At 39.9% G+C, this 144179-nt stretch overlaps 4 protein-coding genes across 17 annotated transcripts; 3 read left to right on the forward strand and 1 right to left on the reverse strand.

Moving 5' to 3' along the window:
* Positions 1-11784: 11784 nt before the first annotated feature.
* On the forward strand, positions 11785-31817 carry LOC136676918 (protein RUFY3-like). Of its 7 annotated transcripts, XM_066654212.1 has the most exons (19): positions 16293-16929; positions 20123-20182; positions 21952-22125; positions 22723-22840; positions 22934-23035; positions 23134-23257; positions 23521-23585; positions 24402-24467; positions 24574-24643; positions 25071-25163; positions 25457-25540; positions 25649-25816; positions 25975-26072; positions 27610-27729; positions 29476-29599; positions 29722-29798; positions 29886-29910; positions 30271-30345; positions 30711-31817. In XM_066654212.1, the coding sequence occupies exons 1-19, from the start codon at positions 16752-16754 to the stop codon at positions 30852-30854; spliced, it is 1965 nt and encodes a 654-aa protein (XP_066510309.1). In that variant the 5' UTR covers positions 16293-16751; the 3' UTR covers positions 30855-31817. The 7 variants fall into 7 exon arrangements, with proteins under 7 accessions (XP_066510308.1, XP_066510307.1, XP_066510311.1 ...); XM_066654211.1 differs by lacking the exons at positions 16293-16929; positions 20123-20182 and adding an exon at positions 11785-12254 and having other exon boundaries at positions 29476-29569; positions 30711-31816; XM_066654210.1 differs by lacking the exons at positions 16293-16929; positions 20123-20182 and adding an exon at positions 11785-12254 and having other exon boundaries at positions 30711-31815.
* Positions 31818-32591: 774 nt separating this feature from the next.
* Positions 32592-37869, reverse strand: LOC136677123 (G-rich sequence factor 1-like). Of its 3 annotated transcripts, none has more exons than XM_066654542.1 (11): positions 37762-37869; positions 37508-37666; positions 37197-37338; positions 36878-37030; positions 35964-36098; positions 35728-35866; positions 34541-34638; positions 34318-34397; positions 33336-33471; positions 32919-32975; positions 32592-32835 (listed from the first exon to the last, which is right to left on the reverse strand). In XM_066654542.1, exons 1-10 carry the CDS (start codon positions 37822-37824, stop codon positions 32923-32925), a joined length of 1158 nt encoding a protein of 385 aa, XP_066510639.1. In that variant the 5' UTR covers positions 37825-37869; the 3' UTR covers positions 32592-32835; positions 32919-32922. The 3 variants fall into 3 exon arrangements, with proteins under 3 accessions (XP_066510639.1, XP_066510640.1, XP_066510638.1); XM_066654543.1 differs by having other exon boundaries at positions 37508-37663; positions 37762-37859; XM_066654541.1 differs by having other exon boundaries at positions 32604-32835; positions 37508-37833.
* An 883-nt stretch (positions 37870-38752) lies between these two features.
* On the forward strand, positions 38753-49340 carry LOC136676438 (MOB kinase activator 1B). The gene is made up of 6 exons (XM_066653463.1): positions 38753-38995; positions 43612-43778; positions 45952-46045; positions 46246-46379; positions 46589-46752; positions 47728-49340. The coding sequence occupies exons 1-6, from the start codon at positions 38982-38984 to the stop codon at positions 47803-47805; spliced, it is 651 nt and encodes a 216-aa protein (XP_066509560.1). The 5' UTR covers positions 38753-38981; the 3' UTR covers positions 47806-49340.
* Positions 49341-60957: 11617 nt separating this feature from the next.
* On the forward strand, positions 60958-109709 carry LOC136676906 (electrogenic sodium bicarbonate cotransporter 1-like). Of its 6 annotated transcripts, XM_066654190.1 has the most exons (28): positions 60958-61210; positions 62276-62369; positions 67375-67448; positions 71668-71841; positions 81628-81763; positions 83613-83773; positions 84998-85177; positions 86855-86950; positions 88011-88087; positions 91284-91441; positions 91664-91751; positions 91929-92083; positions 93098-93211; positions 93797-93971; positions 95057-95190; positions 95444-95715; positions 97692-97759; positions 99165-99350; positions 99543-99656; positions 99932-100093; positions 101120-101298; positions 103322-103394; positions 103581-103649; positions 103733-103906; positions 104351-104515; positions 105672-105765; positions 106842-106921; positions 107623-109709. In XM_066654190.1, exons 2-27 carry the CDS (start codon positions 62350-62352, stop codon positions 106883-106885), a joined length of 3342 nt encoding a protein of 1113 aa, XP_066510287.1. In that variant the 5' UTR covers positions 60958-61210; positions 62276-62349; the 3' UTR covers positions 106886-106921; positions 107623-109709. The 6 variants fall into 6 exon arrangements, with proteins under 6 accessions (XP_066510287.1, XP_066510289.1, XP_066510291.1 ...); XM_066654192.1 differs by lacking the exon at positions 86855-86950; XM_066654194.1 differs by lacking the exon at positions 86855-86950 and having other exon boundaries at positions 60959-61210; positions 84998-85150.
* Positions 109710-144179: the final 34470 nt, after the last annotated feature.

The raw sequence follows: 144179 nt of genomic DNA on the forward strand, positions 1-144179 counted from the left end.
CTGCTGACAAAACGACAACAAGAGGGATTTAAACCTCGAATGCTGAAGAGAGAGAGAGAGAGTTTGGGCTGGTCCAAAATGCCATGTGTGTACAGAGGAATCAGAAATTAATTACCGCCAAAGTGAGCTGTCTTTATACTGACAAAAGCTGAGCAGCATACCTGAGCTTCTCGCCCCACAGTGTAAATACTCGCCTCATTCTTTTGGGTTGGAGAAGGGCGTCCTTGCTCAGCTTAAAAAGGACACACAGCACTAGGTGTGTAGTCAGAGGATCAGCAATTACAGAAAACTAATCTGTCATTACTGAGAAAACAAAGTAAGCCCAGGGCCTTTGGCCCGGCATTGCAGTGGATGGAGGACACACCTCTCCACTTGCATGCCACCAGAAAAAAATGCAAACATATGTACATTACAAGAACATTTTATTCCCCCAAAGTGGAAAGAAATATACACTTCAAAAATCAAAACATTCCTTAATGGATTAATCAGTCTACAATTAGTCTTCTCTACATTATGAAGCAGCCATTATACTGACACCTAGTGGCCTGGATTTATCAAAGCTTCTGTACTAAGCCTATTTTAAACATAGCTGCCTAAGTGGGACCTACACACTTTTGAAACCGTAGTATTCCACTGTAGTTATGATATATCAATTATCATAACAGCTTTTCTTAACCCTTTGTTTCAACCCTAAGGCCTCCCAATATCACTCAGTACTTTGAAGCCATGATGGTGACATTTATCACTTCACCACTAAAGACATCTGTTTGTTTTTGGCTCTACAGTGCATTGCACATCAAAACACACTAATTGACTGTGTCTGCAGCTACTGGGTGCTGCAGGAACGTTCCACTTTAACAAGGATCAAAATGAGAAGTTGTTCTTATGAAGCAGCCAAAGATGAATGAAGATGAAGAGTGAGTGTGTTTAAACGAAAGGACATTTCCATATTTAAAAATAATGGCAAAAGTCTGTATTATTGCTTTTTGTTTGTGTGTGTGTTTGAGAGCGAGAGCGAGAGCGAGAGCGAGAGAGAGAGAGAGAGAGAGAGAGAGAGAGACACAATGTGGCTGTTGATAAATGATGGTAAGATAAAGTAGCTTTAACACTTTTACAGCTCCCAGATGCCACGGGGCTCGTCTGTGGTGGGCAGGTATTCTACTGACATCACACATGAGGATCCGAAAATATTCAGTGTGACAAGTTTGAAACACATTGTGCAGTTAAATCACCAGATGTGTCTTGATTTGGGACACATCCCCCAACCACCACCAACTCTATCTGAGCCCACCTTTAAAAGAGTATAACACACTGACAGCATCTCTTAATTCTGTCTTCACATAAAGGAGCAGCACAATAGGCTCATAGCACTAGGCTATAGCTACATTTTCCTTTGAATTTTAGCGGCTCATCTTATTCAAATACTTATCGCTCCAGTGGAAAAACAACGGAGCAAATCTCAGCCCCCAAACATGTCTTTGCTGATTGACTACAGCTGGGAAAATTGAGATACAAAATATATCCCAAATACCTTTACTAAAATCAAATACTGATAGGGTAAAAGCACCCACAGTCAAAGAGTTTGTGGATAAGACACAGCTGTGTTCTATGCCTGGGTTTCAACTCCCAGCTTTGTCAGGAACCTTGAAACTGTGGCAAGAATATTAGGCTGCACAGTCTTATATCTGTAGCATGATTTTAGGATAAGAGCATTTGTCAGCTGCCACAAATGTAAATGTAAATTTACTGATTTGATGATGAATTTAGAACTGTTTAGGACACGTTAGCAACATTAGCCTTGTAGCTAGAGTGTTAAAATGTGGAAGCTAACTCTGGGAATTCAGTAGAGCCAGACAATAAAAGGAAAATACTGGCCAACACAGTCTGCCCATTAAAAATAAAAATATTTGAAAACATTTTTCTCTGTTAGGCTATCATTTTAGTCTACTTTAATAGGGTTTAATGTTTTTTCCTGTTGGGCAAACAGGAGCCTTTACGCTAATGTTAGTTTCATAGCTCCAGTGCTAAAGTGAGAAGCAATCTAATCAGATACGTCTACACTTGGGGTAAAAGGAAAATCCTGGGCAAAAAACTCTGACCATCAAACAGGACATATTGTATATAAAGGGAAATTGGGTACATGGGCTAGGCTATTACTTTATTGTGTGCTTTCAGCTAGTTCCTGCTGGGCAGATGTGGTGCAGGTTGGGCTGCTGAACACAGAGCTGGAGGATAATAGTGAGTGGCAGAACACCTGCAACTACAAAGAAAATCTTCAGAAAGCTCCACTGACAGCACTTCCTCCCCCAGCCTCCATCATGACCCCGCTGGAGTCCTGCACCATGCTGGAAAAAGATTTTCCAGCGCTGCTCTCGATCAGAAAAGCCTGAAGTCCCTGGAGTCCGGTTAGAGCTGCTAGCCTTGCAAGCAAACCCAACTGAAATTAAAGAGCTCTTGTGATGGAGGGACATCCAGCACCTGTCTGTAAATCTGAAAAGCCTCTTCTTTTACAGGGTAGAACATGAAGGCCAGAGATAAATAGTAAACAGTGACCGAGGCTCCAAAGATAAAAAGAGCTGCAGGACCTCAGAGCAGATGATTGGCCACAAGGGGGACATTTTGAGGCTCTTTATTGAGACGAGGTGGACGAAGTGGACACCTCAAAGACACAGAAAAGAACAGGAGAGGCCCTTTCAGTGGTCACGTCATGCCTTTGGTTGCTTTATTTCCAGAAAACACAGACATATACAGCTTGTTTTTACAAGATTATAAAAATAATTTTTGTCTGTTCCCTTAACCTTTTATTTACCACCTTATAAAACAACATCCTACCGTGTAATCCTTAATACTCAGATTATTCCTTTTAAAAGTGAATTTGTCATACTAGATATTTTATAATTCACAGACATTAATAATAAAAATTACTTATTAATACACATTCTACATTTCATATAGGATTTCATGGCCAAATAAACCCATTTATGTCTAACAGTCACATTCAGTATGGCACACAAGTGGTGTTCCGGCGCCAAACCCACAGCAACACTGGTCGGGATGTTGGGAAGGGGTTACGTTAATGTAAAGATGCTACGTTAAATAAAGACGGTACGTGTCTAAATGCTTAATAAATCTAGTTTTAATTTTGTGTCATTATGTTTACTTACACGCTATAATAAGAGAAATGTATGTGGTTTGATCAATTTGACATAATTTTAAAATATCAGACACGGACCAGATGTAATATACGATATGGACATTGAAATGAACTCATTACAACTGACACTTACTGAAGCCAGACATTAGAATGATGACTAGACAGATTGTTTAAATCTTGATTTAAATGTGAAAGGCTTATTAGAGTAAATTCTCCACCTGGCAGTCCACCGCTTCAGTGATGTAAAACCAACAATCCAGCCACTGACAGACGACGCATGTAAAACTATATATAACGTGCCTTTTGTTGGCTCACACCTGGAATACGCAAGCTATTAGTCAAAGTATGGAAGCCACAGTAATCTAGGTTAAGTATAGCCGTGGCCGCTGAGCAAACACACACCTTGATCTCACTGTGGAACACACACCTCACTCTCAGTGTGGAATAATTATGTTTAGTAGTACTAGTAGTGGTACCTTTATTATATTTTATGTATTTAATATATAATGTAGATATAAGCTACAATATTATGTACTATATTCTATAATGTATTATATACAGTATTCATAATAACAGCAGGTGTTATTGTATTAATACATCTAATATTAGCGATAATATCATAATATAATCATATTTAAAGCCTACATTTTATTTAAAACACGTGTTGGATTGCAACAAAACACCCATGTAACTTCAATGTAAATATACAGTAGTAGCAATAATATCATTATTATCCATTTTACAATTTTTCTGTATTCTACAACATTATATGGGGTAATTATAAAATTTGTGCTGCTACAAATAAGCTAGAAATAGCCATAAAATGTTTTGTTAGCTCTATAGTTGGCTGAATTGGACCCAGACAAATCCATGTTTTTCTTAATAATAATCTTTATGTAATAAAATGTAGTCTACTCTGTTGGCAGAAGGAATACGTTCTTATCCAGGAAAGACCTGAGTTAAGCAGATCCACTGACCTGGCCCTTGTTTCAGTGCCCACATAAGACTTGAGAAATGATGCCTTTGTTCCAGACATTGCAGAGGGTGCTGTATTTGTGCAGACGGGTCCTAACTGGGTGTTTGCATGTGATTGGGGTGTGAATATTTTCACAGTGGTGACTCTGCAGAGGCAATGGTTTTATGGTAAACTTACTCTGCCACAACCATGATTTTCCCTATCAAATGGATACTGAAGGAGGCCTTGCATATAAAGTGGCTTGGAGCAACCACTCAGGTTAATTAAGGGATTTATTTGGCTGCATTTACATCAGGGATCACTGCACACATCCTCTGTGAAAACGCTAAGAAAAGGGAGGATTATTGGAGGAAAGGAAGTTCGGATATAACCGAAACCATGAACTTTGTTTATCTGACTATGGCTTATTCAAATCCAGTCACTGCATTAACCTGCACTGTGTTCATAAGCACAGACTTCTATTTTGCTTTAATGCATTCAATGTTTCAGCTGTGTTACTGTGGTGTCAAGGAGTTACTGTCGAGGAGTAACTTTGGGAGCACTGGAGGAGACGAACAGGAGCTTCGATGAGAAAGAAATGGCTAAATCTTTCAAACAGCTCTTGTAAATATGAGAAGATCATGATCTAATCTCACCACAGGAATTCCAGTCTAAAAATGCACTAGATTTAATCTTTGATCAAACAAAGTTAGGAGACAGCTGTCTTTGGATTTCCAGGCCTTTAACCATCATAGGATCATTGGTAAAAATTTTATTGACAACTTGTAGATGCTGCGTCTCTGAGCACAAGTGAGTTTATTAGAGTCGAGGATGGGGCAATGAAACTACTGTAAAAAAACAGAGCATTTACAGTAGATCTGTCATTGTATAAGAAAACAAAATGTTTTTTACTTCCTTATCAAACAACTAATTACAGACTGGGGATGTATAGCTGAAATATGTTTGTTTATCTGTTTGTTTGTTTGTTTGTGTTATTTCTCTTTTTTTAGGCAGAAATAGAGCATTTCTATTGGTCCATTCATTATGAATTTTTCACACCTGCATTGTCTTTAATTAGAAACTTTTAATTTAAAACGTAATTATTTAAGATTGATAAAGAAGTTATGAATGATTTCAAGAAGTTCATATGTGTAATTTAATTAATAATAAAAATCATGCATTTTCCTTTTTCTTTTTCTTCATCACTTCAATAGTTTTGGACTGAATTGTTTGAAAAGATTTGAGTTATTACAAAAGTGGCCTCCTTACAACTCACCCGGTATACCACCAGTGGGAGGCGTCCAGGGGGCAAATGTAGCCATGTTTATCTTACACAAAATAATTATACACTCTACAAAAAGAACACATGCATCCTTCTCAATTTCTATTTTTCCAGCATCATCTGAACACAGGAGATGATTTGTGTTTCTGTGAAATGTCAGGACAAATGAACAAATAGAAATGTCCTGAAACTACCTGGAAAAAAGTCATTCCTTTAACATCCATTAAAAGCAAGGCTTTGCCTTTTCATTGCCTTTTTTAGACAATGTCTTTTTAAAGATTAGAATGTACCCTCTTCATCTCGACTAAACTTTTAATAAAATAAAATGATCTCAGCTCCTCCTACTCTAATCACATGTGTGTGTGTGTGTGTGTGTGTGTGTGTGTGTGTGTGTGTGTGTGAGTGTGTGTGTGTGTGTGTGTGTGTGTGTCAGGAGAGATGCTGATGCAGGCTCTCACAACAGTCTCCAGTCTTTCATTTAAAGCTGAGGCCTGAGAACAGCAGCTAAAAGAAACAAGCCCCAGAAAATAATCTGTCATTCCAACACTGAGCTTACAATCAACAACACGCCTATCTCACCTGATAGCATCAGCCAGGTGTCCTTTACACACACACACACACACACACACCCATCACTACCTCACATACCTCTCTCACTCTCTCTGCAAGGCAAATGATGTTTTGCCAAGAGATGATAGTAAACACCTGAGAAAGTAAACTGGCCTTAAGGGTCTTTACTGGCGTATTATATGATTAAAACTTTAAACACTACCATTAATACACTACTATAAGTAGATGAAACTATAGGAACCATTGGTTGATTAATTGATTTAATTGAATAATAATAATAATAATAATAATAATAATAATTTATTATTATTTATTAGTTAAAGAACAGTTTGGTTATATCTGCAATTATATCATATCTATTATAAATATTGTATACTGTGTGTTATATGTGCTTAGTATGTATGTGAGGTTTTGTGTTATCATATTTAATATTTGAGTATCTATTATCATAAGGTGTTAATACTATAATCATTTAATTAATCAATTAATATGAAGATACACAAACCTACATTATTATCAACAGTCATTTTAATAATTTACCTTATACATCACAGACTAAAATACTGTAATCTTGACACCAGAGGAGGGGTCCTTCAATATTTACAGGGGTTTATTTGACCCCCAATAGTTATTCAATGATAAATAATACAATGAAATGATCTGTTTAACTTGTAGCATGTTATGTTTGATTAAATTAATGCTAACAATAAAATCAACATCATTCATCAGGAGACTCTGATCAGCAACAGCATGGATATCTTATTTATCATAAGTTCATTCTCAAAGTTTTATAGGTCAGATTGAATGTAATGCTGGAGGGGAATAATTCTGCCTACTATCTACCTCAGTTGCCTGCCATACCATGCAGACGTCTATCTGAATTGACTAAAGCTGCTTAACAGTGAGGATTCCTGAGTCTTTGTCTCCGCCATGTGGCTGAGGCACCCTCCTGCAGGCCATGAGCACAACACTCCCAGCTACAGGTCTTGGGTTGAGGGAACACTAGGCCTCTGCATAGTACTCTGGGACATTGTTAATCCTCATCATCTTGGCACTCATGCGGTTGATGGTGTCCAGGGTGCTTCTCCAAATGTCCTCCATGGTGTCCATCACTAAAAAGGGGCTGTACCTCCTGGCTGATGTAGCTGTTAATGCAGGTGAGCAGGACAGCCTGCAGTTCCTCTTCCTGGTCAACTCTACTGAGACGACTTCCTGACACAGCATATAGAGGAGCACTGTGCTGACAGGAGCAATGCAACTTGTACAGAACAAGACACACATCCACAGCACGGTGCCATGACTCTGGGACTTCGGATCCAGAGCTGTGGAGAAAAGGTACAGCCTGAGGTTCCTCCATGTCTTGGTTCATGACATCATTCTCAGAAATGATCTTCATGACGTTCCTCGTCTCTGGAAGAGTAGCTGGTGAGAATTGGTGGATGGAGTGTTTGCCTCTTGTCTGCTTTCCCTCCTTCTCTACTTCCTCCATTCTGCAGAAGAGCAACAGCAGCCTATGTTCCTTCACTTATATATGGAGAGTGGAATTAGTTCTTGTGGAGAATAAAAGAACATATAAATATTGTTTTCTGAAATAATTTATCTCCTATTTTATGTACAATAATGTCATTAACATTAATTTTAATGACTTAAACCAAGTAAACAAGGAACATCCCTGGACGTTCAAAATAGGTCTAAAAGTAGTCTGTCCGTCAAGGACATATTTTAAACGTCAATGGACGTCAAAAATCCATCTTAATAAGTTAGTTAAGTGGTGACCAATCGATAACGTCAGTGGACGTCCAAAATGCGTTTTATACAAGTAATTTATTTCGGGACCAATTAATAACGTCAATGGACGTCCAAAATACGTCTAATAGTCGTCTTTTCAATGTCTGTGTTTGGACGTCTTTTCAACTTTCATTTTCAACCTTAAGAGAACGTTGATTAGACGGCAGTCATTACGTTATTTCAACGTTGAAGCAACGGCTAAATATTTACAGGGAAGTCATTATAATTTAATACTATTAATACTATTATTAGTATTAAATATTAATATTAGTAAAAAAAATCTTATTCTACTACTAAAATTATTATTGCCATTATTATCATTTATAATAAAACTAATCATTATTATTATTTGTCTTGACAATCCTAAATTCAGGGCAACAGCTATTTCATAGGATATTTAAATTGTCAGAGTGTTCAAACAAAAGCATCCTCCTAGCAACACTATAGCAACCCGCTGCTTGAATTCAATAGTGACTATTTTACAACACCAAGGAAACAACATTTGATCTCTTAGCACTCATCTAGCAACACCTTAGCAACTACAAGGCAAGGTTTATCTGTTGCTAATATTTTAGCATCCATTATATTTATAAAAGGGGCGGCACGGTTGTGCAGCAGGTGACTGTCTGTGAGGAGTGTGGTGTGTTCTCCTTGTGTCTGCGTGGGTTTCCTCTGGGTGACTGTCTGTGAGGAGTGTGGTGTGTTCTCTCTGTGTCTGCGTGGGTTTCCTCCGGGTGCTCCAGGTTCCTCCAATAGTCCAAAAACACATGTTGGTAGGTGAATTGGCGACTCAAAAGTGTGTGTGTGTGTGTGTGTGTGTGTGTGTGTGTTGCACTGTGAAAGACTGACGCCCCCTCCAGGGTGTATTCCCGCCTTACGCCCAATGATTCCTGGTAGGCTCTGGACCCACTGCGACCCTGAACTGGATAAGCGCTTACAGATAATGAATGAATGAATGCCATCCAAAAGGCATCAGCATGGAAAACAACCCAAAAAAAAACATATCAATTTCTTAGCAACCATCTGTAAAAGCACACATTACAATGGTATCATCCAATCAGAAGATTTTAGGCTACTTTACCACGCCCCCTTCTCACTCAAGCAAACCAAACAGAGTAGGGGAGGGCGGGACTAGTTTGTGAACGAAACTTCTCGAAATTCTATGTAAGCTCTAGAAGAACAACATCCCGGACGTTTGTGAAATTCCGCCATTCCGCCAAGTCTAAAAAAGAGGACATGTCCGGGTAAAAGAGGACGTCTGGTCACCCTAGACAACAGTGGTGCTGCTATACAGTTGTCTCAACCAAAACTCCAATTCCCATAATGCTTCAGGGAAATTGTAAGAATTATGTTCACCTGGAGAGATGGCTATATGACCCCTGGAGCTGTTGACACTTTGAGCTGTTGACACAGAAAAGAGAACCAGAGAAATCCATCCATCCATCCATTATCTGTAACCGCTTATCCAATTTAGGGTCGCGGGGGGTCCAGAGCCTACCTGGAATCATCGGGCGCAAGGCGGGAATACACCCTGGAGGGGACGCCAGTCCTTCACAGGGCAACACAGACACACACACATTCACGGACACTTTTTGAGTCGCCAATCCACCTGCAACGTGTGTTTTTGGACTGTGGGAGGAAACCGGAGCACCCGGAGGAAACCCACGCGGACAACACACCAACTCCTCACAGACAGTCACCCGGAGCGGGAATCGAACCCACAACCTCCAGGCCCCTGGAGCTGTGTGACTGCGACACTACCTGCTGCGCCACCGTGCCGCCCAACCAGAGAAATGTGAACAGAAAAGATCAGGAAACTGAAGAATCAAGCATTTTTTAGTTCAGGACGGTGAAGAAGAGTTGTTTCACAATTTGAGCTTGCTATCTAGTGTCTCCTTGGTTTCCTTTTTCAGCTAGACACTCACTAGTATGTAATTTAGATAGTGCTCTCACCAAGAGTGAAAGGAGTTGGTGGTTTAATCCCCGTTTTGTCAAGTGCCCTCAGTCATCTCATATTCACTTCCTTCCTATCCATATCTATCCTTTTATCATTAGTTAACCCTGTTTAGCTCTGCCACTAACAGCGTTCATACACAGCACTTGGACTCCTCTTACTGTCTGTGACATAACATATTTTTTGTGCTTGGTGAAATGTTTATCCTCAAAACCAAGCTATTAAGATGTATGTTGTTCTGATTTCTGAAAACCTCATATTTGTCCTTTATTTTTCCATAAAGCACATCTGTTTTCCACAGACACTTCAGAGTTAAGGTCTCAGCTTTTCTGTGAGGAAGTTATGTTTTAAACATTTCATCCATTTAAAATAAAGTGCTTATTTTTGTTGACATGTCAGTGCCATGCTGTTTATATACCGGAAGATGTATTATGAGTGAATTGAACAATGCCATGACTGAGCATTTCAAGTGAGCAAGCTAATTTAAAGAATTTCTTAACCTCCGAAACCTATGGGACCAATCTTATTAAGTTATGAGATGGGCGTTTCATTATCAGTTATCACAATTATTAGATTTTTTTCTGGGAGGTAACTTCTAAATCTGTCATTTTTAAAATAAATAAGTTTATGACTAAATAAGTAAGTGATGACCTGAAATTCTACCACCAGATTGTGCACTAGGACACCAGCCTATCAGACCAAAACATACATACATTCATCCATCCATTATCTGTAAGCGCTTATCCAGTTCAGGGTCGGGGTGGGTCCAGAGCCTACCTGGAATCATTGGGCGCAAGGCGGGAATACACCCTGGAGGGGGCGCCAGTCCTTCACAGGGCAACACAAACTCACACATTCACTCACACCTACGAACACTTTTGATCAACCTACCAACGTGTGTTTTTGGACTGTGGGAGGAAACCCATGCGGACACAGTGAGAACACACCACACTCCTCACAGACAGTCACCCAGAGGGAACCCACGCGAACACAGGGAGAACACACCAAACTCCTCACAGACAGTCACCTGGAGCGGGAATCAAACCCACAACCTCCAGGTCCCTGGAGCTGTGTGACTGCGACACTAACCTGCTGTGCCAGACCAAAACAAATACTTTGTATTCAGCCACAATTTGATTTTTGCCAAGTCCTCTCTTACAAATGTGGCACAAATTGACAGGTTTTCCAACTGTATAAGATATATTGCCAAGAAGCATTGTTACAACAAATAAATAATCTACCAAACACATTTCTTTACTTTTGTGCTAAGTGTAGTAAACCTCACAGGGAATAGAGCAGTGCAGGGAGAAGATGAGTAGTTAATGGTAATGTGGTCAGTAGTTACTGTCTGCATGGCACTGTGTGTGGGCAGTGATTTTGGACATTCTCTGCTAGCATCAAAGCAGAGTACTAAGTGAGCACTCCTCATCAATATGTTCTCTATCAGCCAGGTGAGTAGAAAAAGCAGGCTCCACCAGTGATGATATCAGGCAGTTTGCTGAGCAGTGCCAGTGAAAGCAGGCTCTCCCTTTTAACTCTTCCAGTCCAGCAGCACACCACAGTACAGTGATTGAAGCCAGCCACAGAGCAGAACCCATTACTTTACTTATGCACTGAGGAGAAGAAACGCTAGTTCAGAATCATGTTTGATGCCTGTGAAAGGTCTTAGAGTTCTCCATCTTGTAAAAACAATTATGTAAAATCTTTTAAAAACTGGTTAAATTGAGGACAGGGAATCACTGGTACTTCAGATTCGCTTTATTATGTTTTGAGTGATATGTGATAAATTATTATGTGTCGCGTGATGCATTAGATACTACCCAACATCAACATCAATATAAAGGCTGTGTTTCAAATCACTTTCTACTCCATACTTGTGCAATATGAAGGCTACGTAGCAGTTATGAATGTGTCAAACACAAATGCAGCTTTCCCAAACATCTGAGTGCTGTAGCCTGCTCCTGCTACTCATTTACTGTAGTAAAATTACAGAGAAACTGCTGAATCAGCCTGGATTTAAACTCTGCTGTGCCTTTAAAGCGCACTACGTCACACCGTGTGACCCGCTGCTTGAAGTTTTCTCTGCTTGTTATGAAGCAGGAAATCGGCTCACTGCTGCTCTCTACACCTCGCAGGCACCGTTACAGTTAGCTTCACGGTCTCCCGAAGGGAGAGTCTGAAGTGGGTTACAGCGGACAGACAGCGGTTCTGCTGCAGCAGTTGAGAGACAGACAGGAACGGTCACATGAGTTCTAACGGAAAATGGCGGAGTTCGACTTAAACGCGACTCCGGAGCCGAGAATAACCCAAGTTTCTCAAAGTTTAACGGCACAAAGTCCAGGGGAATTGGACCCGCTTCATCAAGAGGACAACAACGGACATTTAGCCTCGAGTCCGGATGAGCCTTTCACCCCAACATCCGTTATTTACTTTAAAGAAGCGCTAAATTCTGGCAGCGTCCATCTCAACGTCACCAAGAAAAGCTCGACTCTCCCAGATCCAGTCACAGTGCAGTATGAGTTCAGCATCGAAAGGAGCAGGAAACCCAAGAGTGAGTGTATCACATCCTCTTTTAACGAGGATAAACTCTTTTATGCCCAATTTAACTGAGTGTTTTTCACTGTTGGCCCTCTGTTTGTTTACGTGGAGCTCAGCTAACTGTCCGTAGAGCAGCGCTGGATTAGGTTTCAATGTCAACACAGCAGACTTGAACTGAGTCGTTAATGAATCGGTTCACTGATTCAAAGTGATTTTACTCGCCCTAGCCTTCCAAAAACACTTTATAACACTGTGAATTAACATCTTTTCTGATGGTTGTATACTTGTTTTGCCGTACTACAATGCATGGCCAAAACACAGTTTCTCACATTGTATTCTACACTCGCTGCACACTTTATTAACTCACTGACCATACAGTTTTGTATTTCTACATTCATAGGTTGTAGTCCATTTGTTGCTCTGCATACTTTTTGCCCCTGTCACCTGTTCTTCAGTAGTCATGACTCACAGAAGACCACAACAGAACATGTGTTTTGGTGATGTATCAATCACACTGCAGTGACAGTGACGATGTAGTGTGTTAGTGTGTTTTGAGATGCTGAGTGTTAGGTTGGGGGAATTTTGTAGGGAATAATTGCATATTCATAGATCTGAGTCTATGATCTGAGTGAATGGGAAAGCGTAAACGTACATCTAAAACGTTTGAGGCATTGGGGAATCATTTTGTTTCAGGAATAATTTCCAGATCCATATATTTGGTGAAAACAGATGAGTTTTAGTTTAATAAATGACCTGCCGATTGTTGCATTGGGCACATGTTTTTGAAAACCGTCATTTGGGGCTCTGGAATGCCTATAAATCCACAGATGATGGGGGAAAAAAATAAACTGTCTTGCGTTGATGGCAGGTATTTCAGAGCTTTCCCACCACCTAATGAGTCTCTCAAATCACAGCACTGGCCCGTGTTAATGTGAGAGTACAAAGGTGTGTTTAAACAGAGCAAAACAAACAGACCAATCTCCCAGAAATAAGAGTATTTATTAAATATGGTGAAAATGAGAACAGAGAAGAACATAATCAAGTCAAAAATGACTAAAAACACTTAACCCTGTGCATCATCTCTCACTCCTGAACTGTATGTTTTTGGAATAAATAAAGTTTCGTAATAAAGTTTACACTAGGCAGTGTAATGGAAGTGCCTTTTGGTTTTTATCTTTCGCACGTTTCATCAAGGGTCAAGAGAATTGTGTTATCTTGTGGAAATAGGAGTATAATATGTCCCCTTTAGGGTAAAATTGAATAAGCAGCTCTTGAGGCAGGACGCAAGCACTGCAGTTTCAATGCAAGACTACAGTCTTGGTGAAGATTATGAGTGTTGGCAGTGGTGTTGGGCCTCACCTGCTTCTCTCTGCCTGTGAAGAAGCAGGTGATCCATGATGAGACAGAATTTACGAGGCGGAGAACATGAGCTGATATTATAATTGCAGAAACACTGCTTATTTTGGGCAAATATCACAAGGCTTGTGAAGTATCATAACACTTTTCAAATAAAGCAGACAGATACAAGGTGTAAATGAAACTAGGCCTGTGTCACCTGTGGCTATGTAGACACACTGGCAACAAAATCTCAGTCTTCAGGTTTTATGGGTGAGATAGGCTCCATTGATGTGGCTGAATAGGCTGCAGCTGATTCAGGAATGCTTTTAGGTTAACTGGATTATATGTTTACTCAGGGGGTAATGCTGGATGATATGAGCACAAATCAATATCACAATTAATTGTACATTTTCCAAGATTATGATTAATGAATGATTATTTAGATTTTTGTATGTGACCCTCATAGTTCAGTGATGTGGCTTGTACTGTAAATATGCTTCATATTAAAGCTGGGATATTTTTTCTAATGTTGCTGGGTTGCGTTTACGTTGCTTCCATGAGGCAAATGGGGCAGAATCACATGACTACAGCTTGGTAGCATGGTTTCAAAGGGTTAGTACATGAACAAACAGTGGAGACATGACACAATAAAAGTAATTGATATAGACAAGATTATGTTGATTAGAAATTTTGAATTTCAATTTAGGTTAATTTTTGATTATTTGCCTAGCCCTACAGGGGGAGAGGGGGGGGTAATGCCTTGTCCTCAGGGCTATAAAGGAGAGGTAGTGTCCCCCAGCATCCAATAAGGGGAAAGACAATCTTGCTTGCTATAAGGACACAGTTCAAAAGCCAGCATCTATAATGGTATGGGGGTGCAATAGTGGACATGACATATGTAACTTGCGCATTTGTGAAGGCACCGTTAATGTTGAATGATATCTGCAGTGTTTGGATCAGCATGCTGAAATCCAGACAATGTCTTTTTTCTGGGAAGGCCATGTTTATTTCAGTAAGACAAGCCAATCCATATTCTGCATGGATAACAATGGCATGGCACCTTGGTAAGAAGGTCCAGGGGCTAGACTAGTCTAAACTAGCTAAACACAGTGATACTTATGCCCCTATACCATCTTTTTGGAAAGTGTTCTGTGCATCAAATTCAAAATTAGCATAATGTTTTTCAAAAAATAATAATTTGTGAGGCTCAACATCTGAAATGTTGTCTTTGTACTACTAAATGTAGGGTTTGAGTTATTTGCATATCATTGCATATTGTTTTTATATACATTTTTCATAGTTTTTAGAAATGAGATTTGCAAACTGTGAAATGACATCTTCCTATGAATTAAATAAAGGATGTGGTTGGGGTGTCCCAGCATGTGTTTTTTATGTTGCTGTTTAATCAGATCAATGTTATTGCAAATCAGATGACTATTTAAGCTTATGTGTGATAATATATCTGATAATCCAAATTAGGTTTCCATAATAAAACACAGTGAGGCAATGATATTTTCCTGTAATACATTCCTTACATTTGCACTTTTCTGCCAAGAAATGATTGAAATATCTTTTTAATTTTTAATGTTTTTGACCCAGGTTTCACCCATTTGCAGTCTAAATAAATGTGATTGTAGGGCGGCACGGTGGTGCAGCAGGTTAGTGTCGCAGTCACACAGCTGCAGGTTGTGGGTTCGATTCCCGCTCCTGGTGACTGTCTGTGAGGAGTTGGTGTGTTCTCCCTGTGTCTGCGTGGGTTTCCTCCGGGTGACTGTCTGTGAGGAGTTGGTGTATTCTCCCCGTGTCTGCATGGGTTTCCTCCGGGTGCTCCGGTTTCCTCCCACAGTCCAAAAACACACGTTGGTAGGTGGGTTGGCGACTCAAAAGTGTCTGTAGGTGTGTGTGTGTCTGTGTTGCCCTGTGAAGAACTGGCGCCCCCTCCAGGGTGTATTCCTGCCTTGCGCCCAATGATTCCAGGTAGGCTCTGGACCCACCGCGACCCTGAACTGGATAAGCGGTTACAGATAATGAATGAATGAATAAATGTGATTGTGCTGGGTTACACATTTGTATGCTGGCAGGAACCTATTGTATTGCAGTTGTAATATGTTGCTCTTTGATCTTTCATTACTTGAAAAGAGGCACACTGCTGATTATGTTGGAAGACTTTGGAAGGGTCTATTTATACCCATGTGTGGCTGTTGTACAATACATCTGAGGTAGACTTAGAAAAACTGATGACTGAATTATATTGATTACTCCAGACTTGTAGTAATCACTGCAGATGCTGTTATTTTAGAGGGGGTTTTTTTTGGAGTAAATATGCTTAGGCCTTGTTTATAAAATACAATATTGTACTAAAAACAAATTTTCATGTCAGTTTTGAATGCAAACTATACATACATTTTGGCATGAGAACACTTTTGTTTGCCTCTTCTCCCTGTTAAAGGATATTTGATATTTTACATTTTACTGTGATTCTTGGAATCTGCAATCCGTTCTCTATCAAGGATCGACTACTCGAGGCTGCATCTCTCTCAGGTTGCCTCTCTGAGCCTAGAGAAGTGGATGACTGATGAGCACACTCCTGCATCAGCCCGGCCTCGAGGGAATTAATCTCTCCGCGCTTGCACCATCTGCTCACGTGACTCCCACAACCCTGCTCAGCATCACAGCGGCCATCTTGGTCAACACCCACTCTGTTGCAGTGCACAGCCAATCCAGCTTATTCTGATCTGGAGCTGTGGAGGAGGAGGGATAGAGACAGAGAGAGAGAAAGAGGGGACGCTTGTGACTGTAGCTCGACCACTCAGCCTCAATCAGCATCTCAATCCTCCGGTCTTGCTGAGCCAGAGCGGAGGCCAGTGCAGCCTTTATTCTCATGGTGGATTTGCTTCTTAGAGGGAATTGAGGGGGGCAGACAAGAGGAAATTCATCGCTTCTTGGAGCCCTGTTGGTGGTTGCTATTTGCCTTCTTTCAACCTCGCTTTCCCCATTGTTATTCTTTCTCTGTTCTTCTCCTTCTATGTCCATTGTGTTTCCGAGGACCACAGGAGCTTGAGTGGAGTTTTATTCCCCCTTCCCCCTCCTTTGATTGGCCCTGTTTGGAGAGGGCCTCTGTTGCTGGCTACGGTGTTGTTGTTGTCGTTTCTCCGCTAGCAGCTGAGTCACCATGTCTGATCTGACACCCCAAAGCGAGGTCCCTACCCCCACCACAGACAAGATCACACAGGCCGCCCGTGAGACCATCTATCTCTGCAACTTCCGCGTGTCTGTGGACGGCGAGTGGCTGTGCCTCCGCGAGCTCAATGACATCTCGCTCACCCCAGACCCCGAGCCAGCTCATGAAGGTATGTGCGCTCAACGGTGGACCGCACTGGCCGAGCACCCCTCCGTCATCCTTTTGCCTGTGTCTCCATAGACCTGCCTGGAAATGTAGTTTTTAAGGGGCCTTGATCTGAAGGCTTTATATTTGTCCTCTTTTTGTCCAGCTGTAAGTGCAGGATGCTTGTTTGTCTTTTAAGGCGTGTCAAATAGGCCCTGAATGCTAAATGTAGCCACAGATCCATACTCTTCACTAAGCATTTGAAGGATTCAATGCACCACTACTTTCAAGACAAAACTGGCCTCCATTTATTTATGTATTTTGTTAGTTTTTGACACAATTACCAGCTTTCTTTTACATTTTGTTCTAGTTTTATGGCCTAATAGAAATGCTCCGGAACAACATGTCCCTTCAACTCCTGTTCAGAGTTGTGTTTTTTCCTTCTCTTTTAAAGTGACCGTTTCAAATAAGTGCTGTTCTAAGAGCAAGGGTTTTTTTTTGTTGGAGTTCAGTCTAGTCACCAGCAACTTTCCTTATATTTCTTACACTTGAGCTTATATCATGTTGACAGCTACTTTTCTGTATCTGAAGGTGTGTATATCCTTGGTCCTTTTGGACTGAGAACTGAATCGAATAAAATTCAGCCCTGCCACTGGCTGGTTTTCAATGGAATCTTGAGGAAAGTACAGTCATGATGTACATATTAAGTGTGGACACTCCAGTTCTATTGTAAATGTTTAACTCTTTCTTGTGCTTTAATGCAGAAGGCCTGAGGCTCTGTCCTGTTTATTTATTGGTAATGTACTTGACAGTAGAAGTATAATATTGCTGTTTGACCAAAACTAGAGGATTTAAATGATGCAGGTGAGGAAAAGGCAGTCTTTACTTTACTCTGTGTTTGTTTTACCCCATTATTTTGGAGCATTTCCTTTGTTTTATTCCTCAATAAAATATAGATAATGCTAAAAGACAGCGGGTTTTTTAGTTTCACTTCAGATTAACGAGCACACTTGTGATTTCTCTTGAGCTGTCTTGTACCCTCTTGAGAACACAAGTGTATTAGACATTGTAATATTGTGTTTAGATAAACTGTAATATGATTGCAGGCCTTAAAGGAACCTCTGTGATCCAAATCAGAATTAGGAGGATGATGTTTGTTATGACTTTTGTATAATCATGGATGTAAGGATGTCCACTGATTCCAGAGCTTGTAAAAGTCACTGATGTTGCATTCAGTAAAACCAATTCATCCCTGGAGAGCTGAGAGCCACAAAGGCATATGTGGGTGTGAACTGATGACAGATTGACAGTGGTACTGTTACCGTGGTGATGAGGGTGCGCTTGCCACTCAGTGAATTATTGCGTTGAGTCGTGATCAATTCCCATAGGAACAGATGTGGCCAGTGGGCTTAGAGTAAATTACAGCATCTGCTCTTCTAGGTAGTGCATTAAGACTTTAAGGGTTATAGTGGTTCCATTCTGTTTTTAAAAGGTCATACTTCTCTTTTCTGTTTTTCTGAAATACCCTGTGAAAGTCCATTTCAATTTTCATTTTCATTGTTCAAGAAATTCAGTTAAAGTCAAGTCAGTCAGTGGGCCACTTGCAGTAGAGCAGACTTTTCTTTATTTAAAGCAATGGTAATGGAATTAATCTGTTTAAACTAACTTTACAAGTCTGTAAACTCCCAAACGTACTGCTACATTTAGGGCTGCACAATATATGGTTTTTATATCATAATCAGAGATGTTGCAATACTTGTTTACACCAATATCACACAGCTAGTGAACTGCCTGCGCAACCAACCAACAAAAAAACAGACATCAAAAACAAGCACAACTGATAATCACAGTTGCAGTATTTGTCAAAAAAATGCTGTTATATATTTTTCTCACGTAATTCAGCTGACTCTAACTACATTTGCCATTTGGTGATAGACTTGTTTGAATACAGAGGAGATATGCCTCATTGATTAACGTTCCTTCCAAGGTTATCTCCATAGACATGCGATACCATGACAAAGTCAACTTGCATTTACGCACTGTACGTCAGTCAGTAAGTCACTTGCTGGGTTTCTGTACTGTTATTTGTATGGATGGACTGAGCTACTGTTTGTAGCGCCTGTCTTTGTGCATTTGACTCAGCAGTTCCCTACGGAGAGCCTTTCATGGTTAGATTTCACACATAATCCACGTAGTTGGGGCAGCGCCAACAGAAGTCAGGCCTTTTTGCTCTGTGGATGTGTACAAAAGCAGTATTACTTCCAGTGAGATGGAGATGGAAACGGAATATTAAACTGTTTCCTGAGGCATTCAGTTAGACCAATGTTGGTTTTAGTTTAGAGAAGACAAATGTTCTCTACAGAAACATGTTAAGCACTGGGCTTCTTCACAGTCTGGTGAGGTTTTAGCATTTCCCACATTCCCCCCCCCCAAATATATTTATGGTCCAAGAGTCCATTAGCGAAAGTGACATTAATGCATAGTAGTGCATTAAAATAGAAACTGAGGGCCTAATGAGTGAAGAAGCACTGCAGGGGAAGGCCTGGGTAATACAGCTATTCTACATTGTTTAATATCACACATTTGGCATATTGTAGACTTACAAATGCAGTAAAACTAATTTATCACAGCAGCCCATGGGCCTCATTCAAGTGTCTGGATCATACAGCAGTGTCTTTTAGAGTGTAAACTGTAATTTAGACTCAGGGTACCATTTATTGAGGCCGAAACACTTCTACTCTGTGCTGTATTCCTGGCTCAGGGATTGCTGTTTCACTCCTTTCTTATTGCTTCTTAATCCATAAAACAGCCACAAAAAAATAGACTTTTTTTTGACCGTTCATTTCCGCTGCTTGCAGAGGTGATGGTGGCTGGGCAGAAGTGATAAGCTTTTGGATTTATGGTCTTTTGTCATTTGCACTTGCTCTTGATTTAAGAGGAACTCTGCTGGAGTGTTAAATGAGACTGTAGTACTTCACAGCGAGCATATAAATATACAAGCAGCAGTTTGCAGATTTATCTGAAGCATTTGATTTGGCATTTACTGTTGTTATTCATGTGGATAATGGAACTATTACGACAGAGCTACACGGCCTGCAGAGTCCTGCTTTTTAAGAGTTGCTTTAGTCTACACCAATGATAAGCATGAAACACATGAAACAATTTTTGTTTGTTTTTTGTTTGTTTTTGTTTTTTCTTTTTCATTGCCCTTTGCAAAGATTCATGGGAGGATTTCACAGAATTGGTGGAGCAAATGCAAATGCTTGATGAGTTTAAAGGTGCGTATGGCGGCATCGCTTTTCTCCATCACTCTCACCTCGAGCTCCATCCAGACATAACAGCTCTTTAAGTGGACATCCAGCCCTGCCCTTCCCACACAATAGCTGCGGCTCATCTGAACAGCACACAGCACGGCTGCTCAAAAGGCTGACGCTCACTGATCATGCTTGTTTCTGTTTCTGCCTTTCTTTTACTTCTTTTTTAATGTTATTTCTATTTCTGTTCTTGTTCCTCTACTGGTCCTAGGCACCCAGTTTCTAGTTGTAGTTACTAACTTTCTAGATCCATTAGCACATAGCTGTTCAGCTGGTGAGCTAGATGAGCTTTTTCTCCTTTTGTCCTTGTGTTATTCTTCAGATTCTGTCCCTCTTTTCTTTCTCTCCATTTGCCCCACCCGTTCTCACTGGCTGTTTTCCTTCCTGGCACTTGCATGGTGTTAAAGGCATTTCACACTCACTTCATTTCCTTGTGAATCTGCACCGTAAATTAGTTTCTGTAGTACTGAGATGCTGATTTGAACTTGTTTTTTCTGACCTTGTGTGAGTCTTGGACTGTCAACTAGAGAAGGGAATGCTTACTTTGATATAGAGAGGCATATAAAAACAAATCAGCTCATTTACCTCTAAGCTGGACCGTCTTGCCTTGGATGTTTATAACCTTTTTCAAGCTCGGAATAGTGAAGAATGAATTTCGGCTTTCTAAAAGGCTGTTTTTCCCCGTCACACGTACAGAGGAGCTAATGGGGCTTCTTTTATTTTGTGCTGTGCCCTGTAATGACAGGTTAATTGGGCATTGACTCAGAAGCATTACTCAGCTTTTTTTTTTTCTCCATTCAGACAGTGCAAGCACCTCCTTTTAAAAGACAAATGATGCAAGAGGCAGTGGGTTCAGTTTGGGTATTTCAGTGTTTATAAGGTGAAATTGCTTAAGATTTTAAATCTTTTTCTAACACTCCGATAGCATTATTAAATTGGGGTTATGCGCTACATTTGTGGGTGACTTATGATTAGATCAGAAACTTGTCTATTTTTGATGAGATGCTGTATAAACGTTGAATAAAACCTTTATTTAACTAAACTCACTTTTTGGTCAATACATGCCAGAGATGCTGTAAATTGCTATATTTACTTGGTCCACTTAATTTACAGAAAACAGCTTTCTCACACTTGGTGTCATTGGTTCTCTTTGGCGAATCTGTCTAGGTTTTCTTGGGGCATTTGGTCAGTGTATATAGAAATAAGCAAAAACAAAATGGACAAAATGTCTGATTAACAACAGTATTAAATAACCCATAATATGATTAATAAACTTCAATGGCTCCATACATTTTGCAACAATTTGTATGAAAAAAATAATGATGTTACTTTGTTTTCTATGCATTATGCAAAAAGTGGGCATGCATTCAAAAGTCTGCAGGGCATCTGAGTGCCTGGTGTTTCAGAAACGCCTATTAAAATTACCTTTCTGTGGTGTGGAAGTATAGTATGGTTGGTGTTTCTTGTTCTCTGTGCTGTAGAACTACCTTGCGTTTACAGGAATGAGGAAATTAAGAACCTATTTATCTACTAGAAACTCAACACCAATGTTGAAATGAATTCCACAGACTATAGTGGCATGGTAGTTTAGGTGCACCGACAAATATCACACCCATAGTGAGGCTAATTTGGTCATTTCTTTTATGACTTTCAGAAGAGAATGATGGAGTACTGTATCAGTTTTCAACAGTGTGGCTTTATAACATGGTGTGTGATGTTTCATGTGCTCTCAGATCCAAAGGACCCCATCGCAATCGAGAGGCTTAACCTAATGAACATGGCCAAGTTGAGCATTAAAGGCCTCATTGAGTCGGCGTTAAACCTGGGACGCACTCTGGACTCAGACTATGCTCCTTTGCAGCAGTTTTTCGTCGTGATGGAGCACTGTCTGAAACATGGACTTAAAAGTATGCATCAGGATTTACACTGCATTTAGACTGGTCTGACAACAGATGGGAACATGTTCCACAACTTTAGTTGGCTGCATGTGGGCATTGTTTACAGCATTTGATTAGAATCAAGTCTTAATAAAACTGTATTTAACTAATGGATGCTTTGTTATTTTCCATGATATATCTATTAGAAACATACACGTTTTAGCTATGTTATACATTTGAGTACACAACAGTTTAACTAGGCTTTGTAATGTTAAATTAACTGGTTGGTGGGCAGCATAGTATAAGCTAATTAGCTATTTATCTAAATAAAATGACGTAGTATTGCTTTTTAAACCTAATAGAGGTACCAAGAACCCTCTGTGCTTTACTGGAAGTTTTGAAAAGCGATATGAATGTCTCATACATTGTGTTGCAGACGCTAATTTACATTACGTTAAATCTTCTGAGGCACCACACCCACCCCATGAATATAACACTGGACCTCAGACACCATACAGCAGCCATCAGACCAGTTTAAATGCATCATTAAAGCATGCATAACCTTTCATCTTGCTGCACTTTTTATTCATTGTCCTCACATTTGTCCCACTTCTTTGTGTGTTAAAGCAAAGAAGACATTCCTTGGTCAGAACAAGTCCTTTTGGGGTCCTCTGGAGCTTGTTGAAAAGTTGACTCCAGAAGCTGGAGAGATCACAGCTAGCGTCAAAGACCTTCCAGGGCTCAAGTAAGACGAGTCTTCCCTTCTATTAACCTTTAAGTATGATTTCCTCTTGGGTGTTTTCCATGCTTTTGATTCCCAACTGTTTCCTCCTTTTAGAACTCCATTGGGAAGAGGCAGAGCATGGCTGCGATTGGCCTTGATGCAGAAGAAGCTCTCAGACTACATGAAGACCATCATCAACAGAAAGGACCTTTTAAGGTTGGCCCTACTAAACGTAATGAGGTGATGTTGCTGTAACCCGTGTTACCCTTCTGATGATTGTTGTAATCGTTCTGATTAGTGGTGTTTCCCTTTAGCGAGTTCTACGAGCCCAATGCTTTGATGATGGAGGAAGAAGGAGCAGTAATTGCTGGACTGCTAGTGGGACTCAATGTCATTGATGCAAACCTGTGTATGAAGGGAGAAGACTTGGATTCTCAGGTACGATGTTTAGTGAATTGGAGCATAGTATTGATTGGTGAGGTATTAATAAAGATATGTTAATTTTTCTGTGTGCCTTTCAAGAGAATCAAGTGGTCCAATTTACTCTCAATTCAAAAAAACAATTATTCAAATGGAAAATATTGGTTGTTAGAAATAAACTACAATTAAACTAATAGTTTTTAACCCATTGCATGTTTTGGTAACTCATTCAGTATAATCTGTTAACCTTTAACACCTTTATTTCTTTGTAATCTCCACAGGTTGGGGTGATAGATTTTTCCATGTACCTAAAAGATGGAGGTCACAGCAGCAAGAGCACAGAGGGGTGAGCGGATATCCTTAGAAATCTGATCTGGCCAAAAATATCACACTTTCTAATTAGTTCATTATCCATTTTATCATCTCCACTGATTATGGGGGCACTTTGTAGGTCTAGATTTACAGGCTGTAGTCCATCTTTTGCTCTGCCTAGTTTGTTAGCCCCCTTTCATCATGTTCTTCAAAGGTCAGGACCTCCACAGGACCAACAAAGAAGGTATGATTAGTGTGGTGGATCATTGGTGGTGTGTTAGAGTGTGTTGTGCTGCTAAGAGTAGAACAGAAACTGCAGTGCATTGTTTTAAACACTGTCCACTCTTTTTGACACGCCTTCGTCATTGTTCCATCTTATAGATATAAATATAGATATGAATAGATATAAAATCAGAGACCGTGTGTAATCTGTTGCTGCACAGTGTGTGTTGCTCGCCCTCTAGTCCTTCATCAGTTTACACAGGACACTGCCCACAGGACTCTGCAAGCTGGATGTTATTGTGTTGGTAGACTATTATCAGTCTAGCAGTGACACTGAGGAGTTTAAAAACTCCAGAATCATTGCAGTGTCTGATCCACTTGTATCAGCACAGCACACACTGACACATCCACACCACATATGTGCCAGAATCTCTGTGGGGTCCTGATCGTTGAAGAACAGGGTGAAAGAGAATGCAGAGCAAACTGTATGGTGAGTACAACTGATAAAATGTACAATGATTGTGGAATATTAGTGTGCCAATATCTTTTTGCCAGTATTCAAACGCCATAATAGTTTTACTATTTTATTTCTAAGGTTGTAATCTCTGTGTCTTCCTTGTTAATTCAGTGACGGACAAATCACTGCTATCCTTGACCAGAAAAATTACGTTGAGGAACTAAACAGACATTTAAGGTACACTCACTTCTCCAGTTATGTTTCTGTTTCCTGTAGCATGTTCCTAAATCACTATTTTTAAAAGGAGATGGTGAAACCCGTGTAATTTCTCGCCTTTTTACAGTGCTTCTGTGAATAATCTACAAGCCAAAGTGGATGCTCTTGAGAAATCTAACACAAAACTAACAGAGGAGGTGTGTAATATTTCTGATTATATCTAGGGTTATTCATTACTCTCTGGACTTTCAGAAACTATTATGAAAATGAAAAAAGCATGAGGCAAATGTAGACACAATGGTTTCCACTATAAAATCCTCTGATTTTGTGTCTTTGGAGATTTAATAGAGCAATAGAAACTAGTAAACGTACGTTAATGAAAGAGATTATATGTTGTTTTTATATGTTTGCTTTCATAAGGTGCTTCTCACATGAGATAAAGGAACAAATTACATTGGCCTGCACGGACCAGTTTTATGTTCCATAGAGCAGGTCATTTGCACAGGGGTAGTCCTGTTTAAAATGGGTTGAGTACAGAATCACATACTCATCCAGGTTACTATGTGTCTGTTTTAACAGCTGTTTTATAACAACGTTGACATTGTCTCTCTTCTCATATCACAGCTTGCGGTTGCAAACAACAGAATCATCACTTTACAAGAGGAGGTGGAGAGGGTGAAAGAAGAGAGCTCTTACCTTGTGGAGTCTAGTCGCAAGGTACACTTCCTATTTGTCTCATGGTCTTTGGACCCCCACGAACAGGGAGTTGTGTTATTAATTCTTTAGTACTTGAATGGGTGAATGATGGCAGAGTCAATCAGTTTGCTGATTTGATACAAAAACTAAACCTGCTGAGTGTAATCAGGTGTGTTTGAAACTAGTCCTCCAGGACCAGAGTTCCTCACCCCTGCCAGTACAATACCAACGCTGTCAGTAATCCAGACTAGATTTTACATAGTTGTATTTAATATCCAACCTCAGGACTGATGGGATTTCTGTGTTTCTTTAAGGCCTCAAGACCAGAAGGAACAGCAGATGGCCAAGTACTTGGGGAAACTCGAAAACAGCTCAAAGAGGAGACTCAACTCCGGCTGGTCAGGGAGATCAAAATTTGCTTTTTTGGGCCATTGATCGCTGAACTGTTTTGTTTTTTTAAATGAATGAAAAAAACCTTACACATTTTTTTGTGCGCTCATGTGTAGGATGTAGAGAAAGAGCTGGAGGTGCAGATAGGAATGAGACAGGAGATGGAGCTGTCTATGAAGATGTTGGAGAAGGACATCTGTGAGAAGCATGATGCTCTGGTGGAGCTCAGACAGCAGCTCGATGATCTGCGCAGACTCAATCAAGAGCTGTCCCACAAGTCCCAGGTAACAAAGATGGATTACACAGTTTAAAACAGTTATGGAACTACAGTATGTGCAGTCTCTGTGGAGATTCTTGCCTCGCTCAAGTGGCACTTGCTAAATGAGCTCTGTGTGTGTGTGTGTGTGTGTGTGTGTGTGTGTGTGTGTGTGTGTGTGTGTAGACCTCAGATGCCAGTGTGAAACAGAAGAGTGAAATCATCAGTCGCTTTGAGGAGAAATCAAACCAGATGGCAACCACTATCAAACAGCTGGAGAACAGGTAGGAGCTCATTTTTTATCATGCAGTAATATCACCAGTTCAGTACTGACTTCACTGAATGACACATCTCCTTTGACTTATTTGAAGTGATGTATTAGCTTTTGCTTTTTCTCTCTGCAAGTGCTGTTATTTTTCCTTAAATAACTCTCTACTGCCTGTCTCTGTTTATCTTGCTCTGTTCTTTCATTTTGCATCCCTTCCACATCCTCCTTTCTCCCTCTTCATTACTCTGGCCAGCGAGAAAGACATGGTCAAACAAGCACGGACCTTGAATTCAGCTGCAGGAAAACTGCTGCAAAAGCAACAATAAATAGATTGCAAATAATAGTTTTATCAATACAGAGCCTAAATTTGAGTTTTGAGAGAAAATTGAGCATATTACAGAAACAGTTAGGGAGTTTATTTTGTATTGGGTTCCAGATCTGTTGCAGTTTTTCTCACATGGACTACCATTTATTTGCCTCTACTTTCAATAGCATACTCTAAACCAGCTCTCATATCTCTAGTCTCTTTGTCTTTGTGTTTTACCAGATACAAAAATGCAGCCGTTTCAGAACGTGCGAGAATGACTCAAGGTCTGCATTGGCTTTTAACTTCTGTGCTGATTTTGGAAAGCTTTGGGCCAGCAGTTTATATCTAGACAGCGGCAACAAAGCATTGCATTTCTCTTGTTTCTCTAAAGTATCTCTGTACTTTCTGACAGTCCAGTTGGTAGGACATTATAAAAAATTCGTACTGTGTGAAGCATTTGCCCATGTAAAGCATAGCTCAGTTTCCGTACAAAAATATACGACGAAGATCATGCGTGATTCTTGTTCTTAAGCAAAAATCAACAACTCAACATGTGCAGGATAGAATTAAATAAATAGTTTTGCCAAACTACAATATCAGTTAAAAACGTTGAATAATATAAACGTTTACCAAGCATTCTTAAGGGAAATGGACTGGAATAAGCACTGACAAATTGGAAAATATCTTCTGTGATATTAAGTGTGCTTAAAATAGACTCCCCTGTTTAAGAATTATGCAAATAACTCTAACCTGAAAGCAGATTCTCAGGAGGTTCTGTGTGCAGTTTTGTGTTTGGTGGAAGATCATGTGCCTGAATTACATTAAAGCACCATTAAACCTAAATCACAGTGTGAACGGCTTGCAGAGAAGCCAGAGGTGGTAGTTGATGCCAAATGTGAAAGCCACAGTCTTGTGTAAGCCCAAAAATAGATTCTTTTAAGGTTTGGATGGATGAAGTTCTTCTCTAAATAGCGATGGAATGATGAAAAGTGTATCTGGACTTTAACAATAAATGTAAACTGTAGTACAGTAGCATAATAAAACAAAACCAAAACACAAGCATCTGGACTTCTTTGCTTTCTTTAACACCCAAGTCGCCTCTGCACCGGCTGTACTGCATCTCTCTACTTCAACTTCATCTTTTATTTCACTTTATTTTCACTATAATTTTTCGTTATTGAGATTCTCCTCCTTGGCATGGCTTTTAGTTTTTCATTTTTTAGCTCATTAAGTTCATCTGGCTCAGATCTAAGCAGGCGGAGAGGCAGAGGGACCTGGCGGAGGAGGCCAACAGGCTCTTCAAGCAAGAGTTTGGAGACAAAATAGAGAGTCTGCAGCAAGAGGTGGAGCAGTTACGAAAGCAGAGGTATGCAGTGTTCAAACATCTGGAGACATTGGACTAAAATCAAACCTGCAGCATTGCAAATATAATGAGATTATTTCTGTCAGTTGAAATTTAGAATTGTTTTCCCTCAAAATCATCATCATATCGTATTATATTTGAGGTTTTTATTTTGAATATAGAGCAATCCTGCGAGTAACATGGCGTATTATTGAAACTGCACCTTTTAAAATTTTGAAATTCCACTCAGTTTTTACTACAAATTTACTATGATTTTTTTTTTTTTGCCTTACTGTGAATATTACTTGAAGCACATGGCTGTTTTTCCCTCTTTCCACCGACTTAATGCTGAAGGTGCTGATATTTTTTTTATTTTTTTTTTTATAAGTTTGCATTTCATATTGATGGGCACTAGGGGGCAGCATATCGCAGCAGTTTTAGGCAAGACGAGTTCATTTGTAAAGCACGTTGCACACAGTGGCAATTCAAAGTGCTTTACAGAATTAAAAGAAACAGTAAATAGCAATTAATAAAAAATAAGAATTCATTCATTCATTGTCTGTAACCCTTACCCAGTTCAGGGTCACAGTGGGTCCAGAGCCTACCTGGAATCATTGGGCGCAAGGCAGGACTACATCCTGGAGGGGGCGCCAGTCCTTCACAGGGCAACACAGACACACACTCACTCACACACTCACACTTACAGACACTTTTGAGTCGCCAACGTGTGTTTTTGGACTGTGGGAGGAAACCGGAGCACCCAGAGGAAACCCACACAGACACAGGGAGAACACACCACACTCCTCACAGACAGTTACCCGGAGGAAACCTACACAGACACAGGGAGAACACACCACACTCCTCACAGACAATCACCCGGAGCGGGAATCGAACCCACAACCTCCAGGTCCCTGGAGCTTTGTGAGTGCGACACTACCTGCTGTGCCACCGTGCCGCCCTAATTAAGAATTAAAAAATTAAATTATTTTAAAAAATGAAAGGAAAAAAAAAAGACGTGATTAAAATCATTCAAACACGGCAATGTTGGATAATTCACAATTCTGTGAGAAGTTTGTTTTCCTCCCACAGTCCAAAACACATGCTGTTGCTGGATTGTCAGTTCAGAATTCTCCATAGCTGGAGTGAATGGGTGTGTGTGATGTCCTGTGATGGACTGGAGCCCTGCCTCAGGTTGGGTTTCTGTCTTGTGCCCAGTGATTCTGTGTAGGGTCTGGACCCACTGTGACTTTGAACCAGATGAAGCAGTTACAGAAAATGAATGAATAAATGAATAAATGTGGGGTAAAGTTGGGAATGGCTACTTGATATATTCACTGCTATTTCTCTCTTACACAGATGCGCGCGTGCGCGCACACACACACACAAACAAAAACATTATCTTTTTTTACAAAATGTGCAGTATCATGTGACCAATAACTGACCACTGATGCAAGATGAGCGGATAGTAGCATTTAGCACATTATATGTGTTATTAATAATGTATTTCCACATTTTCACAACTAATGACAGTATTCACATAAAGGTTTGCTTGATATTATTAAACGTATTAATAGGGCTTATCTCTACACGTCATTTTAAAGTAAGTGAAAGGAGTTCTGTACTGATGCAGGAATTCATATAAATGACTGACATGGTGTATTCAAGCAGAGCTAGAGTTCACATTACCCTCCTCCTTTAAAACTTAACCCATCCACACAGGGCTTAGTCACAGACTACAATGCACTGAAATGTTTAATATTTCGTGTACAGGAGCAGTCTGGAACAGGAGTTGAGGAAGGAGAGGGAGCGGAGAGGAGTCCAGGCCCCTGATGCTCTGCTGAGCAGAACACCTCCACAGAGAGACGTGAGGCAGCAAGTGGAAGAGATCAGAAAAGTAGTGCTCCAATTTGCATTGAATTTGATACTTCCATCTCTACAGATCCCACTTATTTATGTCGTTAGATGACATTTAAAGATGATGTCCTTCAGTAAAATTAAACCTTGTGTTTCACATAGGAACTGGAAAAGGTCAGAAAAGAGAATGACACTCTCCGAAATGTGCTGGAGGAGAAAACAAGCCTCAGCTCTAGTCTGTAAGTCACTTGTTTGTTGTTATTTAAAACAGAAAAATACATATTTTAGGACTGCAAACTTTTAACTAACTCTTTTACTTATTCTAGGTCCCTGTCCCATGAAGATGAACAAGTATGTTGCATTTTTTTTTTTTTTTTATCTTTTTTTTTTAAAGAAACCACACACCTTACCCTCCTTAAAGCAATCATATGTATCATTTTTACCTTAAAATTACAGCTTCACTGACCTGTGATATAGAAATAAGAGCCTCTGTCTTCTGTACTTTGGGCTCAGCAGTGCATACCCCACCACACACACCTACCCCCAACAGTCAATTAAACTCTGCAAAAGTGGGTGAAGCCCGAAAGCAAAGACTACATTTTACCTAGTGTTCAGTGCTTGTCTATTTCCAGAAACATACAATCAGTTTTTAATTAGAATATCTCAGCTTTAATATGCTCTGTAATCGTTTAAGCTGTTCTTCTTTATTAGGAACAGTCTACAGAAGAGCCAGAGCCTTCCATCTGCCAAATGTGTGAATGTCCAGAGTCTGTAACAAAGCCTAAGGTGAGTTACAGTTATTTGAGAAATTCTAAGGAGCATTAATAGGTCACTTTATTAGCTTGTCCAAATCTTCAGTGCAGCCTTATTGGTATTGTATTGACTATAAAAGACCACAGAGCAGCTTTTACTAGCATTGGATCCACACCAATGATTTTTTTAAAGAAAGAGTAGACAATGCAATGGTGGAAAATGAATGTATGTGTTGTGAATTATCCACTAGTCATATAACATTTGCTCAGTTATTATCCTGTGGATACTATTGATGAAAAGGGCGTAAAGGCTTGTTAATAACATGATACAATCTATGAATGTAGAGCTACAACATGCATCTATATGGTGAGTAATTATTTGTTGCTCTGCTGTTTCAGCGCGAGTGTAAACACTGCAGAGGCACATTTTGTGAAAGCTGCGTCTCCAATGAGCTCCCGCTTCCGTCTTCCATCTACCCAGAACACGTGTGCGACTCCTGCTACTCCTCCCTACTGCAGCAGTATGTCTCCACCCCCACCTGAGTCTCTTCTACACGGACCTTTAAATCAGTAAAGGATGATAACTGGAGAACCCTGACTTCGATATCGTACTTTAAACCTTTTTACCAGCAACAGCCACTCAAGCAGCTTTTTTTTTGTGTTGCTTGCTGGTGAAAAGGGATAGATTTAAGTGCTCTTTGAGTGCCTTAACTGAGTCGTTATATCTGAATTGAGTTCATCTCCATGTGGGGATGAGTTTTGTCCACTAAGTGGGCTTGTACTACTTGAACTGTGTATGATTTTGATTAGAGATGATTACAATCATTCACAGACACCAAGACAAAGAATGACTATTAATTCCTCAGATGATTTTAAATGTTATACACAGAATATCTTCACTTTCAGTAAGTACCATTTATGTCCAATATGTTAAAGCATTCAAGAGAAGGAAATACATTTTTACCTTCAATTTAAAGTTAATTTTCATTTACAAATAATATCCCTAGATCATTCTGAGCATTTCTACTGATCCATTCATCATGAACTGTTTATATATAGTAATGCTGTTAGTTTTAGTTAGAAGGTGAACATGGAGATGCCATGTTATGTTTCCACAGCCAGAAGATGAAGCTCATACACACTGAAATCATGTCAGCGTGCTGGCCCCAAGCACTAGGGTTGTAAACAGTCTGGGGATGCCTTTTACTTTTTGAACATAATCTAAACTCACATTTTATTGAGCCAAAGCATTCGAGTTTACTTGCCGTTTTTAAGTGCATTGCATCCATTTTTGTTTTTATTAAAGGTTAATTTATAACCTTTTAATTGAAACATTTTCCTTAATCATCTCTACATATTCCCCAGGTGTTGGGAGCTACTACTACAGTCATACTGTCTATCATGCTGAAAGAATGGGATGTGGTTTTCTAAATGTTAATGTATTTTAATTGGGTATTAAAACTCCTCAATAAAAATTCTGTTCTGTCTGGATGAGTTAATTCACGTAATTTTTCATGACATAACTTCCATTAAGTTTGAAATGCACAAAAGTTTGAAAACACCTGCAAATCCAAAATATTTTCTGAAAGAAAGAAAGATAGATAGATACGGTGGTGCAGCAGGTAGGTGTCGCAATCACACAGCTCCAGGGGCCTGGAGGTTGTGGGTTCGATTCCCGCTGCCTGTGAGGAGTGTGGTGTGTTCTCTGTGTCTGCGTGGGTTTCCTGCGGGTGACTGTCTTTGAGGAGTGTGGTGTGTTCTCCATGTGTCTCTGCGTGGGTTTCCTCCAGGTGACTGTCTGTGAGGAGTGTGGTGTGTTTTCTCTGTCTCTGCGTGGGTTTCCTCCGGGTGCTCCGGTTTCCTCCCACAGTCCAAAAACACACGTTGGTAGGTGGATCGGTGACTCAAAAGTGTCCGCAGGTGTGAGTGAATGTGTGAGTATGTGTGTAATGCCCTGCGAAGGACTGGCGCCCCCTCCAGGGTGTATTCCCGCCTTGTGCCCAATGATTCCAGGTAGGCTCTGGACCCACCGCGACCCTGAACTGGATAAGCGCTTACAGATAATGAATTAATATATTTTACACTAGCTGCTGCAATATTTCTACGAGAATCTGATGGAAATGATCCATGTGGAAGATTTTCTTTGAATCATAACTCCCAATTCAACTCACACCTAAGAGGGGACTCACACTAATGGGACTTTGTACCCCTCTGGCCAACATTTGGCATTAGACATGGTCATCTGTTTTCACATTCGGCCAATAAAAGCAATACACAATTTCAAATTGCCATTCCAATCTTTTCACAAAACCATGTAAAGCCCTTTCCAAAAATTAACAGCAGTATGAAATTACTTCTGAAAACATATTTAACTCTATTACAGATCTGCTGTTGTGAACAAAAAAACTGGACCGTACACAACTTCAAAGGAATGTCCTCCAAGTGCCATCAGTTTAATTACCATCACATAACATTTACTATAATAAATACTGCAGATGCTTTGTACATTTTCACAGCTCTACACCTGAAAAGAGAAAAAAAAACATGGTGTCAATAACAGCTGTAGATTGGTGATTAATCTTAAAAAAACGGAAAAACAGAACTCACTTGTTCATTGCCCTTCATTTGATGCTGAATTCAGGAACAGCTCAATGTATCTGTCCTCTAAATAGAAAAGGAAAAACTTGTTAAAAATTAATTAAACCAAGTGTGTCCACTCCATAGAAGCTTTGTTCACACACAACTTTATTGGAATATAACCAATTAGAAGGAGAACACTAGCTGTCAGTTACCAAACACTAGTGTTGGCTGATATCTTTCTAAGTAATGGGGAAGAGGGTTGTCCTACACACTCAGCGAGAGGGAGAATAATTATTCTCGGAATTGCTAAAGCAGCCCCAAGGATAGAAATCCCCTTCTCCTAATGATAGGGCTGATACTTAGACATTTTGCGCTATTCCATTTATTTTAATGAATGGGAAGGTAAGATTGAGCTTGTGTTCATTACCGACACACACAACTTACGTATACACTCTTTATCTTTGGACATTGCTGTCACTGCGTCCTGGTGTGAAGTGAAATAAGCCTCTGCCTCACCCCGCGGACGTCCATCTGAGCCATACTCCATTAGAATCTTTTCCACTCGAATAGGAGAGAAAAACTAAGACAAACCAAAAATAGGAGATATATTCATTTAAAAAAATCATTAATATTCTGAACAACAATTATTTCCCTAAAAGGATCAAGGTCTTTGTCATATATATGTCAAGTCATTCATGCATGTATTCATCTTCTGTGAGAGCCTCCTGAGAATCATTGGGTGCAGGACATGAGTAAACCCTGGACATCATCATCATCCAGTCTCTCACACAGAGATAGACAATTTCCACACACTCACAAATGTTATTACTATATTCAGTCATTAAAACTGTTGAATTTGTTGCAGAAATTCCTCTGAAATGCTGCTAGGAATGTGCATATTTAAAAGAAATAGAAATTATATTTCAACATTAAAGAGGTAGGGTGGTTTTTCAAAAGGACTAAGAGGATCAGGAATGTGGTATATTTCTACACACTGATTTGGCAAAATAACCAAATCCATCCATCCATCCATGATCTGTAACCCTTATCCAGTTCAGGGTCACGGTGGGTCCAGAGCCTACCTGGAATAATTGGGCGCAAGGCGGGAATACACCCTGGAGGGGGCGCCAGTCCTTCACAGGGCAACACACACACACTAAAATAACCAAATCCATCCATCCATCCATTATCTGTAACCGCTTATCCAATTTAGGGTCGCGGGGGGTCCAGAGCCTACCTGGAATCATCGGGCGCAAGGCGGGAATACACCCTGGAGGGGACGCCAGTCCTTCACAGGGCAACACAGACACACACACATTCACACCTACGGACACTTTCAAGTCGCCAATCGACCTGCAACGTGTGTTTTTGGACTGTGGGAGGAAACCGGAAAATAACCAAATCAAAGCTTTAAAATATGTCTTACATTTACTATGTCTGCTGCTGAGGCTTGGAATGGAAGTCCTCTCATGTGAATATAGTGGATAGGCACAGATGTGCTGTTCACTGTAGAAGAGAAAGAGGGTTGATGTAGGTTTATACTTTATAATTTAAATGATTTTTATTTATATATTTATTTTATTTTAATTGTAATGCATTTGTATTATCAGTATCTTAACTGAACATAAATACTCTTGATCCTGACTCACTCCTCTGTGTGCGGAACGCTGTTCCTGACGCCTCTCCTCTCCCTTTGGTGTACTGGGTCTGAATCTCGTTCTTTTTACTGGCGAACACCTCGATGTACCTGTACAAACAGCAAGCAAAATATTTACAGTCTTAAGATTATGTCATTGGAAGATTAATACATCATGGCACCCATTATAACAAGTGAACAGACTGGGGTGCTTTGATCCAGCCACTCACAAGCCTATGGTCATTAATGGGGTATACAGCCCCCAACTCTGGGCTGTGGAGCAGTAGATCTATGTTCTCAGGAGGGATGGAGCTCCATCCAATATCTCTGGGGTGATCCACAAATATTGATCCAACTAATCTACATCCCTGACCTTACTAAGGCCCAATCCCATTTCATATTTTTATCTCAACCTGTTGTTTCACCTTGACCTCAGAGTTAAAATGTGTATTTGATAAATCCTCAGCAGCTCTGCCAGTCTGCAGTGATATCAGAGGACCACTACAGTGCTGCAATCACACTGCTGGACTTTAAATTTGAGGTACAATATGCTTCAGAATTGCTCCACAATCATATCATATCAAGTACACTTAAATGCTGTAGAAATGTCAGGTGCCCTCATGTAATTTCTTCAGCATTTAAGGTGGAACTGTGAATTAACTAGCTAACTATAGAGACATCAGCATACTACTAGCAATATGTTATGCTTGTTTTAAAGTAACGTGTCATAATATACTGAAAATACATTAAAATAGTACAATGGTTATCATACATTTTAAAGAAGAAAATGCTGACATTTCTGGGGTTTATGACAGCAATTTTGCCAGTGATTGACAAGGCAATCATAACAATCCATTTGACGTGTGTCTCTACCACTTTATTCCAACAAGAACTGAGACACTCCTAGGTAAAAAAATAAAAAGGCAGGGGGCTGAGTGGTAGGGGCAAGCGGTAAAATGGGATTCACACCAATATTCGAGTCTAGAATGAAGTCTATTCCTCACAGAAATGTTCAAACACATGGAAACATGTTCAAACAGTTCTTCACTTCAGAAGAAATGTGGGATGAGTAGGTGTCAACAAAATGGCCGTACACTGCCTTTTTTAAATACTGTTGTCTCTTCAGGCAACTCACATTTCAGTGCAATTGTGTAAATCAACTTAACACTGTGGAATATCATGTAAAAAAATCCTCCTGACCTGTTTCCAATGACCTCTCTGTCCTTCTGCAGGGCTTGATCTGCCATCTCCTGAGTGGCAAACTGCACAAAAGCATCTCCTGAACTTCGACCTCGATGATCAAGCACGAATGTGACTCCATCCTTCACAATGTCTAGTCCTGAAAGCATTGTTCAATGCAGAGTGAATGAGAGACTGTAATGAGTGTGGAACAAGGGTGATTTGGTTTTAAAGACCTGAGTTTTTGAAGTTCTCACCTGAGAAGAACTGAGTAACCTCCCTCTCCGTGCAGTTAAATGGAAGACCTCTGAGACGAACCACTCCGTCTTTACTGGGCTTCTCATCTGTGCCCTTTAAAATAGCCTCTGCGTCGCTGTTGGTTACTTCGTACACTGAAATATACAGCAAGCCATTGCTTTAAAAATTTTTCATGTGATATGTCTTCAGATCTGCACTGAAGAAACAGAGCTGGGAGGTTATACCCAAAGTCCTCACAGGAAAATATGTTCATCTGGTGGTGCCAGGCAGTTACTCCCACTGCCTGGATTAGGGTTAGGGAAACAAGACTAGGTTCCTATCTCTAACAACTAATTCAGTAAGAGGGTTATAAAAAACCACAGCACGTCTGACTGGATACTCTTTTTAATACTTTGTTCAAACTGATTCTCTTCAATAATTCATTCATTATCTGTAACCCTTATCCAGTTCAGGGTGGGTCCAGAGCCTACCTGGAATCATTGGGCGCAAGGCAGGAACACACCCTGGGGGCGCCAGTCCTTCACAGTGCAACACACACACATTCACACCTATGTACACTTTTGAGTCGCCAATCCACCTACCAAAGTGTGTTTTTGGACTGTGGGAGCACCAGACACAGGGAGAACACACCAAGTCCTCACAGACAGTCACCCGGAGGAAACCCACGAGGACACAGGGAGAACACACCACACTCCTCACAGACAGTCACCCAGAGCGGGACTCGTACCCACAACCTCCAGGTCCCTGGAACTGTGCGACTGCGACACTACCTGCTGCACCACTGTGAAAAAGCTTTATTTCACTGTAGAAAGCATTTATTGTTCAGACTGCAGAAACCCTGCACTGCTTACGTCAGAGATCTAACAACATTTGTATCAGACATACCTGTCTGAAAAAAGGCTTTATAACTTACCTTCTATATAGCGTGGGCCAAGATATGCCCTGTGTTTCTCCAAGGCTTTACTGATGTCCTTCTCATGCTCTAGCTCGATAAAGGCCTGTCCATTCGGCCGTCCATTTTTGAGCATTAGATGGACTCCATTCACACCACCTCGAATCTGACAATCTACAAGAACACAGTCACATCTTTATTAAAATAAACTAAAATAAAGGAGAAAGAGGGAGAGGTCACAGAGCCTTAAAAAGTACCACCCAGAATTATGAGAGATGAGAAAAGATATGAGGCATTCCAGCTTGACTGATATTGATCAGAGACACTTTTAAACACATACCATGAAAAAACTTCAGCAGGTCTTCAGCACTACAGGACCACGGCAGCCCTTTGACTCTGACAATGAAGACATCCTTTGTGTCTGTGTCCTGAGGGGGACTGTACTCAGGAAGAGGTGGGTACTCATCTTCTTTGTACGGTGCCTAGGAGAAATCAATGCATTATTATAACATTTCATCGTGGGTTTCATAAGAAGATCAATCTACTGTTCCACACTGGTCAGTGTATACTGGAAAGCTTAGGTACTGTTTTCATTAGGAGGCAAATTAATCTCTGTTTATGGTTTGCTTACTGCAGGAATAACGTCCTCACCTCTGTGGTCAGGGTTCTCCGCTGTGGTATTAAGAGAAAAGAGGAGTGGAGATCTAACGTTGCTCTTTTAGCCGTCCAGGAGTGTGTTTGTCTGGAGTGTGGGAACTTCACAGAGACAGAGCTCACACACACTTTCAGATCAGAAACAGAACTGATCTGCTGAGGACATAAAGAGCCTCGTCTGTTAAAACAGCGCAATACTGAGTGGAACAACGTTCCCCTCGCAAACACAGACATCAGAGCAGTTTAATTACCTCACACACGGATTCTGAGGACTTATACCGCTCCTCAATGTTCACGTTGACCCACTGTGACATAGGACATGAGTGGGGATGCTTACCGTGAAAATGGCTTTCTTTCAAAATAATAGTCCTCGTGCGTTCCTACAAACAAAATAAATTACATTTAAAAATCCAAATACAATACATCAAATAATATTACGGCAAAATCATTTATAAATGTGCAGATATCACATTTGGAACGCTATTAAACACTATACTTTTTTCTTGTTATCTCAGTATTCATGGCAACATACCTGCGCAAATCTCTCATGGTCTTATTTAAACCTCATTTTGAAGCCTTCTAGTAAGTTCCAACAGCTTTAAATTACTCGTATGCTGTTCTACTCCGTGTCATATAACGTAGTCCTACTCATGAGATATTAACGTGCATATCTGTGGAATACAAATCTGTGAAGTTCTTAATTGATATGCTATTTTGACACACTGCCCCAAGATATAATAAAAATTTTAATATATATATATATATATATATATATATATATATATATATATATATATGGTATAATATATAATAATGTAGCATCACAGCCAGTAGAGTAATGTTGAGTTGAGACTTTTATTTTAGAAAAGAATTTCGACGTCAAAAGCTTCGTTTTTGGCTTCTTTCACACTCACCAATAAAAGTCTTCTATTATGCTTCCTATTTATTCCTATTTAAGTATTCAATTATGGTGTGTACATTTTTGCTCCACTATGGTTTTCTTTTATAAACAAATATTGAATTAATAAAAACGTTAAAATAATTAGAATGTAAATGAAATCTATTCTATAAATAAATATTGTATAAACATATAATGAAGAGCACTTTAAACAAAAATAAAAATAAAATAAATGCAATAAATACAAATGGTGAATAAATATCGCGAGAAAATTTGAGAATTTGGGATTAGTTAGAGGAGGGTTAAGTTTCAAATAGCGTCTTAGCGCACTAGATAGTCTGTTAGTAATAGGACGTCACAATGAGGAGTACGTCTTTTTGTGTAGGGTTCATGGCGCATTAATATGCGCTTTAGGATGCAGCCGAGAAGTTTTGTGGCTCAGTCGGGAGAACTGTTGGAGGAGAGAAGGGTGTAAGGAGTCATCGGTTAGGATTTTTTAGAGTTCTCTTCTTTTTAAGACCGCGGCGGCTCATAACTCGACTCTGTTTCAACTGGACCTATTTAGCCCTAGATATGAGCTTTTTATTGTGAGTATGCTTTGTTTTTATTATCTTTATTCATGGCTATGCTAACGCTGTTGCGGCGGGACCGCAGGAGATGAGCCTGAAGTTGGCTACTTAGTCGAATTCTCCCAGTCCACCTTAAATTTAAGAGGAGACGGGCGAATTCGAGCACGAAATTTGCTTAATTAGTGTTTACCAGATTTAATTTACCAGTGCAGAGCTAGGCTGTATTGTTAGAAGGAAGCGTTCACATATTTTAAATGAATTTAAGGTGGAACGAAATATTCGACGAAGCAGCAACTTCAGCTTCGTCAGATTCACAATAACGTAGCTAGCCAGCTATTTGGGATCTTTAATATATTCCAGTATTTCAATATTACCGCTCAGCCAACGTTTACATTTAGTTAAATTTGAACCTTGTCACAGATTCGCGAAAGGAAGAAAAACCCAGTCTTTGATTAATAGCTAAAATTCTGATATTTTAAGGTGGAACGTATATCTTAAGTAAAAGGCTTGCTAATAACGGTCAACTTCACCGTAAACGTCGCATTTTGAGCTCAGTTAAAACGTTTTAAGAAGAATGAGTTTGGGAGATTGGGTCCTTGGCTGTTTGGCACAAGAAAGCCCTCTGTTTCTGATTTCATGTTTTTGAGATAGTCGTTAAATTACACTGCAGTTGAACATCAAGCCTTTGAAATTGTTAGCTAGTGATAACATGTCTGTGTGGTTCTGTTAATACTGTTTATAGAAGGCAAATCATGAGCAGAACAAATCATCGGTTTAATGGCTTTCTGTTTTGAAACAACAGTGTTACAAAGACAGAAAATCAGGGATTAATACGTCACAAACTTAAAGAACCAACTCCTTCAAATAAGTCTGAGAACATTTCATATTTATCCACCTGTACGTACTGAATGAAGGCAAATAACTTACATTAAACCACTGTTTAAGGGCATTAGGGTTTTTTTGCTTGGAATTGTTTTTTAAATTTGTAAGACTGGTGCACAGAACAGGTGAGTTTTTAGAAGTTTATTCAATGGTAATATTAGTACATCACAATATCAAATATTACAGTATGTGGCAGTAAAGTTAATGAAGCTGTGTTACTGCTGCACCTATAAAATACTTATCCATTTCTTTAGAATTGTTTAATTTAGAAAAACCAAAGGACCAAAGCATAGATGCTTACATTTTAATGAATAAAACTGTGGTGCATTCTGTAAAGTCAAATAACCGTTTAAAATCAGTCTGTCTAGCACTTTAAGATGTTGCACTTTCATTGCACATTTGTGAACCTTTTGTAGAACCATTTTACCAACAGTGTACTCTAAAATGCCTTTCAAGCCTGATATAACTTAATGTGACACCAAAGAGAACTTAACCTAAATTCTACTGTAATTTAAGAAAGAGAAACCAGGAAGATTTTCTCAAATTGATAAAAACAGTTGTTATTAAACGTTTGTTTTGTAGTAAACCTCCTCTTTTTTAAATAAATCTGAGGCCCCCAAAACTGAAAAGTTATTCTTGACCTTCATTAGGCTTTTTCAAATCATTGATAGTGTGGAAACTGTCAAATGACTGTTTGGTGACATCCACAACCCCATACAGATATATTTTGATGTATTAATTTGAAACTGCTTACAAATTTAAGATCAAATTATGAGAAGTTTTCATATGAAACAAGTAGAAAGCGTTATTATAAAATATTAAATTTTAATACCCAGACAAGACCTCCATAAGCAGTTAATGACTAAAGAAACTGATATGGTAATACACTTCTAATAAAATCCACATGACACAACTAATCAGAATAATAAATACAGAGATTAAAGATTATTAAAGTCTGTTCCATGTTACAGATGTAATTCCCATCAAAATATGATTAAATAGTGGTTTTTGTTTTATGTTAAAGGCTAAGCACCACTTAATGGACCTCCATGAATATTTCACATTATTGTAGTTACTGACATATATAAGTATGAATTAAAATGAAAATAACAGCTTAATTTGCTTTAAAACTGACAATTTTATTAAATTGACGGAAAAACCAGAGCTCGCTACGGAAATTCTTGAACGCAACCGTGACGTCACTGGTGGACAACAGCTGAACAACGCCGCGGTAAAACACCGTTATGACCGACTGTTATGACAGTATCTAGCTATCACTAGCTAAATAACCAACATTATTCATGACAATAGCCTAGCAATAAGCTAAACTCAAATTTAGAGGTACCGTTATTCTTGTAAATGTGATCGAAGTCGAACTCGAATTCATCCGACACTATAAACCTCCGTAATGCAGCTACGTAGCCGAGTATGATCTGAGCCACCGAGTTTAACACTTTTTTTGACACTTTCATATCGCTGGTGCTTGGTCTTTTAAGCTCTTATGGTAAGCTCTGTCTTCAAACCCCAAATGCTGCTGTTCAGGATTGTGGCAGTCTGTTTGGACACCATGTGTTTAAACCTATCGTCCAGTATCTTTTGTCAGGCCCCCTCAACTGCAAATGTTTTTAATTTGGATACAATTTATTCATTTTTGTGACATGTTTAAAAACAGATAACCCAGTTTAAACTTTACTCTGACACTGATCCATGGTGTTGCTCTGGAGAGCAGTATTAAATAATCAAAAATATTTTGATCAAATATTTCTTTGAAACATTGGTCAGGTTTAAACATACTGCCCAAAGCTAGTGTTTTAGCAGTAATCTGCCTGTAGTTATAGGAACCTGATTTAATTGTAAATCCTTAAATGAAACATCTGACGGTACAGTGACATCAGTTTGTTTCATCTGTTTTAGTCATTTAAAGATAGAAACAAGGCACTCATGTAGCATGTAATAACATGTCGATAGATCTTAGTAGCAGATAAAAACACATTAACAGCTGGTACCGTTCTCCCCTCGGTTCTTTTATTTGTTTTGACTGAAGATTTCTGACTCAGCAGCTTACTGTTCTCTTCTAAATCTTTTTAAAGACACACTTTAGTCCGACTGAAGCATGAAACGGGTTGTTTCAAAACACTCTAGTGCCCATAGGCAGTGTCATTTGAGACAATAATGTAATGAAGTCTTGAGTTAAATTGAATCAGCTTGTTACCCACCATACAGTAGGGCCCTGTGCTGGTTATAGGTTTTGTTGTGAAGAGCATTTATTTGGCTCCGAGGCAGAGAACTTCTTCCGTATGAAGAAGTATGCAGTTAAAAAGGCAATTTCCTTTATTGGTTTATCTCTGCCTTTTTTTTGGCGAGGTCTTAGGAGACTGCAATTTCCCAAAATGCTTTAATACCCTTCGTATGCACACGGTGCAACAGTGGGGGTTCATAGAATGTGCTTACCATTAGGCCCACAATTAAAAGAGAACAGAGAACTTGTATCTGCTCATGTTTATATGGGATCTTTACATTTCCGGTTGCGTTACAAACTAAAATTAGAGTTTCAGTGAATTGTTTTTCTGTGTACTTTCTCCATCTTGCTGTGACAAAACATTACTAACCCTTGAATTTGGAATTCAGTGTCTGTTTCCCGGCACATTGAACGATTAATCGAATGAAGTTCTTGTCCGACAGCTTTCACACCCAAACCAATTCTTTGCTAGAAGCTACTGTAAAAATAACAGTGAGTCACTCGATTGCACTCCACCATTGAAAGGTCTTGCCTTCTAAAGCCAAGCCCAGTTGGAAGAAGGCAGAAACTGTGGTGTCTGATATCAGCAACATTTGGTGTTGAAAAGAATGGAGCTGAATATAAAGGACTGGTCAGACCCAGAGAGAAATACCACATGCTCAGTTTTTCATGATGTAATGGTTTAGGTGCTTTTGGCTTTAGGTTTCAACCCCAGTTCCAATTTGTCCATCATCGATTCTCCATTTGTGTTTTGCAGATTAGTGCTCAAGTATACCCTTGTATGTTTTCTTCTAATTTAGTCTTATACCTGTTATATACTCCGTATGTGCACAAATTGACCTGGGAAAACTGTTGTTATGCTGCCTGCAAGTTTAATGAGGGCCTTGCTTCTGTGTGATCAAAGTAGCTGTAACAGCTAATGGGCTGAATAATGAGAATACTGAGGGCCAACTTGCTAACTTGCCAGTGCAACTGTTATGTTTCATGTTTACTTATTTTTTAACATGCAATTTGTTGCTACAGTACTTTAAATAAAATAGAAAATATGGTAATATTATATTCTGCATGTATGAAAAACACAAAATCATACAAAAAATAGAATTAAATTTAAATATTCTCTTTTTTCTGTATTTTCCCTTCAGAGTCAAGGTCAAAGAAATGTTCTTAAGCCTCAAGTGATATTTGATTGCATTGCACGACTCACTTCCCTGATGAGAGGATATTATATTGCTGTGTTGATCATGTTTAGCATTGCAGAATTGCTTTGTGCGCACTGCAGCGTGTTAAAGCTGTCCTCAGGGATAAAAGTTAAAACTTTCCTTAGGGGAATTGGGTTTCAAGGTCAAAACAGGAGGTTGTGGAAGGTAGTGTTTTAGTAAGAAAGGGCTCCAGTGGATTCATGAGAACTTTAAAAAAAAAAAAAAAAAAAAAAAAAACACAGTTATTTGTTTTTCAATGTGTTCTCTTTTACTTTGAATAGTTTCTCACTTTGATTCCTCTTACGTTCTCACAGTGGAAGCCGCTCGTCAAAGACGTTCAAGCCGAAAAAGAATATTCCAGAGGGCTCTCACCAGTATGAGTTACTGAAGCATGCCGAGGCCACCCTGGGCAGTGGGAACCTGCGCATGGCCGTCATGCTCCCGGATGGAGAGGACCTCAATGAATGGGTGGCAGTCAACAGTAAGCATCATGTGATCCTCCTGCATGTGCATACAGTATGATTCAGTTTTGCTTCAGGGTTTTGTTACTCATTTAGATTTACAACCAGCTTCTGTCTTCTAAAGATGCTGTGAGTTTGGTGTTTTGGTACTCTGTGCGTCTACTCAGAAGCACAGTGTTTTTAAAAAAATCTCAAAAACAAGGTGAGGTCTATTGTAGGCCTCAACATATTTATTTTTTTATATTTAGAATACAAGAAACTTTATGTTTTGCTACACAGATTTAGTGTGAATTAACCATAAAACAGTGTTTGCCATGTTTAACATGATTAAAAATAAATCCTGGATATACATATACATTCATTCATTTATAATCTGTAAGCGCTTATCCAGTTCAGGGTCACGGTGGGTCCAGAGCCTACCTGGAATTATTAGGCGCAGGGCAGGAATACTCCCTGGAGGGGGTGCTAGTCATTCACAGGGCAACACAGACACACACACACACACTCACTCACACACTCACACCTACGGACACTTTGAGTCGCCAATCCACCTACCAATGTGTGTTTTTGGACTGTGGGAGGAAACCGGAGCACCCGGAGGAAACCCACGCGAACACAGGGAGAACACACCACACTCCTCACAGACAGTCACCCGGAGTAAACCCACATGAACACAGGGAGAACACACCAACTCCTCACAGACAGTCACCCGGAGCGGGAATCGAACCCACAACCTCCAGGTCCCTGGAGCTGTGTGACTGCGACACTAACCTGCTGCGCCACCGTGCCGCCCCTACATACATTTTATGAATATAAAATTGGAGTATATTCTAGTGATGTTTCCAAAAATATTCAAATATTCACTATATTCAAAACCCATTTCCAGAAAAGTTGGTACATTTTGTAAAATACAATAAAACACATATAATTTATTAATTCATTTGAACTTTTATTTTACTGAAAAAAGTACAGAAAAAAAAAGATTTCCAATTTTTTTATTGAACAACTTGATTCACTAATTTTCTGTTTGTGAAACACACCACTGCACTAGGGGCTGTGAGCATACACCCAGAGCTGGGGGTGGGGTGGAACTGGGGCTGTTTGATTTGTTGCTGCTTCATGTCTATGCTGACAATAAACACTGATGTCTTCGATTCTCATTAGATTTTGACCGCTTGTTGTAGGCCTATTTCAATTTTTTCAATTCCTGTAAATAGTCTTTTCCCTTTTTGTCAGGCATCCCTAGTTGGTACCATGCTCAAAGTCTTGCTAACTCTTGACTACTGTTTGAGAAGCTTTTTCCACCCTTTGTGTACAACTTAGATGGGTTTATTAGTGGCCATGGATCAGTGAACATACATACTGGTGTGGGTCATTGCATCTTTTGAGGCTGCATACTTTTATGACAAGCCATTATACAACTTCTATTGATGTTCCACACGGTTCAGTGGCCCATTGCCCCATTCAGCTGTGGCAGACTTTCCCAAGACACTGAACTGACAGGGGTAAAAATAGGATTCCCAGTGTGTACTCTAACGTGGAACAATATAGCTTCATAATCCCCCTCCCTTTGTAATATCAATGTTGTTTTGCATTCCATTGGTTTGTGTTCATCTCTCTTTCTGCTTTCTTCCTTTCTATACATAGTTAGCCTACTTCTAGTGTGCTACTACCCATTTTGTGTTATCCTTGAGGCATTGACTGTTGCCTCTGGTTGCAGCCTGTTTAGAACAATGGAGATAAGGCAGTGGAACTAGCTTCTAATGTGTCTGTTAGCCTCAGGCGAAGGCGGTTTTCAGTGGCAGTAGTCTGGTTGATACGTCCATGGTGTTGGGTTTCATTTAATTGCGGAGGACTGAGCAAATGGGTGTAGCTTCAAGGCTTAAGCCTAGTAAGAGCAAAGCAGACTGACATTTTATATAAACATGCTGCATCTCACTGAAGTTACTATACATGTAAAGGTAAATTTCCCTTTCAGTTTCTCGCTGTTATTGTGTTCAAATGGATATGCGCTCTTAACCCCTTTTCTTCCCTTTGATAGTGGGAAAAGCTTTCTAAAACTTAAAGTTACAGTAGACATACAAACTATAGAAAGCCTGTTTAATGAATGTATGTTCTCAGTCCCTCTTAATGTGCCCATTGCATATTGCACATTGATTTGCTACTAATACATATCTTTGTGTTTTCCCCCAGCTGTGGACTTCTTTAATCAGATCAACATGCTGTATGGGACCATCACTGACTTCTGCACTGAGGAAAGCTGCCCTCTAATGTCTGCTGGACCTAAGTAAGTGACACTTTTTGCACTTCTTAACTGTTCTGTGCCAAATATCTCAGGAGAAACTATACTGAATAAAAGAGTTATTGTGTTGTAACTGTGCTAAGCAGGACATGCATTAAGGTGTGCAATCAATTTGAGATCAGCGTCATTCTGTGATTCATGATTGTTATGTATTGCTTATAAATATGATCTGAATTGATCTCCAGGTATGAATATCACTGGGCTGATGGAACCAACATAAAAAAGCCAATCAAATGCTCCGCTCCCAAGTACATTGATTACTTGATGACCTGGGTTCAGGACCAGCTTGATGATGAAACACTCTTTCCTTCAAAAATCGGTAGGAAGATTTATTTATTGCAAATGAACTGATGTGTCTGTATTGAATGTACTACGTTTAAAATGTTTTGATAATGATTAAGAAGTGACTGGAATTATGTCCTGAAGTTCTATACATTTTCAGCTTTGCTCTGAAATAAATGGATCACTTTGAGAATGTGTTCTCATTTATAAGTCCTTTTTTAAGTCCCTCTCAATTCTGTATCCCAGGTGTCCCTTTCCCAAAGAACTTCATGTCTGTGGCGAAGACCATCTTGAAACGACTGTTCCGTGTCTATGCTCACATCTACCACCAGCACTTTGACTCAGTCATCCAGCTGCAGGAGGAGGCCCATCTCAACACCTCCTTCAAGCACTTCATCTTCTTCGTTCAGGTGTGTGGGCGTGATATAGTTTGGTGCAATCGAAAAGCTATGAAGCTGCCTTTAAAAAAATAAATAAATAAAACAAATTCAGTATTTTTCACAAATTGTTTTAAAATTTATTAATCAATAAAGAAAATTATTGCTTACATATTCATGTACAGACATAAGTATACAGACGTACACCTAGACATTTAATCACATACATAAATACACATTTTCTCATATATTTAGTGTCCCAGAGAATAGTCTTTACAAAGTACATTAAGAGTCTTTTGTCTTTTTAACTCGGTCCTGATGCTCTTCATAAGTACATCACTAGAAACAAAAAACTGTTCTGTAGTCATTTTACATCATGTTTTCCACAACTTTGATTTAACCTCATCAATATTATAATCAAAAATACCATAATATGTACAGGAGGTCGTCGGGTTACGTCAGTCCTGAATTACGATGTTTCGTGGTTATCTCCCATTTACTGTATAAAGCCTTGTTTTGACTTAAGTGGTTTTGCGTCATAAACGTCGTAACGCGAACTCCGTGTTTGGTGTGCGCGGCGCGGCGGAAGAATACCTCGGGACAGAGGAGGATAGTTGTGGGGATGAGTGCTTACAGTATGTTATTTATACAGTATGTACGTATGTTCCGACTTGCACCGAAAATCGGTTTGCGACGTAGGAACGGATCAACGTCGTAAGTCGAGGACCCCCTGTACATTTAATATTCACACAAAAATGTAAACCAATATCCTTTACTTTTTCCCCCATACCTCTTTATCCAGAGATTCTTCCTCTTGACACTTTCCTTTCCATTGTGAGGCATGTTTTCCATGTTGTGGCCTTTCACTTCTCAGTCGGTTTTGCTTTTAGGAAAAACGCGATGTCTTGTTGTTATTCTGCTGAACAAAAGGTCGTCCCTGATTAGTTGCATAATCTGCATTCCCTTTCTCGAAGGTGCACCCCTCTAATTTTTCTTATTCTTTTGTAGGAGTTCAACTTGATTGACAGGAAGGAACTTGCGCCCCTTCAGGAGCTGATCGAGAAGCTGACATCCAAGGACAGATAAAAACAGAACACATTTTACTTGTGCTCCAGTCTCCCCCTGGTTACTGTGCACAAACAGCCTGGCTTTGCTCTCAAATTGTGAGGCTGGCTCCTGGAACAGTGAAGACTAAACCGAACCGTTGTAGAAGCGTCCTCCATAGATTTGTGTCTTACTCTCCACAACTTTACAAAAGGTTCCTTTAACTTGGGTAATGATAACTCCCTGTGTTACCAATGTCCGTGTGAGGTTATTTCTCAAAGCAGATCGTATCTACGTAAGTGCCTGACGTATGTCCACCTTCAAATTGTAATTGTTTTATGAAAGAAGTACCACTATCACACTGAAAAGGGAAAAGCGATTCAGACATAAAGAGATGAAGATGAGCCCTGCTTGCTTTTGCAGTTTGTACCGTTTGTTCTAAAATCTATCATAGCTGGACCTTTTTTTTTTTTCTCTCTTGGGTAAGCCTTTATCATTTATTAGTCGTAGTGGTGCTGCACACGAAAATAAAAATTTGCACTGGGCCTGTAGTTGCCTAACATGACCTTTTTGTACTAGTAGAGTAACTGAGAAATTAACACTAATTACATGCATCGAAACGTTCTGATTTTACATAAGAATGCCCTTACAGGCGGGTGGGCCTTTAGATTTTGGTGGGAAGGAAATGGGGCTAATAAGATTACTATGCAATATCTGCATTCATTAAATCTCTGTATTCCTTTGCGCTTCATACCATAGACCACATTTGTAGAGGTTTTGGCCGTGAAATTACAGCTAGTGCCAATAATCCAGCCCACTGTGGACCCCTTGTGTGAGTAAAATCGAAGTAACCGCAAACGTCTGGAGAAAAACTCATAGTGCCGGCTTTTTCATTCATGTTTTTTCCCCCTCTTTCTCTCTGACATTAACCCTACAAGTTTGTTGTGTTCTGACTGAAGATGTTTCCTTAATGCTTTTTCCCATTAGAGACAAATATGAAGAGGGAAACCTGGACTTGTAAGAAATGCATAAATGGAATATATGATCAGTGTAAACATTTTAAGCATAAATCCATATGAATATCTGAATATTTTATGTACTATTGGTTGGTTTTTGTTGTTTGCACTTTGAATTGTTTGCATATTAAGAGGTTGTGAGTTCCACTAAAGCTACCTCTTCCCAGATTTATGATAATGATGCTATTTTGCAAAAGAAGATTTTATCGGTTTGTGTAAAGTGTGTCCCTACTGCAATAGAATGAAATCGCATTTATTTGCTGTTGATTGATTTGGTTTCACCCCATGAATGTCATATGTTTTATGAATGTTAATGAATAGGTAGGAGCTAGTGCTGGAAATGATTGCTTGACTTTTTCCACAGACTTTATTTCAAAATGATATAAGAAATAAAATCCTGAGAGCAGTGATTAAACACTATCTTTTTTTTTTTTTTTTTTTTTTATATAAGACTTGTAAATAATGTACACAGGTTAAGTTTGCAGTGGGAAGAAGAGAAAAGAGCTTAACTTTTTTTGATTTTGTGGTACCATACTGAATGCTGTTTATAGTATAATAAAATTTGTTTGACCAATGTTGTCTTTTGAGTTTTCTCTATTCATTAAATCATACAGCATGTGTTTTATTGGTTGGCATGGCAACAATGCAGATCCTGGGGTTATGAGTTCAAACACCACCACGGGTCACTGCCTGTGAGCTGTTTGGTGTGTTCTCCCTGTGTCTGTGTGGGTTTCTCCCGAATGCTCAGTTATCCTCCCACATGTTTGTAGGTAGGCAGTTGTTCATAAGTAAGTGCAAAGATGTGAGTGGGTTGTCCAGGGTGTGTTCCTGCCTTGCACCCAGTGAATCCAGGTAGGGCCTGTTGCGACCTTGAAATGTGAAAATATAGTTAAAAGAAAATGAATGACTACGGTTAATTTTTACGTTTGCAGTTAAGGTCTTACTGCTGAAGGATTGTTTTCTAAACAATAATTTCCTTGTTTAATTTTACAGAAATTACTGCCATCTGCTAAATTGGTCATGTTTAGCTCCTCCAAGTTGGTACGTTTGAAGTACCCACTGCTGTAGGGTGCCATCTGCTGGAGGTTGCCTTAATGGCAGCTGCTACTGTGCGTTATCTTAAAAAAAACAATGGCGTCTCTGAACAGCTGAGTCTTTTAACTCGGTCATCGTTTCTGTCCTAGGTTTTTAATGCTGTAATAAGCGAGCAACTGGTAAATTAATGAGTTGACCTGTATTGTTAAAAACAAATAGACTTTACAGCTCTGTATTCTGATGATCTTCTCTTAAAGGAATTTCAAGTTCAAAACAACTGAATTCAGAGTTTTCCATCCTCTTAACCCTGACTGCTCAATCAGCCGAAACAAACTCTCATTCTTTAGATTTGCACTGAAGCTAATGGAGGTTAATGAACAAAGGCTTAGTTAAAGTTCAGGCTTTAGCATGGATGCTACTACTGTTTTGAGCTTTTCCATTCTTTTAATAGATAACAGTGTGTCCCTCTGTGTCAAAATGACACAAGCGAGTGAACTTGGTCGCATAAGCTACTATCTTTTTTTCATGATCCTTAGTGGAACTTTTACAGTTCTGTGTGGGGCTCTTAATTTTGTCATCCTACCACCTGCCTTTAGAAATGACCCAGCTGTATGACATATGAGGACCGTGTGGTAATAGACAGGAAAATACAAAGTACATATAAAATAGGTGTCCGATATTTGCAAGGTATTTTATGAATACGGAATTCAGTGCATGATTAAATATAATCTAGCTAATGCTACCTGTTGAAACAGGCTGTTCTTTAGAGGCCACTGGAAACTGACACATGTACAGACTTGCTGCAGTCATTCCATTAAATTCTCAGTAGTAAGAGTATGAACTGTGTCTGTGACATCACAATCATGAAGATTTTTGTTATTGTTGATAGCTTGAAGAGGTCTTAGCTCAGCTATGATTCTCACATCATGTCTGAGCCCCTGTCTCCCCAGCCAGGCCTTTCAGGGCCTCACTTCAGCCCTGCTGGCTGTGGGATGCTGCTGTTTGCAGCTGGATGAATGTCAGTTCACAGCTTCTGGCTCCTGAGGCTTGCTGAGTCAGAGCTGTCTGTCTGCCTCAGCAGGTGAACACAGATACAAGGGGGTTTTGTACAAAGGCCTCATCCTCACTTTAGATTTTGTGGTGTGTTTTACAAAAGCTTTTCCAAGTAAAAATCGTTTGAGGTGAATCTAACATTTCAACAGCTCCTGAGAAAAATGTCAAAACAAAGGCAAAAATGGGTCCTGGGGATGTGGGTTTTAATCATTGCCTTGGTTCATTTTCTGAGGAGTTCTGTGTTTTCCTGTGTGTGTGGGGGGTTTACTTCAGCTGCTTAGCTTCCTCCCACAATCCAAAAACACAAATTAGTAGGTGGGCTGGTTGTGTGAAACTGTCTAAATGTGTATTTGTGTGAGTGTGTGATACCCTGTCCAGGGTGTGTTCCTGTCTTGACCCACTGTGGCTCTAAAGAGTATAAAGTTTTTACAGATGATGAGTGAAGGATTGAGTACATTTGGGGGCATCCTCTACAGCTCAGTGCAGCAGTGGGAGAACATGGACATGAATGTATTGAAAAGATAACTTTCTGTGTTATTGTGATAGTCCAATGTCATATGGTATGTGCCATGTGCCTCGGTTTGTTGCATGCAGTATTTATGTTCCTACCACAGGGGGGTGTCAGTTGACCCTAAATAGCCAGTTAATCTCAGCCTCTGTTTTGCAGAATCTGTCCTATTTAGTGTGTAATTAATTACGACTAATATTTGTGGGCACCAGCTCATTCAACATTTATTTTAAAATGAATAACATTAAAAATATTACAAAATCCATTTTTGTGGATTTTTAGTTTACTACACCATTTAAACAGATGTCCTTCATATTCTGTAAATAATTCATTATGAATAGATCAAACGAAACGCTCCAGAATGACTCGCATTTAATTCAACGTCAAGAAGGTTTTTTCCCTTCTCCAGTAAACAGACTAGACTAATTCGGAGATACATGTTTATCTTAGTTTGGTGTGTTCTCCCTGTGTCCGCGTGGGTTTCCTCCGGGTGACTGTCTGTGAGGAGTGTGGTGTGTTCTCCCTGCGTCTGCGTGGGTTTCCTCCGGGTGACTGTCTGTGAGGAGTGTGGTGTGTTCTCCCTGTGTCTGCGTGGGTTTCCTCCGGGTGACTGTCTGTGAGGAGTGTGGTGTGTTCTCCCTGTGTCTGCGTGGGTTTCCTCCGGGTGACTGTCTGTGAGGAGTGTGGTGTGTTCTCCCTGTGTCTGCGTGGGTTTCCTCCCACAGTCCAAAAACACACTTTGGTAGGTGGATTGGCTACTCAAAAGTGTTCGTGAGTGTGTGAGTGAATGTGTGTGTGTTGCCCTGTGAAAGATTGGTGCCCCCTCCAGGGTGTATTCCCGCCTTGCGCCCAATGATTCCAGGTAGGCTCTGGACCCACCACGACCCTGAATTGGATAAGCACTTACAGATAATGAATGAATGATTGAATAAATGTATGTTTATCTTTGGACAGTGACAATATATCGGATGATGCTTCATAACACCAAAGCACACATTATCAGTGTTTCACACACAGTAAACATTAGCATAAGGTCACATGTCATCCATTGTTGACATCCAGTAACACCGTCCCACTGCAGACCCCTACTCTACTGTAGATAGTGATTTTTTTAACACTTCAAAATAACATCCAACATTAATACCCATCTGTATTGTGTGAGGAGCCTTGAGTAGTGGTTGTTTTTGGCCTGAGCTGCAGTCTTTTGCCTTGTCTGTGCTTCTACGGAAAATCCTGCACTGCCCTTGTGCCTCAGACTAAGGTCTGGAATGTGCCAGAGGCATACGTTGTGTCGGACAGCTTTAAAGATGACAGGGAATGTTTTAGGGCCCTTAACTGTACTCTCCAGTGTCTTTGTTTCAAATATCTCTGGTGCAGGAATGTTATTAAATGTCTCATCTTGTGGACCCACAGTGGAGAAGAGTGGAGACAGGAGTTGCACAGAGCAGACAGGTGGCTTGGCTGGAGATCTGATAGAGGGAGAAAGTAAAGGCCAAGAGGAAATGTAAAATATTTAGTGCTGAGTAAGTGGGTTTGGCTTTCTCCGTGTTGCTTACTGTGTCTCTGAGGCATGCTCTGGAACATCAGTGTGCCATGTCCATTACAAACTCAAGAAGTACAACCCCAGTTCCAATGAAGTTGGGACATTGTGTAAAACATAAATAAAAACAGAACACCATGATTTTCAAATTCCTTTTCCACCAATATTCAATTGAATACACTACGAAGACAAGATATTTAATGTTCAAATGGATAAACTTTTTTTTTTGTTTTTTTTTTTTGCAAATATTCACTCATTTTGAATTTGAGGCCTGCAACATGTTCCAAAAATGTTGGGACAGGGGCATGTTTACCACTGTGTTACATCACCCTTCCGTTTACCAACACTCATTAAGCGTTTGGGAACTGAGGACACTAATTGTTGAAGCTTTGTAGTTGGAAATTCTTTCCCATTTTTGCTTAATGTACAACTTCAGTTGCTCAACAGTCCGGGGTCTCCGTTGTCGTATTTTGCGCTTCATAATGTGTGACACATTTGAAATAAGCAGAGACATCCCTGAAAAAGAGGTTGCTTGGATGGCAGCATATGTTGCTGTACCTTTCAGCATTAATGAAACACCTTCACAGAGGTCCAAGTTACCCATGCCATGGGCACTAACACACCCCCATACAATGAGAGATACTGGCTTTTGAACTTTGCAATGATAACAATCCGAACAGTCCTTTTCCTCTTTGGCTGGAGGACATGACGCCCATGATTTCCAAAAATGTGGATTCGTCAGAACACAGGATATTTTTCCACTTTGCGTCAGTCTATATCTGATGAGTTCAGGCCCAGAGAAGCCGGCTGCGTTTCTGGCTGTTGTTGATATATGGCTTTTGCTTTGAATGGTATAGTTTTAACTTGCACTTGTAGATGGAGCGACGAACTGTGTTCACTGACAATGGTTTTCGGCCTTGTCGCTTACTTGCAGAGATTTCTCCAGATTCTCTGAATCTTTTGATGATATTATGGACTGCAGATGATGAAATCCCTAAATTCCTAGCAATTGTATGTTGAGAAACAATTTGTTCACAAAGTGGTGAACCTCACCCCATCCTTGCTTGTGAATGACTGAGCCCCTCAGGGATGCTCCCTTTATACCCAGTCACCTCTTTCCAATTCACCTGTTCACCTGTGGAATGTTCCAAACAAGTGTTTTTTTAAGCATTCCTTAACTTTCCCAGTCTTTTGGTGCCCCTGTCCCAATTCATTTTGGAACGTGTTGCAAGCCTCAAATTCAAAATGAGTGAATATTTGTAATGTATTCAACTGAATGGTGGTTAAAAGGATTTGTAAATTGAAGTCATGTAATAACATAATTTTGGGAGTAGAACCATGCCAGAACTCCTCCTCTCAGCCCTATATATACCCTGCAAATTCACGTCATTTCTGTGTAAGACAAACTTGCTCCACCTCGTCTCCACCTTTTTCTTACATTAATTTATCCAACGGGGATCCGGCTTCATGCGCATTCATAAGCCACACTGAACTCCTCCCCAAAAACTTCTGAGTTCACCTCCCTGTTTCAGCCTCTATGGGCGTGGCCTGTACTAGCAAATCATAGTATTCTGTTTTTATTTCTGTTTTACACAATGTACCAACTTCATTGGGATTGGGGTTGTAGAATCTGGGAGTGAAATGTTAATAATTTTCAAACTCAAGAATGGTATTTAGGGGCGGCAAGGTGGGACAGCAGGTTAGTGTCGCAGTCACACAACTCCAGGGGCCTGGAGGTTGTGGGTTCGATTCCCGCTCCGGGTGACTGTCTGTGAGGAGTGTGGTGTGTTCTCCCTGTGTCTGCATGGGTTTCCTCCGGGTGACTGTCTGTGAGGAGTGTGGTGTGTTCTCCCTGTGTCTGCGTGGGTTTCCTCCGGGTGACTGTCTGTGAGGAGTGTGGTGTGTTCTCCCTGTGTCTGCGTGGGTTTCTGCCGGGTGATTGTCTGTGAGGAGTGTGGTGTGTTCTCCCTTTGTCTGCGTGGGTTTCCTCCGGGTGACTGTGAGGAGTGTGGTGTGTTCTCCCTGTGTCTGCGTGGGTTTGCTCCGGGTGCTCCGGTTTCCTCCCACAGTCCAAAAACAAACATTGGTAGGTGGATTGGTGACTCAATGACAAATGTTGACAAAATGGTGACAGATGTTTGTAGGTGTGAGTGAGTGTGTGTGTGTTGCCCTGTGAAGGACTGGCGCCTTGTGCCCAATAATTCCAGGTAGGCTCTGGACCCACCACAACCCTGGATAAGCGGTTACAGATAATGAATGAATGAATGAATGGTATTTATATTATATTTTGAATGATTTAATGATGTCTTGGTTTAAGGTTTGACCTAATAATTCAGAGCTCACAAACAGGCCATCTCAAGGAGATGGAACACCGGGAGCTTAGTTTCAATTACAGTTGCAATATTGTTACAAGTTGTGAAGCACCTCCTTGTAACTCACTCACTCACTCATAAATAATCACTATTTTTTAGGAATTCTGTGCTTTGCATCAATTATTCTTGACAGCCCAAGTAAAATAGATGAATTAATTGTCACACGATGTTACATGGGTGCTAGGCCATTCTCTGTACAGCAGTAAAACTGACTTGTAATTGACATTGTATTAAGTTTCATGGCATAGTTTTAAAAACGATTTCTCAAGGAGGTTCCTACTTAAGCGTTCAGTGAGTGTAACTCTATTTTGGTCACGTTTATTATCACGTTTATGCCTACAGTCTGGATCACCAGGTAAAGCCTGTTAAAACCAGTCACAGGACTGTCACAGTCTTTGAGTAATAATTTAACTTGATGCAGATTCTTGCTAAAATTATTCGTCCCCAGATTCAGTATCAGCTAAAAACTGAGGAGATGGTCAAAACCCACAGTGTGGGATCCCTGTGACCTTCTGGGTAATGGTTGATCACCCATTACAACATTTTCTGATTTACTAAACTGACCATGTGGAAATCTGACACCCTTGCATAGGTCAGACTCAGAGAGTAATGGATGACATTTGAAAGCACATGATCCAACACTCCAAGAAATCAGAAATTCATGGAAATCAGCCCCATCCATGCGTCATTAGTGGAATATTCACTCTGGTCACTTTGTTGTGCTCAGCGTCTCGGTGTATGACACTGGAGCAGTGTGGCAGCACCCTAAGTTCAGGCTCGTATTTATAATCCATTGCCACTGTGAGTGTACCAAATGCAAGTGATTATTTCCTCTTTTGAAATGATCTGCAATTTTGAAGACAAGGCCAGCCATTTTCTGAGTTTGGAAAACTTCTCAACTTCTCATTACTGTCAAGTGGCCCAGTTTTCTCCTCGTAGCCCACTGTGGCACACTGCAGTAACGTGCATATCTCAGTTTCAGGAGCCAGTGACTTATAAAGAATGTGCTCAGAAAGTGCCACCATCATTACAGGAGTGTCACACTGAGTTTATCCCAACAGCTCAGTGTAAAGGAGTCAGTGCTGTGGTGAGCCATTTATCGGTTACAGTTATTTGATGCTGTGCTGAGACTTGGCCCAGTTTGGGAAGGAAAGACTTTAGTTGTGACCTTGAAAACATTTTGGTTGGAAGTAAACTGTCCAGAGAAAGTGTAATCAAGGGCACACTGAGTTGTGTGAGGTTCAAGGGGCTGTCTACTTGACTGCAAATGCTTTAAATACACAGCATGTCCCAGAGTTTTTAAAAGCATTTTATAATCACTGATGTCAGTTACGTTAGGGTGCACCCTTTAAGGACCCAGTTTTGCAGATTATCAGCTTGCATAATCACATAACCACATTAACTGGAATGCTTAATTAATCGTTGTGTATTCGTATGTTGTTTTTGTATCAGTTCAAACAGATCACAAAGTTGTTGCTTTTTTGTTTTTGTTCCTTGTTGCACCACCCAGCTCTCGCTAGAGCTTTCTTTAGGCAACAATCCAATGAATGTTTGAATCTCTTCAAAAGACCACTGTACAAGCTGTCGTTGTAAGTCAGATAAAACCTAATATCCTTGCTACTGTAGCAAAACCCATATATGGCTAGTTTGTGCTGGGTTTCATCGTGATTAACACGTCTTTCTGCAAGGTTTATATGTCATTCTTTAATCCCCATCCCGATTTCTTGAAACCACAAGTGAGCAGGTACTAAAAAATAGCCAGGTACCACATTTCCCTAATGGAAAAGCAAAAAAAAAATGCTGAGTAGAGTCAAGTTGAATAGTGTAGGTACCATGCAGTTAAAAACTGCCATAAGTCATATGCAGAGTCATTGCAGACTACTGTAACCTGCTGAGCCTTGTGGGCTTGGATTTGTAGTGCAGTGATTATATGGCTGCATTCTTATTCAAAATGTCACTGTGGTCTTTTTTTGAGCTAAAATTGCCACCATGTTCGATTATCCTTAAAAGCAGAATAAGGCAGCGGTTGGGGTGACATTAGTTCTTTGCCTCAAAGAAAAAGCCCCTCCTGAGTAAGGGTGTTTTCATTAAACACTGTGAGATTTGGAGGCTATCTGCTTCAAACAAGAGCTTATTCCCACATGAGACACAACAGTAATGCAGACTTGGATCAAAAGGGCAGTGGTAGACTGTCCACAGCCAAACCTCAAATTCAAACGGTCAAAAAGAGAGAGAGAGAGTAAAAAGAGTAGCATCCATTTACTTTGTTCAGAAGATGAGTTTTGGTTAAACTGGCTCAATATGCAGTGACACAGATTAAGGTGCTGGATATACCAAATGAAATGTTTGTGATGTTGATGTTGGAAGCATCTACTGACACTTTTGAGTCACCAATCCACCTACCAACATTTGTTTTTGGACCGTGGGAGGAAACTGGAGCATCCGGAGGAAACCCACGCAGACACAGGGAGAACACAACACACTCCTCACAGACAGTCACCTGGAGGAAACCCACGCAGACACAGGGAGAACACACCACACTCCTCACAGACAGTCACCCGGAGGAAACTCGCGCAGACACAGAGAGAACACACCACACTCCTCACAGACAGTCACCCGGAGCGGGACCAGAACTCACAAACTCCAGGTCCCTGGAGCTGTGTAACTCCGACACTACCTGCTGCTCCACCATGCCGCCCTAGGTTTGTAATGTTGCTGTTTAATGTTTTTGAACATTAGAGATGTGTGTGTGTGTGTGTGTGTGTGTATAAACCATGTAAACTGTGAGCATATAGATTACAAAACGATCAAATGCCCATTATATTTTGCATAGCTCATAAAGCTGTCTATATAAATGAAACTCAGCATGATTCAAGTGTCCACAGTGAAAGTGAACTCTTAACTGACCCCTGTGACCTGCTTCATTCGAGCAATTTCTGAAAACTCTCACTTGCTTTAACCAGCGTGACTAAACGATGTATGGGATATTAATGTTTACCAGACTTACAAACACAAACACACACACACACACACACATACACACACACACACGCACACATACACACACACACACAGTTTGCCCCTCAACAGGATTATGTTGAAACCATTTTACAAATAATGCAGAAGGGTAATAATATTTTTATTAACATATCATATTGTGTATGAATGAATAAGTACACCCTGTCCAGCCAGCCACATTCTGAACAACAACACTTTCTGTTTGTGTGTGTGAGAGAGAGAGAGATCTGTCCAGGGTGTGTTCCTGCCTTGTGCCTAATGATTCTGGGTAACACCCACAACCTCCCTGATCAGAATGAAGTGGCTATATAACTATAAGTTTTAGTTTAAAAAATGATGACATTATATACACTTGCTTTATTGATGTTGTAGTTGAAAAGAAGTATAACATACTTAAATATACCATGTACTGTAACTTTAAGTACACTATTTCTATTATTGTTTAATGTATTTGGGAAATAGAAGGCAAACCCTAACTATATATGTTGCTCCTTTAAAGGAACACTAGATAGTGTTTATATCGTAAAATAATGGCTTCAAAATCACTGTGATACTCCACTGACCTGTAATAGGGAGAATAGAGCCTCTGTCTTCGTACTCTGGGCTCAGCACTGCAGAAAAAGCACTGTGTAAATTTTTGAGGTGGTCAGGAAACCACGCTTCCTCCCACTCCCCCTTGATTTCAGAACAGTGCTGTAATGAAGTCACACTGTGGCGTAATTTTGGGAGCCAGACCATGCGCCAATCACCTCTCCACCGCTCTATTCATACCCCTTCACTCTCACTTCATCCCTGTGTTGAACAACATCGCACCCACCGCCACCTCGTCTCCTCCCTTCACCGCATTACGCACACACATCCAAGCCACCCAGAACTCCAGCCCAAAACCTCCTGAGATCTTACCTGGTGTTCCTTTAACCTTGTGGCATTGCTATAGTTTTTCCCATTACTTTAAATTCAGCAATTTGTAGAAGCGTGTTCTCTGTAGAGGATGTTATAACTCGCTTGTACCTGGAAAATCAACAAGACGTGTTGTTATGCTGTTAATCAACAAGGCACCCAAAGATTAAAACTAGACTGTGGTTTTAATAGTTACTTAATGTTCAATGATATAATTGTAAATTATAATAACAATAGGCTGCAATCATTGTTCAATGAAGTGTAAAAACACAGACCTCTGAGAGTGTCCTTCAATTCCCAGAGGCTCTCAGTAAAAAGAGCTTAGGACCTTAATTAATTGCAGTGATGCTTTGTGCTTATCCCAACCCTCATCTATTATTTTTTATTGATGTCAGTTCTCTCTGTGTGTGAAGCAGAATGCTGTTTACACAGTTTGGGCTTGATAGCAAGTCCAGACAAAAATAAGTGCTACATTTAATTGTTTTTTTTTCCCTACAGATAAGACAAAACAAGATGAAATTAAATGATTTAGAAACCACACATTAACAGCAGTAATAAATGTGGTGTGTTTGTCAGAGCACACAAATCAAATGGAAAGATAACTAATTGTTACATTTCTTGAGGTGGGGTGGTGCTTTTATAGACATGTTTGTGAACAGCTCATGTTGTGATCTGTCATCTATCGTGTGTTCCCATGGGGGGAGAGGGAGGCCTAACAAACATCTGACCTTCAGAAAGCCGAGCTCACTCCCACTGTGAATTAGACCTTCTCTTGTACAATATTAGAACATTGGAACCTCCCATGGAAACTATATATATATATATATATAGTTTCCATGGGAGGTTCCATGTATATATATATATATAACAAATTAGGAGCATCCTATATTTATGTACTTTCCTGCCAAAATGGCCATTAAGGACAAAGTATGTACCATTTTAATACAAAATAAATTTCTGAGCATTATTAACTCCATAAAAAGTAATGAAACAGCCACATATGAGCCTAAGACAACCATCTCCAATGCCAATAATCAGCTAGAGGGTCATTAATTCCACTAGATTTGGGGTTGGTAACCAATGGGTATGTGTTATGTGAAGTGTTGGAGCACCAACCAAAGCCTTTTGCTGCATTACTGAAGGGCAAACTGCTTATTAATACCCTTGCTTGGATGCTGGATGTGCCTTGCGCCCAATGATTCCAGGTAGGCTCTGGACCCCCCGCGACCCTAAATTGGATAAGCGGTTACAGATAATGGATGGATGGATGCTGGATGTGGTGTTCACATGCTCTGGGCTATGTGTTGTTATACATTTAATTTCCCCCACTAGAGGGCGCTGTTTCTCATGTGTGAAAATATCGTTAAGGGCCATGAAGTTGGTAACATGTATGAATGAATCTGATTGAATCGATTCATTTGAAATATACGCTCCTTCCAAATTCACAGTGTGTGTTTGCACACGTTTTTAATCTATTAGATAAAGTTATGAGAATGTTCGGCTTATGGTTCATGCCAAAGAGAATGTTTCATTTAGTTGATCATTCAGTGAACCGTGTATTTTAATGCATGAGTCAACCCACTGAAGTTCAGAGAAATGTATCGGCTCAGCAGGACGAGCCATTTTTAAATATCATAGTAACGGCGATATTGAACCTGAGGCTTAGTGACCGTTAACTGTAGCAGGGAGCAGAGAAAGTAGAAGATTCTCGCTTGACGCTGTGTTAAACGCAAAGAAAAGTCGCTTTTCTGGAACACCCTTATGTAAATCAGTTAAGAAGCTCGGTTATTTGTTTCCTCGCCGTCGTGTCGTTAAGTTACTACTCAGGTGAATCCTCGGTCTTCCGCCCACCTCTGACGTTGGCGGACCGAGGGCTGTTACAAATATGAAGCGGACCCGTTCAGACTTCGAGCTGTTTTCGTTCTGACTCTGAAACTTCAGGACTACAGCACTCTTTCTCATGTCGACCTGAGGGACAACCAAAGACACACACACACACAACGAGGTATACTTGTCGGTAGCTATTGTTTCTTTCTCTCTTACCTTCAAGGTCCGCTCACGTTTGATTTGCCGAGGGTTTTTGGTCAGAGTCCTGGCAGTGCTGATTTTCTTCATTATTCAGGATGGTTTATTTTACTCTGACATTGCTTCAGTGTTTTGAAGTCGGACTTGGAAGTGCACTTGGAAACACTGTTTCTGTTTGAATGCATCCTTACTGGTCACATCCCTTCAGAATAAAGTAGTGCGAACGACTGCTTGGAATTTTATGTATCTAATTTAAGTCGTCGGTACTCCTTAATTTATTCCGAAGGGATGTCCCAAGCAGGCATCCTTAGTTTCTTGTCCATATTGTTATAATTGTAGTTTCTGTAGAAAAAACAGGTACAATAGCTACATTATTGTTCACTAAATATACAGTAGACAGTGTAAAAGTACAAATGTACTACTAAAGTACAGTAGTGAACCTTAGGTGCTTTACATTCTCCTCTCCTGAGGGAAAGGTTAATATTTGTAAGTTTTCATAGTAGAAACCTAAAATACATAAATACAAAACCTACATAAAAGGTCTGGACTTGACTCAATATGTATGAAATAAATGCACCTTAAAATTCTACAGTTAAAACAGGGTATTGCAAAATTATGTTCCCATCCTAACAGCACTGAAGATGTACCTTTGTGGGTAACATCACAGCGACAGTGAAAGGTACCACCACAGTGAAAGATTTTTGTACCTTTCATACCCTCAGGGATAGGTCTTCAGTACCTTTAGACAGGGAAAATAATTCTGCCATTAATATCTGTTTAAAACAGTTTAAATCCAAAAATGAAGAGAGAAATTACTGTACATTTATCGAACACAACTGGACTTTAAGTACAGTTATACCTCAGAGGGTGCGTTTACACTGGCAGTACTCGCAGTGAACAGCATTGTAACCTGTTTTTCTGACAATACCAGCCAGGTGACAATCTCACAGAAACAGATTAATTTCTATTTCTTTTTATTCAGAACTGAAGATGTGTGGAGGAGACAAAAATGTTGGACAATAAGTTTCAACCGTTTGTTTTTTAGGGCTTGTGTCCTGACACTTGCTTTAAAAGAAGAAGGAGAAGACGATAAAAGAGAAGAAGACGTCCGCCTCAGAAATGAGCAGCGCAAAGAATAAGTAAGTGACTGAGGATTTTGCATTTTGAGTGGAGAAAGTTGTTTTCACTGATTTGCGACGCATAATAAAAACAATTCATAACAAGATTATCAACAGTTTAACACAAAACATTGTTAATGATTAATATATCACTATAACTTTATAAAACATTAACAAGCATTGCTTAAATAACGCAGAAATGATAAGGTAATAGTGACCTGTTCTATCTGATGGAGTTGACAGGGATAATAATGTAGAAATAAATTAATTAATTAATCTTTTGTCTGAGTGGAGAGTGGTGTATTTGATTTTTCCTGCAAATCTACAATAAGAATCAACATTAAAACGATTTGGATTTATTGAGTTGTTTATCATCATTTCATCATCATCATTATCTGTGAGTGCTTCTCCAGTTCAGGGTCGCGGTGGGTCCAGAGCCTACCTGGAATCATTGGGCGCAAGGCGGGAATACACCCTGGAGGGGGCTTGAGTTGTTTAATGTTGTTTTAATCTTTATTAAACAGTTAAAACAGTCCTTTCTGATGTAGTCTTGTTGCGCATTTATGAGAATTGTGCTCCAGGGCCAATATCTGATATTTATCAGGTGTCGGGTTTAAGTTCACTACAGCCACATGTATTAGAATCCTTCAGCAGCACACTTGATATAAAATGAAGAATTACAGATGTACTGTACTATATCTGTTGATACTGACGCATAAACATGGAGATAAAAAAATGAAATGGGGTCTAAAGCCACCTGAATCAGCATTACACAGAAATATAAACTGTACTTATAGAGGGCACTTTAGAGGGTCGAAGTATCAGCCAAATATAAACATCTGTGTGATATAGGCATCTGCTGATACTGATTACATTTTTTTTGCGACACTGTTTCTGTTACAGACCAGGCAGTAATAAGAACCATATCAAACAGCCGTGCACATGTTCTGTTTTAATTCTCCTGCTGGTTACACCATGTAGCATTACCCCTTTGGACTTGACTTGCCCTTTACTAGTATTGTTTTATTTTAAAACAGAATGGAGAATGTAGAGTTTAGTTTACAGACTATTTTGAATAGACTAAAGCTTCAAAAGTCTAAACTAAAAAAATAGATTAAAAAAAAGAAAAGAAGAGCATTTAATTTAATTGTTTTACCACTGGCTCTTTTTAATTTCAAAGACGTTTTGTTCTACTGTAACACTCTTGTTCACATAACACAGATATGATTTCAGAGTTCCCAAATATAGAACAACTCTGAATTATTTACTTGAATTACCTTTTAAAAAGCTTTCTAAAACTCTCTCAAAAAGTACCTGCAGTGACCAGCAGTTTTTGGGGAGTGGGTAGTTCATAGTTGACATATGAAATGATTTTTTTTAACTTAGCTGATTTGTCCATTTTTAATGGAGTCAGCTCTGGAACATAGCTTTGTGCTTTCTGTTGCAGTTTATGTGAGTCTGGGCTCATTTCAGAAATGTTTAAGGACGTATATGTCCTTGTAAATGTTTGGTCTGGTGCATACCATATATTAAAAGCCATAGAGATGCTTAGGGAAAGCAGTGGGCTTAATAGTTTAGAATTTCTTTGCCCACAGTTTGCTAAAAGCCTGTTGTGTCGGCATGTGTTCCATAGGTGGCAATAAAGTTTTGGGGAGACAGAGCACTAAAGAGGGGCAAAGCAGACCTCTGTTCACTAAAACCCCTAATGTCCTTCTCTTCTATCTGGAGAAACTTAGTTTAAGTTTAGTTAAACTTAGTTTAAGTTTAGTTAAGTACCACCTCCATACCTTTAGCATTTTTAAATGGGTGCAGGTGCCCTTCATAAAAACCACACGTTTATGAAGTGGTACCTGTAACCTAGGTCACAAGAGGTCAGAAAACATAGTCATTTTGTGTGTTTAGCCTTCTGAACAGAAGTAAATGGTCGGTTATTAATAGCTGTCTACACCTGACTATACTGTGGTGCTGACTCAGGATGCAGTGAGAGTGCATAGTGCTCAATCACGCTTTGTGGTTTCAAAAGTCATGTGCCAGAGGAAAACCACTGACAAACATCCCTCTTTATCTCTCTCTCTCTCTCTCTCTCTCTCTGTCTCTCTCTCTCTCTCTCTCTCTCTCTTGCTCTCTCTCACTGTCGTATTTGTCCTTGCTTGCAATTCGCAAAATTCTCAGAGAAAAACTAAAAGACTCAGGAAGACAAATATAGAAAAAAAACATTTTAAAAAAGCAGTGAGAGATAAATATTTTGTTTCCTGTGTAACAAATTGAACTTTCAATTATGGCACAATATATACACAGTAGTTGACATATTTAGAACACACACAGGGGTGGTGCAGCAGGTTAGTGTCGCAGTCACACAGCTCCAGGGACCTGAAGGTTGTGGGTTTGATTCCCGCTTCGGAAGACTGTCTGTGAGGAGTTTGGTGTGTTCTCCCTGTGTCTGCGTGGGTTTCCTCCAAGTGCTCCAGTTTTCTCCCACAGTCCAAAAACACACGTTGGTAGGTGGATTGGCGACTTAAAAGTGTCCGTAGGTGTGAATGTGTGTGTGTGTGTTGCCCTGTGAAGGACTGGCGCCCCCTCCAGGGTGTATTCCCGCCTTGCACCCAATGAATCCAGGTAGGCTCTGGACCCACCGCGACCCTGAACTGGATAAGGGTTTACAGATAATGAGTGAACGAATAAAAGAACACACACAGACTAGTTTTTCTTAGGTTAAGTATGAAGTGTCTGTAGTTCCATTTAGTTCACTGCACAAAGTTTCACTAAGCTCTGTTCACAATGAGACAATGTAATTGTTCAGTGTTCTTTAAATACTGGTGATATGAACTGTATACTCAGAGTTTATTCTGGGAAAATATCACAATGTTGATAGAATACAGTAAAGCTGGTGGTACACAGTGCACGAGAAGTTAATATGCAATTGCATGTAAGACTGGTGTTTGGAATTATATGGTAATGACCCTTTATTGTACCTTTATGCACAAAAAGAGAGTGTATAGTTTTTTTTAAAAAAGATTTTAGTTGCAGGAAAATGTCTTATTCAACAGTGTCTAATATACTTAGTTGTGTTTATGTCTTTGTCGATGACCGGTAGTATTGAATGTGTTTCATACTTTAAAAAACTCAGCCCCAACAGTACACAAAAAAGCCAGTAATGTGCAAATCATATTTGTTCTGGTGTGTTTGAGGTACTTGGCATTTTATCAGTTTGTGAAAAAAATCACAATTTGTGATTCACACATTGTGCTGCATGGAAGAGTAGTACATGGGGAAATATGTGTTCTCTTAAAGAGTAACTGAAACCGCAGAAAGTATTACTGTAAATTTATATTATTCATACTGGTAAAATATTAACTTATTTAAACAAATGAATATAACACCCTTTATCTGTATCAACTAACTGATCTCTGAAACCGACAAAAAAACACACCCATGCACACATGTAACAATCCTATTTCACAAGACACATTTAAAAGTGTGGTAAGCGCCTCTCTGCAAGCTCAACTTTATCTCTTTATTGTATTTTAGTACTGTGGTGTTTTGCATTAATGCCTCTCACACCTCTCTTACACCTGTGAAAGCTAAGACCCAAAAGACAGAGAGAAAGTGAGAGAGAGGGGGTGGGGAACTCATAGGCTGTGATTCACACTTTACGAGGAAACAATAACCATTGGCATTTTTCTATTGAAGGGGAAAGGCTTCACCCCCACCTTTTACTCAACTACTTTGCACCCAGTTAGTACATTTACATACAGATTACATGAAATAGAGAAAAACACACCAAACTCCTCACAGTCACCCAGAGGAAACCCACACAGACACAGGGAGAGCAAACCAACTCCTCACAGACAGTCACCCGGAGGAAACCCACGCAGACGCAGGGAGAGCAAACCAACTCCTCACAGACAGTCACCCGGAGGAAACCCACACGGACACAGGGAGAACACACCAACTCCTCACAGACAGTCACCCGGAGGAAAACCACGCAGACACAGGGAGAACACACCACACTCCTCACAGAGAGTCACCTGGAACAGGACTTGAACCCACATCCTCCAGGTTTCTGGAACTGTGTGATAATACTAACCCTAATATCATGCACTATACCCTAAAAATAATACTGTCTGAATAATACTTTGAAAAGTTAAGATTATGGATTTCTTGGTGCATAGTGCTATATACATATTTTGCAGAGGAGAATAAGCATTACTGGTTTAAAAATCTTAAACGTCATGTAGATATTTTCTTTTAAACCTCCTTCACATTAATGGAAAAACTTATTTTGAGAGAATTAAATGATTAAATGTCTTCTGTGCTCAGCTCATTATAAGAAACCCTCAAACAGGAAATGAATTTATTGTAGTCATGTTATGAGCTCCTACATTATACCCCCTAGAGATGCTCACCTAATCCTCAAAGGTCAGATGATTGTATGCTAGCCACGTGATGCCCCACCTGCCTGTTAGCATGGTATATAGTGTGTGCACGTGTGTGTGTTTGGGTGGGGAGGTCTGTGTGGCGTTACTGAGGCCAGACAGACGAAGTTTCTCATATACAATGGGTGGGTGTGAACTGTGTTTATTCATATGTATTCTGGCCATGTGGAAAGTGTTGCGCTGGTCACTGTTACTCTCTTCAGCTGATCTGGGATCTGTACATGGCTGTCCAACTATCACCTCTTGACCCTTCAAAGCCAATTAACATCTAGCAGAGACACTCAGCTTGCACCCCTCCCTTCCCTCCCTCCACAACAAGGATTATCGTTCCAGTGTCTACCTGATAGCTCTTTGTGTCCCCAGCAAGGGCAGGAACGTGTATCATTACCCCTGCTGTCTGTCTACCACCTTAGGGCTGGATCCAGAACCAGAATTGCCCCCCTTGTTAGCGATTTCTGCTAACCTGGGACCATGGCTAGCCTTAGCTCTAGCAGTAACATACTGCAGGTGAACCAGCCGAGGTGCTATGGCTCAACACTGTCTCTAGAAGAAAAATGTGAGCAGTCTTTTTTCCTCTTTTACTATTACAGGATGGAGGATGAGGCGGTGTTAGACAGAGGGGCATCTTTCCTTAAGCACGTCTGCGATGATGAGGAAGTTGAGGGTAAGGATTCTCTTAAAAATTGTTTCAGCATTGTGAATTTTTTTGTTGTTGTCCAAGCTTCATTGGCATGTCGTAGCACACCTGGTGGTTTCCTTTATGTGGCAGACAAATGTCAATTCAGTACAGAAGAGATTTTTTTCTGTGGATATTCAGTTATTTTATAATTGGCCCATTTTTAGTTGAAGTGGTGTAATGAAGATGTAGTGCAGGATCACGTGACATTGTGTTTACTTAGCTAATCACCTCCTGGTCTACTTGGCCAACAAACTTGGACAATTATCAAGTGTGTGTAGGTGTTTTATGTATTGTGATTGTTTCAGAGATTTTTTTAGATTTTGGAGGCCATTGCTTAACCTTCTTTTAAGGCTGATAATAAATAGTGCTCCCAATCAATTTTAAAGCCATGTGAAACCTAGTATTTTGTTTTTAGGGTTAAGTTGCCACAGCAAGGTGTTAGACATTTTACATTACAATCAGATCAGCCAAAACCTAAAAGGTAGCAGTGAAATCTTGCTTTTATTTGCTTGTTTTAATTTATTTTGACCTTAATTCGTTTTCTTATATATATATATATATTATGTCAGTATCATTTAGTATTAATTAGTTTCCATCAGGAAGGTCCCTTTTAGTTCTTAAAACACATCCTGATTAGGGATTAAGTAAAGGCGCCAGTACACACTAGGTGGTCTTGACATTTATCGCTTTGAATGTTGAAAGTAGATTATAGCACTACGAAGGTCATTAGAGTGAGAGTAAAATTAAAATCATGTTAGATGTATCTCAGGTACCAGTTTATTCTAATCAGTGTACTTTTTAAAGACTGTGATATTTCCTTTCACCTCTGACTGAACTCTCACACAATCCCTCCACTTCCTCTAGCCAGAGTGAAGCTGAGTGTTCCCAGGTTGTATGACTAAATCCCTTATGGTGGACACTTCCTATTCCACTTACCTACTTAGTCATGTCTTTGTCAATGCCAAAGAAGTCTCAGATAAGTTCAGGTTAGCACAGTGGGGGGTTTACCTTATTTTTAAGCAAGTTGCCTTTTACATTGAACCAATAGAAGTGCACAAAAATGTCTTAGAAATTTGCATTGGTTCCATCAAATTGTATTCGATGTAGCAAAATTTTTCCTTTTTGTTAGATTACTATTCAGAGGCTTTGTTCTGACAAAGATAAAATAACTATGGCTTCGTTTGAATGTTTGTTTGGAAAGATATTTTTGTATACAATTAAGTATTATAGCCTATTGTTCAAAGTGAATTAACATGTACTGTTTATAAACAATGAGCCAGCATGTGGTTGTTTTTTAAACTTCATGGCTGTGTTAGCATGCTGGGCATGAATGTATCTGTGTTGCCCAACTCTCTGCTGTGGAACGCACTGTCCCAGCTGCTCTGTTACTGGGGAAACTGGAAGTACTGAGCTGTGGCAGCCACAAGGCTCAGCCAGACGTAGGGAACTTTATCCAGTGATAAACAGTGTGCCACTCTAATTCAGGCTGTTTTCTATGGCCTTTTAGAAACGGGTTCTTCCAAAATGGACAGGAAGCCTGCTACAAAGCTGGGCAAGCAGTTCCACCCTCCTCACCTCTCCTTTTCCTTCTGTTACTTTTTCTTAACATGTACTCCCTTTTCCTCACTTAACGCTCTTGCCATCAGTGTTATTTATTCCCCCTCCCTTTTCTTTTTTCTTTCTTTCTTTCTTTCTTTCTTTCTTTCTTTCTTTCTCACATTGATGACAGATTACCTTGAATCTTCATATTTAACTTTGAAGCAAATAGCAAATCTATGTTTGATACAGGTTTGTTTCACTGAATTTGTTTTACAGCAGTTTGAACATCTGTAGGTTATTTATTGTGGAATATGCAAAATAATTATAACGTGAACAAATTCCTTTTATATACTTAAATGTTTAAATTATTTTTATTGTGACTCTGCTTGGGGCTGAAATGTTCACTAAATTAATTGGCAGTAATTCTCTCTCTGGATTTTTGTGATAAAGATATCTGAAATGTTGAGAAATTGAATAGCGTTTGAGAAATCACAGCTTTGATAGTCTTTGTAGAACCTTCTTAATTTGCATTGGAATAGCCTTTAAACATTTTATTTTGGCTTTAGTTTAGAGAGTGGACTGGTTCTGTGGGCTGAGTGTTGATGAGAAAGAAGAATGAAGTCTTAACAGGAGTGTTGCTAAAGCTTTGGAGAGGGCGAACAGCAGTATTGAGTGCTGTAAAATTACTTTTGCATTGACGTTGTTGTTGCATACATTTGGACATCAAATGATAATGTTACAGTGAACTCAGTTACAGTGCATCATTTAGTTGTGAACACACAGCTTGTAAAATCTCTGTACAAAAGTACAAAATGAAATGGGTTGCTCTGGAGCAGCCAAACATGAGCCTAAAATCACCATATTCATTGCCAAGTGTTTGTTAGAGGTGTATAAAGTGACCAAGAATTGGGCTGTGGAGCAGTGGAACTGCATATTTTTAGGGTGAAGGTGCTCCATCTAATTGGGATGAATCGGAGTGGGTTAGAACTAGAAACATCCCACATGCCTCACTAATGCTCTCATGGGTGAACACTTTAAAGTCATCACAGAAATACTTCAACATCTAGTATAAAGCCTTCCCAGAAGTGTAGTGGCTATTACCATTACAAAGGGGAAAACCTTTATTAACAATCCACATTCCAGATCCTCATCTATCTATCTATCTATCTATCGTTACACTTATATAGCGCCTTTCTAGATACCCAAGGACGCTTTACAATCCACACTGCTCAGAACACTCAATCCACACACTGAGAAGCAGCAGCCAAACGTGCATAGCGTACTCTCGACCAGGAACGACCGTCCACCTGGAGGACTGCATCGGGCACTAGGATTTCACTAGGATTTTCTGGGCGCACACACATTCACTCACACAGCAGAACAGTTATTAGACAGAAGCCAATTCATCTACCCTCCATGTTTTTTGGACTGTGGGAGGAAACCGGAGCCCCCGGAGGAAACCCACGCAGACACGGAGAACATGGAAACTCCACCCAGATGGGACTTGAACCCAAGATCCCAGCGCTAACCACTAAGCCATGTGTAAAGCATGTATCATTAGCATATTATTTGGAACAGTGAAATATTTGCTGAGATGTTAAGGTTATTAATATAGGATAGGATATATAGTATAGGATATTAATATATAACATCTGTTGAGACTGATACTTTTTCCTGGTGGTGGCAAATATGTTCTGTCAGTCCTGATGGCTTGTAGCTAATTATGTGAGTAGACTAAGTTGTGTATAATTTAAAAGCCAGAAAACACAGAAGGGAGAATTTTTTTGCTAAGTCTGTCTGGTTTAGCTTTCCTGAGATTAGTTTGTACTCAGGCCAGGTAATTATTACATTGTCTTGTTTTGATACAAATGCTAAAACACGGTACTGAGCATGTCATAATGTGTTTTGAAAGGTTACAGAACAGGTGGCCCCAGTATTTGAGAAAATGCGGTGTGACTCAGCATTGAAAGTTCATATTTTCTACTGATTCTTTTCAGACAAAATATATGGTTCAAATGTCTAGTGCAAATTCTTCTTTTGAGGACCTGACAATTATTTTTGGGCTGTCCTCTTAAATGGGAAATTAGGCTATTTCCTGTATAGACTACATTAAGGAAGTGGTTGGCATTTATTTACATCCTTACTTTGGTAAGAACACCATAGGTCTCTCCCAGTGGACCGTGAGGAAACAATTGACACAGAGCTCTAAGCTCAATGTCTTGTAGAACATTTCCTTTCTCAGACTTGCCATGGAGGTAGCTTCCTGTAGATTTGAATGTTCAGAGTGCCCAAGCTGTTTTAGACAGCTGAACCTGACTGAAAAAAGCAATACCCTTTTGCTTGGTTGAAATGCGTGAGGGAGCAAACACAGTGTTAACATGTGAGCTGAAGTTCTGTTGTAATAAAATAAAAGCATACGATAAACATTAATGAAGTTCAATTCAAATTCAGTTAAAAAATACTATAATGCCATAGAACTGTCTACTGATATAAAAGAGCAATCCCCCGTTTCTCCTGAGACCATTTGACAGACACTGCACAAACTTATAAAAGTACTACATTTTGCTGATGCAAGTTATAATTAAAATGAATCTTTAAACTTCACTGCACTTATTTGTGATCATGTCTGACTTGTTTCAAGATCATTGTCTCTTTTTGCTTCCAGGCCACCACACCATCTACATCGGTGTGCATGTGCCCAAGAGCTACCGGCGACGGAGGCGTCACCGCCGGCGCACCAGTCACAGGGAAAGAAAAGAGAAAGTGATGGAGAATGCCTTGGACAGGTCGGACGCCGAAAACACTGAGGAGGCCAGCAACAGCATCCTCAAACCTCTCAGTAAGTGCCTGCCAAAGAGCCTTCAGCTCACATTAGTGCCTGGTTCTCCTTCAGAAAGGCAGTCTTTTAAAGGCACACACACTCACACACACACATACAGCCTCAGGCCAAAGCTACTGCTAACTCAACTTCGTCAGAACCAATATCTAGAGCTGCCCAGGCAGTGTATGAGTATGTTTGGACAGGCCAGAGCGAAGGCCCCTCTGTGTAAGTAATAGTCACTCTAAATAGGCCATGATTGCCTGATGTGAGTCATGGAGAGAAGGATGTGTGTATGTGCAGCTGAGATATCTAATGGCCAGGGAGATTTGACCTGAGGGGGATCAGTTAGAAGGCGTTTCTTCCGATTTGGACACTGAGCCTTTAAATGGTCCCTAATGATGTCTGTAGGGGCAAGGGATAGAATGGGATAGGGAGCGAGAAAGGAAGAAAACGAACACGAAGGAGGAAGAGGGAGACAAAGGAAGTGTCAGTCATGTATTTGAAAGTCATGCGACCAGCCCATTCGCCTACATAAGACCAAGATTGGATGCAGCTTTGTGATAACACTGTAGGATATTGTAGGCACCCTTTCACTTTCCCCTCACTGTGCACAGCTGTTAATGGAAACTTCCCACAGGCGGGATGTAGAGTTACACTCTGCAGGAGGCTCATAGCTTACCTTATCTTCACTGTTCTGCTAAGCATTTACTCTCACAATGTCCCCATTTAATCAAAATATGACTTAGAATGGAATCACGGTGGGCATACAGCTATATAACTTTATATACTAAATACGTTGTATACGTTATATGGAAGTCACATTGATCTACAGCAGGGCTTGTCAAAAGAGAGATTCACAATTTTTAAACCAAGAAAAACCTTTGTATGTTCACTCTACCCGCATCTATTCATTATTTTTTTTTACATGTTAGTGATTTTCTGTAGAGAATTGATATTGTGAGGTAGAAGATTACCACAAGCTTAAGGATAACAATGTGCTGGCTGTTTGCCACTGACCCTCTGTGGGCTACAGCTTGTGTACAGAGGGGACATTGACCTTTTGTCTCTAGATGGATTGCTTCCTGATTGTTATCTTTGATCCGGATGCTTGTTTGCCATTATCAGTCATTCTCTATTATAAGCTACCACAAATGAAGTAGTAAATCTGCTTAAAATGGAATTTTTAAGAAGCAGTTTTCAGTTGATTTTGTTTCCTAAAATCACAGTAGCCAATAATCTCTGATTTGAGTGTCATATTTATTTTATTTGCTATTTCTATGTAATGTTCTTGCTGAAGATACTCCACACTCATCCAAAGCAGGCTAACAGCTCTACATGAATCTACATCAGTTAAGTAACAATTTGTTGGTAAGTAGTAATATGTAGGATCAATTTAAACAAATCTTTCCATCAAGACCTTGATAGTGAAAACAACTGTAGTTCAATATAGCTAAAGTTAAATGGCTTTAGTGTTTAAAACTAGCAGCATTCCTGCTAACTGTTCTGCTAATAAAAATTTATTATTTATTTATTATTATTAATCATTCTAAACTACACATTTGCTGTTGTTCAGACATGTTTCTGTACCCTGTTGGTGGCTTCTGAAGACATGAAGAAAATCTCTTGTCTTACTTCTTCTCCCCTCCCTCCAACAAAAGCTTGCCTTTGTGCCTCTGTACGGGTGCCTTGAAGGATTCATTTACATCCTGGAACTTGGACAGGTTTTGTGGGAGGCTGTTCATGATGTTGGAAGAAGCTTTTGTTGTTGGTCTGGGCCAAGATTTACACATTCTCTTACAAAAGCCTCAGTTAGGACACCTGCTGATTATTCATGTCAGAACTTAATTTCATTAACATTTTCATGTTTACTAAAGGAATACCAAAAGGTGCCTTAATGGTTTAAACCGTTATGTAACTCAATGCCAGAAGACTGATTGTTATTGTAAAATGTTCAAGGCAATATACTGACACATGCATACATTGTTTCCATCTAAAACATACTGTGACAACTGTACACAAGCAATTTAAACATGACTACAGCATTATAGTACAATATATATGTATAAAATATGGTTGCAATACTTCCTCCCTTTCTGATCTTTGCTTCTGATTTTCAGTATAGCAGTGCTGTGAGACTCAGCATAAATACAAATAAGCTAAAAGAGAAATTAAATGACAAAAGCATGTGTTTTGAAATCCCCAGATTGATGTCGTGGATACTGTCTGTTCTGTCTTATGGGCAGCACTCACATCAGTTTAACTCTAAAGCTCACAAAAACAAATAATATGTCATATTTATATGTATAGGCTGCTAATAATTTGACAATAGTCCATGTTCCAAAGTTGCCATATATGGTCAGTGCATAAAAATTGAAAAATGTGTTTTCACAATAACAAAAAAAAAAAAAAAAAAAAAAAAACCTGAAACCTATTTATAATAAAAATACAAGGGTTGGACAAAAGTGTCTGTAGGTGTGAGTGAATGTGTGTGTGTCTGTGTTGCCCTGTGAAGGACTGGCCTCCCCTCCAGGGTGTATTCCCGCCTTGCGCCCGATGATTCCAGGTAGGCTCTGGACCCCCCGCGACCCTAAATTGGATAAGCGGTTACAGATAATGGATGGATGGATGGGTTGGACATTGAAACTGAAACACCTGGTTTTAGACCACAATAATTTATTAGTATGGTGTAGGGCCTCCTTTTGTGGCCCATACAGCGTCAATTCGTCTTGGGAATGACATATACAAGTCCTGCACAGTGGTCAGAGGGATTTGAAGCCATTCTTCTTGCAGGATAGTGGCCAGGTCACTACGTGATGCTGGTGGAGGAAAACGTTTCCTGACTCGCTCCTCCAAAACACCCCAAAGTGGCTCAATAATATTTAGATCTGGTGACTGTGCAGGCCATGGGAGATGTTCAACTTCACTTTCATGTTCATCAAACCAATCTTTCACCAGTCTTGCTGTGTGTATTGGTGCATTGTCGTCCTGATACACGGCACCGCCTTCAGGACACAATGTTTGAACCATTGGATCCACATGGTCTTACTGGTGCAATGTGCAGTTAATGAAGATTGGCCACCAGGCTGCTCCAATTTAGCCATGAAACCTCCCACACTACAATGACAGGTGTTTCAGTTTATTGTATGTAATGTAAATACAAAATAGCAAAATAAATGACACTTCTTAGAAAGTACACTAGGAAAAAGTTAAGTAAAACCACTTTATATGGAATATATGTGGAAGCCATTTTAATATGTGCCAGTATTCTGAGATCATTTGGCATTTAGATTTTTCTCCACAGCCAAAATAAAACATACAAAACTGTGCAAAACTTTCAGGCACATGAAAAATGAAATGAAAAGTTTATCTGAGCAGTAAGTGTTTATTTGCACAGAAGAGCAAACAAACAAAAAGTCCCTTAATAGTAGAATAAAAAGAAATAAAATGATTACTGTAAGTACTACTGTACAGTAAGTAATCTCTCTTACTGGTAGTCAAGTATTATTTGAGGTTATCATTTAATGCCTAGTTTTACCAGTTAATAAATACTTTAATATGTTAAATGAAATGTACTGTTGATTCATCAAATCCATATGATAAATGAAAACATCTGGAAACAAACTGTTTTTCTCACTAGCTCAGAACACATCTACTATTATTAAGAAAAGAAATTAATTTACTTTTATTGTATTTATGTTTTAATTGTATTTTTATGCTACAATAATAATAGTAATCCCAAGTGCCTAAAGCTTTTGCACAATAGTGTAGGTTTTGTTAATAAAGCTTAATGTTTTGCAAACAGATGTCCATTCCCCAGATGTCAAAGAGTGAAAGAAATGAAGAACAGATCTATTAGACAAGTGGATAAAGATTAGGAATGATAATGGAATCACATTGGTGTGATCAGATAAATGTTCAATACAGAAATAATCATCTTTGAGCCAGTGGCTGTATTTAAAACTGATATTTTATGAAACATTATTCATAATCATCACACAGAATCACACTTTTTGACCTCTTTGCTAGAATGCTTACAACTAATGCATTTTATTGCATTTTATATTTTCAGAACAATGTTATTTTTCTCAGCATAACATTTGCTTGTTGACAGATATGTGCACAGAAAATATTGGATATTGGCCTTGGTGGAAAAGTCCCCATATCAGTGTTTCCTTTATAAAGATAGGTGAATGAACTATAAAAAGCTGCGAACTGAACACCTATGAATATTGGTGGTATTAAAATTAACTATTAACTAATATCTCACAGTACAAAAGTTCAGTTTAGATTAGACTGTCTGGGGGTATGTCTGAATAAACATTAACCTGTTGTATTTAAATGTAAGCCTGTTGAACTCTTAAAATAAATATTATTATACTACATATTTTACTAGAAATTAATTATACAAGACACTCTACACAAAATGCTTCCACAGTAAGCAATTGAAACCTGAGTAAAAATATCCCTCCTGTGTAGGCATGTTAGCTGTTGTATCTATTGTATCATTGTCCTTCCACAATATGTAAAGTGTGCCAATGGGACCCAGTCAGCCCCTGAATTGAACAGGATGTCCCATAGACCATCTCTTTAGCCATAAGGCAAGTGAACCAGCCCACAGTAATCCTCTCTAAGGCAGCTAGTCTCTCCCCCCACTGCAGGTTATAATTAGTTAATCTAACCTTCTTCCTCACCCTAAGGCTTGCCCCTGCATGTGGAATGACTAGCTAAAAAGAAAAGTGTTCAGGAAAAAATGTCTTAAATATTCGATAATATTACAATTTTCTTTGGACTGATTGGTTCAGAAAGGGGACATTTATCAAACCAGATTACAGAAATCACAGTGGTTTTTAGTTATAGGCAGAGAATATCAGGATTGAATTCTATTAAATAATTTCAATTTGGATATTAACAGCATTAATACATTTACCTCACTGGATGTGTTGCCTGATTATACATGTTTGTTTTGGTGTATTATATTAGGGATTGACCTTCTGCACATTTTACATAATAGTATAAAGCAGTCTGATTGAAGGGACATAAGTATTGGATCTACATGTATAGTGTCTTGTGACTATCCATGCTGTTATTCTTTGGTTTGTTGATGGGGTTTGAAGAAATAAGGATCTCTGGACAGATCACATGGTATACAGCCTTGGTTGGTCTCTCTGGGCTACTAGTGTGGAACCCCTGCCCAAATGTTGAATGTTAATTCTAATAATACATAGACTCAGCAAATGAAGAATGAATAAATATCAACAGTTTGATTAATATTGGTAATTGTTTAATAATTTATAGGTCATTCCCTTCCATCCCAACAGTGTCATCCCAACTGTAAAAGATTTTATAGCTTGGTTTTCTGCAGACATTGAGTATTTGTCATTGTTAGGAAGCAAGTAAGTGGTGGTTGGGGTGGGCACTAGCTGAAAGAACAATCACCAATCTGAATGAAGCATCATTGTGCTGCGAACAAACGACAAAAGCCTCTGATCACAGGCATGTGACACCTCAAATGCATTTTCGTTTGGCTCCTTTTTCTCTTTTTCTTGAAACCTCTAAAATAGCAATAGAATAAACTTCTGGGGACTAGTCTCTTTGCAGTAGAACTTAATTTCAAGTAACACCAGTTATTTACACAGATAATTGTTATGGTTAGCCTTTATTGTTCAGTTACTATTCTCTTTCTTCTTTTTTAAGCCTACTCTCATTGTTCACAACATGGTCAGTGAATGTGGAATACTATCGGAAGTGAATTTCAAGTTCCCTTTGTGCTTTGATATGTGGTTAATTGGGTGCTTCCAGCTAGTGTTTGTTGCCAGGAGGAGATACAAAGCCAGTGTCCTTGTCCTATTTGCTTCCAAGAAAGAGGTGCACAGTGTTTAAAGCTATAAGGTGACCAGTACTTTTCATGCATCTTTTAACATCTAGATTAATGTGAAACATGCTGACATGTTTGATTTGTAATGCTTTACTATCATAACAAAAGGTATGGTAGAGTTACATTATTGTCATTAAAGGTACAAACAGTGTAAATGCAACTTTAAAGTTACAACAGTGATTTTGCCTTAACTAGTCAACTAAAGAGTTCTGTTCCTGCAAACTGCACTATATTTTCTTCTCCAGAAGGAGAGATTAATATTTGTTTCACTATAGATCTGTTTAAATACAATAACATAAGTCCTGTAGATGAAATTGGGTGTATGAAATCAACACAATTCATTCATTCATTCATTCATTATCTGTAACCGCTTATCCAATTCAGGGTCGCGGTATCAACACAATTGTAAACATTAAAATTAAAAAGAAGAAGGTAGAACTATGTTCCCTAATTAAAGGTACAGAATATGTACCCTTGAGGGTAACCCCCACATTGTCAGAAAAAGGTACCACCACAGTTTTTCTGACAGTGTACCATACTTATGCATTATACCTTACATAACATATGGAAGAGGAATACTGTGGTGTTTCTGGTTTTGGAGTGAGGATGTTGACCTAGTAATGGAAGGCCATTGGTTCCTGAGCTTATTTTATGACCACAAGAGTCATTCCCATGAACAAGGTACTGTTAAGCTCCAAGGACCCTACAACATTACAGCTATGTATTCCTTAATCCCTATCCCAACAAAACAATACATATTGCCATATAACTCAGATAATGCATGAATAAAAGTTTATATGGCTCTTCCCTAACTACACAACAGTGGCAAAGTGTCAAAGGGCAAAGACTCACCTATATACTAAATATTTAAAAGTAACATCTATGATTGTGGGGAAATGCAGTTCCAAGCGTCATGTTTTTTAATATGGAAAATACTGTTTAAATTATCACAGAAACTCATTTGTAAATCGCGTTGTTTGGGCCATCTCCTGAGTTTTTCCAACTTAAGTTATCCAGAATGTTCAGAGATCAAAAATAGAGAGAGAGAGAGAGAGAGAGAGAGAGAGAGAGACCAGCATACCGGAATGAGACAGTTTGTTTATTTACTCATTTAGAAAAACTGGGGCTTTGTAAACACATTAGACTGGTTTTGAGCATGCAAACAAATTGTAGAGTTAGCAAATGATGAGAAAACATATTCTGAATTTTATAAAAAATATTTTTGGGTTACAATCCTAAGCTATGCCTTTAAAGGCTGATTGTCTTATCTGCTGCTTATTCTTTTCAAGTAAGATCTGTTGCGCTCTTGAACACAGGGGAGTCTGAGTTATGCTGCTCTATTAGATTCCAAAATTTTGCATTTTTATGTACCCTGTTGATTCCAGGTGCAGAAACAACCCCAGCAGCCTATAGAAACAATCGAAGAATCAATCCAGCACATACCCTATACAATGGATTATCCTACACAACATAGGACGATATTATTAGAGTGCGTGGTTTTGTGTTTGTCATGTGCATGCTATGTGTAAGAATTATGATGCGGATTACGACATTGCTTTCAAAGGCTAAACATGTAGTTCATTCACATCAACCCCCACTGCCAGCTTTCATCATTGCTATCGGAAATCCAGTCAGAGTGTAGGTGTTTTGCTTACATCATCACAGTGTAGTAACTTTGCACCTTACCAAAACTTGGAGGAAGTCTTTTTGCTTTATTATTCCCCTTTTTGGAATAATATACAGCTACAGGCTACATACATTTTAATGAGGCAAATCTATGGGATAGGAATAACATTAGATTTCTTTTTTTTTTTTACACATTCTCTTCTTTTTTCAAACATTTACAGTAGCACCACTGGTCACTGAGTAGGTGCTGCCATGGTTACTGTATAGGCAATATTGTACACCAGTGTTAGCCAAAATGAGTCTCTCCAGCTTGGAGTGGCAGCTTCACTAAGCCCCTTTTCGGGCAGTATTCTCCCTCCCTTGCTTTTCCCATGAGCCCCTGTTTCAGGGACAAAGTCCTCTTTGTGCAGGCCTGTGGCTCTTGGCGACTGAAGCCACAGCTTTGAAACCCATTTGAACGATGTGATTTTCATTTCCATCTCTCCTTTTTCGTGCTTGCTCTCTCTGCTCACTCGCCCATATTGAACACCCCCTTGTCTCCTTTTAGCTACATCCTTCGACCCGTCTCTCCAATCTAAGCCTCACTTAGCAACTGGGTGAGGTGCGGACTTTTCCAAGGCTTAGCACATGGCATCCATTGCAATGTTGTCTGTATGCAGCTCAGGGCCACAGTCTGTGTAGGGACAACTAAGCAACCCAAAGCAACCAAAAAGGGTTCTGCTGTGACAGACTCTACCTCCTACTCAGCTGGTTTGATTATTAAATTCCTATGTGTTAGACGTTAAGAAATTATTTTAAGCAAAAATGAGCAATAATACCCCCTCCCTTGCAGCCCACAAACTTTTAATGATGTGACTAAAACATCACATTACCCCTGATGTAAAAATGTCTTCTTGCAACTCAGTCCAAGCACAGTTTGAAAAGTGACATGTCATACAATTCTGCCCACTGATCTGGAGGATGGTGAGGAGTGATAACTCATCCAGTCAATTACAGTGCAGTTGTACTTTATTTATTTTTCTTGAAGACAAATCAGAATAATATGTATTGCATTTCAGAATGCTACTTTCTATAAACAAGAATTAAGGTTTTCATTATTGTCATATGGAATAATGACCCGGCTCCTGCTATGAATGTTTTGTGCAGTGCAGTATAAACAGGTATCTGTCTTTGAAGAAACCAAACCATTTCAGAGTTTAGTTCTCTGAAGAGTCATAGTCTTTTTTATAATGTATGATTTGGAAATTCTAGTTCTAGGGACTAGGAGGACCTCATTTGTCTAGCCACAAACATGTGAGCCTGGAAATATTGGACTGGTTTGGGCTCCGACCTGTATTAAATATTCTGTCCACTAACCAACACATGCTTTCATCAGTTGAACTCAAAGCTCACTACAATTTTACTGATTAATTTTAAATCAGCATTTTTATTTATATATGAGCTCTATACAAGGAGTAGAAAAAAAGTCTCTTTTTTGTTATAGTAGGGGCCTTCAATTTTTCACATTCCGTGATCCAGAAGGTAATGGCTTTCTCAAACTGCTTCTTAACTGCCCAGTGCCTTGACGTTGCATCTTTCAGCAATATTGTGTTTTCTATCGGTACTGAAAGTTGGCAAGACTTTTTTTTCTGCAAGCACTGATGCCTGACAAATATTTAAATTAGAAGACAAGGGAGAAGGAAAGCAAAGCCCTCCAGTGAAGAATGAGCAGTTTGTGGAACATTTCCTAATTGTTAATGAGGGACTAAGGGCAGTGTGCCAGAGCTTGTGGACCAATGGAGAGGGTGCTACTGGTGGAATGGCAGAGGGGCGGGCTGTTGCTGTCAGAGGACAGGGGGACCCCCTTTTTTAGCTACCTGGGTGTCATTACATTATACTAGGGGACGGGACAGCAAGCTTCTGGGAGTGCTTTAATGAAGGTCTAAGTGTTGGCTGCAGAGGGGGGCTTTTGAAATTGACCTCCATCCCTCTCTCATCCATCCTCACCAAACGTATATCTGAGGATTACAACGTTTTCTTGGAGGGGTTTATGATGGATACTTCAGAAAAAAGTTCAGAGAACACGTTGGACAACAACAATGTGGAGAAGAATGTAGCAGAAGAAGAAGAGAAAATGGATTCAGACAAAAACAATGACCTAAACTCAGAGCAGGAATTGTCTGAAGTGAAAATCCCTCCTCCACCTGAGCAGACTTCTCAGATAAAACCAGAGATCAGGCCCAATGGCTTAGGGGAAGAAGGCAAGGCACAAGTTGACAGTCGTGGAGCTCAGCCCCTGACCCGCAGTATTTTTCCCCATACAGTTTCACCAGCAGCTGAACGCATTCGTTTCATCCTGGGTGAAGAAGATGATGGGCCAGCACCTCCACAACTTTTCACAGAGCTGGATGAACTGCTGTCAGTGGACGGCCAGGAGATGGAATGGAAAGAGACAGCCAGGTAAGATCCCCAGGTTTATGCAGGACCTGACTTTCTTATCTTCTGCTTATTGAGAAAATGTCAAAGGATGAAGAGGTGACCCTTAGATCTTGTACAGAGCATTAATGTCCATGGCCATGGTGTTAAACGGTCCATATCATTAAAATAAAAATTACTAAATATAAAATATGAGCTTAACATTTGCATGTATGAAATAAAGGGTTTGTTTATAGTGCTTCAGTTGCATAAACCATCTGTTTTGAATTTATTTGTGATTTCTAAGGAACCAGTGTTTATCTGCATGTTTGGCCTACAGTGGTTTAACTGTACTTATTCACATAGATATTATAAGTAGTGTTTTGACCTAAACTAAAGAAAGCCGGAATGAAGCACAATACAGAGCAGCCATTTTGAACAAAACTAATTTACAGACATATTTTGCAAGACATAATAACAAATATAGCCTATGAATTAATGTTTGCTGGATAAAGCTCGGTTTGGTAAATGCTTGTGTAAATAAAATTACCAAATGTTATGAGTAGAATATATGAAAAATATTCCATTTTCAATTCCAGACAAATTCAAGTTCTTCCACTTATTGTTTTAGGACCCATACAGTGATGGTCAGATTTGACATTTATTTCCAAAAGTAATTTTATTACAAATATATATTTTAATATTTTTTTGTAAAATTTTGCTGTTCATTGTGCAAACAAAAAGAAAGATAATGTAAGTTAAAAAATTAAACTTAAAGGGAAAAAAGGGAAAAAAAATTAGGTGAATTACTCATGAAAAAGCATGACTTGATAGTTGTAATGTGTAGAGCAGTACTTTACAATCTGTGACAAATTCATGAAAATACATCCGGAGTCTGTGGCACATTGCCACCAACAGCTTTGTGGTCGTTTGCTCAGCAAAAACACTCATACGGACAAGAGTATTATGGCAAATTAAAAAAAGGTGTAGTCATTTGATTGTGGTTGACTTTGTAAATATATTATTCAACACCTTTAAAATGACATAGTTGTCAACAATTTTTTTTTACTTAAATTGATTCTGTTATAACACAGAAAGAAATAATTTAAGTATGAGCATCAACCCAGTTCAGTTGTGAATTGTGATAGCAAAGGCACAGTTTTTAAACATTTTCCTCTGAGAGATCTTTTGGCAGCTTGTTCAGACAGGAATTTGATCTCTGAAAAAAAGATGGGTCCCACAGCACACGTCAATTATGGTCTTTTGACGCCCTTTAAAATATGGGCCTTCCATACTCACATACTCTATTCACCTGAGTGGGTTTGATCTTTCGCTGAGGAAGGCAAGGACATGTTAAGTTCCAAAGCTCTTTAAACGGTCCTTACTCAGCAGCTATTAACACATGCCAGAACTTGGGTCTGTTGAAAGCTTGGTGAAAATCAGCATTTGGGGAAAACATAGTAACATTCTAAGTGTCATAATTAAAATTTTGTGTGATTTAGTCCATATCTATTATATTATCCATTTAAATATTTCACAGCTGTGCCTGATAGTCAACACTTTGTAGCAGAAATTCCTATTGATTGGCTAAGGAAAGTAGTAAAGTAACATAATTTAGGCTCCTGGCTTACTGCTTATTTAAAAGCAGTTGTTTTGTTTAAGTACTGTTTTCTAAACTGACTTGCCAGGCTTGCAACTGGTATTTAGCTTGAAAACAGCATTAAGACACCTGTAATTTACAATACCCTCAACAACCTGTTTAAACCACAAGTCATGTAAAGTTTTGTTTGCACCTTTTATTCCATATAAAAAGAACTTGCAGTTGATATAAGACAACTTCCATCTACACAGTGTGTACCACACATTCACTCTCAATGATTTTGCATATCCACAGGTGGATCAAGTTTGAAGAAAAGGTGGAGAAGGGTGGGGAGCGATGGAGTAAGCCTCATGTAGCCACGCTCTCCTTGCACAGTCTCTTTGAACTCAGGACCTGTATAGAAAAAGGCACCATCATGCTGGACCTGGAGGCTACCACTCTGCCTCAGGTTGTGGGTGAGTATATGCTTTTTATAGCAATGGTTCCAGATTTGAACAATTATAGCCTCAGCTATATAAACAAATGAAAATTACACTATATGCTACACTACATACAGTGTTGTGCAATAGGAAATTATCATTTATAACTACTCATCGTGGTAGAAGTGAGTTTGTAAGGCAGATATCATTTGATCTGCATACTAATGTTTTGCTTTATGTATGGGAGTCTGAGATATTTACTAAATCACTGCTGGTTATATGATGAATGGTCCATCATGTGTAACCGGCTGTCTTTTTAAGTTGTTTTCTAACTGCTACGAGGTCAGGACATATTTATAGATCTCTTTAATACATGCCACTTTCAGATCCCACTGCAACAGCAAACACAGCTTTACGGGTGGGTGCATCCATTGTGGGCAAGCAAAGAGCTTTTTTTCCACTTAGATTTATTTCCTTTACATTGAATTGAGTCACAGTAAGTAGAAGGTCAGGTTTGAAGTTTCAGAGATCACTATTAAACCACCACTGATAAAATTTCATATTTACTTTAAGAATATTTTTAAAAACGGCGATTTTTTTAAAACATTCAGACAATTTATTACAAACGGCAGTTAAAATACCAAAGCATTTATTTCTGGAGATGTTCCAGATAAAACACAAATGAATTTTGACTACTTTTTTGTGAAGGCAAGCTTGGACTAGGAACAGAACATGTGAACATACCATTTATTAAATCAAGCCAGAGTGGTCCTTTTAATTTTAATTCTCTTGTTTGATATATATGTGAGATGTGAGATCCAGTCCTTGCACTGATTTTCAGGAGTTGAGTATATAGAGCTTTCCTTTTTTCCTGGGTTTTGCCATTAAGCACTAGACCCTTTAGAAAGCAAGGCCTAAGGGCCCCAGCTTTATGCCCAGGCTCCTGACCTTCTTTATGAAAATAGAACATAGTGTGAACTGTAAGACACAAAGATACCAGGAATTTAATAGATCTCTGTCATTGATACTGTAGTTTAGAATATGATGTATCACTAAAACATGTTGGATGGTTTTTACTTTCCTCAAGGTTGATGATGCAACAGAATGCAAATACAATTAATTATATAAATAATTGAAAGTTGATTAATGTAAATGTATTTTTTTATGTTTGAGAGAATAGACAGAAGTATGGAGCTTTATGTGACTTTATTATGAGCAGAAATAAAATAATCCAAACTGTTTTTTCCTCTTGTGTTTCAGAGATGATTACAGACAGTCAAATAGAGAACGGGCAGTTGAAGGCCGACCTTAAAGATAAGGTCATGTACACCTTGCTGAGGAAGCATCGTCATCAGACCAAAAAATCCAATCTGCGCTCCCTAGCTGACATTGGCAAAACGGTCTCCAGTGCAAGTAGGCTGTTTTCCAACACGGATAATGGTAATACAGGTGCCAGTTTGGTGCAGTTTTATATCCATTTTTACCTAGTCCATCATTTGTCCACAAATCTTCAAAGGAAGATTTTGCTGTGTTCTTTTGAATAGTCGACATCATTACGTACGTCAATAGCTCTATAGGTCTCAACTGCCACAGCACATATAAATGACACATTTGCAGGTATTTGAACGATCTTATGTTTATACAGATGTTAGCTTTCAAATACCTCATGAGCTGAAAACACTTGTACAGGATTTATCACAACTAACTAAGCATAATCAGCCCCTAGTACCCAGCTTTAGAAGAATAGTTTGGTGTATATATATGAGTTTGTATGAAAACACAATTTTTCAACTACTTCACATGTAGATGACGTGTTAAGTGTCCAAAGTCTACTTCCTTACTTTATCACTGAAGTAATGAGGCTGTTGTTACCAACTAAACCTAAAAGCCACCAGTCACACAAAAAGTTTCTTAATGATATCTTTTGTTTCTGTGACTGCAGTAAAGAACTGAGACCTGTTAATTATTGCTTCAAATGTTAGCAAGGTTTGCCTCAATGTTTTAGTGCTTTTCATTTCACCAAACTATTCTTTTAATTACCTCATTTATGGGTTTGATTTATTGATCATCCTGACATTTAGAGCATTTTACATCACTTCATCTTGATGCAGTTTACAATATATTAGACAAATAAAACTGCAGATTTTTAAGGCTCATCCAAATACTGGATGATACTTAAAGGAGGAGATGTACATATAATGTTTCTAATGAACATAGTCCTAAAACCTCTCACTAACTTTAGACTTAGTAAAGAATTACACCTACATCAATTCTTTTACTAAACATTCAATTTTTACAGTTGACTAACTCCCTTAAAACATTACAGCACCCACCCACATTTACATTCTGCTCTGTACTGACTGTGTTTAATGAAATGAAATGTCTGTGCATGTCATTTTGTTTTTAAATGTTGCATACAATGTGATGTTTCATTAGATTTTTTTAAGGAAGTACATTGTTATGTACAGGCTAATCTAATATCATTTATTAGTGGCTGTTGGCTAATGACACTAATACTATCTTCATTAAGGTCATGGCCTAGATCAAGTTTGACTGATCAGCAGTATCTGTATGGATGCAATATCCACAAAAGCTGCTGTCTGTAAATGGCTGTACACACCCTTGATAAACATTTTCTTTAGTGCCGTGTGAAGCAAAATTATATGAGGTTATATATTATAGTTATTAACTTATATTGCTTGATTGAACTTTTAACATTTTTCATCTTTCATCTTATTAAAAGTGATATTTGAAGGATTCAGTAAATTTGTCTTGATTTGTAAAATTTCACTTTCATGCATTTTCGAGATTTGGACATGCCAAACTAACAAAAAAAAAAGTAAATTACAGCAGTTAAGCTTTTCATTTGTGTACCTTTACAGCAGTCATTGTATGTCTTCTGAGCTACTTTATTATTCTAAGTGATGGCTTCTGATTGGCCTGTTAAACAAGTTACTTCCTCAGGCATCTAATAAGATGCAACTCCAGTCTTTCACATTCTTTCACAAAAACTAACTCTAACATCACTACTTTTGCTTTAGGACACCTTTCTTCAGTTTCCTTAAATGCTTTGCTTTTTTCTTCCTCTTTCTCTCCTGCTGCTTCTGACACTTAAAGCTCGTAGTCCACTTGAGAACTCAGTGCCTTGCCTAACTGCTCGCGCCTCTGAGGAAGAGCTGCAAGCCCCTGGAAGTCCGAGCATGGGATGGCTTAGTAAGTCAAGTGACTGTAGCCCCCCACACTAGAATCCACGTCACAGTCAACCCTAACATGTATGTGGTGTTTGTTGAGAAATAGTGAAAGAATAACTGTTCAGCTTGTCATGGTTATATAACATTAAATAATATTAAATATCTGCCAGTGTAGTCATCTTTACTCCAAGATCTTTTCATGCCACTCAGCTTTACTTTATCATAAACAAAGATTCTGATACATTCCTTTCACTAGCATTGGATTCGTAATTGAACCTTGAACAAGACAAATAAGCAAAGTTTTGTCTTCCTCGTCATTTTTTAAAGCTTTTTAAGCAGCTTTTCTTTGTCTGCATCAAACTGACACCCATGCCGTTATTGCAATTTATTTTGTTTTCAAATATAGACCAAGTATAGACAGTGGCATCAGGAATGCTCTGCTTTGCTTTGTCTTTTATTCCCTCTTTGTACTATATGCAGCAAGGCACCCTAGTCTTGGTTTAGCTAGAGATGGATAATTTCTTTTCAGAAAGTTATTTTCCACTTCACTTATACTTCTGATGCTGTTTGTAATGATTAGAGAAACCATAGAGTTGTAATAAAATCCTGAAGTGGACTATTAATTTTACTACGTAATTTGCCAGCTTTGGGTTTAGCTGTTAAAGGTAAATTGGCTGTTCCACCTTACATACCACATTAGCTTCTCAGTATTTAAATTTTAACTGTGACTAAGTTTAAGAAAGGCAGTTTGTATCAATTTCTGTGATACTTTGGTAAATTAGTCATGTTAAATGCACACACATTTTTAAGTTGACTCATGGAGTTTATTTGTTATAAATATTTTAGTTTGATAATTTACATTACATACATATTATACATTACATATACAGTTTCAGACTAGGTGTGCCTCTCTTTTGCTTGAGATTTGCTTTTGTTTGAGATGTGCTTTCTGGATTTCTCTTGAATTATGCATGCAGAGTGGAATGGGCCACTGTTTCTTGTTCGTGCTGAACTCTCTTTCATTGCTTTGCCATATGGAACTGAATATGATTAACCATATTAGGACTGCTCATTTTCCTCAGGTAGCCCTACTACTGCACACCGGAATTTGACGTCAAGCAGCATGAATGATATCTCTGATAAACCAGAGAAAGATCAGGTATGCACACTGTCATATTGTCAAAATATTTCCATACTTCTCTTGCAACTAAATGCTTTGATTTTGCAGACTAAGTGAAAGGAAGACCATATATGGTATGGTTGCTTTGTTAAGACACTTGTGGTTCAATCAGATTGAGGTTTTAGTGATTTTGGAACTTAGTAAGCCTTTCATTGACAGTAATGCACCTTGTTTGTTAGTAATTAGTAGGGCCAAAGTACAGCATAATCTCTGGATATGTCCAGGTCCATTTCAACTCTTTGAAAGCTTCTGTTGTACTTTGCATTTATGCCATTTCCACATCACTCATGAGAACAGATAAAATGTCATTGGAATTTGCTACTCGTTGTTCCTTGGCTGTTTATCCACCAGGAAAATTTGATGTTAAGTGCATCACAGACGTAAACAAAAGGAGCCACAGAGCGGTACACAAGGACATATTCTGAGTAGATAAGCACTGCCGGCATACAATCTCAACAGGAAATGCTCAGCCACTTGCTGAGGGAATTTTGAGGGGCGATATAGTCTCTGATCTGGCACGGCAAGCATTAACAAAACAGAGGAACTGGACAAATTGGCTGAATGTTTTTTTTTCTGTCACCTGACAAGTCTGTGTGACCTTAGTGCTTAGCCAAGACTCAAGCTTCAGTTTAGGTAGCTGGCCTTTTTGTGACAGTTTTATGTGTCTAAGCATTCCTCATGAAGTGTCATAAGCTGCTGACCCTGTTAGGATTCACAGCTGCTGACAGCCTCAGATCAGCCAGAGAAAATGTCCTGATTTTGGTGGCCCAGGAAGAGGCCAGTGTGCTGGGTGGAGTGGTTTATGTTCCCCAGAAATGCAGACAGATTTGGATTGTAAACACAGATTTGTTTAGATGCATCACTGTGTGCCATGTGTTAGGAGAGTGTAGTTTAGAAACCTGATGGCCTGTCACACTAACACTTTCTGTTCAGCTAAAACCTTATACCATTCTCAAATATCTGGGAATTTCTGGGATCTGGTATTTAACAATGCAAATCTGAGGTTAAACTTTGGAATTTTTCCTTTTTTTTTTTATGTATTTTTATAATCATATTTTTGCTGTCTAAGACTCCTGGCTTAGGCTCTCTTCCAGTTTTAAGCCCAGAGCTTAGATTGCTGCACCACCCAAGAGCCTAAATTTTACTCTAGTCCGAGTGAGTCCCCTCTACTTTATTGTTTTTCCATAACATTATTAAATATCTAATCAACATGATTTTTAGCCAATGCAGTAAATCACAGACAGTAAAAGTCTGTTAACAGTTTTGTCATTGACAAAAGGAGGGAATTCGTCTACAGAGAGGAATTAACCAAATATTCCGCCTCATTTGTTCTTTCTGGAGATTTATTTAGAAGAGTTTTTTTTCTTTTCTTTTTTCCCTTTTATTCTACAAACATATGTTATGAAATACCTGAAAAAAAAAGGTTTGGTCACTTTGGCTTTAAGAGTCACATAGACCGACAGATAATATATTCAAAGAAAAGTATTCACCCCTGGACATTTGCATAATGCTAATCCTACCCCTAGGAAGGATTGCTCCAGGAAGCAAAGTAATTATAAAACACTTAATATATTATTAAGTGTTAAATTAAACCATTGAGTCAAGCATGTAGCCTGGCAGCAACGTTGTGGAGTTCTTCTGGCACTGCAAGTTAAGCTTTTCCTAGTTAAGATATTAACATCTGCACCCCTTAGAGTGATGGTGATATGGTTCATCTGACTGCCTTGTTCTATTCAAAACATAACTTTTTCAGTTACTTGAAGCGAAGCTGATTAAAAACTAATGTCAACAGTTTTTGTTGATATTACAATTTTAATGTAAAAAAAGGACCTGTCTGCAAAAGTTGGATATGCTCTGTTTGAGATTGATATCTATATCAATAAAAAATACACACATAAAATTAAAATTACTACTTAACTGCATTTTTGAAAACTGTGTAGAGTAGATCATCGGCAACCAGGCAAATATCAACCTAAATTTGAAACTGTTTTTAGCCTTGTACATTTTGTGCCACTGGTTTAAGAATATGTGAGAGATCTAGAAATTACATTTAGGTATCAGTGGGTAGAAGCCAAAAAAATACTGGATTGGATATCAAAAGGATAAAAAGATACAGATCCTGTAATATATCTTTGCTGAAATTGCGCACACACTTAAGCGGTACATTTCTCTGTTTTGACAGAAGGGCGTTTGGTGTTTGATCAGCTTCTAATGATTCTTTATTTTGACATTTTTAGTGAAGTGTTTGTTTTCAAATACAATGCACTCTACAAGTCATATACAATTGTTTCCCTGGACTGATTGAAATCTCAATTTATTATCTTCAAACTGTGTATCAAAGTCCCTTATTGCCACACCTCTTGAAGGAAAAATCAGTGTTTGCTGCAGTGTACCATGTGTCCTTAGACAGTATGTCCTTGGATGCTTTAGGTTGAAGTTCCACTGTAGTGTTCTCCTATCAATGAATAACCCAGTAAAGCCCATATCAGCTTAGTATGACATTTATGGCAGTACTTTAATGTACTGTTAAGTGCCACATTTATGAATGTCTTGGCCACTAATCGAATGAGACAAACAAGCAGAATTCAAATTTTATGAACTTAATACTTGACCACGGTTCTTACATACAAAGACTACAAAACTAATTTATTGTTTTAATACTTGAATGTGCCTTTGTTTTTTTGTTTTTTTTTTGTGTGTGTGAAATTAATAGCCCACAAAAAGGATATGAAGAGTGAGGATAATGTCTTTGTGAGCAGTATTTGAAAAGTTACCCAATAGCAGTTTATGGCCATGGTGAGAATACTAATAATCTTTGGTCTGTAAATTTTATATGTGGCACTGACTCAAAGGGTGTGTGTCCACTAATGAAATTAGCTTTGAAGTTGGCCTACAGTGCCTCAGCAGTAGAGGTATCATTACCCTTCAAGCACTACTTAAATTTAGTAGAAGTGTCTGGGTTACCATTGGTTTCTGTGGAAGCAGAAGAAAGGTATGCAGGTCTAATATCCATGTAGCAGTCCAATGTTTGACCATCCATCTCCATGAGTGACTCCCTGAATCTTATTAATGTCTTTCTTTGGCATGTTATGAAAGGGAATGAATGCTTGATTTTCTTTTTTGTTTGTCCTTTGCTGTGTGCGGATTCATTAATTGCTGCTGTTTGTGTGTCTAGCTGAAGAACAAGTTTATGAAGAAGCTGCCTAGAGATGCAGAAGCCTCTAATGTGCTGGTTGGGGAGGTAGACTTCCTAGACACCCCTTTTGTGGCCTTTGTGAGGCTGCAGCAGGCCGTTATGTTGGGGGCACTAACAGAAGTGCCAGTTCCAACCAGGTAGGACTAGTTCCAGTCCTGAAACATTGCAAAACCTAACTGTTTTTATCTTTAGGTCCCTACTTTGGCTATCACTCTTGTATGTGTATGTTGACTTTGATTATCTTTGTCCTATGCTTTAGATCAGAGATCATAGCCATATATTTTTGGTAGGAGAATTTTACTGCAGTCATCATATTCCCATGAGACGTACATAATTAAGTGCTAAATTGTTTTATATAGATTCCTGTTCATTCTTCTTGGACCAAAAGGAAAAGCCAAGTCATACCATGAAATCGGTAGAGCAATTGCCACCCTTATGTCTGATGAGGTAAGACAACAAAAAACAGCTTTATATTTGGTGGTAAACAACTTTATTTATAATATAGAAATGACCTGCAAATGTATTGAATGGGGCCCTACTGTTGTGCAATCACAGAACTTCTGTTCAGATATGATGTCTTGAAGAAGTCTCTAATCAGTATTACCTTATCACCTCTTCATGAAGGTCTTTCATGACATTGCGTACAAAGCCAAGGACAGACAAGACCTTCTAGCTGGCATTGATGAGTTCTTGGATGAAGTCATTGTGCTCCCACCGGGCGAATGGGACCCTACCATCAGGATAGAACCTCCAAAGTCTCTCCCATCTTCAGACAAAAGGTTCTGACAAAATTTCTGCAATCATTTGAGTATCATCAGTATTTGTGATATACTGGAAAGTGAGAAATTTTAAATGAATCTGTCCAGTAAAAACAATTAGGAAGGTTATTTTAGGCAAATATTTTCCACTGGGTTTTCATAAGCATCCTTTAAAAATACTTTAAAAGCCTTCACATGTTCCAGTTCTCTGAAGAGAAAAAAATTAATAAACTGAAAGAATTAACTGACCTTTCAGTTTACCATGCTCTTTAAAATAAAACACAGTGGGAATCTTTTCCCTTCATCCTGTGGAGCCAGTAGCTTGAATGACAGACAGAGCCAAACAAGAGCAAGAGCAGGGTAACAGTTAATGAGATAAGCCGTGTCACGTCTATTGGACTTTAGTTTAAGTGTCTCAACGTCAGTCAATCTGTGTCGGCACAGTGGGCACAATGCCATTGTACAACTTTGTATACTGCTAATGCTTATGTGCAGAATGTAGATATATAAGTTAAATCAGTCTCTTTTTGTGCTTCAAAAATAAACATCTTTTTGGTTTCTGGTCAGTGGGGCTTGGTGATAAGATGACAAAAATTGTATATTGCTGATGACTAATAAGTAAATCAAAGCTGATGCTTGAATCGCTGTAATGGGAAATAGAATTAATAAAGTAGTAGATGATGCTAATTTAATTTTGGACAGCTTTCCAAACAATATTAAATAATAATGTTATCTTCCTTTGCTTTTGCTTTCCATTTTTTTCCCTTTTATCTGAATTGTTTTCTGTAGTGTACATGAGGGACTGTCCCTACCTTAATATCCACATAACTAAAAAAAATCCAAAAAGTATTGGTTAAGGTTTATAATAAATTATATAAAAATATGTCATGTACATGTTTAATTTTAATGGATCATTATGGTTTCTTTCAAGTAAAGTTGTAATCATTATTTGCAGATATTGTGAGGACAATTTTCATTTAAATTCATCATGCTGTTCAATGTTCTCTGTTTGTAATTTTTGTATCTGCTGTCCAGGAAGAACATGTACGCTGGAGGGGAGAATGTGCAGATGAATGGGGATACACCTCATGATGGGGGACACGGAGGTGGAGGACACGCAGTTGGTGATGAGCTGAAAAAGACGGGGCGGTGAGTTACAAAATGCACCTGATTTCTCACTTATCCCCCCTTCCTTAGTTCTTTGCTTCCTAAACAATGGCTCCAACAGATCGAATGTTCCAGTGTTCATTAAAGGTTAAGAGTTTGGATGAACATTTCTCACTGATTAATCCGACAGAGGGGAAAAGAAAGCGTCAGTGTGGTTGCTAAAACAGTACTGATTAGATGATTAGCACGATCCTGACAGGTTCCCAAGGTTTTAATTCAATTATAGCCATGTTAGAATTGGGTATGTGTTCTAACAACATAACGGTGTACTCAACTGCTTTATCATATTAAACACTACTATCAGTTTACTATGCAAACACTGTTATCTTGTGATTATATTATAATTCATGACGTTAGTTAAACAATGTATTGACATTGTAGCCCTAATACTCTCTCATATGATAGCACATGATATGTATAGCATATAGCATATGATAGATATATGATGATTTCATGTATTTAATAAATTGTCTACTTACCTACATTGAAAAGAATTATAAGAGATGGAAAAAACATTTTTAAGACACTGGTCTACAGTTTGAATTCTTATAATTTTAAATCTTTCAGATTCTGCGGAGGCCTTATTCTTGACATCAAAAGGAAAGCTCCATTCTTTGCCAGCGATTTCTATGATGCACTGCATATCCAGTCTTTGTCTGCCATTCTGTTCATCTATTTAGGAACGGTTACTAATGCCATCACATTTGGAGGATTGCTTGGGGATGCTACTGAAAACATGCAGGTATTTTTAAAACAAGATCAAAGAGAAACTAGGCAAGCCTAGATTTGCCAGACCGCCATTAGCCATAGGGCCATTGTCACAAAAGTGTTTCTGACATTGTAAAAACAGGAAATGCCCAAAATACCCTTGACCCTTGTCATTGGAAGATCTGGAGACTCTTTGGTGCTTCATATCAATCTCTTTTTTGCATGTGATTTTTATTATGTAATTGTGTTGTACAGAAAATATGGAGGGCAGGACTAATTCATGCAGTAATGAAAAAAAGCACAAAATGTTGTTCATAATATTTAACACCGGCATCAGTGTTTTTCCTTGTTTATTTTATTTTAAAAAATTAATACTAGATTATCTACCACCAAAGAACAAAGAAAACCGAGAACATTTTGTTTATTTTAAGAATTACAATGACTTATTTATTCAATGTAACTGATTAGAGTAAAACATGTGAAGTTCAATGTGACTGTGTGCAGCTATATATATGGAGTTATTAAAAAACACCACAAAATGTCTCTACACCACAAATACACACACTCATGTTAAATGGGACAAATTCAGCAGTTCTCCTCTCTTTGTGAGATATAATACCTGTGTAAATGTTGCAGAGTTCTGAGCCATCCTGCTGAGCTTGTGAACTTAATGCAGAGCTGAGGCTCTGGCCAATGCGCATGGTGTCACGCCAAACACAGCCCCAGAAACACACACCAACCGAGCATGTTCTTGTCTTGTTTCCTATTATTCTGCCACGGTTCACACTGAAGAACTTACTGTTCTTTGGTTCCAACTAGGAACAAATTCTTCTGGTTTGTGAACCAGTTTATGTCGGTGGAAATGCGCAGAACGGTTCCAAATTTAGTTCATACACTGGAATGGGAAATATGGCTGAACTAACAGTCTACTCACGCATGCGCATTTCAACATTAGGAGTCAGTCAGTCAGTCAGTCAGTAAGCGAAAATGCCTCATACACAACAACTTTTATGCTAGGACAGAGACATCATCATCATAGTGCTCCTGCATAATACAATATGCAAGAATGTCAAAAGATGTAATTAATTCTTCCACTGATGAATAACTGTCTCTCCAAAGGGTGTGCTGGAAAGTTTTTTGGGCACCGCTGTCTCTGGAGCCGTCTTCTGCCTCTTAGCTGGACAACCTCTTACGATCCTCAGTAGCACAGGGCCTGTGCTTGTGTTTGAGAGGCTCCTCTTCAATTTCAGCAGGTTTTGAGTCTTCCTATTCATACATATAACCAAATCACAGGGATTGCTCTTAGTTACATACGTTTTTCCCCTACTTTTAATCTCCACTGTATACTAGTAGTGGTTTCCAGGTTTAGAGTGGATCTTCCTGTATTTTTAACTGTTTTCATGTATTACGCTATTGCACAGTATGCACTACTTCATGGGTACATATTTTCATAGAGAGTCTCAATATATTTTTCAGCCAATTCACAAAAAAATTTGGTTCCTGCAGGGACAACCAGTTTGATTATCTGGAGTTCCGGTTATGGATCGGTTTGTGGTCAGCCTTCTTCTGTCTGGTCTTGGTCGCTACTGACGCCAGCTTCCTGGTGCAGTACTTCACCCGTTTCACTGAAGAAGGTTTCTCCTCACTGATCAGCTTCATTTTCATTTACGACGCCTTCAAGAAGATGCTAAAGCTGGCCCACTACTACCCCATCAACTCAGATTTCAAGGTTGAATATGTCACGCAGTACGACTGCATGTGCATGGCACCCACTTTAGGTAGGAACCAATTCTCTAAATGTTTTCTTGCTTAATGGTGATCCCTTGCTGAATGTAGATGGTCTTTATTTGCTGGTTGGACATAAAAAGGTACTTAAATTTTTATAACCTATAGAACTTTCAAATAGGGTTATATAGGCTTCAGTGTGTGTTAGTAAAGCTTTATCCTTTTAAAGCTGTCAGCCATGTCACCCTTAGCCTACTGTATATGCACAGAGTGATAGGCACTGCTGACCAGGCTGAAAGAACTGCAGAATGTCCTGTTCATTTTTCAGTGAACTGATGCATATTACAGTGCTTCCACACTGAAACAAGCCTTTTGGTTGCTTAGACAAGCAAATGGCTTACTATATGCCCTTAATGCTTGAGTTCAAAGGCAATATGATTCTTAATGTACTTTAAAATGTTAATTTATTTGGGATATGCTTAAATTAAAGGTATTCTTAATTCAATACAGCATTGAATACAGCAAACAATGGTTTGACACTTGCACATTAATAAATAGTGGCCAGCATGATTTTTTTTACTGATTTTATAAGTGCCTTTTTTAAGCAGTTGGATTGCACATGAAGTGTATCATTATAGAAAGTACTTTCAACTATGAACAGTAATGTCTGTATGGGGCCAAGCTTAATCTGGACATTACGACTTTACCCATCCAGCCATAACCTTAAACTGTTTCATTAAATAAATTTAATACAAATTAATAATAAATAAAACAGAAAGTAAAGTCCTGGTATTGCATAGGACAGCATTTCTCAATTTCTTCATTGACTCTTCCCAAGTCCATACTTTTTTTTACAGGTCACAGCACACCAGAACTCAGATATTACGAACCATTAAGAGTATGGGTGTGCTGAATGTGGACTGAATTGGAATTTGTTAGTGTGTCACTCTAATGCATGTAAAAAATTATATTTTTTATTAAACATTTTTCTTGTAGTGTTATTTCCATTCCCTTTTCCATAACATTTCTCAGGAATCAGTTGTTAGTGCTGCCAACGGCCATTCCGATCCTCATGTGTAGCAGCTGACACCATGTATTTGTTGTGTTAGGCTGGATATTCATGTGTGCGTGAGGGGACGTGTTTGTGTGAGTGCACTCTCAGCAGGGATGCAGTAATATGCTCATGGCGAAATGGAGGTGACAGGGTTACCTCCCCTGTGGGTGGGCCAGTGGGCGGGAAGCATCTTTATCCGCCACCTACCGCCTGCCTCTGAAGCGATAGTCTTCACCCTCCTCCTGACTTCCCTTTGTTCATGATGCCTCAGACAGACTGTGGAAGAAGCAACAGCTGGGCACAAAGTAGTCCCAGTCAGTTATGAGCAGCCAAAGCTATAAGGCTCTTTAAAGATTAATGCAGAAGAAGGCTACTGAACGCTCACAGCATGCACCAAGGCCTGCACACAGCTCCCATGTGTGGCACTTCACCAGCAGAAGGAAGTAATGACTTATCTTGAGACTAGTTCTGCTGGAAGGAGGATGAAAACAGGACAAGCCTAATGTAATATAATTCAACACTAGAGGTGTCCTAGCCTCACTTTCTTGACACCAGCTATAATTTTTTTTCTGGTCACCTGCTGGTGCTGAAATTGACAGAAATGCTCTGTATGAATCAGATGGCAACTGGTTTTAGATCTGACTGACACATGCATTTTAGCCCGGCAATAATGTTTCCTTGTTTGAATTATATATTTATATTGTCCTTTTAATGGTCATGTAACAATTAACATTTTTATGTGAATAATGTGTCTAAGTGCTTAGTGCTGTGTATGATTTAGTGTATCACTGGGAAATGTGAGTCTCATTTAGACACAATACCACTTTTTCTTTTCTGATAGCAATGCTGATGTTTAAATTATGAATAGCTACAAATATGCAAATAATCACTTTATTAAAACCTAATGAAATTAAAGTGTTAAAAGAAAGATATGTTCTACATGTAGGTAAATGCATCCTGTTCTTTTTCTTTCAGTAAACGGGTCGGATATTTACAATGATGCAGACGACGGAACCTCTTGGTTATATAATTTCACGGATCTTGTAAGTTCTTTATGTATCAGTCTCAAATACTTTGAAGTTTAAAATATGTATTTGTCTTTGGTAAAAGCAGTCTGTCCTTTTCATATGAAGCATCTCTAAAACCATTTTAAATGTATTGGAAAACAATAAGGTACAACTGAAACAGTGTGTAATGTTTAGTAACTTGTAGTACACGTTTAAATATTATACCCAAGCTTGCATGAAATTTGGTCCATTATTACACTAATAGCTATATGTAGTGTCCTATGTTCTGTTAAGCATCTGTTAATGTTCTTCAAGGGAGGGGCTTTGGGTCCAGTAAAATAGTGCTTCTGTTTTCTCTCAAATATAATGAAATAGAAACAAAAAACGTACTGTACGTGAAACCAGCAACCTCTCATACAAACTTAAAGCTCAAAACTGAAATATCGAAATGTAACAAAAATGACTTACTATAACTCAAATGCTCCATTTACTGGCAAGCTAATACTCAAGCACGAATATTGGTGCTTTTAAATAAAAATCTCCCACTATGCATAGCAAAAATATCACTTTCAAAAGCACGTTTATAACAGCTATATCACTCAGCAGATTGTTAAAACTGCTATACTTCTTAACAACATGTTAAAACTAAAATCAGATGTTAGTACTACTAACTACAACCGTGAGCCCCCTCACACTCAAGTTTTACATTCAATCACCACAGTGCAGGCCCAAGTCTCAGCTTTGGCGCAGTGTAGGAGTGTAGTTAGTGAAAACACTAACCTTCCACTTCACTAAAAGGAACCAAGAAAAACTTAGTGTTACCTCTTAAAATTTTATGGCACTTTCAGTACAGCAGCCATCCCTCACTGAACTCCCCTTGTCTTTAGCAAGATCAATTACAACAGTATTTTATTTTTAATGTAAATTTGCTCCCATAAGAAAACTCTAAAATCACATGATCACCTCATTTCAACCATGCTACATACAGCTTCCCCATAACAGAAACTTTAACTCTGTCACAGGTTTTTGGTCAAAGGAAAAAAGGCATGTAGTCACAATGGGCTCTGTCAGCAGGTGCCCTCAGTTTGAGCTCATTGAAATTTAATGCCTATAATACAATCTCTGCCACTATCTTTGTGGTTTCCCTGAAAGGGGTCTCAGATCTCCTCCTGCACTCATGATGTAGTACGGGACAAGGGCAGATACAAATTTCATTCTTCACCTCCATAATTTGTCCCTATTTTCATCGAAAACATGTAGGCTATCTTTCTACATCTCCAAATTACATTACTTTGGTGGAACAAAAAAGAGATAACGGTAATTGGGAGTTTACTATTGAATGTCCTTTACTGAGTTCACTGATTAAAACTAAATTAAATCATTTAACTTATTTAGATCCTCAGAGTAGATTTTTTAACCTGTGTCTGTTTTTGTACAATAGCCTACAAATACTACCTGGTCCTCACTGTCGAAGAAAGAATGTCTGAAGTATGGTGGGGAGTTGGTGGGCAAGGCCTGTGACTTTGTGCCCGACATCACCCTCATGTCCTTCATTCTGTTTTTTGGCACATACACCTGCTCCATGTGTCTAAAAAAGTTTAAGACAAGCCCCTTCTTCCCTACCACGGTAAGCAGCCATATAGAATTATCCAGTATACTTCAGCCTACCAGCAGTGCAGAATGAATCCCCTTTGCCTGCATGTAACTTTAATCTATTCACAAAGCTGTGAATTAAGAGGGCAGCATCCTGATCATCATAATAACATAACATCATGAAGTAGTTTAGCAGTTTATACTTACATTTTCTTTCTCTCTCTAGGTGAGGAAACTCATCAGTGACTTTGCCATTATATTGGCTATTCTGATTTTCTGCTGTGTCGATGCTTTTGTGGGTGTTGATACTCCCAAGCTCATTGTGCCAACGGAATTTAAGGTGAAACTCACATTTTTTTCCCAGTATAAAATCAATAACTATTTATAGTGAATAATAATGTATAAAATTCCAAATACATTGATATTTTTGGTTGGTTGCAAAATCAGATACATAAAATGTAAAGATACATAAAATGTAAAATGTATAGATTGCAATGACCTGTGATATTATTTTAAATACTCAAAGTTTCTGTCCAATATTGACTTGCATTTTAGCAGTTTTTAATGGGACCTATCCTCTGATCCTCCAAATCTGTCCTTTCTCCTGTTCTGCAGCCCACAAGCCCTCTCCGTGGCTGGTTTGTGGCACCATTTGGGGGGAACCCCTGGTGGGTTTATCTGGCGTCTGCTCTGCCTGCACTGCTGGTCACCATCCTGCTTTTTATGGACCAGCAGATCACTGCTGTCATTGTCAACCGCAAGGAGCACAAACTGAAGGTAGATAAAGCATGAGTAGTTTGCGAGCTTCTGGGACAGATGGTTTAGCATGCTCACTTTGCACCACCTAGGTAAAGGAAGGAAAAATCTGCAGGGTTGTGGGCAAACATAGCCAGGCACACACTCTGTGCCTGTGCTGCTATATTTATAGAGCTCCTGTGAATGCAGAGCTATTTTTGCACTCCTGTTTTATTTCTAGGAAGTGAGTAAGAAATTGGATGTAAAATCAGCTTTGCACTAACATGCTGGTTGAGTCACACCTGATGGGCAGTGTTAAAATGGGATGGAAATAAGCCTGAAATATAAACTGGCTGCTTCTTGATTTAGTTCAAAGTCTCTGATGTAGCTTTTCCATGGTGAGAGGGCCACTTACACATTTTGAATCGATTTCTTTTGAATAATCTAATTATATAACATGATATTACAGATCATATGCTGAATTTTGTTTTGAAATAAAAATTCTCCATTCAGGCTGGCTCCACAATGCTTATTCAGCAGTCTCATCAACTGACCTCTTTGTTGCTCCCAGTATGAACAGATTCTGAGGAGCCCAACAAGGACGGGATTGTGAGGCAGCTGAAAACAATCCATTCATTTTCCTTTGAGGAATGTAACATGATACTTGCCTCCTTACACTGTGTCCTCCATCAAATATCTCAAAGCCTCTTTGCTAAGAAAGGGCTGTTTTATTGCTTTTGTACGAGTCATGTGGAGGTGAACCAGGTTAGGTCACAACAAACATGGATCCGGACTGCCTTTTTTCTTTTAGTGGATTAGAACTTTAGGATAGGTGTTGAAAAGTAGTTCCCTTTATTCTAGTGAAAAGTAGACGTAGACCATCAACTCACTGCATGTTTAGTCAGATAACACAAGCAAAGCTGCAAAATTTTTACTTTAAGCCTTTCTTTTCGATTGCACAGTCACCGGTGTATTGTTAAGGCATTTAGAACCAGTGCTGTAAGACAATCAGAATCTCACAGTTTGCCCCTATGTTACCACCTCATCTCTCTGGTTTATATTTTACAGAAAGGCGCAGGTTACCATCTGGATCTCTTCTGGGTGGCAGTATTAATTGCTCTGTGTTCCTTCATGGGTCTGCCCTGGTATGTAGCTGCTACCGTTATTTCTATCGCCCACATAGACAGCTTGAAGATGGAGACAGAGACCTCAGCTCCTGGGGAACAGCCAAAATTTTTGGGTGTCAGGTACGTTTCGGGAACATAAAAAGCCTTCATTCATGACAATATACAATACAAGTTGTATTAGACTGTTAACTCTAGGCCTGGAGGTGTTGTGGTCATACAGTCTGGGTAGAATATAGATACTTATTTTATATGTAATTAAAATTTAATTAAATTATATATACAATTTAATATATGTTGTGTATGTACTGACTGCAAAAATGTTTTCCATTGGTCTAATGTCAGCCTCATCCTCTATGTGAGAAGACCAATAAACTGGTGGTCTTATTTGCTGCTTGACTGTGGAGATCAGCACAGTGGGACACATTTGTGTAAAACGCTGCTTATTTAGAAAGACTTCAGGGAGGCGATATTGATTCAGCTGTAAGCTGCACAAATAGAAACAGTGTTGCTACCACAGACTTGTGGAAAATACAACTTGGATCTTTTAACATATGCATAACTTACCAGAAATACTTAATTTTTATTTTATTTACTGCTACTTCCAAAGCGAAAGGGTTGTATTTTAGATGAACAGTTAGTAGCAAGGTTTGTGGATATGGCAGTGTGTTCGGTCAACATGGCTTTCCCCTCTCTGTATTTACTCTAATTAATTCTGCTTTTAGCCTGACTTACTGCAACCGAAAAAACTATTTTTCATTTATCCAAACCTAATGTGACTAAAACCTGAACAGAACAAGTAAATTTGAAGCCAAACCCAAAATCCTCAATGAGGAGGTTTTCCAGTTTGTTTGATGGAATACTACAGTTGAAGGAGTGAGAATTCATTTCCAACATGGCGAATGGAAAGACTACCTTATGTTCAAAGGTCCAGTCTCTTGACCTCACAAACAAGGAGCTGCTACACAAAGTCATAGACTTAGAGTCAATATCTCGTCGCAGTAACAAGAGCTTAATGAAACTGCCAGAGAAAGTAGAATGTAAAGGTTCTTGCTCTTATTTGGAAAGCTGGATCCCTGTTGTTCTGGGAGTCTCCCGAAACATTTCCTGCACAATGACTGTGCAGAAGAGATCCTAACACTCCACCTGAATTTCTGAACAGAAGGGACAAAGCATTCTGGAACTACAACTAAACTACAAATAAAAATGTACAAGAACCAGGTGGTGAGGTTCTACCCAGACCTGGATGCAGTAACACACAAAAAACAGAAACAAATCAACAAGGTCAGAGGAAAGTTGAGAAATGTGGGACTTTGACATGGAACGCTCCTGTCCGCAAATCTTGATAATGACCAACTAGGGATGGACTCAGATTTTCCAACTGGTTATAGGATGAACAGATTAAATAGCTGAAATCAGAATACACCTGAGGCTGTTAAGACTGACACACAGCAAGCTGTAGCAGCCATATTCTTTGAGTGAGAGATAATAATAGCTATTGCAAATGCAAGGCTAATCTCTGAAATTTAATATCTAAGATGTAAAACCGATATAAAACGTATTTGAAAGGGACTTTATCATTGTTTAATGTGGCTAATATGATGGATAAGAGATAAAGTATTGAAAGTTTATTCATTCATTCATTATCTGTAAGAGCTTATCCAGTTCAGGGTTGCGGTGGGTCCAGAGCCTACCTGGAATCATTGGGCGTAAGGCGGGAATACACCCTGGAGGGGGCGCCAGTCCTTCACAGGGCAACGGATAGACACAAACACACACATTTTATCACACCTACGGACACGTTTGTGTCGCCAATCCACCTACCAACGTGTGTTTTTGGACTGTGGGAGGAAACCGGACCACCCGGAGGAAACCCACGTGAACACAGGGAGAACACACCACACACCTCACAGACAGTCACCCGGAGGAAACCCACGTGAACACGGGGAGAACACACCAACTCCTCACAGACAGTCACCCGGAGCGGGAATCGAACTCACAACCTCCAGGCCTCTGGAGCTGTGCCACCATGCCACCACATGAAAGACAGATCAGTGCAAATAGAGCAGACATAATGATATTTGAGAAATCATAAACAGAAGCAAGATATCAGAACTAATCTGTTTTTTTTTTATTTTTTTTACAGGGAGCAAAGGGTGACTGGTGTCTGTGTGTTCCTTCTCACTGGGCTGTCTGTCTTTATGTCTCCCATTTTAAAGGTAATGTAGACGGAGTGGAGTTTTATTTATTTATTTGACAATAAAATATAGTGCATTTATATTTAGGTATCATCCATGTCTACTCAAAAAGGCATCAGGTGTTATTAAATCAACCTCAGGGGATTAGTAACAGTCATCAATGCTTTGTGTCTGACATGCTAAGCACTTCACTGTTATGATCTGCAGTTCATTCCCATGCCTGTCCTCTATGGAGTCTTCCTCTACATGGGGGTGGCCTCGCTCAACGGAGTTCAGGTGAGTTACAGCCACATTTTCCTACCATTCATATTCCTGGATGCTGACCAAGCTATTCTCATAATGCTTTACATTACTCTTAGTTCATGGACCGCTTGCAGCTGCTGCTCATGCCTGCCAAGCACCAGCCGGACCTGATCTACCTGCGGCACGTGCCCCTGCGCAAGGTCCACCTCTTCACCTTCATCCAGCTGCTGTGCCTGGCCCTGCTCTGGATTCTCAAATCCACTGTGGCTGCCATTATTTTCCCAGTCATGGTGTGTTCAGTGTGCTCACATTTGCTCTCTGGTTTAGAATGCCATTTTGAGATAGATATTCTGGACACAGATAAAGTCCAGTTTAATAAAAACAATTTAGTAGTCAAGTCAAGAACAATCTTAATTTGATTAATTTGTTTATGTTGTTTTCTTATATGAATTTAGAACTATTGTGTTGGCTTTCTTATGCCGAATATAGAAGCTGCTAACCTCCTGTAGGAATAGGCATTTAATCATGTGCAAATTCCTTTAGGCTCATTGACAAACACTGACGGAGACTGGATAGTTCAGTGTGTTCTTTTCTTTTCACATGTTATCAGTGAATAGAAAGATACAGAAAGTGCAGAAAGCCTTGACTTTCTGGCACATTTGACTAAAGCCTTCTCTTTTAACATTGAACCCAGTGTAATATTATTTTTATGTTTACACAATGTGAATGGCCAGATCCTGGCTTTGGTTGCTGTGAGGAAAGCCATGGACTACGTCTTTTCTCAGCAAGACCTCAGCTTCCTAGACGATGTCATCCCAGAGAAAGACAAAAAGAAGAAAGAAGATGAGAAGCAAAAGAAGAAGAAGAAAAGAGGGAGCTTAGACAGTGATGCAGAAGATGTAAGTATCCCTAGACGTTTCCAATTTTTATGAACAAATATATTTTTTTAATATACTTTTATAAACAAATATAAATACTGTGTAGATGTAAGCAGTGTGTTATTAATATGACTGTTTGTGTGTGTGAACACATTGTTTATCAGTCATTAACTTGCATTGCTCAGTTTTACAGAAGATACTATTTTGGCTATGTAAAACTGGATGTTAAGTAGTCCTACATTTAGCAAAATATAAGAAGGATATCATTTCAGCAAGATACAGTGTAGTACAGAAGCATTCTCTAGGTCATGTTTAAGGAAATATCTGTCTCTCCTCATTCCGTGGATCTCATCACAGCTCTAGAGGGAAGAACCAAACACTAGGGAATACTGCATTAGCCAGCACAACTGTCATTTTCCATTAGGCTTCCTATTTAAAAACCCACTACAGCATTGTTTCCTTCTCCTATTTACCTATGACTCAGGGTCTTTGGAGACCAGTTTCTTTTTCAGAAGGCCATACAGATTCACTGTGTAATTTATAAGCAACACCATTTATCTGTAAGTTTTTTTTTTGAGTTTAGAAATTATTGTTCAGAAGAGAACTATTTCTAATTAATGTAAAGCTAAAATGTCTTTGTCATTCATAACTATTCATGCAAAAAAAGGATCACACATTTGTAATTGATTATTATACAATATTATTGTAACTGGCACCCTGTCCAGTGTGTGTTCTAGACTTCTAATCAGTGTTTTCGGGTAGGCTCCGGATCCACCACAACCCTGATCAGGATGAAGCACTTAAAGAAAATGAACAAATGAACGTATGAATGATTGAATGAATGAATGAATGAACTAAGAATCTTGACTGATTTTTTTTTAAAAATTCTACATTGGACATTTGTTGAGACGCCAATCAAATCGTTTAGAGATCTGATGTGAAATAATGCTGTGGAGAAAAATGGCTGGCTTGGATTGTATACTGTTGGTTCTGAATTTTATAACATTTTAGAAGCATACGTTAAACAACATAAATAAATCTAATATTTACTTCACTTGTTACGATATTGCTCCCTCAATGCAATATTGACCTAAAAGCTCTCAGTAGATTTAAGTAGATTCATTGAAGTGGATCTCCCCTCCATGACTATTCAGAGAACACTTTTCCCTTTCTGCAGTCTGACTACCAATCCAATGAGAACGTCCCCAGCATTAAAATTCCCCTGGACATGATGGAGCAGGAGCCCTTTTTAGGGGATAAGGACTCTGACAGTGAGTAGAAGAACAGCGTTCCACTCTGAACTCAGGCCCTCAGAAGGGTCCCTGAAGCCAGCCTGGGGCCTCTATAACCTCCCAGCATGCATTTCTGTGTCTTATTTTTCTTTCATTACTTGCTATTACTAACATCTTGTTTCTGATCATACATTGGATTCGCTCTCAGCATGAACAGAAACCTCTTAATAATGTATTTTTCTCTTTTCTCTAACCATGCGTTCACTCTTTTATGTTTCATTTAATTTGCATGCTCCCTCTTAGAGATCCTCATCTTTGGGCATTTACTCATGGGATTTGTGGTGTACTACAAAACATATTTGCTCCATTTTGCGTCATTTGCTTAGCCAGTGGGTTGCTGGACTTCATATCTCCAGAAAGATCTTTTAGTGGTCAAGTGGTGTTTAACATGACCTCGGTCAGATGTGGACACTGAGCTTCGCTTGCATTTGAATTGCAAGTAGATGGATCCAAATGGCCGTGCATGAATTAACAGAATGTTTTTCTTTCACTCCTCTTTTTTTATTTGGCTCTAATACTGATGCTTTTTTAATACTGTGTGCATAAGCGTGTGTACTGTACCATTCAAGAAAAACTGTGCATGTAGAATACTTCAGTTTGGGCAATTTTTGTAGTTTTGTAGTAGATTTAAATATCGGTATTAAATATTATATAGTACTAAATATAAATTGATCAGTATTTAATATACTTTTTAGTCAGCAGGTATTAAGTTTAAAACATTGTGCTTTTCCAGATCAATAAGTATTTTTAAATGCTAGAATTTATCTTATAACATTATTTTTGATGTTATCATTCTACTGGGATCATCTGTAGCTTATCCTTTCATATCTCTGGATGTTTTTGCATTATTGTAAATGTTTTAGAGATTGCTAGATTTCTTCTAAATATTTAAAACCTGCAAAGTTGCACAAGGCTGGCATATGAGAATCGTTATATAGAATTAGATGTGACCAAATTGATACCATATTACGGAAAATATTAATTGTGATAGCATGTGTGAAGTAGAATATTAGGGCAAGCCTTTGCTGAACTCCTTCTAACATTTTCCTTTGCAGGAGAAAAGAACCCTTCATTTCTTGAACGATATACATCATGTTGAGAAACTGCACTACTACCAAGACAGTCCGACGTCAAGGTGAGTCAAGAGGTGTTTTGAGGTCTGCGGGGAGATTAATTTATATGTGGCATATTTGAATGTGTGGGATTGGGAGGGACACTCATCACGTTGGCATTAGCAGAAGTGAGTCATGACAAGAGGGCTTCTGCATAACCTCATCCAGGTGGAGGGGTAGGGAGGCTGTGCCGGATGAGGAGCAGAGGATTTTGGGTGGGTTAAGCAGTGCCCAGATTAGTGAGAGTGAGGGTCAGACAGATCTGTAGTCTGGACAAACTGCTAAGTAGTTTACTGTTATTCCTGCTTTCCACAGTGTGTTATCCTCTCAGTCTCTATATGTGCCCTGTTTTGAGTGGCAGTGTAAAGTGGCACAATGTATGGACAAGCTGCACTGGCAGTGATCCAATAATCTCAGGCTGGTGGTGATAAATACAGGCTTTAAAATGATTATGGAGCTTAGACGTACATTATCACGATCATGGTTCAGATGCCTCTCATAGTCTCAGACGTTGTACACCTGTACTCTTCAACGGGCCGATTTACTACAGCCATCTGCCTTGTAGCTCCACCAACCTGGTGCTCTAGATTGTTTTGATCATTCTCTGATCTAGAGGTCGCAAACACAGTGTGCATGAAGACCGCCACTCCAAGCAAAGCCCAGGGAAAGTGAGGCACCAAAATGCATGTGTATTTTAAATGTCATATTTGTTTTTTTGTCCCAGTCCAGAGAGACTGCCACTAAATGTGCCTCAGATTAGAATAGACATGGACCCAGATGACGATGAAGATGGGTTCTTCTGGAAGAGTCGAGGATCCGAGACGTCAATATAATCCTTCTTGCCCATTCAGCTAATCAGAATTCTGCAGGATCACCCATCACTGTACACAGATTATCTGTGAATTCTCTCGTCCTTTGGAAAGGATGTTTTAAAGGGATGTGAAAAAGGCTTCCCACAGTGCTGTCTGGGACCATGTCAACGAGCACAACGTCTGGACACTTTACTAGAGTCTTCATGGATGCCATTTTGATTCTTCTCCTGATTTCAAGCAAAGAACTCTCAGTAGTCGCTCATTCCTCGCTTACTTCTTCAGAAAGCTGGCTGACCCACCATCACTCCTTACTACTATGCAATTTCTACATTCACTTTTCCTCTGATCAAAAGAAAATGCTGTAGTTACCTTTGTTTTCTTTCTTCTTTTTTAACTAAGTGTGGGGAGAAGACCCCGGCTCCAACCATCACAGCCCATTCGTTCCCTTCCTCACCTGTTGTTTCCTTCATCTTTTTGATATAAGGAATTACTGTAATTGCATTTTCCTGTAGCAGGAAAATAATATATTGATATGTTTTGTTTTATTTTGTAGCTCTACCTCTTGTTTTAGATAACAGGCATTCTGTAAAAAAAATTTTTTATTTGTTCAGCAAGGGATTTTAATGTTTAAACCTTGTCTGTGAGTTTAGTGTACCTCCCGAACAAAAACACTGAAGAAAGAACATGCTATGAAAATGGAGAACAATAATATTTGCAATAATATGTACTATAATAATATATTGTTATACATAGTTGTTCTTAACCTTTTAATATTTTATGGTTTTGATCCTGCGTAGCTTTATGACATTACTACAAGATTACTGTATTATTAATACAGTATTAAGATATATTTTTTGTATTCCTTTTCAAAAATGAAATACATTCAAGTGCAGATTATTGTATTAATAACTAAAGATCCAGCTCTGATTTTTTAAAATAATATTTTGCACTATGGTTGCATTCATTTACTTTCGTAGACATTTTCATGTTGCAGATTTCTGCAACCGATATGTGGTTATCACTGCCCTTATTTTTATCCTGCTTTTTCCAACTAGATCTGTTTGTCGTGCACAAATGACCGAAGTGACTTAACCAAGAACTGCAATAATAGACCTGGAGCTGAAGTAGAATTGTGCAGTGAATTTAGTCCATTGTGTGCATTATTCAAGCGACATCTAGATAAAGATCGAATGTTCATTCATTATTTGAATGTTTGTACATTACTCATTAGCTTTAACGAGTAGTCATCATATAGAACGGTGGATATTGTTGCTATCTCAACAAAACCTTGTATCTTCAGAAAAAAGAACAGGAGTAAATATATTACACATTTAGTTTGAAGCATTTCTATGGATCGATTCCTCTATAAACTTTAAAACTGTAAATGGCAGCTGGGATTTTCAATGTGAAAACAATAATGATTATACAAGGTATTGTTCTGAGAGCTGATTAATATATTTATGGACATGACATGAAATACACACATATGCTAAGTGAGCTCGGTATATCGAGCTTGTTGCAGAGATGGTGAAATGTGAAATCTCCCTGCATGTCCTCATGGCCTGTATGAATGACCCTCAGCCTTTTCCCGCTCTCCGTCCCACTGTTTTTACTCTCTATTCCTATCTTTTTCCAAAAAATAAAAAATAAAAAAATGACCAGATTTTTTAAAATCACCAGTTCTGTACAAATGACACTATAATGATGTTTTTTTTCAGAATCAAGTTGTTTTAACAGTGTATTTGAATGAAATTTTAATTATATTTTTGGGCGCTGTGTAGAGCAAACCGATGAGGAATACTGAAGAATGTCGCAGAGGTGTAAACATGTCGGGGTGAACTAGATTATTTAAACAAATGAAGCTCGTAATAACAGTAGGGTGTTTTAAACAGGTAACATTTAAAAAAATCACAATTTTGTGACTTTTTAGGACATAGTACAGACATGATTATTTTAGAAATTTCTATTTTTCAAAAGAAATAAATAATAAAAAAAATAAACAGACTTTATTAAATTGTGTCTGGAGCATTTTTTTTTTTTAAACTTTTCCCCTCTTTTACATGACATTTTCACGTTATTGTTGTAACTTTAACGCACAGGTGAAATGGAGCTACCTACATTTACTTGAGCATTTTTAAATTGTGCTGCACGGTGGTGCAGCAGGTAGTGTCGCACTCACACAGCTCCAGGGACCTGGAGGTTGTGGGTTTGATTCCCGCTCCCGGTGACTGTCTGTGAGGAGTGTGGTGTGTTCTCCCTGTGTCCGTGTGGGTTTCCTCCGGGTGCTCTGGTTTCCTCCCACAGTCCAAAAACACATGTTAGTAGGTTGATTGGTGACTCAAAAAAAAGTGTCCATAGGTGAATGTGTGTCTGTGTTGCCCTGTGAAGGACTGGCGCCCCCTCCAGGGTGTATTCCCGCCTTGTGCCCAATGATTCCAGGTAGGCTCTGGACCCACTGCGACCCTGAACTGGATAAGTGCTTACAGATAATGAATGAATTTTTAAATTGTGATATTTTATTTCTACTCAGGTTCATCAGTGAGGAAACTATTCTCCTTTTCAGGTTATATTTGTGCATTTTAATCAGTAATGTTCATCACCATTTCCTTTTTGGTGTGTTTAATATTATTCTACATTTACCACATGTTCTGTACTGCTCTATCACATTTGTATTTTATTAGAATATTATAGACCTAGAATGTATTAAAGAATAAGAATAGAACTGAGTTTTAAAATCATCAGCTCCTGTACTGATATAGCCTGGTTTATGTGCATTTTGATCAGTTACTCATCAAATAACTCAATATAATTTTTATATTTTGCCATGCTTAGATTTAATGCAATTATAAATAATAATATCATAAAATAATAACAGTTGTATTACTGTTTTTACTGCTTTGAGATGTAACACCTGCCTTTCAACACAGATGTAAACAAACCTTTGATTTACAAACCACACCCACACACCCACACCCCTCTAGATTTTATGCAGTACAACTGTGCCCTCTAGTGTTCAACATTTGTTTTGAAAATAAATAGAAACATTAAGTGGTGCTTTAAAGGAGTGTACAACAGTCTGCGTCGCTCTGAAGAACCATTTCATTAAGTGAATATTAAATCCTACAGTGAACATATTCATAACAGCTTTCTCTGCAAGCTCCTTGTACCAGCCGTCTCTAATAATGCTCATCAAATAATGTAATAATTTAAATATATTATGCATTCACATATTTAACCCTTCCTGTCCTGCAGCCATTTTAGTCTATGTTTAGGTTTTAGTTCTTGTGAGACCAAATGTCCAGAGAATAAAGTCTTTCTCCAGTAAATCTGACGGTTCAGCAGCAGAAAGCTCAGTAAGGTAATGATTGTGCCGTCTGAGGAAACCCCATAGGCTGAGCACTGACAGAAAGATTAGAGTTAGTAAAATTGCCCTTGACGCCTCATATGACAGCAGTAAGATCAATCTGAATCTGGTTACTTTTCATTTCACCACAATTATTGATCAGTGTGGTTTTCCCTTTATTCCCACGGAACCCCGTTTTCATCCATTTAAATGTTTACACACACACACACTTTCATTTTAATAATTTTTCTCAATTTATCAAAGCTCGCGGTGATATAATAAGTGTTTTATTATAGTGACTTTTATTGAAAATATATCATAAATAATAATAAATTGAAACAGATACAACCATTTTAATTGAACGTTCTTCTGCTGCTTTTATTGTTATAACACATTTGTGGCTCTATGCTTGTTTTTGGTTATTTTTTTAGAGTGATAATGATCAGTGCACCCTTTCATAGTATTTTATTTTTTTACCAAAACCCAAATATAGCAGTAGATATTGGAGTAGAGTATTGAACTTAATTAAACAAGCAAAAATTCTCTGTCTGCTCCTTGTCTTTCTCTTTTCTCCATCGTGCTCTACTCACAGTGGTTATTACACAATACACATAACGATCATCTTTAAAATAAACAGCGATCATTTAAGCCAGTGATTGTGGACAATGGAAAGGTTGTATTACTAACCACAACAGCTTTCTGATATAAACAGTTCAACAGCACTCTCATATGAACAATATTTAACAGAACTAATCGCTATGTGTTTTGCTTCATCTTCAGTTGCTATGTATTTACCTCAGACTAGTGTCGTTTAACACAGCGGGAGATAAACAAGAGATAAAAGAGTCCGTTCATAGATAAACACTACAATTCCCTACAGTTTAATAAACTGCCAATTGCTCCTTAAACAAAGGAAACATTTAAGTACATTTTCCTTCTTAATATTTGTACCAATAATCATTCATTCATTATCTGTAACCCTTATCCAGTTCAGGGTCGCGGTGGGTCCAGAGCCTACCTGGAATCATTGGGCACAAGGCGGGAATACACCCTGGAGGGGACGCTAGTCCTTAACAGGGAAACACACACACTCACTGATACTTGAGTCACCAATCCTCCTACCAATGTGTGTTTTTGGAGCATGGGAGGAAGCCGTAGCACCCGGAGGAAACCCACGCAGACACAGGGAGAACACACCAAACTCCTCGATGTTAAGTAAAACCCTGTTTGCTCCTCTGCTGATTCCGCAATATTCGGAAATCCCCACAGGACACAATTAACCATGGAATATCTCAGCTGGTGAAGGATAGTCCTGTTTCTCGGAGAAGAAGGACGCATTTGTCGGCCGCATATGAAGGAGCTGTCACTACCACACCATGCTTGTGTACAATTTACTGATAGGTACGATATGCTACTAATTTCTTCTTCGAGTAAAACTGTAAAGAGACACTGCCCTCTTTGGTTGAAAGCCATGTGTGTCCCACATCGTTATCTGTAATATTTTGTCCAATCAGACCTCAACACGGATATTGTCAGTTGTAAATAATAACACTTTGCAGGTGCTCCAGTTGTTTAAATCTGGAAAGGATAGTGAGGAAAGGTGTGGTCCGTGGTGAGCCTACCTGGAATCAATGGATGCAAGGAATACACGCTGGAGGGGGCGCCAGTCCTTCACAAGAAAAGACTGTTGGAGGAAGCCGGAGCACCGGGAGGAAACCCACGTGGACACGGGGAGAACACACCAAACTCCTCACAGACAGTCACCTGGAGCGGGACTCGAACCCAAAACCTCCAGGTCCCTTGAGCTGTGTGACTGTGACACTAACCTGCTGCACCACTCTGCCCTCCTTTATTTATTTATATATTTTTATTTTTATTTTTAAAATAAAATTACTACTGTTATTTTTACTACCACACAGCAGCTGCCATAAAATGACAGAACATTTATAATTATATGTTACATTTTATTTGTACGCCTGATAGATGACATGTTGGATTATTCTGTGTTATTATAATAAAATGGCAGGCGTGTGATGTGTGGATGGAGGTTGCCTGTCATTAGATCATACTTTTATCCAAGTGTTGCCCCTTTAGGGCAAATGAATGTCAAACACGATCAGTCAGGAAATGCTTCTAACTACACAGAGCAAGGAAGCTGTAATTAGATCCGAGGGGGAATCTGTTTAAGACGGCTGTAAATAAGGCCATTCCTCACTGGGCTGATAAGCTGGGTGATAGAGATCTACTTTTCTTTCAAACACCTGGTGGATTTGTCAGTATCTAAGCAGCAGGAAAACTCTGTTCTGTGTCTGATCTGGGCAGCATGGTGGCGCAGCAGGTTATGTAGGTTTCCCCACTGTCCAAAAACACACATGGGTAGGTGGACTGGTGACTCAAAAGTGTCCAAAGGTGTGAGTGTGTGTTGCCATGGGTTTGTTCTCAGCTCCGGACCCACCGTGACCCTGAAGTGGATATGCGGTTACAGACAATGAATGTTTGTATCTGATCTTGTATGATCTACACTGGTAGAAAGTCTGAAGAATGCTTCATTCAAATCTGGAATGTTCATTTATTCATTTATTCATTCATTTTCAGTTACCACTTCTTGATTGATTATTGCAGTGAGTCCAGATTCTACCTGGAGTCAAGGAAAGAGTCCTGTACAAGGCTCCAGTCAGCACACACACACTAAGTGAACATATAATGTACATTCTGTGAAAAAACATTATTTTATGACATGCACTGTGACATAGGGTGCAGGGAGATATTTGACATTCAGCTGTAGGGATTTGATGTCATTTCTGTGTGATGCAAACAGAGTGCAGTTTGTGTGATTTGGGGGTGTGGCTTTAAAAGGCAAAAAATGGGAAGGGAAATTTTTTGGTGGGATTTCTTTTTTAAAAATTACTATTTGGCGGCACGGTGGTGCAGCAGGTTAGTGTCGCAGTCACGCAGCTTCAGGGATCTGGAGGTTGTGGGTTCGATTCCCGCTCCGGGTGACTGTCTGTGAGGAGTGTGGTGTGTTCTCCCTGTGTCTGTGTGGGTTTCCTCCGGGTGATTGTCTGTGAGGAATGTGGTGTGTTCTCCCTGTGTCTGCGTGGGTTTCCTCCATGTGACAGTCTGTTAGGAGTGTGGTGTGTTCTCCCTGTGTCCACGTGGGTTTCCTCCGGGTGACTGTCTGTGACTGTCTGCACACGTTGGTAGGTGGATTGGTGACTCAAAAAGTGTCCGTAGGTGTGAGTGAATGTGTGTGTGTGTCTGTGTTGCCCTGTTAAGGATTGGCGCCCCCTCCAGGGTGTATTCCCGCCTTGCGCCCTGAGATTCCAGGTAGGCTCTGGACCCACCGTGACCCTGAACTGGATAAGCGCTTACAGATAATGGATGGATGGATAGTTTCTACAATATCACCTACTCTATTTTAATTATCCCAACTTTTTGATTTTTAAAACTTACTCATGGGTTTTGAAAAGACCCATCGCTGTGATTTTACCACAAATTAATTAAAAATTTTACAAAGCATCAATACAAACCGAAGCGATGGTGTGTGGAACACAAGAATTACTTGAAAAGCACAGACTGCAGCCACCGTTTTTGAGATGAGGGAAAATTCCCTGGTTACAGCTAATGCTAATATCGGCTTAGAGGTGAAATGTGGGGTTTATGTCATGTCAAGATTGGTAGCACTGTGAAGGCGAGAATTGGAATTGACCTCAGGGAGGTGCAGAGATTTGACAGTGGGATGAGGTTGCAGGAGACTGCTGTGAGTGACATGGTTTCATTTGTGTTGGGTGAGGCCTGGTATGGCAGTTGAAGCCAGGCTCTTGTGTGAAGAATCAGCTGTATAGAATCTGCCATGAATCGGTAGCTTTTGACCTTTAGGATTTGGGGATGTTTCTATTTACATTCACTCCATCCCTTGTACAGTTGGCACATCATTTGGGGTTGTTTACAGTTTCTGGGGTCATTTTCTACTGTAACACCATTTATATGTTTTTACTTATCATAACAAAACACACCGTGGGTTGAGCTGGGCAAGACATGCAGGTGTGCGTGTGTTTTTATTTTAAAATCTTTAATTCAAAATTTCTTATGGATTAAATAAATGATTTTCATTTGTAAGCATTTCTTTAGAAAAACTTCCACAAGCCTTTGATCAAAGTATTTAAAACGTTTTATTTCAAATGAAAAGAGTACAGCACACTCTCCTCTGAAGTTCACATTTGACCACTAGGTGGTACAGTTGACCAGCAAATCAGCAGAAATATCAAATAAATAGAGAGAGAAAATAAATAACTAGCTGTTGGTTAATTCCAAATCTCATTACCTCAGACTACTTCCTGTAAATGGAAATACAGTCTGCCCTCACCGTGGCTAATCCTCTGGTTTTATAAGAGCATGCAGGAGCTCAGTTAGGATTGTGATCCTCACACACTACGTCAGTGTGTTTGGAGGTTCTGAAGGAGCACTTGTGTAATCTTAAAACCTGTCTGAAGAACATGGGAATCAAAGAATGCCTCGGACAAGATCAGAGGCTCAGTTTTCTGCTTTCCCACTATAGAATGTAAGCCGTGTAGAGAGGCCCATCTAATTACAGTGTGGGGATAAATTAATCACGGCCTCCCTGTGAGCCTGTCAGACTCCCAGCATGCTCCTCTCCTTTCCTGTCCACCCATGCACGCCACTGCCTTTATCAGCCTCTCACAGCTCGTCATGGCCCACTGGGTGTATTCGTGCTAAATATTTTGTGCCAGGCTTCGGTGCTGGACTAAGACCAGGAGCTAGATTCACACACTGCCTACCGCTGTAATGGAGACGATAAGGCTGATCTCACATCAGTTGTTTCTGTGTTTATCAGGGACAACCCCTGCTGTTCAGAGGTAAACTATGGGCTGCAGTTGATGAGTGAGCACATCCCCCTCGGGAGGTTTGCAGCCATCCCAGCACCTGGGGAACGGTTGTGTGATAGGTGCCTTGCTCAAGGGCACTTCAGTCATGGATGTTGAGGGAGGCCACGGCTGCCCCCCCCACCACCACCACAGGCCCCCCACAAACACACCGCCCGTGTAATTCACTGTTTAATATGTTTCTGCTTTTATACTTAAGTGATCTGTTGGTTGTGACTAAATAATTTAATGAAGGCTGCTTTCTCTGATCCATGTCTGTCAAGAGAAAAAAGCAGCCACTGCGTCTTTATTGCTAATCTGATTATAGAGCACTGTTCTGATTGAGAAAACTGCTCCTCTATTTTATTATTCGTTCAGTCTGTTGCCGGTGTGGATAGGATTGCTGCACTTAGTCAAATCTCCAAGTCTAAAACTGCACACAGGCCGTGAAATTACGATTTAACAAACATGATTGACACATCTGCCATTACTGCTGAAGAAGCTGTATTGTACGTAGCAGTGAAATGAAAATGTACTCTGTCATGATATTCAACATTCAGACCCGCCTGGAAATGTAAAGTTGAGCCAAATTATGTAAATGGTATGGCATTCTGTGCTCTAGCTGGGGATTGGGGAAAAGCAATTTGAAGTCTGAGCTCTGTTCTGCAGAAGTGGCAGAACTGTCCAAAAATCACAGCTGGTTGAAAGGCAGAATAGGGAACAGTAAGACTAATGTATCTGTGAAGGTTATTGTGTAAGACAAGATAAAACAGCTTTATTTATACAGCGTATTTAAAAGACAACAACAAAAGTGCTTTACATTAAAAGTGAATCAAATGTCAAAACAAGAAGATATCTAGTGGTATCAATTATAGATATTAAATAAAATAATAATTAATAAGGGGCGTGCAGCAGGTTTTGTCGCAGTCACACAGCTCTGGGGGCCTGGAGGTTGTGGGTTCGATTCCTGCTCCGGGTGACTGTCTGTGAGGAGTGTGGTGTGTTCTCTCTGTGTCTGCGTGGGTTTCCTCCGGGTGACTGTCTGTGAGGAGTGTGGTGTGTTCTCTCTGTGTCTGCGTGGGTTTCCTCCGGGTGACTGTCTGTGAGGAGTGTGGTGTGTTCTCCCTGTGTCTGCGTGGGTTTCCTCCGGGTGACTGTCTGTGAGGAATGTGTTGTGTTCTCTCTGTGTCTGCGTGGGTTTCCTCCGGGTGACTGTGAGGAGTGTTCTCCCTGTGTCTGCGTGGGTTTCCTCTGGGTGACTGTCTGTGAGGAGTGTGGTGTGTTCTGTCTGTGTCTGCGTGGGTTTCCTCTGGGTGACTGTCTGTGTGGAGTGTGGTGTGTTCTCCCTGTGTCTGTGTGGGTTTCCTCCGGGTGACTGTCTGTGAGGAGTGTAGTGTGTTCTCCCTGTGTCTGTGTGGGTTTCCTCCGGGTGACTGTCTGTGAGGAGTGTGGTGTGTTCTCCCTGTGTCTGTGTGGGTTTCCTCCGGGTGACTGTCTGTGAGGAGTGTGGTGTGTTCTCTCTGTGTCTGTGTGGGTTTCCTCCGGGTGACTGTCTGTGAGGAGTTTAGTGTGTTCTCCCTGTGTCCACGTGGGTTTCCTCTGGGTGCTCCGGTTTCCTCCCACAGTCCAAAAACACACGTTGGTAGGTGGATTGGCGACTCAAAAGTGTCCGTAGGTGTGAATGTGTGTGTGTGTGTCTGTGTTGCCTTGTGACACAGACACGCAGGTACATGATTCCCACCTTGCACCCAATGATTCCAGGTAGGCTCTGGACCCACCGCGGCCCTGAACTGGATAAGCACTTAGAGATAATGAATGAATGAATAATTAATAAGCAGTTGGGTATAGACTATAGCAAAATAAGACAAGTTGGTAGGTGGAGAACACCATGGATACCAGCCAAACAGAGCAATTAATACATAATACATAGAAATATTAAACACCTGGGCGAAGAAAAAGGTTTTAACATTTGTCATAAAAATTTCTAATGGTTTATGTGAATGGGAGGCTGTTCCAGAGTTTAGCAACTGAAAATGCTCTATCACCCTTGAAGTTTAGGTGGCAGCGTGGGACATCCAGGTACAGCTGGTCTGCGGAACGTAATGATCAAAATGGACGGTAAAAAACCAACATGTCTGATATGTAACTGAGTGCCATTCCATGTAGGGCCTTATAAACAAACAGTAAAATCTTAAAATCTATCTGGAACTTCACTGGCAACCAATGCAGAGAGCAGAGTACTGGTGTAATGTGTGGATCTAAGCCTTTGCTCCTCACCTCTTAAATGGCATATTCAGGCTCAAGTTCAAAACACCTCTTTGCAATCTCAGACTGGTAGTGCTTAGAAATCGCAAATGCTCTTTCATATGGAACCCTCCGGGGATTTACCCAATCTGCAGTTATGAGGTGAGACATTTATGAAGCTGTGTTTTAATAATGTGGATATTGTTTACGATTGTGACCAGCATGTCCACCGCTATGTGCTGAACTAGTGTAAAAGTGAGCTTTATCTCATCGGATCTTCTCAATATTCAGCAAAATCATTCTGATTCTGATTAAAGATTTATGCCTCGAAAATGATCCTCGCTAAACTGTTTAAAGTGCTGAAATATGATTATATTACTGCAGAGCTCTTGAGGGAAATTACATAATGATTTAGATTAAGGGTTTTCAACAAAATTGGACATTTCCTGCAGTTTAGGAACTTTATTCTGCTTTGCTAATCATCTCTCAATGAAGTCTAATTCACTGTGTCATTCATCCTCATCCAGAATTATTGGTTGTAACGCAGGAACACACCCAGCCGGGACAGGGTGCCAGTCCATCACAGAGAATCACACACTCAACCATTTACTCACACTATTGGACAATTTCAAACTCTAACTCTCTCTCTCTCTCTCTCTCTCTCTCTCTCTCTCTCTCTCTCTCTCTCTCTCTCTCTCTCTCTGTGTCTGTGTGGGTTTCGTCTGGGTGACTGTCTGTGAGGAGTGTGGTGTGTTCTCTCTGTGTCTGCGTGGGTTTCCTCCGGGTGACTGTCTGTGAGGAGTTTGGTGTGTTCTCCCTGTGTCCGTATGGGTTTCCTCTGGGTGCTCCAGTTTCCTCCCACAGTCCAAAAACACACGTTGGTGGGTGGATTGGCTACTCGGAAATGTCCGTAAGTGTAAATGTGTGAGTGTGTGTGTTGCCCTGTGAAGGACTGGCGCCCCCTCCAGGGTGTATTCCCGCCTTGCGCCCAATGATTGAAGGTAGGCTCTGGACCCACCGCGACCCTGAGCTGGATAAGAGCTTACAGATAATGAATGAATGAATGAACTTACCCAGTCATTGACAACTGTAGATGATTGCACACAGCCCATCCAACTATCAACTTGTGTTTTTGTACCTTCACAGATACAGAGAGAACATATAAGACAATGAGCTGAGGCTTGACCCCCCTGGCCCTAGAATTGTGTGGCACCTGGAGTCTGATTGTAAAATAATTTAATCAATTTGAGGGTGTATTGCCTTTGAAGCTGTTGGAAGGTTTATTGGGACCTTGGATTCAAATTCTCATAATTATTTGTTGTCAATATCAAATACAAATAATAGAAAACTGTTTACACTCCTCTGCTGGGCCCTCTGCAAACACTGAAATGTTTAATTAAGTTGTGTTTCATCAGTCATTGTGTTTTTCAACACCATCACTATGATCACTGTTATCATTTTCATCAGCAGTAGTGGCATCAGCAGCATTGTCGTTCTTCTACACCTTTCATCACTCCATTATTATTGTTATTAGAAGCAGCATTTCCATAACACATCATTATCCTCATCAACACTTTACCACGGTTGTTGTGATTAATATTAAAAGGCATGATTAATCTTAAACCTTCTGCCTACACACCTCTGATCTATGTCTGCTTAATGCATTTGGAACAGGAGATGGCAATGGGTCCTTGGTCTCAGGAAACAAATGGAGAAGAGCACTGACAAGCTTTTTTTTTTGTCTTTACAACGTTGGAAACAGTTGGGCCTCCTACGACGCCTACATAGATTTAATATGATGTGTTACCAGCGCAGACCATGCACTTCTGTCTTCTGTTTCTCCAAGTCCAGTCATTCACAGAAATGCTAGTTTCTTCTACATTTATAGCAACAAATTACATGTTGTTTTCATTGTCTACAAAAGATAACCGGCATCATCATAATAATGGAAGACTGCACTTTAGGGGTGGGTGATATGGCCCCAAAATAATATGATATTTCAGGGTATTTTGGCAATAATGACATTCTTAGTGATATGATAAAACACTGAAAAACACTTCTATCAATTTCAATAACACATTCATTCATTCATTCATTCATTCATTATCCGTAACCCTTATCCAGTTCAGGGTCGCGGTGGGTCCAGAGCCTACCTGGAATCATTGGGCGCAAGGTGGGAATACACCCTGGAGGGGGCGCCAGTCCTTCACAGGGCAACACACATTCACACCAACGTGAGTTTTTGGACTGTGGGAGGAAACCGGAGGAAACCCACGCAGACACAGGGAGAACACACCACACTCCTCCCAGACAGTCACCCGGAGGAAACCCACACAGACACAGGGAGAACACACCACACTCCTCACAGACAGTCACCCGGAGGAAACCCACGAAGACACAGGGAGAACACACCAATTCCTCACAGACAGTCACCCGGAGGAAACCCACGAAGACACGGGGAGAACACACCAATTCCTCACAAGGAAACCCACGAAGACACGGGGAGAACACACCAATTCCTCACAGACAGTCACCTGGAGCGGGAATCGAACCCACAACCTCCTGGCCTCTGGAGCTGTGTGACTGCAACACTACCTGCTGCGCCACCGTGCCGCCCTTCAAGAACACACTATTCAAATATTCAGGAAATGTGACACCAATATGTAAATATTTGCTTATATTTCAAACAGTATCTTATTAAGGTAGGGTGGGACAATGGCGCAGCAGGTAGTGTTGCTGTCACAGCTCCAGGGTCCTGGGGTTCTGGGGTTGTGGGTTTGAGTTCCGCTTCAGTTTCCTCCTATGGCCCAAAAACACACGTTGGTAGCTGGATTGAGTGTGAGAGAGAATGTGTAAGAGTGTGTGTTGCCTTGTGAAGGACTGGTGCCCCTTTCATGGTGTGTTCCCACCTTGCGCCCAGTGATTCCAGGTAGGCTCCGGACCCACTGTGACCCTGAATTGAATAAGCTGTTACAGACAATGAATGAATGAACTTACCAAGATTCAGATTAGGTATAAACGATAATGTAGCATATAGATCTACTGCACAACCAAAGTGCAGAATATTGTGTGTGCATTTAAACAGTTAACATAAACAATTATACAAATATTAATCTTCACAGTAAATAACAAATCAAATACAGAATAGTGGTTGTGCTGAGTCTGTGTAGTTTATCTTCTGGGGTTAGAGCTCTTCGACTGTTGAATAACTTTAACGACATTTTTGATTTTCCTCATCCTCAACCAAGTGCATCTGCTTGAGGTGGTGAAACAGATTAATTGTATTTCCCAGTTCTGTTGTTATAGGCTTCTTTCATTTCTTAAAATACCCTGGTTTACTGTTCATCTGAAATTCTGTAACAAACCACCTCCACACAACAAATTCCTCCACTTTCCATCGCACTTCACTGAGCCTAAGTGACTCATGTAAAGAAAGTATGGCATATTATGGGTAATTGCATGACATCATTACATAAACATCTCACTAAAAGAATAGCACTATTATCACAATATTGATTACCACAATAATTTATTAGTTTGGTGTAGGGCCTCCTTTTGCGGCCAATTCAGTGTCAATTCATCTTGGGAATGACATATACAAATCCTGCACAGTGGTCAGAGGGATTTTAAGCCATTCTTCTTGCAGGATAGTGGCCAGGTCTCTACATGATGCTGGTGGAGGAAAACGTTTCCTGACTCGCTCCTCCAAAACACCCCAAAGTGGCTCAATAATATTTAGATCTGGTGACTGTGCAGGCCATGGGAGATGTTCAACTTCACTTTCATGTTCATCAAACCAATCTTTCACCAGTCTTGCTGTGTGTATTGGTGCGTTGTCGTCCTGATACACGGCACCGCCTTCAGGACACAATGTTTGAAACATTGGATGCACATGGTCTTACTGGTGCAATGTGCATGGTGCCATGAAACCTCCCACACTACAATGACAGGTGTTTCAGTTTCATTGTCTAACCCCTGTTGCTACTGGCTTGCCTGGGTATCCTCCAGTAGGAGCTGGTGGAATCTGTGAGGGACAGAGATGACTGGGCTTCTTTAGTCGACTTGTTGCCACCCTGATGAAGTGGAAAAGGTGATAATGACCATAATGAAGTGTTAAAGAGTGCTGAACAAATTCAAAACATTTATACCCATCTAGTTAAAGTTTGGAACTTGGTACGGTGACTTTAGACTGTGTTAGAATTGAGAGCAAAATAAAGTAGCTGACTTCATTCAGAAGAAGTGTCAGACCATGAAGGAGCTCTGTGTAGTTTAGTTTTACTCCTGAGCTCTTACAATTGAATAATTTCTTGTGATTCGAATGGCTCTCCACCCAGTGCTGCTTGGTTTTAAAGAAGGACTTGTTCCATACTATCAGAGAAAACAATATTAAATAAAATAAGCAATACAAGCATTAGTCACATGAGCTCATTATATAAAAGTGACAGCAGAATCCTCTGCTTACAGAGTAGAGCAAGTGTTGATTCCATATTAGCCGGCAGGCCATTGATTCATTATTTTACATCCTGGGCCTGCTGGCGATGCGAAGAGTGAGTTCTTTAAGCTGGAAAATGACTATTCTCGCATCCACAGCTAGTGCAGTCCTTGGCTCATTAATCTGCATCACATCATGCAGGAAGCCACATGGTCCCACCCCTACTCTACTACAGTTACAAATACAGCACGTGTGAATACAGTAGCATTAAACTCTCCAGATCCCCACTTCACACCGGGAAAGTCAACTCCTTCTGCGGAAACAGCTAAAAAAAGGTCAACTTTTAAGTGATGAGTAACACACTCTGGCTTCAGTACAAGATGCATGCTTTGTCTTCCACCAAAAAAAACAAGTGTTTCATTCATGACGTCATTGTCATTGCATCACTGACCAAATTTGGTCAAGTGGAAGTGTTGCATTTGAATTTTAAGCTTGTTCATATTAAGCATCACTGAACACATTCACAACCACACATTCATATTTAATATAAAATAAAATCTATTCCGCAACTGTTGGGAACCAATTAAAAGAATATACCAATTAAAATTATAATGAAATATAAAAAAACATTATTTAAAAGATAAATAGCAAGTGCACATGGGGAACTCTCTCTGCGTCCTGTGTCCACTGATGAAAGATTAGAGGACGACCAACACAAACTGCAGCAACAGATGAGCTACTATCTGACATCTACAAGGTGGACCAATGGGGTCTTTTAATGGAGTATTTAAAACCTTGAGCATCACTGCTGTGACCAGCCCAGCACCAACTAACACACTACCACCACATAATTGTCAATGCAAGACTGAGAATGATCTACCACACATATCACTTCTCCTCTGCGAGTGTTCTTTGAGGGACCTTGACCATTGAAGAGAAGGGGGAATTGGGGATAAGAAACTGTGCAGAGTGGACTGCAGTCTGTAACTGTAGAACTACAAAGAGCTCCTGCATGGTCACAAAGGTTGATTGTTGATACATGTTGGTGTTCTTAATTCAGTGATCATTTGGTGCAGGGGTCACCAGTCTTATCCACAAAAGGCCGGTGTGACTGCAGGTTTTCTTTCCAACCAAACAGGAGCACACCCTGTATAACTGTTCAGAGAGGGAGACTAGTTGATCAGACAAGTAGAATCAGGTGTGCTCCTGCTAAAAGCTAAAACCTGGATAATAGGATGAATTTTGTTCAGCACACTTCCATTTCCTTACTCCCAATCTTTCCTTTCCTATAAATCCATAAAAGCCATGCTTGCTAATGGTAGCTAATGGCTGCTAATGGCAATGCTGGTGAATCGTGGTTTATTATAGGGGACAGTGCTTGTTATCTCAGTCTTTTGAATGATGGCCCTCTACAGCATCTGGGCATTTGGCTGTTGTACAGTAACCACAGTTCTCTCTTTACTGCTTGTTATGTTCTAATCAATTTCTTAATTTCTTCTTTTTGAGCACTGACAAATGTATAGATGAGAGAACAAATGTAAAGTAGGATGTAAAGCTGACCATACCTCTTTGAAGAAACATGTCTTAGAGAGATTTTGACTGCATCGAATTCCTACCATCTTTTGAGGCCAGTTGAGGACAGAAATTACTGGGTTTGTTTAGTGTCTGCCTACTGTGAAGAACACTGCGTGTGAATACTCTATGGGTGTGATATATATATATATATATATATATATATATATATATATATATGATATGATACATACAGGGGTTAGACAATGAAACTGAAACACCTGTCATTGTAGTGTGGGAGGTGTCATGGCTAAATTGGAGCAGCCTGGTGGCCAATCTTCATTAACTGCACATTGCACCAGTAAGACCATGTGCATCCAATGTTTCAAACATTGTATCCTGAAGGCGGTGCCGTGTATCAGGACGACAATGCACCAATACACACAGCAAGACTGGTGAAAGACTGGTTTGATGAACATGAAAGTGAAGTTGGACATCTCCCATGGCCTGCACAGTCACCAGATCTAAATATTATTGAGCCACTTTGGGGTGTTTTGGAGGAGCGAGTCAGGAAACGTTTTCCTCCACCTGCATAACGTAGTGACCTGGCCACTATCCTGCAAGAAGAATGGCTTAAAATCCCTCTGACCACTGTGCAGGACTTGTATATGTCATTCCCAAGACGAATTGACTCTGTATTGGCCACAAAAGGAGGCCCTACACCGTACAAATAAATTATTGTGGTCTAAAACCAGGTGTTTCAGGTTCATTGTCCAACCCCTGTATAATAGCTGCAAAAGCCCTATTTCCCCAATAGTAATAATTTCTGTTCTGTGCAGCACCATGCTGTCAGTGTCAGTGATTTCTTGTCCATCAAACATTTCCAATTTTTCCAATTGTAATTCTGCCCCTTGGTGCTTGTTTTGTTTTTCTTAGTCATACGGCTTGTGTAGGACCTTTTTGTAGAGCATCCCCAAGCATCTCGTAGGCTAATAAAGAATTGTGCATGTTTTAATTAATACATTTCTTTGTTTAATGCCAATGAGGGACATCTGTGGCCTCTATTAGCTGTGTGTACAAATGGCAACAAGACTCTGCTCCACTACTTGCCCACATTGCCTTCACTTCTACTCCCTTTTTGTTCATTGATTTGTGAACAGTAAACTAATTAAACATTCTTCAAAAGGTGAAGCAGCTTGTTGTTTTCCAGACATCAGAACTCTGCCCTCCTGTGTCACTGAAACTCACCGGGAAAAAAAAAAAGTCTTGTTACTTTGAAACACTGATACCATAAAGAAGCCCAGATTCAATTATCCCCCAACCAGATTTTTAAATAGCTATTACATTGTCTCTAAAATATAATGTTAAAAAAGAGCCATGACTCAGAAACATGTCCTTTTATGGCATTTAATCACATTCTTAATCACATAGAGCTTTCTGAATGGTTCTTGGATTGAATGTGGAAATTCTTTAAAACTTAACCTTTTCCACAGCCTGTTGCCTCTTGGGGATGGAAAGCATTTTGACTCCCTGCTCTCCTTCCAAAAAAAACAAATTAAAAAGACTGCTATAAAGAGAAATGGCTCACATCTTTCATTGTATGTCTGCTGCAGCAAAGATCACTGTATATACCAATACACTAGGCAACAACCTATTTCACCAGAGCTGCAAAACAGAAAAAAAAGATAAATGTGTCATTGATTCTGAGACGCGAAGCACCCTATTGTGGAGCAGTCCCTAAATTTGGATTCTGTGTAAGAAATAGAGCTCTTTGTGGTGAGTGAGTATGTATGAGATTAAGTGAGCTGCAGGCACGTTCCTGTGCTTTGCAGGTGCTTTGTATCTTAAAAAATAAAACACACACACACTTGCAAGAAAGACTGGAACAAAACCATCCATCCATCCATTATCTGTAAGCGCTTATCCAATTCAGGGTCATGGTAAGTCCAGAGCCTACCTGGAATCATTGGGCGAAAGGCGGGAATACACCCTGGAGGGGCACCAGTCCATCACAGGGCAACACACACACTCACATTCACTCACACACTCACACCTACAATCACTTTTGAGTCGCCAATCCACCTACCAACATGTGTGTTTTTGGACTGTGGGAGGAAACCGGAGCACCCGGAGGAAACCCACGCGGACACAGGGAGAACACACCACACTCCTCACAGACAGTCACCCGGAGGAAACCCACGCGGACACAGGGAGAACACACCACACTCCTCACAGACAGTCACCCGGAGGAAACCCACGCGGACACAGGGAGAACACACCACACTCCTCACAGACAGTCACCCGGAGGAAACCCACGCGGACACAGGGAGAACACACCACACTCCTCACAGACAGTCACCCGGAGGAAACCCACGCAGACACAGGGAGAACACACCACACTCCTCACAGACAGTCACCCGGAGGAAACCCACGCGGACACAGGGAGAACACACCACACTCCTCACAGACAGTCACCCGGAGGAAACCCACGCAGACACAGGGAGAACACACCAAACGCCTCACAGACAGTCACAAGGAGGAAACCCACGAAGACACAGGGAGAACACACCACACTCCTCACAGACAGTCACCCGGAGCGGGACTCAAACCCACAACCTCCAGGTCCCTGGAGCTGTGTGACTGCGAAACTACCTGCTGCACCACCGTGCTGCCCCTGGAACAAAACCATATTTCTCATATAAAATGTACCTTTCAGTCAAAATTATTCTGCATGGGTTTATTCTAGATGTTCCGGTTTCCTCCCACGCTCCAAAAACACACGTTGGTAGGTGGATTGGTGACTCAAAAGTGTCCGTAGGTGTGAGTGAATGTGAGTGTGTGTGTTGCTCTGTGAAGGACTGGCGCCCCCTCCAGGGTGTGTTCTCACCTTGTGCCCAGTGATTCCGGGTAGGCTCTGGACTCACCGCGACCCTGAACTATAAAAGCGGTTACAGACAATAAATGAATGAATGAATATTCTCTGGTTGCAGAGAAAATGAGGAGACAGATGTATGGAAGATCAGTTTATAAGCCACAAAACAGAAGCATTTACAGAAATTCAGCCACAGTCTCCCAGTTATAAGAAATGCCTGCTAATGAATTCTAAATCTAAAATGCAACCAGTGCAGAGTGATAAACCAAGAGAGGACAAGTCCATAAATACATATCAGGTTTTCCTGATTCAAATTGAATCTCAAAGGCAGGTTCAAGGCAGTGGCGGATGCTGGTCTTTCATAGAGGGGAAGCTCAATTTCGGCCTACATCATAAAATGTGTCGGTTTATTTATACGTAAATTCTACCCTCCGTTCCTTTTCAAGAAAATGATCTGTGACCCTGTCGTACCAACAAGGCGTCTTTTCCAGGGACTTGACTAGTGTCCTCTCAATGGCCAGCAGAGCTAGGCTGCTTAAACGGCCTTGGCCCATGTGAAGTGTGTCCGCCTGTGAGTGCTTTGTGACGGTGGAGGGGCTCAGCAGCACCCGCTGGACAGAAACTGCGATAGAAGTCAGAAAGAGTGATAGAAGTCAGTCTCCAAACACAAGCAGCTACAAAAAACCCACCAGAAATAGAAGCTCGATTTGTCGCTAGTCGTTTTTAACAAAGAAAATACCGCTAAGAGGATTAAGAAAATCTCCGGTTCAACTCAGAACAGAATGAAAATGTAATGCTCCCATGGATCTCTACACCAAAGGATCGCTGATTCGCTCATTTCGCTGTCAATCAAAAAAGGATTCAGCCTCAGACAGATCATCCAATCATCATGCAGAAGCTGAGCGTCTGGGCCAGCCGAGGCCGGCCCACTGCCCCATAGACCCCCAGAGACGCTGAACGTCCGATGGGCGGGACAAAGCCCAGCATTTATCCAATGACTCGTCTCGTTCCGCTGCACTTCGCTGCTTCTCTATTGAACTCTGTGGATGCTCAGCGTCCTCACTGTTTAAAGCACTGTGAAGCTGCGGGAATGATTGGGAGGAAAGCCGCGTCTTTACCTGTGATAAGAAGCTGATTCTCAACAAAAGTTGAGTGCGTTGTAGTGCATATTTATTCACTGACATGTACACACAACAGTGTATATTTGATCACTTATTTTTTTGACATTTTAGGGGAAGCTGAGCTTCCCTTGCAGTCTTAGAACAATCGCCTCTGGTTCAAGGCTAGGATTTTAAAAAGAAACAGTATCTGATCGACCTGAAACTTGTGAGCTTAAGAGGATCAAGATATTTTTTTTTTCAAATTTATATATTTATTATATATATATTTTTGGGAGCACAGTGCTGTCGCAGGGACCTGGAGTGACTGTCTGTGAGGAGTGTGGTGTGTTCTCCATGTGTCTGCTTGGGTTTCCTCCTTGTGACTGTCTGTGAGGAGTTTGGTGTGTTCTCCCCGTGTCTGCGTGGGTTTCTTCCGGGTGACTGTCTGTGAGGAGTGTGGTGTGTTCTCCCTGTGTCTGCGTGGGTTTCCTCTGGGTGACTGTCTGTGAGGAGTTTGGTGTGTTCTCCCTGTGTCTGCGTGGGTTTCCTCCGGGTGACTGTCTGTGAGGAGTGTGGTGTGTTCTCCCTGTGTCCGCGTGAGTTTCCTCCGGGTGACTGTCTGTGAGGAATTGGTGTGTTCTTCCTGTGTCTGCGTGGGTTTCCTCCGGGTGACTGTCTGTGAGGAGGTGGTGTGTTCTCCCTGTGTCTGTGTGGGTTTCCTCCTTGTGACTGTCTGTGAGGAGTTTGGTGTGTTCTCCCCGTGTCTGCGTGGGTTTCTTCCGGTTGACTGTCTATGAGGAGTGTGGTGTGTTCTCCCTGTGTCTGCGTGGGTTTCCTCCAGGTGACTGTCTGTGAGGAGTGTGGTGTGTTCTCCCTGTGTCCGTGTGGGTTTCCTCCAGGTGCTCCGGTTTCCTCCCACAGTCCAAAAACACACGTTGGTAGGTGGATTGGCGACTCAAAAGTGTCCGTAGGTGTGTGTGTATGTGAGTTGCCCTGTGGAGGACTGGCGCCCCCTCCAGGGTGTATTCCCGCCTTGTGCTCAATGATTCCAGGTAGGCTCCGGACCCACTGCAACCCTGAACTGGATAAGGGTTACAGATAATGAATGAATGAATGTATATATATTTTTTGGGGAGGGGGATAATTGAATCGATTTCCACTAAGTTAAAGTAGATATTAGCTAATTAAAGTAAGCAAGTCATTTTCAGAATTTTTTTGTTTACTTTGAATTTTCAGTCAATTGTTATTTATTTGAATTAGTTAATTACTTCAGTATTCAGTTTACTTTTCAGAGCATTAACAAAAGACTCAAGCCTCGGCTTAAAACTTTACCAAAAAAGTAAGCTACAGTTCAGCAAACAACATGGATTATTCTTATTAATAAAAGTTTTGACTTGTGTTGATCTTTGCCAGAGGGAAGTTCATAGTAGTTCAGTGACTAGATCTTTGTGAGTCTTGCAGCTAGACTTCTCTGACAATCAGGAACACCTCTTTTCAAGCTGTCACACTTCACCATGATCAATCAAGATCCAGGGCCTCTTTTGTTCATCTCAAATATTTTTCTCTCATGTTTTTTTCTCAACCTTTATCAGGATTAAAGCCTTTTCTCCAAAACCTTTTTCGGGCTCTCCTTGGTGGAGTAAGTGGAGACTGTGTGTCATCACTTCTCTTTTGAGAGATTATAAATACCAGATTGTGGGTTTCTTTCTTAAATACAAGCATTGAGATTGTTTTGGAATCATATTGATTAGATAATGCTTGTATGTAGATCATAACGTTGGTGTTTTTCAGGCACAGGGACAAGTAGAAAAACAAGATCTGAAAATGGATCTTGGAGATAACATGATGTATGTTTGAAGCTATCTGGTGTTTCAGCATTGAGCTGGTACAAAGCATATCAATTTCCAGCTGGCATTCAGAAGGCCTCTTTTGTGTTAAACAATGGAAAAGAGGGTTAATTAGGACATCTGTTGCATGTTTTGCAATTGTCAGTTTCAACAATGTTGTCTCAGTTTGTGAAATTCACAAAAAGCCACAGTTGTAAACTAGTGACGAAAATACGTCGATAAAATCCCATTAACGTGAAGGCTCTTTACCACTTAAAAGTTACTTAATAACACTTCTATAGTGTTTTTGTATACTCCTTTACATACAACATATTTTACACATTATAGAGCCTGAGGGCATCACTTGGATCGCTACCACTGTGCGGCATTCACCTGGATGGCTGCCAACCACGCATCAGCAATTTGGTTGAGAGGTGACAAAACAAGGCAGGAAACATACTCTGGACAGTGTGCCATTCCATTACAGGACAACTGTGGATATTTTCACACTCACCCAGTCAGTCACACACACATATTTATTGTGGAAAATTTCACACAGTCAAATGTGTTTTTGACTGTGGGAGGAAACCCACAAAGACACAGGGAGAATAAAAAGAGAATTGAAGTCCTTCATAGGATAGATATTAGTTTTTTTTTAATCTGAGATTCGGATTATTATTATTCATACATTCATTCATTATCTGTAACCCTTATCCAGTTCAGGGTTGCGGTGGGCCCAGAGCCTACCTGGAATCATTGGGCGCAAGGCCGGAATACACCCTGGAGGGGGTGCCAGTCCTTCACAGGGCAACACAGACACACACACACTCACACCTACAGACACTTTTGAGTCGCCAATCCACCTACCAACGTGTGTTTTTGGACCGTTGGACCGAAGCACCCAGAGGAAACCCACGCGGACACACCAACTCCTCACAGCCCATTTTATTATTATTATTATTTATTATGGCTTTCAATAAAATCAATGCTCCTCTCCACCTTTTAAAAAACAAACAAACAAAAAAACACTGATCAGTTCCTCCAGCAATTCATCGTGTCAGCTTTATACTTCAAATTAGACCATTTGTTTAACTCATTTATATTCTGTACCTTAAGTGGCTCAGTGTAGGCACAATTAGAGTGAAGCCATGCTGGGAGCTGCGGGTTTTCTGAGCGGCCGCACCAACACCCCGCACCCAAATATTTGAATATTCACCAATTTTTACGGCCAAAGCTCCAAAGCCCTAAAAGGTTATTTGGGACAGCTCTAGAAACCGCCCAGAAATGTACACCAATGCCAACAAGCACCTTTTTAGAGCCTTTCATTTATAAAATGTGTGTATATATGGTAAGTCCAGTTACAAGGGTTGTTTATGATGGATTTGTCTGGAGAAACCCCAGCCTTGATGAAAAGGTCACTGATCCAGTGATTAATGGAATGGGTCCCAGGCATAACCGGCTATTTGATGAATTATGCCAGATGCTAAGACCAATTTTCTTTTGTTTCGTCAGAAGATTTCTTTGACTTCATGGTCATTACGCTAAAGTGGAGGATTAGTGATTGTCTTTATGGCTCTTTATTCTCAGCCTGAAATATTTAGTTAAAAATTGCTGTCCAGTTCCACTTAATGTTTTCTCTATAATGGCACAGCTGCCATCTCCTCCACTGCTTGGCTTTGAGTTACTGGGGGGTTCAAGGGTAGACATAAAAATGATGCCTTGTTGAAAGAGGACTATTGAGGCCAGGATTGTCCTCTAGCTGTTAACCATCCAACAAGCTGTAGGAGACATTTTCAACTGAACAACAATGAGCAGTTAATCTTGTTTAGGTTTGCGGTGGGTCTGGTGCTGGTCCAGAATAACTGGGAGCAAAGCAGAAGAACATCCTGGACAGGTGCCACTCAATCACAGGGCACAACTAAGACACACACACACACACACACACACACACTTAGCAATGGACACATTCACACAGCCAATCCACCCTACAATACTTTTGGACTGTGGGAGGAAACCGGAAGTACACCTGGAAGAAACCCACACACAGAGACACAGGGAGAACACACCAAACTCCTCACAGACAATCACCTGGAGGAAACCCACGCAGACACAGGGAGAACGCACCACACTCCTCACAGACAGTCACCCGGAGGAAACCCCTGCAGACACAGGGAGAACGCACCACACTCCTCACAGACAGTCACCCGGAGGAAACCCCTGCAGACACAGGGAGAACACACCACACTCCTCACAGACAGTCACCTGGAGGAAACCCACACAGACACAGGGAGAACACACCACACTCCTCACAGACAGTCACCCGGAGGAAACCCACACAGACACAGGGAGAGCACACCAAACTCCTCAGGGACGGTCACGTAGGATCAGCAATATTCAGTTAATTTGTGGTTGATGCTGGATCCAAATTCAGGCCAAATCTGTGAGGAGAAATATTAGACATGTGTCTGTTCACTGAAGGTAGATTTCTTGCAAATTTAAATAATTATGTATATTAGAGATTTGTATGAGAATTGCATATCTGTTCCAGAATTATTCATCTTGCTGTTGGGCTTACAATGTGAGGTTATCATAAATTTTTAGCATCTAGCAGAGTTCTGACTGATAGCCTTGGGCTAGCAGTGATGCAAAATCATTCGTTGTATAATAGCATTGCAAGCCTTGGGCACATTGGATGCCAGTGTCTTGGCAGGAGATTTGCAAAAACACCTGAATATTTAATTTGGTGTGACAGGTCCCGTGCATTCCTTGATGTGTGTGTGTGTGTGTGTGTGTGTGTGTGAAAGAGATAGTTGGTGTGTGTGTTGCCAGAGGAATCAGAGTTCACATTCAAGGCCAAAATAATAATATTTTCATTATGAATGGAAATAATTAAATAATTATTTGAGTTGTTGCTCAAATAAAACTCTCCTCACTGTGCATTGACTGGCCACTCTTAGGATTGACTTTAATTTTAGCTAATCACCAGTCCTGGCAGTTTGTCAGATACAGGACATGTTCACTCTTTTAATCGAACACACATTTTATAAAATTCAGAGAATGATTCCTCACCAGTTGCTAGCTATCTGGTCTGTTTGTACGCAGGTAAAAAGAAAGGCCATTTTTTATACACAGCCCTGGCTCAGTAAATATGGAAACAAACAAATGCCCCTTTCACACAAGAAATCCAGAGAATTTCTAGAAAATCATCCCTGAGTGGTCCTTTCGTACCTGCAGCTTAAAGTGGAAGATGTTCCGTGTCAGGTGCATTCTCACAACAGGAAATGGAACGCATGCTTTAGGCCTGGAGCAACTTTATTATGCCATGAGCTGACTCAGAATTTACCCAAAGTCTTTACTAGGGCACTAGGACGATAAAGATTGGGACGTATGTTGCAGCTACTCTGGGTAACCTGAATATTTCTGGGGTAAAATACATGTGTGAAAGGAGCATAAGGGTCTCAGTCTGAACTGGCTTAGGCTTTCTCTTTCTTTCAGTTATGGCTGGGAAACAAAATCTTGAGGGGTTTGGAAGATGCACAGACCTCCAAACTTTAAAAAGCATGAAAAAGAGAAGAATGTTGCTATAGTCCTGCTACATAGGTGGCAGAGACAATTGCTCTAAGACTGCAAGGGAAGCTCAGCTTCCCCTAAAATGTCAAAAAATAAGTGATCAAATATACTGTTGTGTGTACATGTCATTGAATAAATATGCACTACAACGCGCTCAACTTTTGTTCTGAATCAGTTTCTTATCGCTGGTAAAGACGCAGCTTTCCTCTCAATCATTCTCACAGTGCTTTAAACAGTGAGGACGCTGAGCGTCCACAGAGTTTAATAGCGAAGCAGTGAAGTGCAGCGAAATGAGACGAGTCATTGGATAAATGCTGGGCTTTGTCCCGCCCATCGGACGCTCAGCGTCTCTGGGGGTTTATGGGGCAGTGTGCTGGCCTCGGCTGGCACGGACGCTCTGCTTCTGCATGATGATTGGATGAGCTGTCTGAGGCTGAAGCCCTTTTTGATTGACAACGAATCAGCGATCCTTTGGTGTAGAGATCCGTGGGAGCATTACATTTTCATTCTGTTCTGAGTTGAACCGGAGACTTTCTTAAACCTCTTAGCGACATTTTCTTTGTTAAAAACGACTAGTGACAAATCGAGCTTCTATTTCTGGTGGGTTTTTTGTAGCTGCTTGTGTTTGGAGACTGACTTCTATCACTCTTTCTGACTTCTATCGCAGTTTCTGTCCAGCGGGTGCTGCTGAGCCCCTCCACCGTCACAAAGCACTCACAGGCGGACACACTTCACATGGGCCAAGGCCGTTTAAGCAGCCTAGCTCTGCTGGCCATTGAGAGGACACTAGTCAAATCCCTGGAAAAGACGCCTTGTTGGTACGACAGGGTCACAGATCATTTTCTTAAAAAGGAACGGAGGGTAGAATTTACGTATAAATAAACCGACACATTTTATGATGTAGGCCGAAATTGAGCTTCCCCTCCTTGAAAGACCAGCATCCGCCACTGATAGGTGGGTAATATGTACTTATGTGTACTGTTACAGTTATGTTACAAAACTAAATACTTCAAGTTAGGAATGAGTTTCTGTAGTAATTCAACATTTAAAAAAGCATACTAAACCTCAGTAGCGAACAAGCTACAGACAGCTTCTTACTCAAACGCAGGGATACATGATGATATCAGAATTATATCTTTAGTTTGCAAGTTCTGACCAAGACTTTAAGCAAGGTGGCAGTACGAGAGGAGGATTTATGGAAGGGGGAGGGGGGAAATTGCCCTGTAGTTCTTGGTGTCTTCTCCTTAAAACCCGAAGTCTGGACACACCCACTGTTTGACGATTGGAGGAAAGAGTGGCAGATTCAATTGAGGAAATATGTGGAGTTGGGGTGGTGGTTATGGGCGGAAAGAGAAAATAGGTATGAAAAAAAGTATTAAATGTCAGATTGGAAGAGGAAGCATCTTAAGGCATGAGCCTCCACCAAACATCAATTAGTTCTGTGAACCTTCTTGGTTTGCACGCTGTAGGCTCAGGGTTCAGTAATGGTAGCCATCTTTAATAAGCTTCTGCACTCAGCAGTCCCAATGAGTGCGGCAGTGTCCAAATAAATTTTTTCTGAATTTGGCTTCCTCTTGTTCAAGAGAGGATACATTTATGAAGTCATCCTCCAGCCATTTGTACTTTCCCACTTCTGCAAATGTAATATTAATTATTTTCTTCTCTCTGTCCATTTGGTTGGATTTTAAGATTTTTGCTGTGAGGAATGTGTTTTGTTTTTGAACTCTCTGATACACTCTCACTCCTCTCCCTTTAGTCTGTGTAGAGCATGGTGAAGAGTTAGTTAGTCCATTGTGGACTGTTATTCCCAATGGCCAGTCCATCCCTGGAGTAGAGCCCACGGTGTGTCTAGTAGCTCAGAACAGCCCTGCATCACCGGTGGAAAATGAATCTTCCCTTTGTCCAAAGCTCAGTGTGTGTGAAAATAAGGCACTCTGTACTATAGTGGTCAAAAAAATGTGGGAACAAAGAGTTGAAAGGCTCCTCATGGTCTCTTTCAGCATGTTTGCAACGTGTGGTTAGAAATGTTTTGTTAGATGCCATTTTGAATGTTCTTTCCTCTGATGAAAAGGAGGCAGAAGACTCAGATCCTTGTGTTCGGTTAGCCTACATTTGCATAATATGTCCAGCGGCAGAGTTCCGTGTCCACACAAAAACAAAATTCTGGGACGTAATGGGAGAGAAAGAGAGAGAGTAACACACACACACACACACACACACACACACACACACAGTGTTCTCTCCATGGTTTAAGGTGATATTACATAGGCTTCCACACGTATCATGGAGACTTACCCGGACCTTACCATAACTACTGCTACTCTACACTAACACTAACCCTAAACATAAACCTCACTTATCCTTACCCTAACCTTAACACACGTCTTAAATTTAATTTAATGATTACCTTTGTGAAGTCCTTTGGTGTAACAGTGAAGAATGGTATACACACACGGTATGGGTGGTACAGCTCCTCTATTTGCACACACATTGAGATGTCACTGCGTAATAGCCCTGTTTGCCCAATAGCTGATATCTTTTTCCCACTAACCATCGATTTTCAAGCTTGCAGTGTGTGCACAAGGTCCCACAAGGGTTAACATTTCAGTCCAGTCACTTTTCTCAGGGGAAGTGTATGTGTTTTTTTTTTCTTTGTTTTTGTTTACAGTAAACTTTGGGAAGTTTCTGTTATAAAATGATCTTTAAAGTTTGGGATGCTTATTCTTTTGCTTCTTTTATTTCAACACTGAAAAGTGCCTCATCAAATCATTTCTTTATTGTTTACTCTTCAGGCAGCGCCCTCAGCCTTATCCTTATACACAACAGCATTTGTGTATAAAAGAAAAAAAATAAACCCTTGGGTTGGGCAGAGATGCTAGTATTTTACACTCATTGGCCACTTCCATTAAGCTGGTCCACTACTGGGAAACTATTTAGGAGTCAAATATCACTTTTGGGGGTGGCATGGTGGTTTCCTCCGGGTGACTGTCTGTGAGGAGTGTGGTGTGTTCTCCCTGTGTCTGCGTGGGTTTCCTCCGGGTGACTGTCTGTGAGGAGTGTGGTGTGTTCTCCCTGTGTCTGTGTGGGTTTCCTCCAGGTGACTGTCTGTGAGGAGTGTGGTGTGTTCTCCCTGTGTCTGCGTGGGTTTCCTCTGGGTGCTCCGGTTTCCTTCCACAGTCCAAAAACACACGTTGCAGGTGGATTGGCGACTCGAAAGTGTCCGTAGGTGTGAGTGAATGTGTGTGTGTCTGTGTTGCCCTGTGAAGGACTGGCGTCCCCTCCAGGGTGTATTCCCGCCTTGCGCCCGATGATTCCAGGTAGGCTCTGGACCCACCGCGACCCTGCACTGGATAAGCGCTTACAGATAATGGATGGATGGATATTACTTTTGAATGTTCATGGTTTCATACAAAACCAGGGAGTTTACTAAAGAACCCTTCAAGAATTATTTTCTTAAGTATACTTGATTACTAGGATCCATTCTCCAGCCTTCTTAATCTTGCATGCTATATGGTATACTTGAATATAGAAGGCTAAGGTTTGACTCTCAGCTTGAGCAAGTTGAGCCATGTAATAAATCCTCATTAGAAGTCTTCGGGCATTCATCAACATTATGTTACAGGATTAATATGGTAAGCTTCTCTGGATAATAGTGTTGGCAGTATGCAGTAAATGCAATGAAAATGAGGGGGTTCTGATGTTCTTAGTATTGGTCTGTAGAAGTAGTCAGACAATAGCTGTGAGGGGAAGCATGAGTGCACTTTATCTTGTGTTTTCTGGGTTCAAATGCTTTCTATAAAACATCAGCTCTGTTTTCTAAAGGCTTTAAAGAGCCTGATATTGGACAGTGTCTGTAAGCAGGTGTGTGTGTGTGTGAGCTTGAACAAGGCACCCTGGATTACTGGCTGCCCACGTTCTGTTTCAGTGAACATGCACACACATTCTTTGTGTGTGTGTCAGAGTGTGGCTGGGGCTGTGTTTCAGGACTGAATGAATTCCTATAGCGGTTACAGAAAACTGACTCAAACAGGGCCCATGTCAAATATAACTAGATTACAAAGGGTTATCAGACACATCTGATTTATGGGTTATAGATATATCATGACAAATGAACTAACACTTGTTTTAGACCCAAGGCAGACACAGGAGACAGGTATCAGACACCAATCAGAAATGTGCCAGACAAGAGAACGAGGGGAGTTTTCTCATTAAGACACAGCCAAAAGTAGAAAAAGAAAAAACTTGGGTCTTTTATATTTTTGTACATTTCGTTATATTCTTAAGTCATTAAGTCATAAGGGGAGTGGAATAACAGCACTGACTCCTCCCTCAACATCCACAGTTTACATGCCCTGGCACCCAACCCCCAATTAATCTTCTGTTATTATTGTTTAATTCTTTGGGGTCTGTTGCTTGGGCAATGGCAGCAGGTAGGAACCTGTGAGGAGTTTGGTGTGTTCTCTCCGTATCAACGTGAGTTTCCTCTGGGTGCTCTGGTTTTCTCCCACGGTCCAAAAAACACCTGCTGGTAGGTGGACTGGGTAGGCTCCGGACCCACCGTGACCCTGAAGTGGATATACGGTTTCAGACAATGAATGAATGAATGAATGAATGAATGAATGAATGGTCTGTTGCTCCAATTTTATCTATATATTTATTGCAGACTTTCAGTCCAGGCAATTACTGTAGACTCCAGTGAGGGGACGGATAAAAGGAAAGTACACAAGATAGACACCAAAATAAACATGAACTTTAAATGACCTGAAGCCATAGAAACAAAGCCTGGTGATTTTGTCTTCGTACCTGTCAGAAGAAGCTTGGCAGGCCAAGCCTAAGCTTGTTTAATTTTTATTTGACATTTAGAGAGAAGGGGTGATTTGGCCTGTTTTTATAGAGTAAATAAATCCATATATGCATTAAACATGTGCGTCTTTTTTCCCCCAGTGCAGTTAAATTGCATGTGACCTTTTGAGTCCTGAAAAACACAACCCCTAAGGGAAACAAAAATGTCATCCACACTAGTCTTAAAGCTTCCAACTGTCTTTGAATGTCTTAAACAGTTAACCCTGGTATAACTTACTTTCTGAATTATCTAGAGTTAGTGAAGACCTATAAGTGGTTTTATTTCAACTAAGAGTATCAAATATTATATGGATGAATGAATTAATTAATTAATTTATTCATTATTCAACTGCAACCAGGTATCCAGTTCAGGGTCATGGTGGATCCGGAGCCTACCCAGAATCACAAGGCAGGAACACACCCTGGAGGAGGCACCAGTCCATCACTGGGCAACACACACTCATGTTCTCTCACAAATTCACACCTATGGACACATTTGAGTCACCAATCCACCTACCAATATGTGTTTTTGGAGAATTGGAGGAAACCCACACAGACACAGGGAGAACACACCAAACTCCTCTAACCCAGAACCTCAGGACCCTGGAGCTCCACCGTGCCACGCACCCTGTTCATAATTTGCCCAGTTTCTGAGAAGAGGACCTTGGTTTATTAGCTATTATTTGGGCAATGGTTCATTCACAGCACAGCAGTGACGCTGGCAGTGGCCAATCACTGGGTTGTTGCTGAGGTTTTTCACACAACACTGTCACCACTGTGAGTGACCCACTAACAAAATATCCTGGCCATGAGCAGGAACTGAGCAATAATTATTGAGCTAGGACACAGACTGAGCATCCACAGATGGGTTATAGCCTGCAAATGTTGACCTGTAGCTCCAGTCCAATTGTGGATTCATTTTATTTATCTTCTTACTTAAGTTGTTGATATTTTTTCCTGGTACAAATGCAGACAGTGAAGCTAATGTTTATTAAATGTTCAGTCTATTAATTTATTCAATTAAATTACTACATTATTAAAACTTACTTTGTTCATTTAACATCAGGGAAAATGATCATAGCCCAAAAGTTCATATATAATAATAATTATAATAATATACACACACGCTCATGCTCACAGTATTTGGTTTCTCCACATTTATTTCATTTTCCCTTTTTTCAAAAGACATACATACTTTTTTCAGAGCAATGTGAAAAGATATTTCTCCACAACTGTAAAGTTTAATCTTAGAACTTTACATGTCCTGCTTCTCACAATGACTTATGATATTATTGGATTATGAATTACGATACTAGTGTGGGGGCGGCATGGTGGCACAGCAGGTGGTGTCGCAGTCACGCAACTCCAGGGGCCTGGAGGTTGTGGGTTTGATTCCCGCTCCGGGTGACTGTCTGTGAGGAGTGTGGTGTGTTCTCCCTGTGTCCGCGTGGGTTTCCTCCAGGTGCTCCGGTTTCCTCCCACAGTCCAAAAACACACGTTGCAGGTGGATTGGCGCCTCAAAAGTGTCCGTAGGTGTGAGTGAGTGTGTGTGTCTCCCTGTGAAGGACTGGCGCCCCCTCCAGGGTGTATTCCCGCCTTGAGCCCAATGATTCCAGGTAGACTCTGGACCCACCGCGACCCTGAACTGGATAAGGGTTACAGATAATGAATTAATGAATGAATGAATGATACTAGTGTGTGAGTAAATGTGTGAAAGTGTGTGTGTCACCCTGTGAAGGACTGGCGTCCCCTCCAGGGTGTATTCCCGCCTTGCGCCCAATGATTCCAGGTAGACTCTGGACCCACTGCGACCCTGAACTGGAGAAGGGTTACAGATAATGAATGAATGAATGAATGAATGAAAGAATTATGATACTAATGAAGGTCTAACGGGTCTTATATTTTAATTTTTTTAACACCAGTTTCACAAATATGCCAGTTTTTTTTTTTCAACTTTACCAATCGTTGTCCGGATGGATCCTTAGATCTAGATTCTTATATGTCTCAGAACTGTTTCCTTGTGACTTGAAGTTGTACAAATGATGGCAGATCTTTAACTTTGGTCAGTATAGAATGAGCTTTTAATGAGCTCATAGAATGAGCTTAGGGTGACGTCTGGTTCTTCAGTCCTGTTAGAAACAAACAGGTTGGCTCTTCTCTAAGTAATTGGAGAGAAAGTGGACTATATACATCTGCTTTTTCTTGAAAGAATCTAAAAGATGTTGTTTTTGATTGGTTTATGACTTGTTACTGTATAATTTGTATTATATACTCTATCAAATGTGAGTTGATGTTTATTTTAAAGTGTAAAATATAGTGAAAATAAAGTAAGCCTTTCTTTAATAGGTGTGTCTGGACTTTTGACGTTGAGGATGGTGAATGTATAAATGGATTTCATGGAGCTTGTAAAGTGGTCACTGACTAAACAAATAAATTATAGTTATCATCTGACAAATAAAATAAAAATATAATACACTGTGATTTACACTGATTTGCCAAAAATGTTAATAAGACATAATTAATATTAATTTGTTTACATGTATTAGATCTGAGTCAGAGCAAGATAAGTCATGCCTCTTTGCTGAGAATAGGGCCCTGTGGGGAAAAACAAGTGGTAATTGTTGAATGTGGTGCTAAGTGTATTTTCTTTGTGTACTTAAAGGTGACAGCATCTAATGTAGCATTTCTAAAGGCAGTGAATTAATTATGAAACACCTGGAAAAACCAACAGTGATTCTGTGTTTGTGCTTAGTGTGGCAGATGTGTTCTAATGAGCTGAGCAGAAGACAATGACAAGTAAAAAACACTCAGTGGATACTGAGACCCACAAGAGTCACTTCAAAGTATTCAAGTGTCTCTGGAGACACTTTCTATCATGGCAGCATGCAAAAGATGCATATTTTATTATGAAGGAACACCTTGTAATGCAAAATTAAAACATTCTACCTTGCACCTAGTTTACATGTTAATTATAGCCACCAATTAACATTACTCCCCTCCCCTAAATTTCCCTTACAGAGTCTGAGACTAGTTTTGAGTTGAGAACAATTCAAGACCAATTTATTATGGAGTCCCAAATAAAACAAGCACAAAACTAATCATATTTCCTGGTTCTGTATCTGAAAGACCAGTGTGAGAATTAAATTAACAGTGTATGACAATACAATGCCATGAAAATAAACTGTAATAATTTTCCACAAGTGGTTTCAACAAATATGAAAATGTCCATTACCCAAAATTAAAAAAAACTCAAATCATCATTATCATTGTAAGCATTTTTTTCTTTATCTTCTTAAACATTTAATTAATTTCAGGATCGTAGGAGGACAGTAGGAGGAGAACAAACAAAGAAGCCCAAATGTCCTTGTCCACTTATGAATACAGTCATAAAACCCATCTTAAAACTCATTTTCTATTGTGTTAAGATTATTATTAAACTAGGTTTTGTATTTCAGCAATGTACACATAAAGGAATGGCCCTCATAGAAACCTTATGCAGTGTCCAAGTATGATGAGTACAGATTGCTTGTTTGGAAAGTGGACAGATCACAGAGCAGATGGGATACACTCCCAACCTCCCTCCCTTTGTGCACATCATCTGGACTGTCGGTCTGATTCAAACTCTCATTGCCTCAAAGCAAAGTTTCCCAAAGGTTGCAAAATGGTACTGTTGTGTATGAAGCATTGATGCAGTGTGGAATCCAGATTTAAATACAATTGTTCACATTAACACCTGACTGCGGGACCTGGAGGTTGTGGGTTAAAGTCCCACTTCAGGCGACTGTCTGTGAGGAGTTTGGTGTGTTCTCCCTGTGTCTGCATGGGTTTCCTCCGGGTGACAGTCTGTGAGGAGTTTGGTGTGTTCTCCCTGTGTCTGCATGGGTTTCCTCCGGGTGACTGTGAGGAGTGTGTTGTGTTCTCCCTGTGTCTGCATGGGTTTCCTCCGGGTGACTGTCTGTGAGGAGTGTGTTGTGTTCTCCCTGTGTCTGCGTGGGTTTCCTCCGGGTGACTGTCTGTGAGGAGTGTGGTGTGTTCTCCCTGTGTCTGCATGGGTTTCCTTCGGGTGACTGCCTGTGAGGAGTTGGTGTGTTCTCCCTGTGTCTGCATGGGTTTCCACCGGGTGACTGTCTGTGAGGAGTTGGTGTGTTCTCCCTGTCTCTGCATGGGTTTCCTCCGGGTGACTGTCTGTGAGGAGTGTGTTGTGTTCTCCCTGTGTCTGCGTGGGTTTCCTCCGGGTGACTGTCTGTGAGGAGTGTGGTGTGTTCGCCCTGTGTCCGCATGGGTTTCCTCCGAGTGACTGTCTGTGAGGAGTTGGTGTATTCTCCCTGTATCCACGTGGGTTTCCTCCCACAGTCAAAAGACACACGTTGGTAGGTGGATTGGCGACTCAAAAGTGTCTGTAGGTGTGAGTGTATGGGTGGGTGTGCATCACCCTGTGAAGGACCCCTTAGGGGTGTCAGTCACAATTTCATGATTCACAGTGCCTTCACATTTCATGATTCACAGTGTGGGGTGAATGTCTTGTATCAGAAAAATGCTGTTCTTTCCCACTTCAATACCTCTTATATATTAAAAAGCAGCAAATAGATTAAATTAATCCTGAACATTGTGCAAAAATGACTGTTAATAACTGCAAGTACTGACCATGACTTAACTGTGGGAGCCGGCTTTGGTCCTGTGTATCTGTGCTCTTTTCTGTTCTGGCTGTTTTCTCTTATCACTGCGGACTGTGCTGTTCGGTAGTCTCTGTGTTCCCTTTGTCCTTTTTTTTTATCTGTACTCTTTATAATAAAGCAACCATGCATACTAGAACAGTGCTACTTATCACACTTATTTGTATTATTTGTGAAATCCAATCAGCCTCCCCCATTCGAGCCCAGTATCAGTCCTGCCTGCATACTGAGGTATTCACCACAAATGTGAAAGCATCCATATTTATAACTGCAGGGCTCATTTAACAGCATAGTGAAGAGTCCTGATATTTTTGTAACCAGATCTAGCTGTAATGTGTAAAGTCAAAATCAAAATAATATCTCATAAAATCTCATTTTCCATTACCTTTCCCGCTAAGTAACCACTTCAAGCAAACAGTAAAATTAACACCGGCCTCTCAACAGAGACATCAGACCCCATTCAGGCCTGAAACATTTTCTTGGAAAGCACTTGTCCATTTCAAGAGAATAAAAAAGATTGACTCACTAGATTATATGTCATTTTTGCCCTTATATGGCACTTATGCACAGTCATAATGAGTGATATTTCCAGCCACTTATTTTGCCAAAGGAATAATGCAGCTGTGACCTTAGTCACTTTTCCTATTGAAACACTTTCCCAATAATGAGTCTGATGAAACACAATGATAAATGCACAGACAAAATTGTTGTTTATTATTGTTCTATTTTAACCTTTAATTTATCCCGGCAATTCATTAAGAAAATATTCTTGTTTACAATGGCAACCTACACCATGTCAGTTGTAGTAACCATGGTACTATGTATTCCAGTCAAGACCGTGTATTTTTACAGTCTAATGGTGTCACAAAGTAGATTTACAGACATTGAAAATCGAAATCAACAACCCCAGGTGAGCCAGCCAAAGGTGACAGTGGGAAGGAAAAACCTTCTTGAGGCTGGAGGAAGAAACATTTGGAGGAACCAAGACTCACAAGGGGTACCTATCCTCCTCTGATCAAACAAAATGTACTCTGGCAGTGGCTTCCTGCAGAACCAACGTATACAAAACATAATTTAGGAAGAAGTCAATGAGATTTCTTCAGTTTTATTCAGTGCACTGGTCTGTCAGCCTCTGACCTTGTTAGGTTCGGTCAATTATTTCTTCAGATTTT

Source organism: Hoplias malabaricus, chromosome X2 (genome assembly GCF_029633855.1).
Source record: "Hoplias malabaricus isolate fHopMal1 chromosome X2, fHopMal1.hap1, whole genome shotgun sequence".
Lineage (NCBI taxonomy): Eukaryota > Metazoa > Chordata > Actinopteri > Characiformes > Erythrinidae > Hoplias > Hoplias malabaricus.

Excerpts from the sequence above, each read along its gene's own strand:
- LOC136676906 (XM_066654189.1), top strand. The coding sequence starts at position 81,354 with ATGATGGATACTTCAGAAAAAAGTTCAGAGAACACGTTGGACAACAAC. Across the intron at positions 99,657-99,931 it reads TTGTGCCAACGGAATTTAAG|CCCACAAGCCCTCTCCGTGG; the intron begins GTGAAACTCACA and ends CCTGTTCTGCAG. Across the intron at positions 100,094-101,119 it reads GCAAGGAGCACAAACTGAAG|AAAGGCGCAGGTTACCATCT; the intron begins GTAGATAAAGCA and ends TATATTTTACAG.
- LOC136676438 (XM_066653463.1), top strand. Across the intron at positions 43,779-45,951 it reads TGAATGGGTGGCAGTCAACA|CTGTGGACTTCTTTAATCAG; the intron begins GTAAGCATCATG and ends GTTTTCCCCCAG. Across the intron at positions 46,753-47,727 it reads ACTTCATCTTCTTCGTTCAG|GAGTTCAACTTGATTGACAG; the intron begins GTGTGTGGGCGT and ends ATTCTTTTGTAG.
- LOC136677123 (XM_066654541.1), bottom strand. The coding sequence starts at position 37,744 with ATGTCTGTGTTTGCGAGGGGAACGTTGTTCCACTCAGTATTGCGCTGT. Across the intron at positions 37,339-37,507 it reads GGAGAACCCTGACCACAGAG|GCACCGTACAAAGAAGATGA; the intron begins GTGAGGACGTTA and ends GATTTCTCCTAG. Across the intron at positions 33,472-34,317 it reads CAGCAGCAGACATAGTAAAT|TTTTTCTCTCCTATTCGAGT; the intron begins GTAAGACATATT and ends GGTTTGTCTTAG.
- LOC136676918 (XM_066654210.1), top strand. The coding sequence starts at position 11,966 with ATGGCGGAGTTCGACTTAAACGCGACTCCGGAGCCGAGAATAACCCAA. Across the intron at positions 23,586-24,401 it reads AGCAGCAAGAGCACAGAGGG|TGACGGACAAATCACTGCTA; the intron begins GTGAGCGGATAT and ends TTGTTAATTCAG. Across the intron at positions 25,541-25,648 it reads AGGAGACTCAACTCCGGCTG|GATGTAGAGAAAGAGCTGGA; the intron begins GTCAGGGAGATC and ends GCTCATGTGTAG.